The sequence below is a fragment of the Salvelinus fontinalis genome, unplaced genomic scaffold (genome assembly GCF_029448725.1).
Source record: "Salvelinus fontinalis isolate EN_2023a unplaced genomic scaffold, ASM2944872v1 scaffold_0011, whole genome shotgun sequence".
In the NCBI taxonomy this organism is placed as follows: Eukaryota; Metazoa; Chordata; class Actinopteri; order Salmoniformes; family Salmonidae; genus Salvelinus; species Salvelinus fontinalis.
In genome coordinates this window covers 190115-306216 of record NW_026600220.1, presented here as the reverse complement: position 1 = coordinate 306216, position 116102 = coordinate 190115, and the positions used below count along the sequence as shown (strand labels likewise).

Genomic DNA, 116102 nt, shown 5'->3' with positions numbered 1-116102 from the left:
AATTGCTCAGAGAAACAGGTTTTGTATAATTAACAAGTAATAAAGATAGGGGTCCAGATGATTAGATCCCTTGTACAGTGATGCAGGGCGAGACCCAGATGCAGACACCGGAGGCAGATGGTTAGAGTCTCTGATATTTATTAAGAAGCAGAACAGGAGAAACCAAGGATGTCGTCGAGGTAGACAAGGGGCAGGCAAGAGGCAGGTGGAGGACAAGCAGAAGTTCATAAAGCAGGTGAGAGTCCAAAAGGTATAGTGCGGCAGGCAGGCTCGAGGTCAGGGCAGGCTGAATGGTCAGGCAGGCGGGCACAATGTCAGGGCAGGCAAATTGTCAGAACCTAGGAGGACTAGAAAAACAGAGACTATGAAAAACAGGAGCACGGAAAAACACGCTGGTTGACTTGACAAGACGAACTGGCAGCAGACAAACAGAAAACACAGGTATAAATACACTGAGGAGAATGGGGAAGATGGGTGACACCTGGAAGGGGGTGGAGACAAGCACAAAGACAGGTGAAACAGATCAAGGTGTGACACCCTGTTTTCAATACTCTTATCACCCTCCCCTTGCAAGGATAACAACGCTGAGACCTAAAAAAAACTATATATATAAAAGAGATTGGAGAACACATTGGGAGGGAACTTGACCATTCCTCCATACAGAATCTTTCCAGATCCTGGACATCCTTCGTCCGTGCTTATGGACTGTCCTCTTCAATTCAAACCACAGGTTTTCAATGAGGTTCAAGTCTGGAGACTGAGATGGCTAAAATGTTGTGGCCCTAAAACTATAATATTTACACACCATCGAAAGTTGAGACTCACATGAACACGTACATGTCAGTTGTTTTACTCTTTGATGAACACAAGCCTCACAAGACTCATCTGAACCCGGTACCAATTAAAACAATTACTTTATTCCCCAAAAACTGGTTCAACCTTTAGAACCCAGTTCCTACATTTGAATATAAAAACGTATTTTTATCAAACAAAACTATGCTACATTTTATCTCTGGGACCCTCAGGATGACAAATCAGAGCAAGATTACTGAATGTAAGTACATGATTTATCTTCAGAGGTCAATGTATCAAGTGCATGACAAAAGTTTTTTGTTGTTGTTCACTCTCCTCGAACCATAGCTTGGTATTTTTTCACTGTAATAGCTACTGTAAATTGGACAGCACAGTTAGATTGACAGGGATTTAAGCTTTCTGCAAATATAAGACATGTCTATGTCCTGGAAAGTTGGATGTTACTTACAACATCATTTTAGTCACATTAGCGCACGTATAGGGACACCGATCCTGTAAAGGTTAACTTATCCAGTAAGTTATTACGTTATCCGGTGAGTAACAATGTTTTGTATTAATAATGTAATAACTTCAACTGATCATGTAATAACTAAAGTAAATGTTTTTATGCATTATTTCACTCATTTTGATGAACATACCACCCTCCACCAAATGGAAGCACACACACAAACCAATGCACATGAACGCACACACACACTCACAACCATACATTGGATTGTACACACACACACACACACACACACACACACACACACACACACACACACTCATAACCACACATTGGACTGTACACATATGCACAGACACACACACACACACACACACACACACACACACACACACACACACACACACACACACACACACACACACACACACACACGTTACCCTTTATATGTATACATAACACCTTGATGAAACCAGTCAAAACAATGTGTTCCAGTATCATTCATAACAACTGTCATAACACATTTATTCAGACAGGGATTCTTAAAAGTATGGGATGATCCTTGTCCAGCAGGGAAATGTTTTTTTATTATTTTTTTTTATCTTGCAAATAACTTTAAGGGGAATTCTATAAGGAAAGAGTTTTGGTTTTGTAATTTTCTAAATATTTTCAATATTATTCATTTCGATGTCGGCTCTGTGCAAGGAAATGCCCTTGTCCAGAGCAAAGAATCACAATATTTCAAACTCCCCCCAACAGTGTTAAAAATTTATATTAACTGAAAAATAATGTTATGTTGTTTCTTACAATAGCCCTCTGTGACTCTTTGAAAATGTTTCTCAAAATTGTGATTACAAATTTGGAGTTATTTTAATTTGGAGTCAATTGCAGGGCGCCAAATTCAATCAACAGAAATCTCATTATTCAAATTTCTCAAACATACAAGTATTAGACACCATTTTAGAGATACAATTTTTGTTAATCCAACCACAGTGTCCGATTTCAAAAAAGCTTTTTGGCGAAGGCAGAAAATGTAATTATGTTAGGTCAGCAACTAGTCACAGAAAGCATACAGCGATTTTCCAACCAAAGAGAGGAGTCACAAAAAGCAGAAATAGAGATAAAATGAATCCCTAACCTTTGATATTCTTCATCAGATGACACTCCCGGGACAACATGTTACACAATACATGTATGTTTTGTTCGATCAAGTTCATATTTATATCCAAAAACCTGTTTACATTTGGCTTTGCCTCCAAAACATCCCGTGAATTTGCACAGAGCCACATCAATTTACAGAAATACTCATAATAAACATTGATAAAAGAAACAAGTGTTATTCACAGATTTAAAGATATACTTCTCCTTAATGCAACCGCTCTGTCAGATTTCAAAAAAACTTTACGGAAAAAGCAAACCATGCAATAATCTGAGTACGGCGCTCAGAGACCAACACAACCCAAGAAGATATCCGCCATGTTGGAGTCAATATAAGTCAGAAATAGCATTATAAATATTCACTTACCTTTGATGATATTCATCAGAATGCACTCCCAGGAATCCCAGTTCCACAATAAATGTTTGATTTGTTCCATAAAGTTAATAATTTATGTCCAAATAACTTTATTTTGGTTCACGCGTTCAGTACACAATCTAAACTCACGACGCGCGGGCAGGTCCAGGCAAAAGTTCAGACAAAAAGTTATATTACAGTTCGTAGAAACATGTCAAACGAAGTATAGAATCAATCTTTAGGATCTTTTTAACATAAATCTTCAATAATGTTCCAACCGTAGAATTCCTTTGTCTTCAGAAATGCTATGGAACTCAAGCTAACTTTCTCATGAACGCGCATGGTCAGCTCGTGGCACTCTGGGAGAGACCTTACTCATTCCCCTCTCATTCGCCCCCACTTCACAGTAGAAGCATCAAACAAGGTTCTAAACACTGTTGACATCTAGTGGAAGCCTTAGGACGTGCAAAATGACCCCATAGACACTGTGTATTCGATAGGCCAAGAGTTGAAAAACTACAAACCTCAGATTTGCCACTTCCTGGTTGGATTCTTCTCAGGTTTTTGCCTGCCATATGAGTTCTGTTATACTCACAAACATCATTCAAACAGTTTTAGAAACGTCAGAGTGTTTTCTATCCACATCTACTAATCATATGCATATATTAGCAACTGGGACTGAGTAGCAGGCAGTTTACTCTGGGCACGCTTTTCATCCAAACGTGAAAATGCTGCCCCCTAGCCATATTAAAGTCAACTCTGTCAGATTTGTCTAAAATCCTGAATGAATCAGTAATTAGCAGGGTCATGAGCAGGGTCATGAGCAGGGTCATGAGCATCCTTTCTTTATGTCCTCGTTACATGTAGTGCAACAAGACAACTCATTGTCCAAAAAGTAATCTACTTTTGATAGATTTTTAAACAAGCATGATCAATATCACTGGTCACAATCATTACCTGTCAACTCCATCTTCCTTGTAGATTCAGCTAGAATCTAAATTAAGGTTAAAATATGTTCATTTTGATTCCGTTTTATAGTTATAAACCAAACAAAATTGCTACTTGAATACTCTGTAAAATGTAAACTGTCAGATTTTTGTCTGATGGAGTGCTGAAAGATCTGGTAGAATGGTTGTTTTTGTTAGGTATTGTCAAATTAATAATTTTCCAATATTTTCATAGAACTTTTATTTTGAGGGGGGGACAGGAATCTGTTGTCAACTCGGTAAGAAAAGGCTTGTCAACTCCGTCTTTGATTGCTAACACCCTTAAGATCAATTATTTTGTTAATATTCTGTGTTAATGTGTGTTAATCACTGTCCTGCAATGTATCCTTCATCCCAATACCAATCAGTTTAGAGTGCTTTTAGACTTTTTTAATTTAATTTTTAATTTAACTTTTATTTAAGACAAAGTAGAGCTCTTAAAAGACAGAGTACAGAACCATAGTATGTGAAAAATATTACATGTATATTTTTCAAACCTGCAACCTTTCAGTTACTTGGCACAATGCTCTTAACCGCTAGGCTACTTACAAAAAAATGTTAAAGGAAATGTTGCATACCATAAACACGGATCCTATTATACATTGTTGTGTTATTATGGTTTGGGCAGTGTTGGCAAGTAGCAATGTAGCTGTGGATGAAACAATTAGCGCAAGATCGATGAGTCTGGAGGGTGAAAGTGAGTTGGGAAGGACACTTTGGGACTGTCACGACTTCCGCCGAAGTCAGTCCCTCTCCTTGTTCGGGTGGTGTTCGGCGGTCGACGTCACCGAACTTCTAGCCATCGCTGATCCATTTTTCATTTTCCATTGGTTTTGTCTTGTCTTCATCACACCTGGTTCCAATCCCATCAATTACATGTTGTGTATTTAACCCTCTGTTTCCCCTCATGTCCTTGTCGGTGATTGTTTGTTTGTATGTTTTGTGCAAGTTATGTTCTGGTGCACGACGGGTGTTGTACCCACTTTTATTATTTTGTATATTTTGGTTTTCGGAGTTTTGTGGGCACTTATTAAACGACTCCGTTTATACCAAGTTCGTTCTCCTGCGCCTGACTTCCCTGCCACCAGCACGCACCCATTACAGGGACACACTGCAGGCAGCAGGCAGATGATGGGAAAGGGATTCCTGTTTGTGACAGGAGCAGCAGCACTGCTGTTATTCATTAAACAAATGAGAAGATAACACAAAACCTCACACTTCTACTTTGGATTTGACTAATTTCTTATCAGGATGTTTATGAACAGTTTATAAATCATCAATCAGGGATATATATATATTTTTTTATGATTTAAGTGTCATACAGTAGGTAGGATGCAAGACACGGGTCGACTAAGGGCAAGGGCAGGGCAGCCACCTGAGAACAATAGCTGTGCAAATAATCCTAATTCTTCATTGACTACAGAACAACATTTTCTTCATTTAGGGCATGAACTGGTATGTTTGGATTTAATTTAAATAATTAAAATGGTTATTTTAACAATGCTGGTTATGCATCTTGTTGAAACTCATCCATGGAAACCTTGACTTGCATTACACACCCTCACTGAATAGGTGTTTTCTAATGACATCATGTGACATAGCTAGAGAAAAGGATTCCTGTAAGAATGTGTCCTGCTACAAGCAGGAAACACGTTATGGATTTGCTAACATATGGAATTGTTTTAAAATGGTCGTACCAAGGATAATTTAGCTATTTGATTTTTTAATTTTAGGACCCCTTTAGGTGTATATATTCATATATAAAATGTATATATATATTATTTGATGAAACATTGCTTTTGTTACTTGTTGCTTACTGCTATTAGCCCATAGAAACGCATTGAATAACAGATTCATACATGGAACATCTGTAAAAAAAAAAAATGTTCTAAAGGAAGTTTGTTTTAAAGATTCTGTCCTTTATCTGAGAGATATAAGAAAGATCAGGAAATAATTTGTATATTTTTTGCCACATATTTAATGCCATTTTTTAGGCACTAAACTACCGCCATATATATTACTTCCATTCATTTTTTAAACGTACCAGACTACCTTCAGACAAGTCTTGCGAGGCTTATGGGTGTTCTTAAGCAAAATATAATGATGTGTATGTGTTCGTGAGAGACTCACCTCTCCACAAAGGGGTCATATTAGTGTGTAACCCAAACTGTTCTGACGCTACAGATAAAATTTGGCAGATCGGTTGTACCGACTTCAGACGAGTCCCGGGACGCTTGTGGGGGTCATAGAGCAATGCTGTTGCTGTTCTTTGATGTTCTTTCCATAAAAGGGTCATAGTAGTTTGTCGGCCAAAGCATTCAGACTCTACAGACGTTTTCGTGAGAACACCAATTTTCGGCATGTCTAATGGTCTGGAAAACATCACTGTAGTTCTGCCAGGTGGATTGAGAGGCAGCCCATGCAAAAAAAAGATGACTAAACAGATTTTTATGGTGAATGTTTATTATTATGCTAATTAGATTTCCACGGGGGCACGTACATTGACTCGAGTGGTTAAATAATGAATAATAAAGTCTTGGCGATTATAGGCTCTGCTCCTTCAGGGTGGCGCACTGCCCAAGCAAAGCATCAATATAACATTGGATCAAAACAAGCTTATATTTTGGGTCTTTACGGGGCACGACAGTAGAACTAAGCAAACATTGGAGCAAAATAAGCTCACATTTTGGGTCTTTATGGTTACGACAGTAGAACTAAGCAAATATTGGATCAAAACAAGCTTATATTTTGGGTCTCTACGGGGCACGACAGTAGAACTAAGCAAACATTGGAGCAAAATAAGCTCATATTTTGGGTCTTTATGGTTACGACAGTAGAACTAAGCAAATATTGGATCAAAACAAGCTTATATTTTGGGTCTCTACGGGGCACGACAGTAGAACTAAGCAAATATTGGAGCAAAACAAGCTTATATTTTGGGTCTTTATGGTTACGACAGTAGAACTAAGCAAATATTGGAGCAAAACAAGCTTATATTTTGGGTCTCTATGGTTACTACAGTAGAACTAAACAAACATTGGAGCAAAACAAGCTCATATTTTGGGTCTCTATGGTTACGACAGTAGAACTAAACATACATTGGAGCAAAACAAGAGTATATTTTGGTCTCTATACTTACGACAGTAGAACTAAACAAACATTTGAGCAAAACAAGGTTATTTTTTGGGTCTCTACGGGGAACGACTTTAGAACTAAGCTCATGAGGCATTTACACTGAGTACTAAAGATTATGAACACCTGCTATTTCCATGACAGACTGACCAGGTGAAAGGTATGATCCCTTACTGATGTCACTTGTTAAATCTCAAATTATAATATACATTACATGACCAAAAGTATGCGGACACCTGCTCATCGAACATCTCATTCCAATATCATGGGCATTAATATGGAGTTGGTTCCCCCCTTTGCTGCTATAACAGCCTCAACTCTTCTGGGAGGCTTTCCACTGGATGTTGGAACATTGCTGCGGGGACTTCCTTCCATTCAGCCACAAGAGCATTAGTGAGGTCGGGCACTGATGATGGGTGATTAGGCCTTACCTCGCAGTCGGCATTCCAATTCCTCCCAATGGTGTTCGATGGGGTTGAGGTAAGGGCTCTGTGCAGGCCAGTCAAGTTCTTCCACACCGATCTCGACAAATTATTTATGTTTGGACCTCGCTTTGTGCACGGGGGCATTGTCATGCTGAAACAGGAAAGGGCCTTCCGCAAACTGTTGCCACAAAGTTGGAAGCACAGAATCGTCTAGAATGTCACTTTATGCTGTAGATTTAAGATTTGCCTTCACAGGAACTAATGGGCCTAACCCGAACCATGAAAAACAGCCCAAGACCATTATTCCTCCTCCACCAAACTTTACAATTGACTCTATGCATTGGGGCAGGTACCGCTCTCCTGGCAACCGCCAAACCCAGATTTGTCCGTCAGACTGCCAGATGGTGAAACGTGATTCATCACTCCAGAGAACGTGTTTCCACTGCTCCAATGGCGGCTAGATTCACACCACTCAAGCCGACGCTTGACATTGCGCATGGTGATCTTTGGCTTGTGTGCGGCTGCTCAGAAACGCATTTAATGAAGCTCCCAACAAACAGTTCTTGTGCTGAAGTTGCTTGCAGAGGCAGTTTGGAACTCGGTAGTGAGTGTTGCAACCGAGGACAGACAATTTTTACGCACTCTGCGCTCCAGAATTCGGAGGTCCCATTCTGTGAGCCTGTGTGGCCTACCACTTTTCGGCTGAGCAGTTGATGCTCCTAGGCGTTTCCACTTTTTTCGGTATGAAGGAAATAAAGATTTAATCATGGAGAATATTTATACTTAAGAAATATTTGACTTTGTATAAATATAGTTATAATTCTGTCAGTTGCTTTATGTTAGCTAACCTTTACATATTCTGTTTGCTATCTTACCATTATCTAGGTATTTGCGCCTCAATGTGAGTTGAACCATAGTTTTCCAGTGAGATAGTGTCATGTTTATTCTGGTAAAAACTTGATCCCAGGCTGTCTCATGGTGTGTGTCTTGTATGGAATGGCCTGAACTTGGAGCCCCATAGAATACCAAGACAAATCGCAGTGACTGTAGTGAAAACATGTTGGAACAAAGCAGAGTAAAGTAACTTCACTTAGTACTTACTACTTTTTGCCTTGGTTTTCACTTGGATTGTGTCATTACTGCACATTTTACAATCCATTTTCTCTGAAACGGAATACAATTGAACCAGGACACTTTGTCACAAGATAAAATAGATACTGCACAGCCGGACTTCAGTCCCAACTCAATTTTGACCAAAATTTTATCAAAATGTAGTTAGGTCCGAAATGCAGCTTTGTAGTATCTATTTTATAATTTAATGTGTAGTTAGTTACTGCTGTTTGTAATTGTATGGTAGAATAGATGTGCACATAATCCTAATAGACCTACCACTTCATGGACTACATTGGAACCTTGTCTTCTTTTATGGTGTGAACTGCTATGTTCAGATTTAATCATAGCATAGTTATTTAAACAATGCTGGGTATTGTTAAAATAATCATCCAAGGATACCTTGACCTGCATTAGACACCCTCACTGAAGAAACATTTTCCATTAAATCATGTAAACGCACCCTCCTACAAGCAGGAAACAAGTTATGGACGAACCAGAAATATGACATATCTTTTTGATAGTTCACACAGTCATCATCCAGGATTACAATCTTGACATCTTCTTGGCTAACCACGTTGGACGATTCTAATCTCCAAGGAAATTAACTGTCAGAACGAACAGGTATAAAGCAATGTGTAGTGCTATTGTTTTCAGGAAGGTGTCTCCATGGTGATAGGAGGGACATGAGGCAGACTAGGGGCAAGTGCAGGGCAGCCACCTGAGGTCAATAACTAACCTACAAAGACCAAGATCAGTAACTATGCCAACAGGGAAACTGAGAAAAATGGCCTTAAAGGGGCAATCTGCAGTTGATACATCCATTTTACTTTTAAATGAATGATATATACCTATTTATTCTAGAAGAAAATAACTTATAAATGCCTCATGAGCTTAGTTCAGAACACTGCATAGCCTCAAAACATGGTTACAACTGTGATTTTGATATCATGAATGGTCAGTCCTTGCATCCATAGCCTTGACTATGAATTTGCCAACGGTTACATTTCTCCTGGCCCATCCTTCAACTTTTTAACAAAACAGAGGCAGGGGTGACCTCTTTGTTATTGTTTGAACCAGGGATTGGTCCTTTAAAGTGTTTTGGCTGTATAGACAAATATACTGTAGGTAGATAAGTGACAATCCACTGAGGGACTAATATCTTATTTTGAAGTAATTTTGTATGCATATCAAGCATGATCACATGACCTATGACCCCTATAATGCTGATACTGCACTCTGCCATTGTATGACCTTAAACAACTATATGGGTAAGGCAAACGCAAAGTGCAGTATCTAAAATCTAAATGTGTTAAAGAGATAGTTCATCCAAATTAGAAAAATTACATCTTGGTTTCCTTACCCTGTAAGCAGTCTATGGACAAGATATGACAGCAATCAATGCTTTGGTTTTGTTTCCTGGCAACAGGGCCGGTGTTATGGGCGGTCCTTAGGAGGCCTAGCCCGCCCTACCATACCTCCTAGCCTGCCCTACCATACCTCCTAGCCCGCCCTACCATACCTCCTTGCCCGCCTTACCATACCTCCTAGCCCGCCCTACCATACCTCCTAGCCCGCCCTACCATACCTCCTAGCCCGCTCTACCATACCTTCTAGCCTGCCCTACCATACCTCTTAGCCCGCCTTACCATACCTCCTAGCCCGCCCTACCATACCTCCTAGCCCGCCCTACCATACCTCCTAGCCCGCTCTACCATACCTTCTAGCCTGCCCTACCATACCTCCTAGCCCGCCCTACCATACCTCTTAGCCCGCCTTACCATACCTCCTAGCCTGCCCTACCATACCTCTTAGCCCGCTCTACCATACCTCCTAGCCCGCCTTACCATACCTCTTAGCCCGCCCTACCATACCTCCTAGCCCGCCTTACCATACCTCCTAGCCCGCCTAACCATACCTCTTAGCCCGCCCTACCATACCTCCTAACCCGCCTTACCATACCTACTAGCCCGCCTTACCATACCTCCTAGCCCGCCCTACCATACCTCCTAGCCCGCCCTACCGTACCTCCTACCCCGCCCTACCATACCTCCTATTCCGCCCTACCATACCTAATAGCACGCACTACCATACCTCCTAGCCCGCCCTACCATACCTCCTAGCCCACCATACCGTACCTCCTAGCCCGCCCTACCATACCTAATAGCACGCACTACCATACCTCCTAGCCCGCCCTACCATACCTAATAGCACGCACTACCATACCTCCTAGCCCGCCCTACCATACCTAATAGCACGCACTACCATACCTCCTAGCCCACCATACCGTACCTCCTAGCACGCCCTACCATACCTCCTAGCCCGCCATACCGTACCTCCTAGCCCGCCATATCGTACCTCCTAGCCCGCCATACCGTACCTCCTAGCCCGCCATACCGTACCTCCTAGCCCGCCATATCGTACCTCCTAGCCCGCCATACCATACCTCCTAGCCCGCCATACCGTACCTCCTAGCCCGCCATACCGTACCTCCTAGCCCGCCATATCGTACCTCCTAGCCCGCCATACCGTACCTCCTAGCACGCCCTACCATACCTCCTAGCCCGCCTTACCGTACCTCCTAGCCCGCCCTACCATACCTCCTAGCCTGCCTTACCGTACCTCCTAGACCGCCTTATCGTACCTCCTAGCCTGCCCTACAATACCTCCTAGCCCGCCTTACCGTACCTCCTAGCCCGCCCTACCATACCTCCTAGCCTGCCTTACCGTACCTCCTAGACCGCCTTACCGTACCTCCTAGCACGCCCTACCATACCTCCTAGCCCGCCATACCGTACCTCCTAGCCCGCCATATCGTACCTCCTAGCCCGCCATACCGTACCTCCTAGCCCGCCATACCGTACCTCCTAGCCCGCCATATCGTACCTCCTAGCCCGCCATACCGTACCTCCTAGCCCGCCATACCGTACCTCCTAGCCCGCCATACCGTACCTCCTAGCCCGCCATATCGTACCTCCTAGCCCGCCATACCGTACCTCCTAGCACGCCCTACCATACCTCCTAGCCCGCCTTACCGTACCTCCTAGCCCGCCCTACCATACCTCCTAGCCCGCCTTACCGTACCTCCTAGCCCGCCCTACCATACCTCCTAGCCCGCCCTACCATACCTCCTAGCCCGCCATACCGTACCTCCTAGCCCGCCTTACCATACCTCCTAGCCCGCACCTCCTATTCCGCCTTACCATACCTCCTAGCCCGCCCTACCGTACCTCCTAGCCCGCCCTACCGTACCTCCTTGCCCGCCCTACCGTACCTCCTTGCCCGCCCTACCGTACCTCCCAGCCCGCCCTACCATACCTCCTAGCCCGCCCTACCATACCTCCTAGCCCGCCCTACCATACCTCCTAGCCCACCATACCGTACCTCCTATTCCGCCCTACCATACCTCCTAGCCCGCCCTACCATACCTCCTAGCCCGCCCTACCGTACCTCCTAGCCCGCCCTACCGTACCTCCTAGCCTGCCATACCGTACATCCTATCCCGCCCTACCGTACCTCCTAGCCCGCTCTACCGTACCTCCTAGCCCGCCCTACCATACCTTCTAGCCCGCCCTACCATACCTCCTAGCCCGCCCTACCATACCTCCTAGCCCGCCCTACCATACCTCCTAGCCCGCCCTACCATACCTCCTAGCCCGCCCTACCATACCTCCTAGCACGCCCTACCATACCTCCTAGCCTTTCAAATAAAATATTGATATATTGATAACTTATTTGACCCAGACGCGTGCCGACAGAAAGAAGCATTCATCTCAGATAAAGCGTCCAAGCGAGTGAAACAGCTCACCTCTGTCTCAGTATGTGTAGACCATGTATCTGATGCTGTCTGGACAGTGAAACAGCTCCCCTCTGTCTCAGTATGTGTAGACCATGTATCTGATGCTGTCTGGACAGTGAAACAGCTCCCCTCTGTCTCAGTATGTGTAGGCCATGTATCTGATGCTGTCTGGACAGTGAAACAGCTCCCCTCTGTCTCAGTATGTGTAGACCATGTATCTGATGCTGTCTGGACAGTGAAACAGCGCCCCTCTGTCTCAGTATGTGTAGACCATGTATCTGATGCTGTCTGGACAGTGAAACAGCACCTCTCTGTCTCAGTATGTGTAGACCATGTATCTGATGCTGTCTGGACAGTGAAACAGCACCTCTCTGTCTCAGTATGTGTAGACCATGTATCTGATGCTGTCTGGACAGTGAACCAGCACCCCTCTGTCTCAGTATGTGTAGACCATGTATCTGATGCTGTCTGGACAGAGAAACAGCGCCCCTCTGTCTCAGAATGTGTAGATCATGTATCTGATGCTGTCTGGACCAAAAGAGTATGGCATGTCATACGATTTCTGGCCTGACAGCATCTAATACATAGGCTACATTTGTCCATAACTTGTTTCCTGCTTTCTCCGTTGAGATAGTTTAAGCAAAGAGGAAGAGGCGAAGCGAGAGGGCTCACTCTCGCCAAAATCTGTCCAAAACTAACCCAATGTGTTTCTATTGACATTTTTATTTATTTATTTATTTCACCTTTATTTAACCAGGTAGGCAAATTGAGAACACGTTCTCATTTACAATTGCGACCTGGCCAAGATAAAGCAAAGCAGTTCGACACATACAACAACACATAGTTACACATGGAGTAAAACAAACATACAGTCAATAATACAGTGAAAATAAGTCTATATACAATATGAGCAAGTGAGGTGAGATAAGGGAGGTGAAGGCAAACAAGATATATAAATAAATAAAAAATATATATAAAAAGGCCATGGTGGCGAAGTAAATACAATATAGCAAGTAAAAAAAATAACACTGGAATGGTTGGTTTGCAGTGGAAGAAGGTGCAAAGTAGAGATAGAAATAATGGGGTGCAAAGGAGCAAAATAAATAAATACAGTAGGTAAAGAGGTAGTTGTTTGGGCTAAATTATAGATGGGCTATGTACAGGTGCAGTAATCTATGAGCTGCTCTGACAGCTGGTGCTTCAAGCTAGTGAGGGAGATAAGTGTTTCCAGTTTCAGAGATTTTTGTAGTTCGTTCCAGTCATTGGCAGCAGAGAACTGGAAGGAGAGGCGGCCAAAGGAAGAATTGGTTTTGGGGGTGACCAGAGAGATATACCTGCTGGAGCGCGTGCTACGGGTGGGCGTTGCTATGGTGACCAGCGAGCTGAGATAAGGGGGGACTTTACCTAGCAGGGTCTTGTAGATGACCTGGAGCCAGTGGGTTTGGCGACGAGTGTGAAGCGAGGGCCAGCCAACGAGAGCGTACAGGTCGCAGTGGTGGGTAGTATATGGGGCTTTGGTGACAAAACGGATGGCACTGTGATAGACTGCATCCAATTTATTGAGTAGGGTTTTGGAGGCTATTTTGTAAATGACATCACCGAAGTCGAGGATTGGTAGGATGGTCAGTTTTACAAGGGTATGTTTGGCAGCATGAGTGAAGGATGCTTTGTTGCGGAATAGAAAGCCGATTCTAGATTTAACTTTGGATTGGAGATGCTTGATGTGAGTCTGGAAGGAGAGTTTACAGTCTAACCAGACACCTAGGTATTTGTAGTTGTCCACATATTCTAAGTCAGAGCCGTCCAGAGTAGTGATGCTGGACAGGCGGGCAGGTGCAGGCAGCGATCGGTTGAAGAGCATGCATTTAGTTTTACTTGTATTTAAGAGCAATTTGAGGCCACGGAAGGAGAGTTGTATGGCATTGAAGCTCGCCTGGAGGGTTGTTAACACAGTGTCAAGAGAAGGGCCAGAAGTATACAGAATAGTGTCGTCTGCATAGAGGTGGATCAGAGACTCACCAGCAGCAAGAGCGACATCATTGATGTATACAGAGAAGAGAGTCGGTCCAAGAATTGAACCCTGTGGCACCCCCATAGAGACTGCCAGAGGTCCGGACAACAGACCCTCCGATTTGACATAATATGCAGACCTAAGCCTGTAGCCTGCCTTCCTGCCTTTGGGACAACTAATCCCATTGTTAGGATGGAGCATCACGTCATTATATACAGATCTCTGGTTTCAGCCTCTTGCGAATTAGAAGGGAAAGTTGCTGGGTGCATCCTGTGAACTGTTTGGATGCTGGCTTCCCCTAAAGTAAATTTATGTATGTTTTTTACATGCTTTGTTTGCTATCTTACCATTAACTGGTTATTTACATTTCAATGAGAGTTCAACCATAAACATCCCGTGGGAATGTGTCATCTTTATTCTGGGGATCACTGGCTGTCTCATGGGTTGTCTGAGGGTGTCATGATTGGTTGGACCTGAACTCAGAGCCTGACAGAAAACCGGGGCAAACCACAGTAACTGCAGTCAAATCACAGTGGAACAAAGACAGAGTACAGTAACTTCACTTACTGCTGTTTGCCTTGGTTTTTACTTGGATTTTGTAGTCACTATTTGACACTCCATTTTCTCTGAAACTGAATATAATTGAACCAGGACACTTTGTGACAAGATAAACCGGATTCTACAAAGCTGGATTTCAGTCTTAACTTTTGACCAAAATGTGAACAGTAGTTATTGCTGTTTGTAATAGTACGGCAGCATAGCTGTTCACATAATCCTAATAGGCCTACCTCTTCATGGACTGCATTGGAACCTCGTCTTCTTTTAGGGCGTGAACTAGTATGCTCAGATTGAATTAAAACTGTTATTTTAACAATGCTGGGTATGCATCTTGTTGACACTCATCCAGTGATACATTGACCCCTGAATGCAATGTCTGCAGCATTCAGTCACGACAGCTCGATCAGCTGTTCGATTTCACTTACTCGGATAGAATCAAAGTAGTTCCCAAAGTGCTCTTTCAAGCATTGGAGGTGAGCAGTCATCCCTCGTGTAGGACACGTACTGATGCTGTTGTCTGTTAGAAAAATGCACAGTCGAGGGAAGGGGGCGTGGTTCGCTTTTGAAAGACTCTCTCCAATAATAATCATTTTCTCTGAATCCACTGATTCAGTCACTCATCTGTAGAACGTTTTTGCATTTCTCCTGGATACTTTTGTTCAGTTCTTTCAGTTTCCCAAATATGTCTGTTACCTTCGGCAAGGAGACACATTTTCTTTTCATTAAACAGAACTTTTCATTTTTTTCAGTGGCGATTTTAGCTTGGGGGGGGGCAAAAAAATATATAAAATGTTGGTGCATGCCACTATACAACAGAACACACTAAACAATACGTTAACTGTACTATAATGGTGACAACCGGTGCGCACAAAGCTGTCCCAACAGCAGAGTCCCAACACCTTACCACTGCTACACCTGGCTATCAGTGGAGCCTTGTCTGGCAGCTAAACAGTTAATTCAGCCTCATTTACTGGCTTTTAAAAAAACAAAGCTGATATGGCTGACTTGCTTAAATAAATGTAGTTTCTATTGACATTTGAGATGTACAAACTACAGCGTAAGGGAATGTTGAGCGGATAAGAGGCATTCTGTAATTTTGATTAAGATACTAATGAGCGAGCTAAGAAGGACGTAGTCAATAAAACTATTTGTTCAGCACTTTTGAAATGTAAAGTGACAAAATTCAGAACATGGGCCTTTCTTACAGTATTCTCCCTGTACTCCAAGTCAGAACCGTAGGATAAATAAAGGGGGTGTATAAGCAGACAATGAAAGCTCTTACAATATTCGATGATGACATTTCTCTAAAACAGGCTATAGGCTACATGTGCACCACCAAGTCAGAATAGTAGGCTGAAGTTATGAGGGGGAAAGGGACCACATTTTTAGGGTGAGGCACATGGGCTACTAACAGCTTACTACACAACATACATTTAGTATTACTTTCTTAGATACAGTATACATATCTCCCTGGCATATAACATCATTTATGTTGAACAGTAAGGTGGCGCAGGGGTCCTTCTTGTGGGAAAGTCTTGGATTTATCTTGGATTTACGGTGCTTTCAAGACAACTGGGAACTCTGAAAAAAACAAGGTTGAAACATGATGTCAGTGATCTTCAGGTCGGAGATCTAGAAAGAGGCCCGAGTTCCCGACTTGGAATTACGAGTTAGATGACCGTTCAAAATGTATTTTCCCAGTCGGAGCTCGTTTTTTTCCAATGTCCCAGTTGTCTTGAACTCACTCAAGTCTGAGTTTTCCCAGTTCCGAGTGTCCAGTTGTTTTGAACTTGGCAGAAATCATGCTGGATTGACAGCATCGCCAATGTTTTCAACCTTTTCTGGTCCATGTTGTTGCATGTGTGTTTATCCTTTTAAGGTTGGAAAAGAGACCCTTAAACCCAGACTTGGACCACACACACCCTCTCCACTGAATAGCAGGCTAGTGATTGCTATGCAACACTTGCTGTTAGCCACTGACTCCTTCTGAACCACTCATTGTTGAATTTGTGATTTCCAACTTGTTGTGTAATGTTTATGTCCAATGGCTGATGAGCAGTGATACGTTTTATCTATAATTTCTGTTCATATGACAAGGATTGAAAAGGATTTGCCAGTAGATTGTCATGATGATGACTGCTTGTCTAGCTTGCTAGCTAAGATTTTGAAAGTATGATGTTGACATGATCAGTCCAATCAAAGCTACGGTAGATGTAACGTGATTTGATGTCCTTTTATCTGTGGCCAATGACCTTGAGCCTTCTTGGATGGGCACTTCTAATGTAAATCTAAGGCAGCATGAAAGGGGCTTGAATTTTCGAACGCACCCTGTAGATTTTGTGGTGACATAGTGTCCCATGTGTGACAGAACACTGAGCCAATCACGGCTCAACTAGAGAATGCAGAAAATGATCATATCTGGTGAAATGGAGAAAATAAGTCTTTGTGAAGCGAAAACAGATGCATCCAACTGTGATATATTGGTTTGTAAATAATACAAACATAGCAAAATGTACCGAGTGAAATGTAAGATTGGAGTAACGTGTGTTTTAAAGTTTAAACACCCTACATTATGTGTCAACATCAGGATATCAGTTACCTTATTTGGCAAAACAATAATGGACTAACGTACCACTTAATGGTGGGTTCAGATACAAGGTAACATGGTTAATTTGTGTTTATCCTGAAAATGTGTAAGTGGTTGGAAACGGGTAGTATGTGTAGCTTCAGAATACTGGACAGATGTTTTAAATGTGAATATTTTATGCAACAGGAGTATTGTGTTGCTGGTAGGGCAGAGTTTGCACTTTTGGGACTATCCCATTGGTTTCTTTGTACTGGGTAAGCTAAGAAAAAAAAATATACTAACATTACGAGAGAGAGGTCAAATAAAAAACAGTTTCTTGATCAGCACTTATGTCACGCCCTGACCTTAGAGCCGTTTTATTTCTCCATTTGGTTAGGTCAGGGTGTGATGTGGGGTGGGCATTCTATGTTTTGTTTTCTATGTTTTGGCCGGGTATGGTTCTCAATCAGGGACAGCTGTCTATCATTGTCTCTGATTGGGAATCATACTTAGGTAGCCCTTTTTCCCTCCTTCTGTGTGGGTAGTTATCTTTGTTAGTGGCACTATTGCCCAAGTTAAGCTTCACGGTCGTTTCCTTGTTTTGTTGGCGACATTCATTTCAAATAAAATTGAAATGTACGCTCACCACGCTGCACCTTGGTCCACTTCTTCCTCCACCGACGACTGCCGTGACAACTTACTCTGGGATGCTTTGTGAATGCAGGCTCTGGTCACATGTCCATGCATGACACAACCCATCTAGTGGTCAATTCTTATACTGCTATAACTTTCCTGATAAGGACTATTTTCTATCTATTAACTGTAGTATGTTTACTGTGCTACGTCAACTAACAACTGACACCATTTAGTATGAAAACACTGGAGTTACCATTAGTACAGTACAACACTTAGTAATACAGTATACCTGACAAGTAAATTACATACCTGGATCACAGTATATAGATGTATTTAATCAGTAGAATGAACACATGGTACATATGGAACAGAAAGGAAGCAAACATAGAACACTGCAGCATTTTAAAAGGATTGATAACTGTAAAAACTTAAATAAAATAATGGATATATGCATACCACAAAGGTACATTTTGTCAATATGATCAAAGGTAATATGTAAACCAGTTAGAGCCTTCTAGACCACAGTTCCACTCCGCTGGGCCTGATGAACGGTAGACTCCAGAGACATGGTCTCTTTAAAGACATGAATACATCTTTCAGTGTAGTTACACATAGAAACAAAAACAGGTTCAGCCTAACACAGTGAAAAGCAGTTCAACTCCATAAGATAGGGAATTACATTAGCTATTATAAGTAGACTACGGTGTGAACGGTTTTTCACACACACAATATTTTCGAGTAGCACAAGATCCATCCTTCCAACTCTTCAATGGGTCTGATGCCGTCTGTGAGATCTCAACACAAGCCACCTTGTCATTCAAGTTATTTGGTTCCCCTTCCATCCAATAGCTAGAAACAATACAGAGAATCAGAGTAGAAAATCATCCAATACAACAGAGAATCAGACAGTTAACCTAGTCCCGAGGCTCAGTTGTTACCATTCTACATAGAGAATCAGACAGTTAACCTAGTCCCGAGGCTCAGTTGTTACCATTCTACATAGAGAATCAGACAGTTAACCTAGTCCCCAGGCTCAGTTGTTACCATTCTACATAGAGAATCAGACAGTTAACCTAGTCCCCAGGCTCAGTTGTTACCATTCTACATAGAGAATCAGTCAGTTAACTTAGTCCCCAGGCTCAGTTGTTACCATTCTACATAGAGAATCAGACAGTTAACCTAGTCCCGAGGCTCAGTTGTTACCATTCTACATAGAGAATCAGACAGTTAACCTAGTCCCCAGGCTCAGTTGTTACCATTCTACATAGAGAATCAGACAGTTAACCTAGTCCCGAGGCTCAGTTGTTACCATTCTACAGAGAGAATCAGACAGTTAACCTAGTCCCCAGGCCCAGTTGTTACCATTCTACAGAGAGAATCAGACAGTTAACCTAGTCCCCAGGGTCAGTTGTTACCATTCTACATAGAGATTCAGACAGTTAACCTAGTCCCCAGGCTCAGTTCTTACCATTCTACATAGAGAATCAGACAGTTAACCTAGTCCCCAGGCTCAGTTGTTACCATTCTACATAGAGAATCAGACAGTTAACCTAGTCCCCAGACTCAGTTGTTACCATTCTACATAGAGAATCAGACAGTTAACCTAGTCCCCAGGCTCAGTTGTTAACATTCTACATAGAGAATCAGACAGTTAACCTAATCCCCAGGCTCAGTTGTTACCATTCTACATAGAGAATCAGACAGTTAACCTAGTCCCCAGGGTCAGTTGTTACCATTCTACAGACAGAATCAGACAGTTAACTTAGTCCCCAGGGTCAGTTGTTACCATTCTACATAGAGAATCAGACAGTTAACCTAGTCCCCAGGCTCAGTTGTTACCATTCTACATAGAGAATGAGACAGTTAACATAGTCCCCAGACTCAGTTGTTACCATTCTACATAGAGAATCAGACAGTTAACCTAGTCCCCAGGCTCAGTTGTTACCATTCTACAGAGAGAATCAGACAGTTAACCTAGTCCCCAGACTCAGTTGTTACCATTCTACATAGAGAATCAGACAGTTAACCTAGTCCCCAGGCTCAGTTGTTACCATTCTACAGAGAGAATCAGACAGTTAACCTAGTCCCCAGACTCAGTTGTTACCATTCTACATAGAGAATCAGACAGTTAACCTAGTCCCCAGGGTCAGTTGTTACCATTCTACATAGAGAATCAGACAGTTAACCTAGTCCCCAGGCTCAGTTGTTACCATTCTACATAGAGAATCAGACAGTTAACATAGTCCCCAGACTCAGTTGTTACCATTCTACATAGAGAATCAGACAGTTAACCTAGTCCCCAGGCTCAGTTGTTACCATTCTACAGAGAGAATCAGACAGTTAACCTAGTCCCCAGACTCAGTTGTTACCATTCTACATAGAGAATCAGACAGTTAACCTAGTCCCCAGGGTCAGTTGTTACCATTCTACATAGAGAATCAGACAGTTAACCTAGTCCCCAGGCTCAGTTGTTACCATTCTACATAGAGAATCAGACAGTTAACCTAGTCCCCAGGGTCAGTTGTTAACATTCTACATAGAGAATCAGACAGTTAACCTAGTCCCCAGGCTCAGTTGTTACCATTCTACAAAGAGAATCAGACAGTTAACCTAGTCCCCAGGGTCAGTTGTGAACATTCTACACAGAGAATCAGACAGTTAACCTAGTCCCCAGGGTCAGTTGATACCATTCTACATAGAGACTCAGACAGTTAACCTAGTCCCCAGGGTCAGTTGTTACCATTCTACATAGATAATCAGACAGTTAACCTAGTCCCCAGGGTCAGTTGTTACCATTCTACAGAGAGAATCAGACAATTAACCTAGTCCCCAGGGTCAGTTGTTACCATTCTACATAGAGAATCAGACAGTTAATCGAGTCCCCAGGCTCAGTTGTTACCATTCTACAAAGAGAATCAGACAGTTAACCTAGTCCCCAGGCTCAGTTGTTACCATTCTACATAGAGAATCAGACAGTTAACCTAGTCCCCAGGCTCAGTTGTTACCATTCTACATAGAGAATCAGACAGTTAACCTAGTCCCCAGGCCCAGTTGTTACCATTCTACATAGAGAATCAGACAGTTAACCTAGTCCCCAGGGTCAGTTGTTACCATTCTACATAGAGAATCAGACAGTTAACCTAGTCCCCAGACTCAGTTGTTACCATTCTACATAGAGAATCAGACAGTTAACCTAGTCCCCAGGGTCAGTTGTTACCATTCTACAGAGAGAATCAGACAGTTAACCTAGTCCCCAGACTCAGTTGTTACCATTCTACATAGAGAATCAGACAGTTAACCTAGTCCCCAGACTCAGTTGTTACCATTCTACATAGAGAATCAGACAGTTAACCTAGTCCCCAGGGTCAGTTGTTACCATTCTACATAGAGAATCAGACAGTTAACCTAGTCCCCAGGCTCAGTTGATACCATTCTACATAGAGACTCAGACAGTTAACCTAGTCCCCAGGGTCAGTTGTTACCATTCTACATAGATAATCAGACAGTTAACCTAGTCCCCAGGGTCAGTTGTTACCATTCTACATAAAGAATCAGACTGTTAACAACTGATCCTGGGGACTAGGTTACCATTGTACAGAGAGAATCAGACAGTTAACCTAGTCCCCAGGGTCAGTTGTTACCATTCTACAGAGAGAATCAGACAGTTAATCTAGTCCCCAGACTCAGTTGTTAAAATTCTACATAGAGAATCAGACAGTTAACCTAGTCCCCAGGGTCAGTTGTTACCATTCTACATAGAGAATCAGACAGTTAACCTAGTCCCCAGACTCAGTTGGTACCATTCTACATAGAGAATCAGACAGTTAACCTAGTCCCCAGGGTCAGTTGATACCATTCTACATAGAGACTCAGACAGTTAACCTAGTCCCCAGATACAGTTGTTACCATTCTACATAGAGAATCAGACAGTTAACCTAGTCCCCAGGGTCAGTTGATACCATTCTACATAGAGACTCAGACAGTTAACCTAGTCCCCAGACTCAGTTGTTACCATTCTACATAGAGAATCAGACAGTTAACCTAGTCCCCAGGGTCAGTTGTTACCATTCTACAGAGAGAATCAGACAGTTAACAACTGAGCCTGGGGACTAGGTTACTATTCTACATAGAGAATCAGACAGTTAACCTAGTCCCCAGATACAGTTGTTACCATTCTACATAGAGAATCAGACAGTTCACCTAGTCCCCAGTCTCAGTTGTGAACATTCTACACAGAGAATCAGACAGTTAACCTAGTCCCCAGGGTCAGTTGATACCATTCTACATAGAGACTCAGACAGTTAACCTAGTCCCCAGGGTCAGTTGTTACCATTCTACATAGATAATCAGACAGTTAACCTAGTCCCCAGGCCCAGTTGTTACCATTCTACAGAGAGAATCAGACAGTTAACCTAGTCCCCAGGGTCAGTTGTTACCATTCTACATAGAGATTCAGACAGTTAACCTAGTCCCCAGGCTCAGTTCTTACCATTCTACATAGAGAATCAGACAGTTAACCTAGTCCCCAGGCTCAGTTGTTACCATTCTACATAGAGAATCAGACAGTTAACCTAGTCCCCAGGCTCAGTTGTTAACATTCTACATAGAGAATCAGACAGTTAACCTAATCCCCAGGCTCAGTTGTTACCATTCTACATAGAGAATCAGACAGTTAACCTAGTCCCCAGGGTCAGTTGTTACCATTCTACAGACAGAATCAGACAGTTAACTTAGTCCCCAGGGTCAGTTGTTACCATTCTACATAGAGAATCAGACAGTTAACCTAGTCCCCAGGCTCAGTTGTTACCATTCTACATAGAGAATGAGACAGTTAACATAGTCCCCAGACTCAGTTGTTACCATTCTACATAGAGAATCAGACAGTTAACCTAGTCCCCAGGCTCAGTTGTTACCATTCTACAGAGAGAATGAGACAGTTAACATAGTCCCCAGACTCAGTTGTTACCATTCTACATAGAGAATCAGACAGTTAACCTAGTCCCCAGGCTCAGTTGTTACCATTCTACAGAGAGAATCAGACAGTTAACCTAGTCCCCAGACTCAGTTGTTACCATTCTACATAGAGAATCAGACAGTTAACCTAGTCCCCAGGCTCAGTTGTTACCATTCTACAGAGATAATCAGACAGTTAACCTAGTCCCCAGACTCAGTTGTTACCATTCTACATAGAGAATCAGACAGTTAACCTAGTCCCCAGGGTCAGTTGTTACCATTCTACATAGAGAATCAGACAGTTAACCTAGTCCCCAGGCTCAGTTGTTACCATTCTACATAGAGAATCAGACAGTTAACATAGTCCCCAGACTCAGTTGTTACCATTCTACATAGAGAATCAGACAGTTAACCTAGTCCCCAGGCTCAGTTGTTACCATTCTACAGAGAGAATCAGACAGTTAACCTAGTCCCCAGACTCAGTTGTTACCATTCTACATAGAGAATCAGACAGTTAACCTAGTCCCCAGGGTCAGTTGTTACCATTCTACATAGAGAATCAGACAGTTAACCTAGTCCCCAGGCTCAGTTGTTACCATTCTACATAGAGAATCAGACAGTTAACCTAGTCCCCAGGGTCAGTTGTTAACATTCTACATAGAGAATCAGACAGTTAACCTAGTCCCCAGGCTCAGTTGTTACCATTCTACAAAGAGAATCAGACAGTTAACCTAGTCCCCAGGGTCAGTTGTGAACATTCTACACAGAGAATCAGACAGTTAACCTAGTCCCCAGGGTCAGTTGATACCATTCTACATAGAGACTCAGACAGTTAACCTAGTCCCCAGGGTCAGTTGTTACCATTCTACATAGATAATCAGACAGTTAACCTAGTCCCCAGGGTCAGTTGTTACCATTCTACAGAGAGAATCAGACAATTAACCTAGTCCCCAGGGTCAGTTGTTACCATTCTACATAGAGAATCAGACAGTTAATCGAGTCCCCAGGCTCAGTTGTTACCATTCTACAAAGAGAATCAGACAGTTAACCTAGTCCCCAGGCTCAGTTGTTACCATTCTACATAGAGAATCAGACAGTTAACCTAGTCCCCAGGCTCAGTTGTTACCATTCTACATAGAGAATCAGACAGTTAACCTAGTCCCCAGGCCCAGTTGTTACCATTCTACATAGAGAATCAGACAGTTAACCTAGTCCCCAGGGTCAGTTGTTACCATTCTACATAGAGAATCAGACAGTTAACCTAGTCCCCAGACTCAGTTGTTACCATTCTACATAGAGAATCAGACAGTTAACCTAGTCCCCAGGGTCAGTTGTTACCATTCTACAGAGAGAATCAGACAGTTAACCTAGTCCCCAGACTCAGTTGTTACCATTCTACATAGAGAATCAGACAGTTAACCTAGTCCCCAGACTCAGTTGTTACCATTCTACATAGAGAATCAGACAGTTAACCTAGTCCCCAGGGTCAGTTGTTACCATTCTACATAGAGAATCAGACAGTTAACCTAGTCCCCAGGCTCAGTTGATACCATTCTACATAGAGACTCAGACAGTTAACCTAGTCCCCAGGGTCAGTTGTTACCATTCTACATAGATAATCAGACAGTTAACCTAGTCCCCAGGGTCAGTTGTTACCATTCTACATAAAGAATCAGACTGTTAACAACTGATCCTGGGGACTAGGTTACCATTGTACAGAGAGAATCAGACAGTTAACCTAGTCCCCAGACTCAGTTGGTACCATTCTACATAGAGAATCAGACAGTTAACCTAGTCCCCAGGGTCAGTTGTTACCATTGTACAGAGAGAATCAGACAGTTAACCTAGTCCCCAGATACAGTTGTTACCATTCTACATAGAGAATCAGACAGTTAACCTAGTCCCCAGATACAGTTGTTACCATTCTACATAGAGAATCAGACAGTTAACCTAGTCCCCAGGGTCAGTTGATACCATTCTACATAGAGACTCAGACAGTTAACCTAGTCCCCAGGGTCAGTTGTTACCATTCTACATAGATAATCAGACAGTTAACCTAGTCCCCAGGGTCAGTTGTTACCATTCTACAGAGAGAATCAGACAGTTAACCTAGTCCCCAGGGTCAGTTGTTACCATTCTACATAGAGAATCAGACAGTTAACCTAGTCCCCAGGGTCAGTTGTTACCATTCTACAGAGAGAATCAGACAGTTAATCTAGTCCCCAGACTCAGTTGTTAAAATTCTACATAGAGAATCAGACAGTTAACCTAGTCCCCAGGGTCAGTTGTTACCATTCTACATAGAGAATCAGACAGTTAACCTAGTCCCCAGACTCAGTTGGTACCATTCTACATAGAGAATCAGACAGTTAACCTAGTCCCCAGGGTCAGTTGATACCATTCTACATAGAGACTCAGACAGTTAACCTAGTCCCCAGATACAGTTGTTACCATTCTACATAGAGAATCAGACAGTTAACCTAGTCCCCAGATACAGTTGTTACCATTCTACATAGAGAATCAGACAGTTAACCTAGTCCCCAGGGTCAGTTGATACCATTCTACATAGAGACTCAGACAGTTAACCTAGTCCCCAGGGTCAGTTGTTACCATTCTACATAGAGAATCAGACAGTTAACCTAGTCCCCAGGGTCAGTTGTTACCATTCTACAGAGAGAATCAGACAGTTAACAACTGAGCCTGGGGACTAGGTTACCATTCTACATAGAGAATCAGACAGTTAACCTAGTCCCCAGATACAGTTGTTACCATTCTACATAGAGAATCAGACAGTTCACCTAGTCCCCAGTCTCAGTTGTGAACATTCTACACAGAGAATCAGACAGTTAACCTAGTCCCCAGACTCAGTTGTTACCATTCTACATAGAGAATCAGACAGTTAACCTAGTCCCCAGGCTCAGTTGTTACCATTCTACATAGAGAATCAGACAGTTAACCTAGTCCCCAGGCTCAGTTGTTACCATTCTACAGAGAGAATCAGACAGTTAACCTAGTCCCCAGGCTCAGTTGTTACCATTCTACAGAGAGAATCAGACAGTTAACCTAGTCCCCAGGCCCAGTTGTTACCATTCTACATAGAGAATCAGACAGTTAACCTAGTCCCCAGGGTCAGTTGTTACCATTCTACATAGAGAATCAGACAGTTAACATAGTCCCCAGACTCAGTTGTTACCATTCTACATAGAGAATCAGACAGTTAACCTAGTCCCCAGGCTCAGTTGTTACCATTCTACATAGAGAATCAGACAGTTAACCTAGTCCCCAGACTCAGTTGGTACCATTCTACATAGAGAATCAGACAGTTAACCTAGTCCCCAGGGTCAGTTGATACCATTCTACATAGAGACTCAGACAGTTAACCTAGTCCCCAGATACAGTTGTTACCATTCTACATAGAGAATCAGACAGTTAACCTAGTCCCCAGATACAGTTGTTACCATTCTACATAGAGAATCAGACAGTTAACCTAGTCCCCAGGGTCAGTTGATACCATTCTACATAGAGACTCAGACAGTTAACCTAGTCCCCAGGGTCAGTTGTTACCATTCTACATAGAGAATCAGACAGTTAACCTAGTCCCCAGGGTCAGTTGTTACCATTCTACAGAGAGAATCAGACAGTTAACAACTGAGCCTGGGGACTAGGTTACCATTCTACATAGAGAATCAGACAGTTAACCTAGTCCCCAGATACAGTTGTTACCATTCTACATAGAGAATCAGACAGTTCACCTAGTCCCCAGTCTCAGTTGTGAACATTCTACACAGAGAATCAGACAGTTAACCTAGTCCCCAGACTCAGTTGTTACCATTCTACATAGAGAATCAGACAGTTAACCTAGTCCCCAGGCTCAGTTGTTACCATTCTACATAGAGAATCAGACAGTTAACCTAGTCCCCAGGCTCAGTTGTTACCATTCTACAGAGAGAATCAGACAGTTAACCTAGTCCCCAGGCTCAGTTGTTACCATTCTACAGAGAGAATCAGACAGTTAACCTAGTCCCCAGGCCCAGTTGTTACCATTCTACATAGAGAATCAGACAGTTAACCTAGTCCCCAGGGTCAGTTGTTACCATTCTACATAGAGAATCAGACAGTTAACATAGTCCCCAGACTCAGTTGTTACCATTCTACATAGAGAATCAGACAGTTAACCTAGTCCCCAGGGTCAGTTGATACCATTCTACATAGAGACTCAGACAGTTAACCTAGTCCCCAGGGTCAGTTGTTACCATTCTACATAGATAATCAGACAGTTAACCTAGTCCCCAGGGTCAGTTGTTACCATTCTACAGAGAGAATCAGACAGTTAACCTAGTCCCCAGGGTCAGTTGTTACCATTCTACATAGAGAATCAGACAGTTAACCTAGTCCCCAGGCTCAGTTGTTACCATTCTACAAAGAGAATCAGACAGTTAACCTAGTCCCCAGGGTCAGTTGATACCATTCTACATAGAGACTCAGACAGTTAACCTAGTCCCCAGGGTCAGTTGTTACCATTCTACATAGATAATCAGACAGTTAACCTAGTCCCCAGGGTCAGTTGTTACCATTCTACAAAGAGAATCAGACAGTTAACCTAGTCCCCAGGCTCAGTTGTTACCATTCTACATAGAGAATCAGACAGTTAACCTAGTCCCCAGGCTCAGTTGTTACCATTCTACATAGAGAATCAGACAGTTAACCTAGTCCCCAGGCCCAGTTGTTACCATTCTACATAGAGAATCAGACAGTTAACCTAGTCCCCAGGGTCAGTTGTTACCATTCTACATAGAGAATCAGACAGTTAACCTAGTCCCCAGGCTCAGTTGTTACCATTCTACATAGAGAATCAGACAGTTAACCTAGTCCCCAGGGTCAGTTGTTACCATTCTACAGAGAGAATCAGACAGTTAACCTAGTCCCCAGACTCAGTTGTTACCATTCTACATAGAGAATCAGACAGTTAACCTAGTCCCCAGACTCAGTTGTTACCATTCTACATAGAGAATCAGACAGTTAACCTAGTCCCCAGGGTCAGTTGTTACCATTCTACATAGAGAATCAGACAGTTAACCTAGTCCCCAGGCTCAGTTGATACCATTCTACATAGAGACTCAGACAGTTAACCTAGTCCCCAGGGTCAGTTGTTACCATTCTACATAGATAATCAGACAGTTAACCTAGTCCCCAGGGTCAGTTGTTACCATTCTACATAAAGAATCAGACTGTTAACAACTGAGCCTGGGGACTAGGTTACCATTGTACAGAGAGAATCAGACAGTTAACCTAGTCCCCAGACTCAGTTGGTACCATTCTACATAGAGAATCAGACAGTTAACCTAGTCCCCAGGGTCAGATGTTACCATTGTACAGAGAGAATCAGACAGTTAACCTAGTCCCCAGATACAGTTGTTACCATTCTACATAGAGAATCAGACAGTTAACCTAGTCCCCAGATACAGTTGTTACCATTCTACATAGAGAATCAGACAGTTAACCTAGTCCCCAGGGTCAGTTGATACCATTCTACATAGAGACTCAGACAGTTAACCTAGTCCCCAGGGTCAGTTGTTACCATTCTACATAGATAATCAGACAGTTAACCTAGTCCCCAGGGTCAGTTGTTACCATTCTACAGAGAGAATCAGACAGTTAACCTAGTCCCCAGGGTCAGTTGTTACCATTCTACATAGAGAATCAGACAGTTAACCTAGTCCCCAGGGTCAGTTGTTACCATTCTACAGAGAGAATCAGACAGTTAATCTAGTCCCCAGACTCAGTTGTTAAAATTCTACATAGAGAATCAGACAGTTAACCTAGTCCCCAGGGTCAGTTGTTACCATTCTACATAGAGAATCAGACAGTTAACCTAGTCCCCAGACTCAGTTGGTACCATTCTACATAGAGAATCAGACAGTTAACCTAGTCCCCAGGCTCAGTTGGTACCATTCTACATAGAGAATCAGACAGTTAACCTAGTACCCAGGCTCAGTTGTTACCATTCTACATAAAGAATCAGACTGTTAACAACTGAGCCTGGGGACTAGGTTACCATTGTACAGAGAGAATCAGACAGTTAACCTAGTCCCCAGATACAGTTGTTACCATTCTACATTGAGAATCAGACAGTTAATCTAGTCCCCAGGGTCAGTTGTTACCATTCTACATAGAGAATCAGACAGTTAACCTAGTCCCCAGGCTCAGTTGGTACCATTCTACATAGAGAATCAGACAGTTAACCTAGTCCCCAGACTCAGTTGTTACCATTCTACATAGAGAATCAGACAGTTAACCTAGTCCCCAGGCTCAGTTGTTACCATTCTACATAGAGAATAAGACAGTTAACCTAGTCCCCAGGCTCAGTTGGTACCATTCTACATAGAGAATCAGACAGTTAACCTAGTCCCCAGGGTCAGTTGTTACCATTCTACATAGAGAATCAGACAGTTAACCTAGTCCCCAGGGTCAGTTGTTACCATTCTACATAGAGAATCAGACAGTTAACCTAGTCCCCAGACTCAGTTGGTACCATTCTACATAGAGAATCAGACAGTTAACCTAGTCCCCAGGGTCAGTTGTTACCATTCTACATAGAGAATCAGACAGTTAACCTAGTCCCCAGGGTCAGTTGTTACCATTCTACAGAGAGAATCAGACAGTTAACCTAGTCCCCAGGGTCAGTTGTTACCATTCTACAGAGAGAATCAGACAGTTAACCTAGTCCCCAGGGTCAGTTGTTACCATTCTACAGAGAGAATCAGACAGTTAAAGATAGATGTATACTGTAGTACTAAGATATATATAATGTGATTAAAGATGTATGTATACTGTAGTACTAAGATATATATCATGTGATTAAAGATAGATGTATACTGTAGTACTAAGATATATATAATGTGATTAAAGATGTATGTATACTGTAGTACTAAGATATATATCATGTGATTAAAGATAGATGTATACTGTAGTACTAAGATATATATCATGTGATTAAAGATAGATGTATACTGTAGTACTAAGATATATATCATGTGATTAAATATGTACACTGTAGTACTAAGATATATATAATGTAATTAAAGATGTATGTATACTGTAGGACTAAGATATATATAATGTGATTAAATATGTACACTGTAGTACTAAGATATATATAATGTGATTAAATATGTATACTGTAGTACTAAGATATATATAATGTGATTAAATATGTATACTGTAGTACTAAGATATATATAATGTGATTAAATATGTATACTGTAGTACTAAGATATATATAATGTGAATAAAGATGTATACTGTAGTACTAGGATATATATAATGTGATTAAAGATGTATGTATACTGTAGTACTTAGATATATATATTGTGATTAAAGATGTATGTATACTGTAGTACTAAGATATATATAATGTGATTAAATATGTACACTGTAGTACTAAGATATATATATAATGTGATTAAATATGTATACTGTAGTACTAAGATATATATAATGTGAATAAAGATGTATACTGTAGTACTAGGATATATATAATGTGATTAAAGATGTATGTATAGTGTAGTACTTAGATATATATATTGTGATTAAAGATGTATGTATACTGTAGTACTTAGATATATATATTGTGATTAAAGATGTATGTATACTGTAGTACTTAGATATATATATTGTGATTAAAGATGTATGTACACTGTAGTACTAAGATATATATCATGTGATTAAATATGTATGTATGCTGTACTACTAAGTGTTGTAATGTACTAATAGTATAGTAACACCAGTGTTTCACTTCTAAATGGTGTCAGTTAGAAGTTGACAAAACACAGTTTGAAAAAAAGGTCAGATTGAACAAATAGAAACCAATGATGTATATAAACCCTGGATTGTTGATGCTATGTATTGGCCAATGAGAGGCTTTGAAGCCACCGGCCGCCATATTGGCACTCCTCAGTAGGAGCAGTCCTCCATAGGAATGGAATTCAACAATATTTCAGCTAAATGTTTCAAAGACCAAATTACTTGTATTTAGATATTACTCTGTTGTTGTGGGGACAGTAACATTGGTACTCTCAAATATATTTTAAGGAATGTTTTTATACAGATGGGTTAGCTGACAACTTCACTAAAACAATGTGTGTGCTTCCATGGGTGTCACACTCGTCTTTAGGTGAATGAGTGGACCAAGGCGCAGCGTGATATGAATACATCTTCTTTTAATATAACGAAGACGAAAACTGAAGAACACTGACAAACTAATACAAAAACAACAACCGTGACGCTATACAAACTACGTGCACACATGCAACATAGACAATTACCCACAACCTGCCTAATGCCTATGGCTGCCTAAATATGACTCCCAATCAGAGACAACAATAGACAGCTGTCTCTAATTGAGAACCAAACTAGGCAACCATAGACTTACCTAAACACAACCCCATAAACTCTACAAAACCCCCTATACAATACATTTACATTTAAGTCATTTAGCAGACGCTCTTATCCAGAGCGACTTACAAGTACATACATTCATACTTTTTTTGTACTGGCCCCTCCGTGGGAATCGAACCCACAACCCTGGCGTTGCAAGCGCCATGCTCTACCAACTGAGCCACACGGGGCCATTACAATACAAACACCATAGACTAGACAAAAACACATACATCCCCCATGTCACACCCTGACCTAACTAAAATAATAAAGAAAACAAAGATAACTAAGGCCAGGGCGTGACAATGGGACAGAAGTCAGACTATAGTCTTCCTGAAGAGCATGAAGAAAGCCCAATACACACTGCTCCTATTGGACGGTTGAGTAACTCAGAGATTCTAGAAAACATTGATGACTTTTTGGCACACTTGTCTCTGGAGGAAAAAGGTGACATTGTTCCACTGATTCTAGAATATCAGGGTTTATTCTCAGATGTGCCAACTCAGACAAATGTACTGGAGCATGACATTGACGTTGTGGACTCTGCCCCAATCAAACAACAGTGAACCCTGAAAAGAGAGAGAAGCTCCGCAGTGAGGTAGAGGTCAGGCTTGAGCACGTCATTGCACAACATGGCAACAGTCCGTGGAATTCACCCTGTCAGATGGGTCTCTGAGGTTTTGTTACGATTTTCGTAAACTCAATGCATTTACTATGTCTGACTCGTACCCTTTGCCCAGGGTTGACGATTGTGTGGACCGTGTTGGTGCTGATAAATACGTTAGCAAGTTTGATCTGCTGAAGGGATATTGGCAGGTCCCTCTAACTCCTGCAAAGACGAGTTCCACAAACCACCGAATCCTTCACTGGAGTCTCATATTGCAGGATTCCCCTTGAAATCAGACATGTCTGAGGTAAGGACAACTTGTTTGCTGATTGTCTTTCAAAGGTGGGCAGTCAAAACATTTTGTGTTTAGCCAGTGTGTACATTATAAGATATAAAGTGTCTGTTTTGTCGTTATGTGTTGACAGCCAGTAGACACCATGTTTATATTGAAGGGGGCGACACATTTTAAGTTGATCATATTGTGAGATGGAAGTTACTTTCTGTTGGTTGAGAGCAAACCTGTCTTCAGGGGAAAGTGTTACGGGTTGTGGTTTTTAATTTTCTATTGAGGTTTTACGTTAGCACGTTTAGCACGTGGGGCGCACCGTTTGGTGTCACCTCGTTAGTCAGTATGTGTTACACCTGTGCTGGCTGGTCCATCTTGTTAGTCAGTATATGTTACACCTGTGCTGGCTGGTCCATCTTGTTAGTCAGTATATGTTACACCTGTGCTGGCTGGTCCATCTTGTTAGTCAGTATATGTTACACCTGTGCTGGCTGGTCCATCTCGTTAGTCAGTATATGTTACACCTGTGCTGGCTGGTCCATCTTGTTAGTCAGTATATGTTACACCTGTGCTGGCTGGTCCATCTTGTTAGTCAGTATATATTACACCTGTGCTGGCTGGTCCATCTTGTTAGTCAGTATATGTTACACCTGTGCTGTCTGGTCCATCTTGTTAGTCAGTATATGTTACACCTGTGCTGTCTGGTCCATCTTGTTAGTCAGTATATGTTACACCTGTGCTGGCTGGTCCATCTTGTTAGTCAGTATATGTTACACCTGTGCTGGCTGGTCCATCTTGTTAGTCAGTATATGTTACACCTGTGCTGGCTGGTCCATCTTGTTAGTCAGTATATGTTACACCTGTGCTGGCTGGTCCATCTTGTTAGTCAGTATATGTTACACCTGTGCTGGCTGATCCATCTTGTTAGTCAGTATATGTTACACCTGTGCTGGCTGGTTCATTTCTTTAGTCGACTGTGTTGGCCCAGGTGATATTTAAGAGTGTCTGGCCCAGTGCTCCAGTTGTGTTGAGAGATGTGGAGGGTCAACACATTTAGTTGGTGCTCCCTATTTGATAGAAAAACATTCCTTTATCTGATCTTCTCTGTTTTCATTTTGCTTCACTTTTTGTTTTCTTCTTGTCTTTCAGTTTGCTGTGAAATTTTCTTTTGTTTGCCTGTTCTTGGGCAAATTTAGTTGTGTGCTCATGGTGGGTGTCTTTTAGGTACCAGTTGATGTTGCTAGTCAACTCCCAGTGGAATCCCCCATGAGTATCTTTCAGAACCCCTCCTAAAGCCCACCTCTTTCTTGTTGGTTGTTGGTCAGTGACTCTTTGCTAGTTTCCACTTCTGTTTGAGCTACATTATTCTGTTCTTGCTGGAGAACATAAGTGGTTGTGAATCTGGATGACCAAAATGCTAGCAAGATTGACAAACTTTCATGTGATGAATTGTTTCAGCTCGTTTCATCATTATTGATACCGTTTCTTGTTTTAGGTGTCTTGACTGATTTAACGTTAATATGGGTATTATTTGCTAGCTGTCTCACCAACAAATGTAATGATGTATTTGAGACAAGGGCTCATTGTTCAAATGTATTCATTTTCAAACATTGGAGATGAAATATAGTTTACATGCTGTCAACAATCTAAGCCAACCCTGTCAGTTATGCCTCATGGTTGCTCATTGATTTTCTTGTTGAACGACAAACCCATCTGTTATATTTTAATTTCTTAATTTAATATCGTTTTAAAATATGCATTTGTCTAATATACATTAAGTTATAGTAGTACAATAACTGACCATTATATGGTGGACTTGGTATGTCTTCTATGTGTAACTCTGTTGTTTGTGTCGCACTGCTTTGCTTTCTTGGTCAGGTCGCAGTTGTAAATGATTACTTGTTCTCAACTAGCTTACCTGGTTTAATAAAGGTGAAATGAAAAATATGGACATGTGACCAGACCAAGGGGCCCGTTCAGCAGGATGCAGTGTTCAGGAACTGAAATATAGTACGTAATAAAAACACGCCTCTCTGACCTGTAGAATAAGGAATCATGTCTGCTTTGTTGATATCATTTATATCTGCAACTTTTGACCAAGCTTGGCTTCTGAATGTGGCCAGAGGCTTTTTCACTATAGTCTCCCTCTCCTTGTCTCCTCCCCTACATCTGCACTGATTAGCTTAACAGGTGAAAACAATATGGTGGAAGGAAGCTCATCATTAGGCTGGCTTAGCTTTCACCTGGTCACTACTTTCAGATCAGTGAAGGAGAGGACAGACGAGAAGAGTGGTTTTTAGACGACTGAGAAAGAGCCCTAGTGTATGGGGGTAGTGTTGAATTGGCACAGGCCGTAGCTCTTCTAGAACAGTCATGCATAGTCACACGGAGTGGATGTTTATTGGTGGAACCTTAAGTGTGGAGGACGGGCTTGTAATGGCTGGTGCAGAATTAGTGGAATGGTATCAAATACATCACAGGCATGGTTTTTATGTGTTTGATCCCATTCTATTTGCTCTGTTCCAGACATTATTACAAGCCGTTGTCTTGTCTTTACTATCATTAAATTGAAGACTTAGTTTTTATCAAAGAATCTCTGTAATTAGTATTACGGATTAAACTGATTAATCATGTGACTGTAATTAACTAGGAAGTCGGGGCACCAAGGAAAATATTCAGATAACAAAGTTAAAATTTTCCTAATAACTTTTCAGATATTTTATATCTGATTAATTATTTATTTGACCTCACGTTAGTCTCATTCCAAACGTCGTAAATTGTTGGTTATCAGCACGAACCCAGTCTTCACTATGAGTCATCCATACATCAATTATCTTAAATCATTTATTTACTAAGTAATTCACAGAAATGCATAAACAAACAGTTGATAGTTACAATGAAATGATAACGGAGTTTACCTAGTGGGATAAATCGGCATGGCGGCTTGGTGGACAAAAGGGAAGTGGGGGTCGACTGAGATAAGACAACACACAGTTGATAATTATAACAATTGAAATGCTAATCCTTTGCACATGAACGCTCACTCATTCGGGAACAATTACAATCAATATGTATATTTACGCTCAGTGTGTCGTCGGGATCTCTGCTGAAAAGTTAGTTTCTGTTGGAGAGTTTCCGTCCTCTCTCTCTTTCTCTCTTTCTGTCGTGGTTAGAATGGATAGTTCAGAGTGACATTCATTCATTTCGTTATAGATGTTCCGGCGGTCTTCGTTCCTTGCGTTCAATGATACCGAATTCCTAGCTGCGGACTAGTAATTAATATTGTTCTTATGTTCTTATTCTGTCGGTATCGATAGTCTAAGAGTTTAACCACGTGGTATGGTTAAAAGATTCAGCAATCGTCTCAAACCTTGGCCCTCTATCGAGGTAAGCTGGTCTGCAACCTTTGTCCTCTCGTGATTAAGAGAAAACATGGTCTGTTGAGAAATTGTCAAAGTTGGGGTTTTACTCGGGAGTTGCAGAAAAGGGCCTTTCCCAGGATGCCCGACCCTAACTGGGCTCATGGGCGGTACTCTGATTTAGTTCAACTCAAAAGGGAATTGGAGTTTCCTTCATTAAACAGTCCAAAACCACATCACAATTTTACAAACAGTATCATCCTCACTCATTCATCTTATACAACAATTAGATGTAAACCTCATATCTGAGGCTATTATATAAACAGCGTTATGGTAATGTGGTCCTATTATCTCCCATGAGTTTCACCAAGCTGTAACAAACGGACCAGTTCGTAGCTGGATTCGTCACCGATCTTTTATACCTTCTCTGGAACATGAATGTTGTTCGGACCTCAAGTTCTGTGAGGTGGAATAAATTCCTTTGTTCTCTATGAAAATTCACTCTGTCTCTATACTGTGGCCGTGAGGAGATTATCTCCTCCAGGAATTTACAACCTCTCTGACCACAGCAGCCTGTGTGTAGGAGGCAGGGAGAGGGAGATGGAGCTTGTTGTACCCAAAGAGGGCAACGTCATGACACTGTCCTCCCCTCAGCAGCCTCTGATTTATACGCTTTTAGAGGAATCTCATGCATTCTGTCAATCACACACAAAACCCTGCCTACAGCTGTCTCTCATAACTGGAGGTCATTGCCACCTGTTCTACTGTAGTCAATGATTGGTCCCATTTGTTAGTTAGTAACAAAACCATACTGTTTTGATAACTGATGGTTATTTATGATCCAACCCTTCATTCTGGTGTTGTCACCGCAAACAGTAAGTTAACAAGATAAGTTCAAATGTAAAAAGTAACATTCACTCTCTATCCTAAAGTGGCAGAGAGGTGTCTTGTCCTTTTCGATTCCATGTTAGATAAAACATAGTAGAGAACAATAATGTTATAGACAGGAAATATCTTTAATATCGGTTGACTGATTTATTGAATTAGCAGGAAGTACACATTGTTTATGTTCAGAATAATAAAAGCACAAGAAGCAAACATGCTGTATATCTGATAAACATATAGTCAATTTAAATGTATTTGAAGTGTAAAACAACAGTAATTGATTGACAGCGGCTATTGAATGATATTAAACCCCTATTCTACACATCATTGTTTGACAAATGAATAAATTGTGTGAAAGCTTGTGTAGCGGACATGAGTCCGTCATAATTGGTTGCTCATAGTCATGTGATGAGGTAGCCCCGCCTGCAACTTCAAAATCAGTGTCAGCTCTAGGCCCATAAGGGAATTTCCTCTTTGTCTAATTAAGATGTTGGTTTCTCCTGCGGGAGGCTCTGGTTCAGATCACTGTCTTCGTGTGTGTGAATATGTTTGTCTCCTACCTGTAGTTGAGTACAATTCTATCAAATCCCATCAGTCTTTCAGACCATCATTAACATACAGTAGAGAGTTCATTAATCAGCAGTGCAGAGAAAGTAACTATGAGAAGACTATTTCTCACAGATCCATTGTTGTGAAAAGGAACAATCATAATCCCTCCATACTCCTTGGCCTGATGACATGTAATAGATTTCCACACAGTTCTCCCCGACACCACCATCAGGCTCTCCACTCCACCAAAACCTGCAGTAAAAACAACACAGAGTTAGACTGACCTCTGTCTCAGAACCTAGAGTATGAACAACACAGAGTTAGACTGACCTCTCTCCCAGAACCTAGAGTATGAACAACACAGAGTTAGACTGACCACTCTCTCAGAACCTATAGTATGAACAACACAGAGTTAGACTAACCTCTCTCTCAGAACCTAGAGTATGAACAACACAGAGTTAGACTGACCTCTCTCTCAGAACCTAGAGTATGAACAACACAGAGTTAGACTGACCTCTCTCTCAGAACCTAGAGTATGAACAACACAGAGTTAGACTGACCTCTCTCTCAGAACCTAGAGTATGAACAACACAGAGTTAGACTGACCTCTCTCTCAGAACCTAGAGTATGAACAACACAGAGTTAGACTGACCTCTCTCTCAGAACCTACAGTATGAACAACACAGAGTTAGACTGACCTCTCTCTCAGAACCTAGAGTATGAACAACACAGAGTTAGACTGACCACTCTCTCAGAACCTAGAGTATGAACAACACAGAGTTAGACTGACCTCTCTCTCAGAACCTAGAGTATGAACAACACACAGAATCAGTCCTACTCCTTCCATGTGATCAGTGTTATTAGAGCAGTAGTCTCTTTCCTTGGGGTGGTCAGTGTTATTATAGACCAGTAGTCTCTTACCTTGGGGTGGTCAGTGTTATTATAGACCAGTAGTCTCTTTCCTTGGGGTGGTCAGTGTTATTAGAGCAGTAGTCTCTTTCCTTGGGGTGGTCAGTGTTATTATAGAGCAGTAGTCTCTTACCTTGGGGTGGTCAGTGTTATTATAGACCAGTAGTCTCTTACCTTGGGGTGGTCAGTGTTATTAGAGCAGTAGTCTCTTACCTTGGAGTGGTCAGTATTATTATAGAGCAGTAGTCTCTTACCTTGGGGTGGTCAGTGTTATTATAGAGCAGTAGTCTCTTACCTTGTGGTGGTCAGTGTTATTATAGAGCAGTAGTCTCTTACCTTGGGGTGGTCAGTGTTATTATAGACCAGTAGTCTCTTTCCTTGGGGTGGTCAGTGTTATTAGAGCAGTAGTCTCTTTCCTTGGGGTGGTCAGTGTTATTATAGAGCAGTAGTCTCTTACCTTGGGGTGGTCAGTGTTATTATAGACCAGTAGTCTCTTACCTTGGGGTGGTCAGTGTTATTAGAGCAGTAGTCTCTTACCTTGGAGTGGTCAGTATTATTATAGAGCAGTAGTCTCTTACCTTGGGGTGGTCAGTGTTATTATAGATCAGTAGTCTCTTACCTTGGAGTGGTCAGTATTATTATAGAGCAGTAGTCTCTTACCTTGGGGTGGTCAGTGTTATTATAGAGCAGTAGTCTCTTACCTTGGGGTGGTCAGTGTTATTATAGAACAGTAGTGTCTGACCTTGGGTTGGTCATTGTTATTACAGCAGTAGTCTCTTACCTTGGGGTGGTCAGTATTATTATAGAGCAGTAGTCTCTTACCTTGGAGTGGTCAGTGTTATTATAGAGCAGCAGTCTCTTACCTTGGGGTGGTCAGTGGGGTGCCGTCCACCCATTTCCAGGTTCCCTCAGTAACAGAATCAGTCAGACCAATCCAGACCCACTTGACTGACTCAAACCCATTGATAAATGTCTGTTGAGGAACAGAAAAAGCATTGGTACAGTTTAACTCATGTATTTTTTTATTCAACCAGGCAAATCAGCTGAGAACAAATTCTTATTTACAATGACAGCCTACACCGGCCAAACCCAGACGACGCTGGGCCAATTGTGCGCCGCCCTATGGGACTCCCAATCATGGCTGGTTGTGATACAGCCTGGATTCGAACCAGAGTGTCTAGTGAGATGCAGTGCTAGATACATGTCTGTCTCTCACCTGTTCCTCTTCACTGTTAATGATCACCAGATCTGCTCCTCTCTCCAGACAGTCCTGTCTACTCTTCTCCCAGGATTTCCCCTCAGTAGAGAGGTAGTAACAGCTGGAGCCAAACCTTCTCCATCCTTCAGGACAGGACCCTAGAAGTTTGACATTTACCATATTTGTCACTTGAATGTTATTTAAAATCCAAAGAGCATGACTCAGATAAAGTTAATGAACCCTTCCATGGAGCTGATAGAGATTCTGCCCTTCATCAGGAAATAATTATAATGGTCTGGTGATTTCTCACAGCAATCGTTTGTGTGAATTGCCTGTTTGTCTACAGCTTTTACACTGAACAGAATTATAAACACAACATGCTACCATTTCAAAGATTTTACTTAGTTACAGTTCATATAAGGAAATCAGTCCATTGAAATACATTTTTTAGGCCCTAATGTATGGATTTCACATGACTGGGAATACAGACATGCATCTGTTGGTCTCAGATATCTTAAATAAAAGGTCGGGGTGTGGATCAGAAAATCACCATTTGTCTCCTTCACATAGAGTTGATCAGGCTGTTGATTGTGGTCTGTGGAATGTTGTCCCACTCCACTTCAATGGCTGTGCAAAGTTGCTGGATATTGATGGGAACTGGAACACTGTTGTACACGTCAATCCAGAGCATCCCAGACATGCTCAATGGGTGACATGTCTGGTGACTATTCAGGACATGGAAGAACTGGGACATTTTCATCTTCCAGGAGATGTGTACAGATCCTTGCTACATGCAGATGAGCTTCCCTGAGACGATTTCTGACAGTTTGTGCAGAAATTCATCGGTTGTGCAAACCTACAGTTTCATCAGTTGTCCGGGTGGCAGGTGAAGGAGTCAGATGTGGAGGTCCTGATCTGGCGTGGTTACACGTTGTCTGCAGTTGTGAGGCCAGTTGGACATACTGCCAAATTCTCTAAAACGACGTTGGAGGAGGCTTAATGTAGAGAAATTAACATAAAAATCTCTGACAACAGGTCGGGTGACATTCTTGGAGTCATCATGCCAACTGCATGCTTCCTCAACTTGAGTCATAGATGGCATTGTGTTGTGGACAAAACTGCACATTTTAGAGTGGCCTCTTACTGTCCCCAGCACAAGGTGCACCTGTGTAATTATCATGCTGTTTAATCAGATTCTTGATATGCCACACCTGTCAGGTGGATGGATTATCTTGGCAAAAGAGATAAGCTCACTAACAGAGACGTAAACAAATTTGTGCACAACATTTGAGCTGTTTGTGCATATGTGACATTTCTGATATACTTTATTTCAGCTCATGAAACATGGGACCAACACTTTACATGTTGCCTTTATATTTTTGTTCAGTGACATTTTCAAGTTAGAATCATAAAACACGGGACGAGATGTTGAAACTGTCCATTGTGCCAATAGATGGTATGCACTCACATGAGATTTGCCGTGATGTTGACAGAGTGGCATGGGAGGTTTATTTCTTAGACTGGTTTAAGATGTCAATTTTGGGACACATCCTCAGTAGTGTGCCTTCGAATCAGTGGGTGTTTCGGCCTTTAATCACTAAACACCCTCATCAAAGGTGGCCAGCTAAAGGGTGATCAAGCCTTAGCTTGTGTCCCATGCCCAATTAAGATTTCCCACGGGACTATGCAAGGCAGGGGCGTCCTCTTCCCTGAGCCAGCCCTACAGCTGACCGCATACCTCATATGCCCTCCTCAAGTTGGAGGGATCTGAATTGGGTTCTCAGGTGGGGGTGGGGGGTGGGGGGGGGTCATGAAATTATAGCCCAGCAAGGGTCCTTCCGTTTGATCCAGATCCACTGGCTGCCTCTTTCAGCTGCTTGAGAAACTGCTCTGACGGTCTGCCGCAGAGCCTGTCCATGGATTCCAAGTTCTTTCAGCAACCTGATGGTGGAAGAAGCCACGAATCCTCTGCATCCCACTTCAACTGGCCAGACTTTTGCATTCCAGCCACGCTGAGTTGCGTCTGCTGCCAACTCTGTGTAACGCAGTTTCTTACGCTCGTAGGCCTCTTCAACAGAGTTTTCCCACGGGACTGTGAGCTCTATGATGTACACAGCCTTTCGTGAAGCGGACCAGAGTACCATGTCTGGCCTAAGGTTGGTAGAAGCAATCTCAGGTGGAAAAATGAGTTGCTGGCCAATATCGACAAGCATCTTCCAGTCCCGGGCCATGCCTAGGTGTCCAGTTTCTGGCTTTGTAGGAGGATGCTTGGGCTTTTTCTGTCCCTCCTGGATGAATGTTGTTGTTTTGACGGGATTGCTTGTTTTTGGAGGTAATGAATTGGTTGCACTCCTCTTGGTCTCAAGTGCTGCAGCCAGGCTCTTGAGGACCTGATTGTGCCTCCAGGTGTAGCGGCCTTGTGAGAGGCTGGTCTTGCAACCTGTCATTATATGCCTGAGAGTCGCTGGAGCTGGGCAGAGGGGGCAGGTCGGGTCCTCGCCATACCATTGATGTAGGTTTTTTGGTGATGGAAGCACATCATAAACAGCTCTTATGATGAAGCTGATGTTGCTTGCCTCCATTTGCCAAAGCTCACTCCAGTTGATTTTTCTCCTCTCCAGGCCTTCCCACCGCGTCCATTGCCATTGTTTAGCAAGAGAGACAGCCTTTGCACTTCTTGCAGTCTCCTCCTGTCTGCGCACCTCCTCGACCACCAGCTTCCTGCGTTCAGATGTTGTTGCATTATGGAACGTTGGTTTGCTTGCTGCCAGGCCAAAGCCTCCTCTTCCATGCTGGATATTCCCCACAATGTCTTGGTGTCTCAGGGCTGATATTGCTTGCTGCACAGCCTTGGATGATGTCCATTTCCGTCCAGTTTGTAGGGGAGGTGCAGCCTTGCTAATGGTCTGGTCTTTGGAGTCCTTCAATGTCATCTGAAGTCTTACTTTAGAGCACTTGTACTCCTCCGTTAGACTTGTAAGAGGTAGTTCAAGGACCCCTTTGCCATAAAGGCCGATGTTACTCAGGCATCGTGGGACACCCAGCCATTTCTTCACGTATGAGGTAATGGTTCGCTCCATCTTCTCCACTGTTGTTATTGGGACCTCATAGACGGTGAGTGGCCACATTACCCGGGGGAGAAGTCCAAACTGTAGGCACCAAAGCTTGAGCTTCCCAGGCAGTAGGGTCTTGTTGATGTTCTCAAGTCCGTCGGCGATGTCCTGTCTTACTTGCTGCACTTGATCTTTATCTCGGAGGCTTTCGTTGTACCATCTACCCAGGCTCTTGACGGGTTGCTCAGACACCGCTGGTATCGGGTCATCTCCAATGCAGAACCTCAAATCTTTAAGCTGTCCCTTGACTATGGAGATGCTTCGAGATTTGCTTGGCTTGATTTTCATCCGGGCCCACTTGATGTTAGCCTGCAGTTTTGCAAGTAGCCGCCTGGTGCATGCTGCAGTGGTGGTCAGTGTAGTCATGTCATCCATGTATGCTCGGATAGGTGGGAGACGGAGCCCTTCCTTAGTTCTCTCACCGCCGACCACCCATCTCGATGCCCTGATGATGACTTCCATGGCCATAGTGAAGGCCAGAGGTGAAATTGTACAGCCTGCCATTATGCCCACTTCCAAGCGCTGCCATGTTGTTGTGAAGTCAGGTGTTGTGAAACACAATTGCAGGTCTTGGAAATAGGCCTTTACCAGTGTAGTGATGGGTTCTGGTACGTGGAAAAAGTTGAAGGATTCCCAAAGGAGTTCATGGGGAACTGAGCCAAAGGCATTGGCCAGGTCGAGGAAGATGACATAGAGGTCTCTCTTGTCTTTCTTAGCTGTTTGGATCTGGTGCCAAATCATACTAGTATGTTCCAGGCAACCAGAGAAACCAGGAATGCCTGCTTTCTGTACAGATGTATCAATGTACTTGTTCCTTTCCAGGTAAGTGGACAGCCTCTGTGCTATTATACTGAAAAAGATCTTCCCTTCAACGTTGAGAAGGGAGATTGGTCGGAATTGACTGATGTCTGTCGCATCCTTCTCTTTCGGGATTAGCACACCACCAGCCCTTCGCCATGCCTTTGGTATTATTTCCTTCTGCAACACTATCCTCATGAGCCTCCAAAGAAAGCGTAGAACATCCGGGGCGTTCTTGTAGAGCTTATATGGTACTCCATTAGGCCCAGGAGCCGAGGCCGCTCTTGCTCGTCGGACAACGTTCTCTACTTCCTTCCATTTTGGAGGGTCAGTGTCCAGATTGAATTCTGGTGGTTGAATAGGTGGGATGTCATGTGGGATAATTATCTGCTCATGCCTTTTCGTGTCCTGGTGGACCTTTTCCAGATGTTCTTCCAGTTCTGGCTTTGGAGTTTTTAGGATTCCGCACTTTTCCTTTGCGAAGAGGTCTTTGACAAACTTAAAGGGGTTTTTATAGAACCGTGTTCTTGAGTGTTCCTTCTTCCTACGAAGTTTCCTTAAGTTTTCCGCTCTTCGCAAGGTTGCCAGCCGACATTTGATGTCTGCTTGGAGTAGCATGAGACCTTCTCTCTCTGCATCAGAGGCCTTCTTCCACTGCTTTCTCAGCTGCCTTCTCTCTCTGACAAGTATCTCGATCTCTTGCTGCCTCCTAGATTTGGCTGGCGCGGGTGGTGTCTTGCCACTTCTCCTTTCGTTTACTCCAAAGCGCTCTTCTCCGTAGTGGTAGATAATGTCTCCCATCCTTTCAAGCTTTTTCTCTGCTGTTCCTACCTGTTGTTCCAAGATTTTTGTCAGGTCGTTGTTGATTGTTTCCCACTCTCTCTTTTCAACAGCTTGGGGCCACTTCACACTCGGTCTGTGCCCTTTGACCTTTTCCTCTTTTAGAGGTCTCTGTGGTTGGGTGAGTTCATCCACCGGCATTTCTGTGCTTGTGTTATCCTCCTCCGTTACAGGGGTGCTGATGCTCTGCGAACTTTGGTTTGCGTCCCGTCGCTGTGCGTCATTCGACTGATTTGACTGGCTGCTTCGTAAGAAGTACTGGTCAATGCGAGGTCCCTGTCTCTGCTCTACCAAGCACCTTTTCCTCCCTTGATGGATCCTTAACCCCCTTGCCGATGTTACTCTCTCCCAACCACAGCTGCACACCTGAAGTGTGTGTCCTGCTGCTGTTATGGTTGTCTCATGTGCTGTGTTCCTACTCGTAGTCGTTTCCATTCCTGGGTCCGTAGCCGTGTGATCAGTCGTTGAGCCATCTTGCGCCCCAGCTCTCGCAGGCTCTAGGGGTATGTTCCTTTGTTGACTTTCAGTAGCACTTAGCGGGTGTCTCCAACATACTGAAGCAGCGTCGGAGACTGCCAACATGGGTAGCTAGCCCATTACAGCCCCATTGGGGTCTATTCCCTCCGGTCAGCTGTCTCTCCAAGCTGTCACACAGACTTTCCTATGTTGTCAGCTGTCCTTTCACAGCAGTCACTGGACAAGTCCAGATATTCAGAATCATAAAACACGGGACGAGATGTTGAAACTGTCCAAAGTTAAACATAACTTTGCAACTATTATTTATTCCCACACTGAATAAGTAAGTAGCTTTGCACGAGCCTCGTCTTATGAGAGGCCAGAACAGCTCATAGGATCCTGCTCCTGTTTCTGTAGTGTGAGGTAGCTTGATGTACAAGTAATAACTTCCAATGTATCTGACATCTCTAGTCTCTTCTAGAATTACTAATTATAAAACTGGGTCAATGAATTACATTACACTTTAGACCCCCCCAGTTTCTACACAGATCAAAACATGCCCTTTCAGTTATGATGCAACTTATACAGTTGAAGTTGGAAGTTTACATACACTTAGGTTGGTTAAAACTCGTTTTTCCACCACTCCACAAATTTATTGTTAGCAAACTATAGTTTTGGCACGTTGGTTCGGACATCTACTTTGTGCATGACACAAGTAATTTTTCCAACAATTGTTTACAGACAGATTATTTCACTTATAATATCCATATCAACATCTCCTGCACTGCTCAAATGCTACTACAACCTCTGTGCTGTGTACAAGCCTGTGAATAGAATGTGTCTGACGATATGGTGGAAAGACTACTGTATTTATTTCATTTTACATTTGCGTTTTACTAAGAAAAGGCTATGTTTTTAGTAGTATGTGTTAAGTAGTATGTGTTCAGGAAGTGGAAATTAGTCTAAGCTATAAGAAGTTTGTTAATGGATATTTATATTTTGTGTTTTAAGTTATCATTTCAGTTTTACTTGGTGTTATCACTATTACACACTGTTACACACTTATCACTGTTACACACTATCACAATTCCAGTGGGTCACAAGTTTATATACACCAAGTTGACTGTGACTTTAAACAGCTTGTACCTTGTACAAGCTTGTGAAAGGCTACCTGAAATGTTTGACCCAAGTTAAACAATTTCAAGGCAATGCTACCAAATACTAATTGAGTGTATGTAAACTTCTGACCCACTGGGAATGTGATGAAAGAAATAAAAGCTGAAATAAACCATTCTACTATTATTCTGACAATTCACTTTCTTAAAATAAAGTGGTGATCCTAACTGACCTAAGACAGGGAAATTTTACGAGGATTAAATGTCAGGAATTGTGGAAAACTGAGTTTAAATGTATTTGGCAAAGGTGTATGTAAACTTCCGACTTCAACTGTATGTTGAACAATTTACAAAAAAACTCTTAGAATTGATATTCTGGTGCCTCTTGTGAAATTCAAAAAATGTATTTCTGATCTTGTAAATGTTAACTGTGATTGTTTTTCTTAAGGTGTATATGTATTGTGTCTGTGTAGTTGTGCATACAGTGACAAGAAAAAGTATGTGAACCTTTTGGAATTACCTGGATTTCTACATAAATTGGTCATGAAATTTGATCTGATCTTCATCTAAGTCACAACAATAGACAAACACAGTCTCCTTAAACTAAGCCTGAGCTAATGACTTCTCAAAAAGCTAATTGGATTCAGGAGTCAGCTAACCTAGAGTCCAATCAATGAGACGAGATTGGAGATATTGGTTAGAGCTGCCTTGCCCTATAAAAAACACTCACAAAGTTTGAGTTTGCTATTCACAAGAAGCTTTGCCTTATATGAACCCTGCCTTGAACAAAAGAGATCTCAGAAGACATAAGATTAAGAATTGTTGACTTGCATAAAGCTGGAAAGGGTTACAAAAGTATCTCTAAAAGCCTTGATGTTCATCAGTCTACGGTAAGACAAATTGTCTATAAATGGATCAAATTCAGCACTGTTGCTACTCTCCCTAGGAGTGGCCATCCTGCAAAGATGACTGCAAGAGCACAGAGCAGAATGCGCAATGATGTTCAGAAGAATCCTAGAGTTCCAGGTAATGACTTACAGAAATCTCTGGAACATGCTAACATCTCTGACGAGTCTACGATACATAAAACACTAAACAAGAATGGTGTTCTTGGGAGGACACCACGGAAGAAGCCACTGCTGTACAAAACAACCATTGCTCAACGTTGGAAGTTTGCAAAAGAGCACCTGGATGTTCCACAGCGTGACTGGCAAAATATTCTGTGGACAGATTAAACTAAAGTTGAGTTGTTTGGAAGGAACACACAACACTATGTGTGGAGAAAAAAAGGCACAGCACACCAACATCAAAACCTCATCCCAACTTTAAAGTATGGTGGTGAGAGCATCATGGTTTGGGGCTGCTTTGTCGCCTGCTTTGGGCCTGGACAGCTTGCTATCATAAACGGAAAAATTAATTCCTAAGTTTATTAACATTTTGCAGAAGAATGTAAGGCTATCTGTCCGCCAATTGAAGCTCAACAGAAGTTGGGTGATGCAACAAGACAACGACCCAAAACACAGAAGTAAATCAACAACAGAATGGCTTCAACAGAAGAAAATACGCTTTCTGGAGTGGCCCAGTCAGAGTCCTGACCTCAACCCGATTGAGATACTGTGGCATGACCTCAAGAGAGCGCTTCACACCAGACATCCCGAGAATATTGCTGAACTGAAACAGTTTTGTAAAGAGGAATGGTCCAAAATTCCTCCTGACCATTTTGCAGGTCTGAGCCGCAACTACAGAAAACGTTTGGTTGAGGTTATTGCTGCCAAAGGAGGGTCAACCAGTTATTAAATCCAAGGGTTCACCTACTTTTTCCACCCTGCACTGTGAATGTTTACATGGTGTGTTCAATAAAGACATGAAAATAATTGTTTGTGTTAAAAGTTTAAGCATACTGTGTTTGTCTATTGTTGTGACCTAGATGAAGACCAGTTCACATTTAATGACCAATTTATGCAGAAATCCAGGTAATTCCAAAGGGTTCACACTTTTCCTTGCCACTGTATATGTTTATTTCTTTGTAATGAAAACAGGGCTCTACTGCAAATGAGACCTTGGTCTCAGTTGATCCTGTTTAAATAAAATTATTATTTTTTAAAGTACACCCAGCTGGACGCTAGTCTATCATAGGACTTTATCTCCTTAATGCTGAGTGCCAAGCAGACACTCATCAGGTACAATTTTTACAGCATTTCATATAACTCGGTTGGGGATCAAACTTCCAATCTCAGGGCAGACACTAACCACAAGGTCACCGGTGAATGATAAAAGATGTCGAACTACTATTTATCTAATTTCCTTGACTGACAAAACAAAATCTGAGGGAGTTGTAGGTAGGTAGTTCTGATGACCTCTGATCTCCTGTGGCGTGTGTTGAGAGCTAAGGCAAAACACAGTTCCTGTCATTTGTTTCTGGTCCTAATGGCCATGGCTAGCGCTGATAATACTTCTTGAATATGTTTGTGTGTGAGATAACAGGTCAACAACCAAAACTGTGGGGGGGCTGTCCTTACTTTTGTTCTCCCAGTTCAGTCGTTCTATCTCCTTCTGTAGCTGGTCACGCTCCATAGTTGTAGTGTTCAGACTCTTTTTCAACTTGTCTACTTCAGTGGCCCTGGTATTTAGACTATTCTGTAGCTGGTCTCTCTCTGTAGTCCTGGTATTTAGACTATTCTGTAGCTGGTCTCTCTCTGTAGTCCTGGTATTTAGACTATTCTGTAGCTGGTCTCTCTCTGTGGTCCTGGTATTTAGACTATTCTGTAGCTGGTCTCTCTCTGTAGTCCTGGTATTTAGACTATTCTGTAGCTGGTCTCGCTCTGCAGTTGCATCTGTAAAATGGAAAAGTCAATCAAAATGTGTAACTATCACAACATTGACTACAAATGTTTAATAAAAAACCATTAACTTACAGGAATCCCACAGGCCTATGATGACAGCCAGTAGAACACACACTGCAGCAACTCTGGATGGTCTCCTCCACCACTGAAAATGTACTGAAAAACAAGTTATTAAAGTCAGATCTTTGGTAATGTGTTAATGTGTTTTACTGTATCATCAGTGTTTAATTTGAGCTGGATTCTGTGGGAACAGGATCTGGCACCTCTCAGTTTGGACTGATGCATTCCAGAACCTATTTGGCTGGATCCGCTGCCTCTCATGGCATTAAAAATAGTTACAATTTGCAGTGTAAAAAAATCATAATTAAAGCGATCAAAGTTATTTGGAGTTTTCTCATCGTCAATTCTCCTGCCCCCTAAAAAAAATGCAATGTGAAAATGTAGATTTTCAGCCCGCACCTGAAAAAGGGAACTGTAGGTAGAGGCAGGTATCCTCAATATTAACGGGCCCTGTATTTAGGGGTAAGGTAGAGGCAGGCAGCCTTGAGGTTACAGTGTTGTGCCTATAACCAAAAGGTTGCAGGTTTGAATACCGGAGCGGACAAGGTGAAAAATATGTTGTGCCCTTGAACAAGGCACTTCATCCTAATTGCTACAGGGGCGTTGTACGTTGGAGACATTGTGATCATTGTAAAGAAGTCACACCCATCCCACTGGCGTTAGAAGTTCAGAGAGAGAAAGTTTAGACTATATAGAAATAATTACGCTTAAATTATCATGAAATGATGAGGATTTCTATCCTCTAACAGGAGGAAACGTAGAATAGTAGTCAAAGATAATGTACCGTTACATCCCATGCTGACACATCCATTATGATTACTAAAGTATATATATATTTTTTCCACCTTTATTTAACCAGGTAGGCTAGTGGAGAACAAGTTCTCATTTGCAACTTGCCACCTGGCCAAGATGAAGCATAGTAGTTCGACACATACAACAACACAGTTACACATGGAATAAACAAAACATACAGTCAATAATACAGTAGGAAAAAAAGTATATACAGTGAGTGCAAATGTGGTAAGATAAGGGAGTTAAGGCAATAAATAGGCCATGGTGGCGAAGTAATTACAATATAGCAATTAAACACTGGAATGGTAGATGTGCAAAAGATGGATGTGCAAGTAGAGATACCGGGGTACAAAGGAGCAAGATAAACAAATAAATACAGTATGGGGATGAGGTAGTTGGATGGGCTTTTTACAGATGGGCTATGTCCAGGTGCAGTGATCTGAGAGCTGCTCTGACAGCTGGTGCTTAAATCTAGTGAGGGAGATAGGAGTCTCCAGCTTCAGTGATTTTTGCAGTTTGCTCCAGTCATTGGCAGCCGAGAACTGGAAGGAAAGGTGACCAAACGAGGAATTGGCTTTGGGGGTGACCAGTGAGATATACCTGCTGGAGCGCGTGTTACGAGTGGGTGCTGCTATGGTGACCAGCGAGCAGAGATAAGGCAGGGTATTACCTAGCAGAGACTTGTAGATAACCTGTAGCCAGTGGGTTTGGTGACGAGTATGAAGCGAGGGCCAGCCAACGAGAGCATATAGGTCGCAGTGGTGGGTAGTGTATAGGGCTTTTGTGACAAAACGGATGGCACTGTGATAGACTGCATCCAATTTGTTGAGTAGAGTGTTGGAGGCTATTTATAGATGACAACGACGAAGTCAAGGATCGGTAGGATGGTCAGTTTTACGAGGGTATGTTTGGCAGCATGAGTGAAGGATGCTCTGTTGCAAATTAGGATGCCGGTTCTAGATTTAATTTTGGATTGGAGATGCTTAATGTGGGTATGGAAGGAGAGTTTACAGTCTAGCCTGACACCTAGGTATTTGTAGTTATCCACGTATTCTAAGTCAGAGCCGTCCAGAGTATTGATGCTGGATGGGCGGGCAGGTGCGGGCAATGATCGGTTGAAGAGCATGCATTTAGTTTTACTTGCATTTAAGAGCAGTTGGAGGCCACGGAAGGAGTGTTGTATGGCATTGAAGCTCGTCTGGAGGTTAGTTAACACAGTGTCCAAAGAAGTGCAAGAAGTATACAGAATGGTGTCGTCTGCGTAGAGGTGGATCAGAGAATCACCAGCAGAAAGAGCGACATCATTGATGTATACAGGGAAAAGAGTCACCCATATAGAGACTGCCAGAGGCCCGGACAACAGGCCCTCCGATTTGACACACTGAACTCTATCAGAGAAGGAGTTGGTGAACCAGGCGAGGCAATCATTTGAGAAACCAAGGCTGTTGAGTTAGCCAATAAGAATGTGGTGATTGACAAGAGTCGAAAGCCTTGGCCAGGTCGATGAACACGGCTGCACAGTAATGTGTTTTGTCGATGGCGGTTATGATATCGTTAAGGACTTTGAGCGTGGCTGAGGTGCACACATAACCAGCTCTGAAACCAGATTGCATAGCGGAGAAGGTACGGTGGGATTCGAAATGGTCGGTAATCTGTTTGTTAACTTGGCTTTTGAAGACCTTAGAAAGGCAGGGTAGGATAGATATAGGTCTGTAGCAGTTTGGGTCTAGAGTGTCTCCCCCTTTGAAGAGGGGGATGACCGCGGCAGCTTTCCAATCTTTGGGGATCTCAGACGATACGAAAGAGAGGTTGAAGAGGCTAGTAATAGGGGTTGCAACAGTTTCGGCAGATAATTTTAGAAAGAGAGGATCCAGATTGTCCAGCCCGGCTGATTTGTAGGGGTCCAGATTTTGCAGCTCTTTCAGAACATCAGCTATCTGGATTTAGTTGAAGGAGAAATGATGGGGGCTTGGGCGGGTTGCTGTGGAGGGTGCCGGGCAGTTGACTGGGGTAGGGGTAGCCAGGTGGAAAGCATGGCCAGCCGTAGAGAAATGCTTATTGAAATTTTCAATTATAGTGCATTTATCGGTGGAAACAGTGTTTCCTAGCCTCAGAGCAGTGGGTAGCTGGGAGGAGGTGCTCTTATTCTCCATGGACTTTACAGTGTCCCAGAACTTTTCGGAGTTTGTACTGCAGGATGCAAATTTATGTTTGAAAAAGCTAGCCTTAGCTTTCCTAACTGCCTGTGTATATTGGTTCCTAACTTCCCTGAAAAGTTGCATATCACGGGAGCTATTCGATGCTAATGCAGAATGCCACAGGATGTTTTTGTGCTGGTCAAGGGCTAACAGGTCTGGAGTGAACCAAGGGCTATATCCATTCCTGGTTCTACATTTTTTGAATGGAGCATGCTTATTTAAGATGGTGAGGAAGGCACTTTTAAAGAATAACCAGGCATCCTCTACTGACGGGATGAGGTCAATGTCATTCCAGGATACCCCGGCCAGGTCGATTAGAAAGGCCTGTTCGCTGAAGTATTTTAGGGAGCATTTGACACTGATAAGGGGTGGTCGGTTGATCGCAGACCCATTACGGATGCAGGAAATGAGGCAGTGATCGCTGAGATCTTGGTTGAAAACATCAGAGGTGTATTTGGAGGGCGAGTTAGTTAGAAGAATATCTATGAGGGTGTCAGTGTTTACAGATTTGGGGTTGTACCTGGTAGGTTCATTGATAAGGTGTGAGATTGAGGGCATCAAGCTTAGATTGTAGGATGGCCGGGGTGTTAAGCATGTCCCAGTTTAGGTCACCTAGCAGCACGAGCTCAGAAGATAGATGGGGGGGCAATCAATTCACATATGGTGTCGAGGGCACAGCTGGGGGCAGAGGGTGGTCTATAGCAAGTGGCAACGGTGAGAGACTTGTTTCTGGAAAGGTGAATTTTTAGAAGTAGAAGCTCGCATTGTTTGGGTACAGACCTGGATAGTAAGACAGAACTCTGCAGGTTATCTTTGCAGTAGATTGCAACACCGCCACCTTTGGCAGTTCTATCTTGGCAGAACATTTTATAGTTAGGGATGAAAATGTCAGGGTTTTTGGTGGTTTTCCTGAGCCAGGATTCAGACACGGCTAAGACATCCGGGTTGGCAGAGTGTGCTAAAGCAGTGAGAAAAACAAACTTAGGGAGTAGGCTTCTAATGTTAACATGCATGAAACCAAGGCTTTTACGGTTGCAGAACTTAACAAATGAGAGCACCTGGGGAGTGGGAGTGGAGCTAGGCACTGCAGGTTCTGGATTAACCTCTACATCACCAGCGGAACAGAGGAGGAGTAGGATAAGGGTACGGTTAAATGCTATAAGAACTGGCCGTCTAGCACGTTCGTAAACAAAGAGTAAAAGGAGCAGGTTTCTGGGCACAATAGCATAGATTCAAGGCATAATGTACAGACAAAGGTAAGGTAGGATGTGATTCCATTGGAGATAAACCTAGGCATTGAGTAATGAAGAGAGTGATATAGTCTCTAGAGACGTTTAAACCAGGTGATGTCATCGCATATGTAGGTTATTTTGATATCTAGTTAAAATCTTATAAACTTTGACACCAAACATAATACTTTAGTAGGGTAATTCCTTACCTGTGGTGAGGGTTGTTGACACCAGTCGACTTGTCTTTCCATTTTCCAGCACAGTGCAAACATTGACAGAGTATTCAGTACCAGGTTTCAGGCCACAGAGAGTGATTCTGGCTGAAGACGTGGTAGTGATGTGTGGTTCTGTCCCTGGACAGTGGTAGGAGATCTGGTAATGATGTTGGGTTTGGTCCAATCCTGGTGGCTGGCTCCAGCTAACAGCAGCTGATGTGGTGTCCACTGAGTCAACAGTCAGCTGGTCTGGAGCAGGAAGTACTAAGGGAAAATACATTATTGTCAGGGTTACAGTTTAACTCTAGAAATAAACTACAGAAGGGAAAGTAGAATAGTTGTAATGAAGTAGAAAATGCTGCTTGCAATTCCTTTAGATACTTTTTTGCCCCACTGTATTTAGTCAGCCACCAATTGTGCAAGATCTCCCACTTAAAAAGATGAGAGAGACCTGTGATTTTCATCATAGGTACACTTCAACTATGACGGACAAAATTAGAAAAAGAAATCCAGAAAATCACATTGTAGGATTTTTAATGAATTTATTTGCAGATTATGGTGGAAAATAAGTATTTGGTCACCTACAAACAAGCAAGTTTTCTGGCTCTCACAGACCTGTAACTTCTTCTTTAAGAGGCTCCTCTGTCCTCCACTCGTTACCTGTATTAATGGCACCTGTTTGAACTTCTTATCAGTATAAAAGACACCTGTCCACAACCTCAAACATTCACACTCCAAACTCCACTATGGCCAAGACCAAAGAGCTGTCAAAGGACACCAGAAATAAAATTGTAGACCTGCACCAGGCTGGGAAGACTGAATCTGCAATAGGTAAGCAGCTTGGTTTGAAGAAATCAACTGTGGGAGCAATTATTAGGAAATGGAAGACATACAAGACCACTGATAATCTCCCTCGATCTGGGGCTCCACGCAAGATCTCACCCCGTGGGGTCAAAATGATATTGGTGAGCAAAAATCCCAGAACCACACGGGGGGACATAGTGAATGACCTGCAGAGAGCTGGGACCAAAGTAACAAAGCCTACCATCAGTAACACACTACGCCGCCAGGGACTCAAATCCTGCAGTGCCAGATGTGTCCCCCTGCTTAAGCCAGTACATGTCCAGGCCCGTCTGAAGTTTGCTAGAGAGCATTTGGATGATTCAGAAGAAGATTGGGAGAATGTCATATGGTCAGATGAAACCAAAATAGAACTTTTTGGTAAAAACTCAAGTCGTCGTGTTTGGAGGACAAAGAATGCTGAGTTGCATCCAAAGAACACCATACCTATTGTGAAGCATGGGGGTGGAAACATCATGCTTTGGGGCTGTTTTTCTGCAAAGGGACCAGGACGACTGATCCGTGTAAAGGACAGAATGAATGGGGCCATGTATCGTGAGATTTTGAGTGAAAACTTCCTTCCATCAGCAAGGGCATTGAAGATGAAACGTGGCTGGGTCTTTCAGCATGACAATGATCCCAAACACACCGCCCGGGCAACGAAGGAGTGGCTTCGTAAGAAGCATTTCAAGGTCCTGGAGTGGCCTAGCCAGTCTCCAGATCTCAACCCCATAGAAAATCTTTGGAGGGAGTTGAAAGTCCGTGTTGCCCAGCAACAGCCCCAAAACATCACTGCTCTAGAGGAGATCTGCATGGAGGAATGGGCCAAAATACCAGCAACAGTGTGTGAAAACCTTGTGAAGACTTACAGAAAACGTTTGACCTCTGTCATTGCCAACAAAGGGTATATAACGAAGTATTGAGATAAACGTTTGTTATTGACCAAATACTTATTTTCCACCATAATTTGCAAATAAATTCATAAAAAATCCTACAATGTGATTTTCTGGATTTTTTCCCCTCATTTAGTATGTCATAGTTGTAGTGTACCTATGATAAATTACAGGCCTCTCTCATCTTTTTAAGTGGGAGAACTTGCACAATTGGTGGCTGACTAAATACTTTTTTGCCCCACTGTATGGGAAGAAATAAGTTAAAAACAGACGTCACACAACAGAAGTAGGATTTGTAAAGTAACACAAATGAAGGGTTTCTGCTATATTCATTTAGTAACGGTGCTGTCCTGCTGACAGATTGTTGCCACCACACCAAAGATAAATATAAATGAAAATGATGTTGTAATTCTAAATCCTCTCCACAATAAATAGTGTTTTAATAATGTACTACTGATAAAGTTAAAACAAGCAGAGGCAGATCAACTCCTTGACATAATGACTCACAGAAATGGAAGAAAGCCTGAATTCAGACACTGTATTATAAACAACGTTTCATGATTTCAGCACCAAACTGCATGATGAGATCTGAGGAATTAACCATCATATATTTCTCATCAGGGAAGATACTGGACCTTTACATCCCATGCTGACTGTTACGGGTTTCGGTTCTGTTACGAGTTTCAGTTTCTCTATCCATTTTGAGGTTGACTAGGCTGGGCGCTCTGACTGGAGTCACCTCGTTAGTCAGTATGTGTTACAGCTGTGATGGTCCTGCTGGTATTTAAGAGCTGCTGGCCCCGCTGGTTTATAAGAGCTGCTGGTATTTAAGAGCCGCTGGCCATGCTGGTATTTAAGAGCTGCTGGCCCTGCTGGTTTATAAGAGCTGCTGGCCCTGCTGGTATTTAAGAGCTGCTGGCCCTGCTGGTATTTAAGAGCCGCTGGCCCTGCTGGTATTTAAGAGCCGCTGGCCCTGCTGGTATTTAAGAGCTGCTGGCCCTGCTGGTATTTAAGAGCCGCTGGCCCTGCTGGTATTTAAGAGCCGCTGGCCCTGCTGGTATTTAAGAGCCGCTGGCCCTGCTGGTGTTTAAGAGCCGCTGGTCCTGATGGTATTTAAGAGCCGCTGGTCCTGATGGTATTTAAGGGCTGCTGGTCCTGATGGTATTTAAAGCTTCTTTGGGATCGGTGTCCCTTCCATGGGACGGTTGAGCTAACATAGGCCAATGCGATTAGCATGAGGTTGTAAGTCACAAGAAAATTTCCCAGGACGTAGACATATCTGATATTGGCAGAAAGCTTAAATTATTGTTAATCTAACTGCACTGTCCAAATTACAGCAGCTATTACAGTGAAATAATACCATGCTATTGTTTGAGGAGAGTGCACAATTTTAAACATGAAAAGTTATTAATAAACAAATGAGGCACATTTGGGCAGTCTTGATACAACATTTTTAACAGAAATGCAATGGTTCATTGGATCAGTACAAAACTTTTAAAATACACCGCTGCCATCTTGTGGCCAAAATATGGCCCTGCTGGTATTTATGGGCTGCTGGTTCAGTGCATCAGATGGAGAGATGTTGGGAGACCTACACCTCATGTTAAGGTGGCCACGTCATTTAGCCAGAAACTCCTGTTTATTTAGCTCCATATCCCTTTTACTCCAGATCCTAAGTTGGTGTTTGCTTATCTGAGACCAACCTTAGTGAACATCCATGGTGGGTGGCTTTTAGAACCCCTTACTAGTGGCTTTGCCATCTTTCAGTGGGAACCCCCACGGTGTCTATCAAAACCCCTTTTGAAACCCTTTCTGTGTTTGGTTGTTGAAGTGATTATCTTTGTTAGTTCCCTTTTCTGGGAGTGATGACTGTGTTTGTCTTTTGGGAACATAAAACAGACACATAATTATGATTTGTTAATTTACATTTGTCTTTTTGATAACTAGTCAAAATTTGACACCAGACAGAATACTTAAGTAGGGTAATTCCTTACTTGTGGTGAGGGTTGTTGACACCAGTTGACTTTGCTTTCCATTTTCCAGCACAGTGCAGACAGTGACAGAGTACTGAGTACCACATTGCAGGTCAGAGAGAGTGATGCTGTGTGAAGATGTGGTAGTGATGTGTGGTTTTGTCCCTGGACACTGGTAGGAGATCTGGTAATGATGGTTGGTTTGGTCCAATCCTGGTGGCTGGCTCCAGCTAACAGCAGCTGATGTGGTCTCCACTGAGTCAACAGTCAGCTGGACTGGAGCAGGAAGTACTAAGAAATAGAAATAAGAAAGAAGCTAAAGAATAGAAGTCACACAAAAGTTGGATTTAAGGGTTTCTGCTGTATTGATTTAGCAACGGTGGTCCACTGCTGCTACATTGTTGTCGCCACACCAATTCCTTTAAATATAAAATAAAAGAACGCTGGGATTATAAATCCTCTCCACAATAACAAGGGTTTTAACACTGTACTACTGATAAAGTTAAAACAAGCAGAGGCAGATCAACTCCTTGACATAATGACTCACAGAAATGGAAGAAAGCCTGAATTCAGATACTGTATTATAAACAACGTTTAATGATTTCAGCACCAAACTGCATGATGAGATCTGAGGAATTAACCATCATATATTTCTCATTAGTGAAGATACTGGACCTTTACATCCCATGCTGACACATCCATTATGATTAGTTCATAGTCATTTTGATAACTAGTTAAAGTTTAATCAGCTTTGACACTAAACATAATACTTTAGTAGGGTACATCCTTACTTGTTGTGAGGGTTGTTGACACCAGTCGACTTTTCTTTCCATTTTCCAGCACAGTGCAGACAGTGACAGAGTATTGAGTAGCAGGTTTCAGGTCAGAGAGAGTGATGCTGTGTGAAGACGTGGTAGTGTAGTGGGGTTCTGTCCCTGGACAGTGGTAGGAGATCTGGTAATGATGTTGGGTTTGGTCCAATCCTGGTGGCTGGTTCCAGCTAACAGCAGCTGATGTGGTGTCAACAGTCAGCTGGACAGGAGCAGTGGGTACTAAGGGGAAATACACTTTTGTCAGGGCTATTGTTTATCTCTAGAAACTACAGAAGGAAAAGTAGAATAGTACTTGAAAAATAAGCTTGCAATTCCTTTTGATAAAAGAAGCAAAAGCAGAAGTCAGAACAGAGGTCAGATATGTAATGTAAAAAAAATGAAGAGTTTCTGCTATATTCATTAATTAATATAAATGAAAAGAATGGTGTAATTTATAAATCCTCTCCACAATAACACGTGTTTAATACTGTACTACTGATAACGTTAAAGCAAGCAGATCAATTCCTATGACATAATGACTCACAGGAACGGAATAATTTATTTTTTTATTTTTATTTAACCAGGTAGGCCAGTTGAGAACAAGTTCTCATTTACAACTGGCCAACCTGGCCAAGATAAAGCAAAGCAGTGCGACACAAAGAACAACACAGCGTTACACATGGAATAAACAAACGTACAGTCAATTACAAAATAGAAAAGTATATATACAGTGTGTGCAAATGAGGTAAGATTAGGGAGTTAAGGCAATAAATAGGCCATAGTGGCGAAATAATTACAATTTAGCAATTAAACACTGGAGTGATAGATGTGCAAAAGATGGATGTGCAAGTAGAGATAGTGGGGTACAAAGGAGCAAGATAAACAAATAAATACAGTATGGGGATGAGGTAGTTGGGTGGGCTATTTACAGATGGGCTATGTACAGGTACAATGATATGTAAGCTGCTCTGACAGCTGGTGTTTAAAGTTAGAGAGGGAGATATGAGTCTCCAGCTTCAGTGACTTTTGCACTTCGTTCCAGTCATTGGCAGCAGAGAACTGGGAGGAAAGGCGGCCAAAGGAGGAATTGGCTTTGGGGGTGACCAGTGAAATATACCTGCTGGAACACGTGCTACGGGTGGGTGCTGCTATGGTGACCAGTGAGCTGATAGGCGGGGCTTTACCAAGCAAAGACTTATACTACCCATCACTGCGACCTGTATGCTCTCGTTGGCTAGCCCTCGCTTCATATTCGTCGCCAAACCCACTGGCTCCAGGTCATCTATATGGGGCTTTGGTGACAAAACGGATGGCACTGTGATAGACTGCATCCAATGTGCTGAGTAGTGTTGGAGGCTATTTTGTAAATGACATCGCCGAAGTCAAGGATCTGTAGGATAGTCAGTTTTACGAGGGTATGTTTGGCAGCATGAGTGAAGGATGCTTTGTTTGCGAAATAGGAAGCCGATTCTAGATGTAATTTTGGATTGGAGATGCTTAATATGAGTCTGGAAGGAGAGTTTACAGTCTAACCAGACACCTAGGTATTTGTAGTTATCCACATATTCTAAGTCAGAACCATCCAGAGTAGTGATGCTAGACGGGCGGGCAGGTGCGGGCAGCGATCGGTTGAAGAGCATGCATTTAATTTTACTTTCATTTAAGAGCAGTTGGAGGCCACGGAAGGAGTGTTGTACGGCATTGAAGCTCGTCTGGAGGTTAGTTTACACAGTCTCCGAAGAAGGGCCAGAAGTATGCAGAATGGTGTCTGCGTAGAGGTGGATCAGAGAATCACCAGCAGCAAGAGCGACATCATTGATGTATACAGAGAAGAGAGTCGGCCCGAGAATTGAACCCTGTGCCACCCCCATAGAGACTGCCAGAGGTCCGGACAACAGGCCCTCCGATTTGACACACTGAACTCTATCTGAGAAGTAGTTGGTGAACCAGGCGAGGCAGTCATTTCAGACGCCAAGGCTATTGAGTCTGCCGATAAGAATGCGGTGATTGACAGAGTTGAAAGCCTTGGCCAGGTCGATGAATACGGCAGCACAGTATTGTCTTTTATCTATGGCGGTTATGATGTCGTTTAGGACCTTGAGCGTGGCTGAGGTGCACCCATGACCAGCTCGGAAACCAGATTGCATAGCGGAGAAGGTACTGTGGGATTCGAAATGCTTTGTTAACTTTTCTTTCGAAGACCTTAGAGAGGCAGGGTAGGATAGATATAGGTCTGTAACAGTTTGGGTCTAGGGTGTCTCTGCTTTTGAAGAGGGGGATGACCGCGGCAACTTTCCAATCTTTGGGGATCTCAGACGATACAAAAGAGAGTTGAACAGGCTAGTAATAGGGGTTGCAACAATTGCGGCGGATAATTTTAGAAAGAGAGGGTCCAGATTGTCTAGCCCAGCTGATTTGTAGGGGTCCAGATTTTGCAGCTCTTACAGAACATCAGCTATCTGGATTTGGGTGAAGGAGAAGCTGGGGAGGCTTGGGCGAGTAGCTGTGGGGGGTGCAGAGTTGTTGACCGGGGTAGGGGTAGCCAGGTGGAAAGCATGACCAGCCGTAGAAAAATGCTTATTGAAATTCTCAATTATCTCAGATTTATCGGTGGTGACAGTGTTTCCTAGCCTCAGTGCAGTGGGCAGCTGGGAGGAGGTGCTCTTATTCTCCATGGACTTTACAGTGTCCCAGAACTTTTTGGAGTTTGTGCTACAAGATGCAAATTTCTGTTTGAAAAAGCTAGCCTTTTCTTTCCTAACTGCCTGTGTATATTGGTTTCTAACTTCCCTGAAAAGTTGCATATCGTCAGGGCTATTCGAAAGCATGAAAGCGTGAAAAGCGTGAAAGTGTGAACTCTGATATTAGTGCTTTCGCAAAGTATTCAGACCCCTTAACTTTTCCACATTCTGTGACGTTACAGCCTTTTTCTAAAATGTTTTAAAGAATTTTTTCCCCCCTTGTCAATCTACACACAATACTCCATAATGACAAAACATTTTTTTATTTTTTATATTACACATTTGATGAAAAAAACAACTGAAACATCACATTTACATTAATACTCAGACCCTTTACTCAGTACTTTGTTGAAGCAGCTTTGGAAGTGATTACAGCCTCGAGTCTTCTTGGGTATGACGCTACAAGCTTGGCACACCTGTATTTGGGAAGTTAATCCCATTCTTTTTAGATCTTCTCAAGCCCTGTCAGGTTGGATGGGGGGCGTCAAAGCACAGCTATTATCAGGTCTCTCCAGAGATGTTCGATCGGGTTCAAGTTCAGGCTCTGGCTGGGCCACTCAAGGACATTCACAGTCGTGTTCCGAAGCCACTCCTGCGTTGTCTTGGCTGTGTGCTTAGGGTCGTTGTCCTGTTGGAAGGTGAACCTTCCACCCAGTCTGAGGTCCTGAGCGCTCTGGAGCAGGTTTTCATCAAGGATCTTTCTGTACTTTGCTCCGTTAATCTCTTCCTCGATCATGACTAGTCTCCCAGTCCCTGCCGCTGAAAAACATCCCCACAGCATGATGCTGCCACCAACATGCTTCACCGTAGGGATGGTGCCAGGTTTCCTACAGACGTGACGATTCGCATTCAGGCCAAACAGTTCAATCTTGGTTTCATCAGACCAGAGACTCTTGTTTCTCATGGTCTGAGAGTCCTTTAGGTGGCTCTTGGCAAACTCCAAATGGGCTTTCATGTGCCTTTTACTGAGGAACGGCTTCCGTCTGGACAATCTAACATAAAGGCCTGACTGGTGGAGTGATGCAGGGCTGGTTGTCCTTCTGGAAGGTTCTAACATCTCCACAGAGGAACTCTGGAGTTCTGTCAGAGTGACCATCGGTTTCTCGGTCACCTACCTGACTAAGGCCCTTCTCCCCTGATTGCACAGTTTTGGCCAGCTCTAGGAAGAGTCTTGGTGGTTCCAAACTTCTTCCATTTAAGAATGATAGAAGCCACTGTGTTCTTGGGGACCTTCAATGCTGCAGACGTTTTTTGGAACCCTTCCCCAGAACTGTGCCTCGACACAATCCTGTTTCCGAGCTCTATGGACAATTCCTTCCACCAAATGGCTTGGTTTTTGCTCTGACATACACTGTCAACTGTGGGACCTTATATAGACAGGTGTGTGCATTTCCAAATCATGTCCAATCAATTGAATTTACCACAGGTGGACTACAATCAAGTTGTAGAAACATATCAAGGAGGACCAGTGGAAATAGGATGCACCTAAGCTCAATTTCAAGTCTCATAGCAAAGAGTCTGAATACCTATGTAAATAAGGTATTTGTTTTTTATTTGTAATAAATTTGCAACAAATTCTCAACCATTTTTTGCTTTGCCATTATGGGGTATTGTTTGTAGATTGACAAGCAAAATATATTAAATCCATTTTAGAATAAGGCTGGAATGCAACAAAATGTGGAAAAAGTCAGGTGGTCTGAAAACTTTAAGAATGCACTGCATAAACAACTTTTACTAATTTCACAACCAAACTGCATTTTGAGATCTGGGGAATTCACATAGTCATTTTGATAACCAGAAATAATTCTTAAGTAGGGTAATTACCTGTGGTGAAGGTTGTTAACACCAGTTGACTTTGCTTTCCATTTCCCAGCACAGTGCAGACAGTGACTGAGTATTCAGTAGCAGGTTTCAGGTCAGAGAGAGGGATGCTGTGTGAAGATGTGGTAGTGATGTGTGGTTCTTTCCCTGGACAGCGGTAAGAGATCTGGTAATGATGTTGGGTTTGGTCCAATCCTGGTGGCTGGTTCCAGCTAACAGCAGCTGATGTGGTGTCCACTGAGTCAACATTCAGCTGCTCTGGAGCAGGAAGTACTAAGGGAAAATCAATACATTATTGTCAGGGTTACAGTTTAAGTCCAGATATACACTGAGGGTACAAAACATTAAGGATACCTGCTCTTTCCATGACAGACTTTCTATGACAGACCAGGTGAATCCAGATGAAAGCTATGATCCTTTTTGATGTCACTCGTTAAATATACTTCAATCCGTGTAGATGAAGGGGGAGGAGACATGTTAAAGGATTTTCAAGCCTTGAGATAATTGAGACGTATTTTATGTGTGGCATTCAGAGGGTGAATGGGCAAGACAGAAATATTTAAGTGCCTTTAAACAGGGTATGTTCCAGGAGCATAAGTTTGGGTCAAGAACTGCAATGCTATTGAGTTTTTCACGCTCAACAGTTTCAAGTGTGTATCAAGAATGTTCCACCACCCAAAGGACATCCAGCCAACTTGACCCAACTGTGGGAAACATTTGGCCAGTCAACTTCGGCCAGCATCCCTGTGGTACGCTTACCACACAATGTTGAGTCTACGACCCAACGTATTGAGGCTCTTCTGAGGGAAAAATGTTTTGTACACTCAAATGTAATGAAATGTTTAATAGATGTTCCACTTGACATTTCTCAAAAATTGTATAATCAGAAAAATGTAAAACTTGTAAAAAAAAAAAGAAAGTCCTCAAGCTTTCGATAAAGACATACATAACTTCCTTTCAGATAATAGCTCAACTAGGCCTCTTTCAGCCTCCCCAACAGTACAACATCTCTTGATTAGGCTGCTAGGTGTTTCACTAAGATTGCTGTAATATTTTAAGATGTTCTAGCTAGGGATGTGGAGGTCATGACATTTTGTCAGCTGGTTATGCAATCATTATGGAAATCATCCATGGTTATAGTCAGTAAGAAACTGCTAGCCACTGGCTGCTAACAGCTGACAACTGCTAACTGGCAAGCACAAAAAGTGAAGAGCTTCGGGAGTAGACTCCAAGAAATCGCCCTCTAGTGGTGCAAGTAAGAACTGCTGAAAATGCACAGTCAAAGATGAGAATAATTATTCTGTCAAAGGAAGTAATTTTTTAGAATCGAAATAGAGGCATACTAAGACCAAATAAATGTGACGTGTAAATGATAACTCATTTAGTACAGGAAATAAATACATGTATTACAATGCTGGAAGTGAATCCTCGAATTAAACAATTAACTATGCAAATGAGCAAAAGCTGTGTACATAAAGGAAATAGACGCCTGGCTCAAAAAGAAGCCTGGCTCTGATAATTGCCTGTTGTGTCCAGTGATATATGCAAATAAACGCCTGGGATATGATGCATAGCTTTGCAATATCTATATATATTTTTTTTAAGTCAAAATAATTGAATATACACCCTCACAATAATCAATGATTTATGTTAGGAGGACTAAAGAAACATTATGATATGAAGACAATGTATTTCAGAAGAACAGAAGATTTGACCTACTGTATGTTATCTGGCCATGTGCCATGCCATAGACTGTAGGCTTGCTCATTTAGCAGACAAGATATGCTTAAGTCCTGTGCGATTATTTTATATTATATAAATTTATAGTAAGAAGAATATAATTGAACTTAGCTGAATAAAATAGAGAAGATATTTTTCCCAATCCAGAGCCAAGTGGCTATGTTGAGCGTAAAAGTGATCATTTGAAACAGGTCCTATATGCTAGATTTAAAGTTATTTGGCAACTTTAGTTGTGAACTATAGAAACCTTAGAATGTCTTAGAAATCAAAACATATATGGGCTGCATGATAGGACTATAGGGACAGAGTGCAAGCAAAAAAGCTTCAGACTGCCCACACTGTTCTCTCATCAATTCCCTATTCCCTATCATCAAGTCCCTATTTTCACCCATCAGACTATTCTCAATTTAATCTTGCCTTTACAATACTGAACAAAAATATAAAAGCAACATGTAAAGGCAACATTGGTCCCATGTTTCATTCGTTGGAATAAAATATCCTAGAAATGTTCCATTCGTACAAAAAGCTAATTTCTCTCAAATTTGTTTACATCCCTGTCAGTGAGTATTTATCCTTTGCCACCTGACAGGCGTGGCATTAAACAGCATGACAGGCATGGCATTAAACAGCATGATCATTACACAGGTGCTGGGGCAATATTGGGCCACTATAAAATGTGCAGTTTTGTCACAACACAATGCCACAGATGACTTTTGAGGGATTGTGCAATTAGCATACTGACTGCAGGAATGTCTACCAGAGATGTTGACAAATAATTGAATGTTCATATTTCTACCATAAGCCGCTTTCAACATCGTTTTAGAGATTTTTGCAGTACTTCCAACCGGCCTCACAATCACAGACCACGTGCAATCACGTTAGCCCAGTGCCTCCACATCGGTCTTCTTCACCTGTGGGATTGTCTGAGACCAGCCACCTGGAGAGCTGATGAAACTGAGGAGTATTTCTGTCTGTAATAAAGCCCTTTTGTGGGGAAAAACTCATTCTGATTGGCTGGGCCTGGCTCCCAAGTGGGTGGGCCTGGCTCCCAAGGGGGGGCCTGGCCCCTGCCCAGTCTTGTGAAATCCATAGATTAGGGCCTAATGAATTTATTTCAATTGACAGATTTCCTTATATGAACTTTAACTCAGTAAAATGATTTAAATTGTTGCATTTATATTTTTGTTCAGTATAATACGTCAAATCTGTTTCGATTTCAGTAGCTGTGTGTGGTTAAAATCACAGGGGAAGCCCCCCCCCACCCCCCTCAAAGTAATGTTTCAGAAATGTTTGGATCACTAAACAACTATTGATTTAGAACCATAGAGAGTTATCGGAAGTCGCAAAGAAAACAGGAGCTACCTTTACTATTTCAGCAACATTTCAACATCATATCACCTGTGCAAAGTCTATTACAGTGACACATATGATATGGCTGTTGTAATGACTGTTCACGAGCATCAAAGTTGTAATTCCGCTAGGGACCTGTTTTCATCGCATTATGTCTCCAGTCAATAACCTGTACAGTGGGTGTGTTTTCACCTGTGTTCCCATTTAATTAGCATCTAAATAAATAATTAAACCAATTTCCGTAGTTCTGAAACATAAGTAAGGCTCAGGTTTTTGCAGATGCAACGAGTTTACGAATGGTGATATGATACGAGGTCATGATTCATAAGTTGACTGTTTATAGATGTGATAGGTAAAGACCTTTAAGAGTTTAATTCGGGAGATGGTAACTCTTTAAAGAACCGCTCTCGTGGTGCCCCAAATCCTAATGAGTTAAGTATTACATGATTCATTTTATTGGGTAACAATGAAATATAGTTCATTGATTAGTTTAACATTAATCTGAGGACTGTTATCTAAGTCAAGTCACTACACTGTCCATGGTTCTGATTTGATGATGTTGAAAGGTCATGTAACTGTGTGTTACTGTACATGCAATATGCCACAACAGCCCTATTTCTACCTTAACATTTTAGTTCACCTCATATTCACAAATATTTATCACTTAAACATTTAATAAAATGTTTATAGCCTTAAGGGTGGACAAGTAGAATAAAGCCAAGACTTTAGATATGGGGGGGAAAAACACACACAAAAAAAACAGATCACTAACAAAAAAACAAAAATGTTATTTGTAAAGTAACAAAATCTCTCTAGTTACTGGTAAAGAGATAATGAGCTGTAATTGGGGGAAGAGCTCTTACTAGTGCAGACTGTTGTAGAGACAGATTCACTCTGTTCCCCATTGCTCAGCACAGTTGTAACACTAACAGTGTACTCAGTACCAGGTTGCAGGTTTGAGAAAGTTTTGTGGCAGTCGTCAGTAATGGCTGTGAGGGTGTCTGTTCCTGGGATGCAGTTGGATATGAAGAAGTGCTGTGGGACTTTCTCCATCCCTTCAGCCTTGGACCAGTGGAGAGTGAATGAGGTATCTCCCAAATGGTCTATCTTTAAATCTCTGGGTGGGACCACTGGAACAAAAACCAAGACTTGTTTAGAATAGAGGATGTGCTGTTTTTGACAGAGTCCAAAAATGTCTCTAGTAATGAATGACTGATGTAGTCTGAATAAAAACACAAGTTAGCCTACTGTACCTGTGGATAGGGATGCTGAGACCCATCTGCTTTGTCTTCCATCTTCTCCCTCTGTAGCCATGTTGAACTGGTACTTTTCACCAGGTTTGAGACTGCTTATTTCAAGATGATGCCCACCTTTCACTCTTGTTGAGCTTGTTTCACCGTCACACCCCCAGGTCACTCTGAATGTCTGTGGTCCTGTCAGCCCCTGAGGAGAACTCCAGCTCAGAGACACAGAATCTAATGTCAGCAACAGGACCTGGAAGTCACCAGGAGGGGGCAGCACTGGTGAAGGAATAATGAGAGAGAGAGAAACCAGACTTTATTGAAAATAAAATTACATAAACAAATGTGTATTATTCATCCCAGCAGTAAAGGGACAACAATTTATATCTTAGTAAATGTATCATCTTAAATGTAGATTTAAATTAAATAATATAGTTTGTGTCAGTTTATTCTGTGTTCCATACCTACCATCATCTAAGGACAGCATTGCGTGCTGGTCGCCATAACAACTCTTAAAGTGTGGGAACAAAATAAGAATCAGTCATTTCTTTAACAACATAGAAATTGTTACTTTGCTAAATGTACAAAATATATTTTAAAGTCAAGACACATCAACTGCTTTTGACTTACAGGTAACCTACAAAATAAAGGAAACACTAGAGTAAATGAGATACAAAGTATTTACACACAGGTGTGGTTCCTGAGTTAATTAAGCCATTAAAACATCCCATCATGCTTTGGGTCATGTAGAAAAATGTCCAGTTGCCCATTATTTTGGCTACAATGGCTAGAAGAGATCTCAGTGACATTGAAAGAGGGATCTGTCTCAAAGGAGCATAAGGGCTTTAAAGGGTGTGTGTCTGTCACCAGATCTCAAACCAACTGAACACTTATAGGAGACTCTGGAGCCACGCCTGAGGCAGCGTTTTACACCACAATCAACAAAACACCAAATGATGGAATTTCTCATGGAAGAAAGGTGTCGCATCCCTCTGATAGAGTTCCAGACTATTCTAGAATGTATGCCAAGGTGTATTGAAGCTGTTCTGGCTCATGGTGTCTCCTTGTTAAGATACTTTATGTTGGCAGATACCTGTATATTCCTTTACAGCGTTCCCACTTATACGGGCACTGAAGTTCTCCTGAATGTTTTGCAACGGTGAAGGAGAGTGTGCCAGGAAACGAGCACAATTGCAGGTTTCATTGTATTCTAAAAAAAATTATGTTTGGATAAAACACTGACGGTGTCGTCACCCATTGCAACAATAGTTCTGTTGATACGGTACCTGACCTAACTTTTCAGCATCCTCAGAACTGTACTGTACAACACTGAGTAATGAAACAAGATAAAACAGTAGCTACCTGTCTTGTAATGGTAACCTAGGCTATCTTGTAATGGTAGCCAAAGATGAAATAAATAAACAAGTTTAGCCCACTTTATATAAATAAATTATAGTCGTTATGTAATTAGGCTATTTCGTTGTCTTTTTCATGTCGGTCATCTTTTAGGAAATTGTATTAGGCGGGTCATTCCTACAATGTGGTGCCTTTTGGACCTCATAACTTTTGGAGAAAAAAATTATATATTTTGTAGTATTCTATCAGAAAAAGGACATGTATGACTGAGCAAGTTTGAGCTAGCACAATGGTGGACACTTGAACAGGATTTTAACTTCTCTATCAAACATTTTGACATTTGGTGAATTTTCTCTATTTAACCTAACAGGGTAGACATGTATGAGTGGGACATACAGACTAACATCATGAAAAATAGATACAACTGAGTGTTAATATTTATGTAGATTTAGACCATTGTTTTCCCACCAAAGAAATGATGACACTTCCTGAATGTGGTGTCATTTTAGGAAATGGTTGTTTTCTTAAATGGAGATTTACAACAAACTAACAGGGTGGAAAGTGATATCAGGGACACAGCGAACATCTTAAACACTAATAATTAATGCAATAATACAAATAATGTAAAAAACATTATTGATGAGAGAATTTAACTAGGACTATAAAATAATGAAGAAAGATACAATATTGTATTGCTTATATTTCTTGCGGAAGTTGATGAATAACACCCAGGGACATGGCAAAAACACTTTCATCCACTGAAGAATAGTGTTCAAAATACATACGATTCCCTTTCAGGATGCATATTTTAGTTTTTAAGGACCTTATATTTAAAGCATTTTGGAATCCACATTTGAAACGAAATAAAAAGTGATATTTCCTGGAGACAGACAACGCACTGCGTTGTAGAAATGACCCAGGCCTAGGCTAGACACCTATCCGCCCGAACCTTGTCATAGCTAGACAGGATACAGTTTATGTATAATTGACGTCAAAGTTGTACCTTTCTAGCCCAAATGTTCCAACCTGCCCCAACCATAGAGAAAAATAGAGGCCTCTAGTGGCCAAAGATATATGTTATAAATGAGCAGCGCCAATGAGGGATTTCATCGTATTAATGTAGTCAACTGGGTGGGACTTACAACTTCACTAGCTGAAGAAGTAAATGTACTACTTTAAAACGGAGATACCCTCATGGCGCTGGCCATGATTTCAGATGTTAAATGGCATAGATACAACGTTGAGTCCTCTATCTATCTCCATGGTTCCACCTTCAACCCCAAAATTGTCTGCATTTTTACCGTTTTTACGCATGCGTTTTGTCTGGGTTGACTGGGAGCAGCTGCTACGGGAAGTCATAGGCCATGTCTGAAATCTACATACTATATAGAACGTACTGTTTAGTAAAAATTAATGCAGTAAGTAAATACCTGAGTGTAAAGAGGATTCTCTTCGTCGAAATCTACCACAGCCGAAATTAGTATAAAATCCTGGTATTTAAAGTACTCACTTTTAGAAATGTTACATTATTTTCCTCATTTCACATTGTTATGTTTGTTCCTTATATAATGACAAACCGGGGCGTAGGTTTAACTACTTTTAATGAACATATACTTCAGCTAGAAAACTCTGTTTAGCCATGCAAGGAATTCTTTAACCCGCATAGCCTGCTGGGTAACGTAGTCTAAATTTTATTAACACATAACAACACACACATAATATAAAAGTCCCTATTTTCGCCCATTCTAAAATGCCTACTAATTAAAAGCAAGTATGGGTATACACTGAACACATGTAACGGAACTCAATTCTGCTTATAGCGCAGTCAATGACATGACCTCCTTTCAAAGTGTGGAAGAAATACACTGAATACACTCGATTTCCTGTTGTTTCTTTCAACATAAGAATGTATTCTTTTAGAATAAATATATTAATATATCGGCATAATAGATGACATATTAGCGTCAGATCGCTGTGTAAAAGAGAACACGTTTCGTAGACTTCTTTGTGCGCCCTCCGCCATACTGGGCCTAGTTGGGTATTCTATATTTTTACCTGCCATTTATTAGCAAGAAGTTGAGCATCGGCCTTATTATCTTCACGTTTCGTTGGGATAAATAAGAAGTGACGCCTAAAGATCTGACACCTGACTTATATAATACAAATATTAACCTACCATTTCTCCTGCTGTCGAGCAGTCTCGGGTGAAGCTACATAAAATAGTTGTCGAATTTACTTTCAGTTTCTTACAGGAAATAACTTCGATAAACTACCTCCCCCCGTAAAAAAACACGTCTACGTTTTCTAAGAGGCAGAGTATGTAGTTCTGATATTTGTCATTTTTGTGGTGTCAAAAATGGAGTCAAACTAATTAAAAACATCTGGAAATAACAAAACAGCTTATACATCTTGGCACTCTATTTAAAATATTTATTATACATGAAAATATTTTATAAAGATGAAATGTCTTCAGCTCTTGGTTAAATGCTGTTAACATACAAACAAACAGACCAGAAAACATACAGTATTCTTCCTTGTTTTTTTGTCATTCCTGTGACAGTTGTAATCCTTTCGTTGTTCCTCCAGGTGGGAGCAGAGGTCTTTGTGGAGCTGATGGTCCTAAAACGTTGTCAGAATGCAGACATGATACGAGTGAAGAAGCTCAGGGATGATTTCAAAGCGGTACAGAGACCAGATAAAATATTCATTATATTCAATGCGTTTATGAAATAAAGAGAGTGGTCACAGAGATGAAATGACAGAACTTATTTTCTCTCAACCTGCTCTTTCTACACCTTTTTCCCTCTCTCTTTCATCTCTCTCTCTCCCTCCATCCTTTTTCTTTCCATTTCCTCTCTATTTATTCAGACTTATTGTAGTTTATTTGGGAACATTCACCAAAATAATGTTCAAGAGTTGTATTTATTTTCTATGTTTTCATTTATTTTCCTATAAACAATTGTTCTTTTAAAAAGTATTCAATTATAAATCGTGTACATCTTTGTTTAATGTTTAACAGATTAATCGAAATAGGTTGCATGCACTTTTCTACAATAAAAGAATGCTGAGATTTTGAACAAAGAATCAATCCACTTTTCTCTACCATACTGTATAGTTGTGTCATTATGCTTACTGTATATGAATTAGAGTCCTTGCAGCAATAATCCATAAATTCAAACAGCTCAGTGATTGCAGTGCTATAATACCAAACACAGATGAATGTACAGGGCCTTCAGATATACCCCTTATTCCACATTGTGTTGAATTACAGTCTGAATTCAAAATTAATAATAATTTTTAAAATCTCACTAAACTACACACAATACACCATAATGACAAAGTGAAAATATGTTTTTATAAATGTATTGAACGTACAGAACTATCAAATTGACATATGTATTCACACCCCTGACTCATTACATGTTAGAATCCCCTTTGGCAGGGATTACGGCTGTGAGCATTTCTGGGTAAACTGCCAAGAGCTTTGTACACCTGCATTGTACAATATTTGCACATTATTCTTTTAACAATTGTTGACCATTGCTGGAGAGCCATTTTCAAGTCTTGCCATAGATTTTCAAGCCCATTTAAATCAAAACTGTAACTAGGCCATTCGGGAACATTCAATGTAATCTTGGTAAACATTTACAATTATTATCTCCTTTGTTATGTTGACGTTGAGTGTGAGGTTATGTTCCTGACACCACACTCCGAGGGCCCTCACCTCCTCCCTGTAGGCCGTCTCGTCGTTGTTGGTAATCAAGCCTACCACTGTAGTGTTGTCTACAAACGTGATGATTGAGTTGGAGGCGTGCATGGCCATGCAGTCATGGGTGAACAGCGAGTACAGGAGAGGGCTGAGAATGCACCCTTGTGGGTCCCCAGTGTTGAGGATCAGCGGGGTGGAGATGTTGTTTCCTACCCTCACCACCTGGGGGCGGCCCGACAGGAAGTCCAGGACCCAGTTGCACAGGGCAGGGTCGAGACCCAGGGTTTCGAGCTTAATGACGAGTTTGGAGGGTACTATGGTGTTAAATGCTGAGCTGTAGTCGATGAACAGCATTCTTACATAGGTATTCCTCTTGTCCAGATGGGTTAGGGCAGTGTGCAGTGTGATTGCGATTGTCTGTGGACCTATTGGGGCGGTAAGCAAATTGGAGTGGGCCTAGGGTGTCAGGTAGGGTGGAGGTGATATGATCCTTGACTAGTCTCTCAAAGCACTTCATGATGACGGAAGTGAGTGCTACAGGGCGGTAGTCGTTTAGCTCAGTTACCTTAGCTTTCTTGGGAACAGGAACAATGGTGGCCCTCTTGAAGCATGTGGGAACAGCAAACTGGGATAAGGATTGATTGAATATGTCCGTAAACACACCAGCCAGTTGGTCTGCGAATGCTCTGAGGACGCGGCTAGGGATGTCGTCTGGGCCGGCAGTGTATCATATCTGATCTCATAAATTGCCATATCATATCTGATCTCATAAATTACCATATCTGATCTCATAAATTACCATATCTAATCTAATAACAGCTCCCTTTGGAGCTATTACAGCTTGATTATGTCATTGAGCAGCACTTTCTTAGGACATTTATTTTCATCTTTTTAATGACAAAATGTAGAAATGTACCCAGGAAGGTTGTGGCTCGTGGAGAACACAGCCCCTAATGCCGCGTTCAAAACACCTGGGAACTCGGAAATCTCCGACTTCAGGGATTGCAAACTATCACGGATTACAAAGGGAAACCCAGCCGCGAGCTGTCCAGTGATGCGAGCCCACCAGACGAGCTAAATTCCGTCTATGCTCGCATCGAGTCTAGTAACACTGATCCATGCAAGCGAGCACTAGCTGTTCCGGGAGACTATGTTCCAATTCTTTGAAGACAGTGTGAGTAAGACTTTTAAACAGGCTAACATTCACAAGACGGATTACCAGGACATGCACTGAACAGATGGCAAATGTCTTTACTGACATTTTCAACCCTGACCCAGTCTGTAATACCTACGTTTCAAACAGACCACCTTATTCCCTGTGCCCAAGAACACCAAGGCAACATGAGAATGCTATTCATTGACTACAGCTCAGTGTTCAACACCATAGCGCACTCAAAGCTCATCACTAAGCTAAGGAACCTGGGATAAAACACCTCCCTCTGCAACAGGATCCTGGACTTCCTGGCGGGCCACCCCAGGTGGTGGGGGTAGGCAACAACACATCCACCATGCTGACCCTCAACACGGGGGCCCCTCAGGGGTGCGTGCTTAGCTCGCTCCTGTACTCCCTGTTCACCCACGACTGTGTGGCCGTGAACAACTCCAACACTATCATTAAGTTTGCAGTTTGCAGACGACATGATGGTGGTAGGCCTGATCACAGACGACGATGAAACAGGGAGGAGGTCAGAGACCTGGCTGTGTGGTACTAGGACAACAAATCCAAATCAAATGTAGTGGTCACATACACATTTTTAGCAGATGTTATTGCGGGTGTAGCGAAGTACTTGTGTTTCTGTCTCCAACAGTGCAGTACTATCTAACAATTCACAACAATACATATAAATCAAAAAGTAAAATAATGGAATTAAGGAATATTCATCAACATCTCCCTCAACGTCAGCAAGACAAGGGAGCTGATCTTGGACTACAGGAAACGGAAACATCCACATCAACAGGTCTGTAGGGGAACAGGTTGAGAGCTTCAAGTTCCTCAGTGTCCACAACACTAAGGGATTATCGTGGTCCACACACACTAACAGTCGTGAAGCGGGCACGACAATGCCTCTTCCTGCTGAGGAGGATGAAAATATTTGGCATTGGTCTTCAGATCCTCAAGAAGTTCTGCAGATGTACCATTGAGAGCATCTTGACTGGCTGCATCACTGCTTGTTATGGCAACTGCTTGGCATCTGGCCTCTAGGCGCTACAGAAATCAGCAGACAGTCTTCTGATCTGCAAGGGGGAAAGGGGAAAGCTACTAAGGTAAACAACTGAATGCATTCTTCCACTTTTAACCCAACCCCTCTGAATCAGAGAGGTGCGGGGGGCTGCCTTAATCAACGTCCATGTCATCGGCACCCGGGGAGCAGATGTTGTTGGGGTGTTAACTGCCTTTCAGTTACTGGCCCAATGCTCTTAACCGCTAGACTAGCTGTCGTCTCTAGTGTGTTACTGGCCCAACGTTCCTAACCACTAGACTAGCTCTCGCCCCTAGTGTGTTACTGGCCCAGCGTTCCTAACCACTAGACTAGCTGTCATCTCTAGTGTGTTACTGGCCCAACGTTCCTAACCACTAGACTAGCTGTCATCTCTAGTGTGTTACTGGCCCAACGTTCCTAACTGCTAGACTAGCTGTCATCTCTAGTGTGTTACTGGCCCAGCGTTCCTAACCGCTAGACTAGCTGTCATCTCTAGTGTGTTACTGGCCCAGCGTTCCTAACCGCTAGACTAGCTGTCATCTCTAGTGTGTTACTGGCCCAGCGTTCCTAACCGCTAGACTAGCTGTCATCTCTAGTGTGTTACTGGCCCAGCGTTCCTAACCGCTAGACTAGCTGTCATCTCTAGTGTGTTACTGGCCCAACGTTCCTAACCGCTAGACTAGCCGTCGTCCCTAGTGTGTTACTGGCCCAACGTTCCTAACCACTAGACTAGCTGTGATCTCTAGTGTGTTACTGGCCCAACGTTCCTAACCACTAGACTAGCTGTCATCTCTAGTGTGTTACTGGCCCAGCGTTCCTAACCACTAGACTAGCTGTGATCTCTAGTGTGTTACTGGCCCAGCGTTCCTAACCGCTAGACTAGCTGTCGTCCCTAGTGTGTTACTGGCCCAGCGTTCCTAACCACTAGACTAGCTGTCATCTCTAGTGTGTTACTGGCCCAACGTTCCTAACCACTAGACTAGCTGTCATCTCTAGTGTGTTACTGGCCCAACGTTCCTAACCGCTAGACTAGCTGTCATCTCTAGTGTGTTACTGGCCCAGCGTTCCTAACCGCTAGACTAGCTGTCATCTCTAGTGTGTTACTGGCCCAGCGTTCCTAACCGCTAGACTAGCTGTCATCTCTAGTGTGTTACTGGCCCAGCGTTCCTAACCGCTAGACTAGCTGTCATCTCTAGTGTGTTACTGGCCCAGCGTTCCTAACCGCTAGACTAGCTGTCATCTCTAGTGTGTTACTGGCCCAACGTTCCTAACCACTAGACTAGCTGTCGTCCCTAGTGTGTTACTGGCCCAACGTTCCTAACCACTAGACTAGCTGTCATCTCTAGTGTGTTACTGGCCCAACGTTCCTAACCACTAGACTAGCTGTCGTCCCTAGTGTGTTACTGGCCCAACGTTCCTAACCACTAGACTATCTGTCGTCCCTAGTGTGTTACTGGCCCAACGTTCCTAACCACTAGACTAGCTGTCATCTCTAGTGTGTTACTGGCCCAACGTTCCTAACCACTAGACTAGCTGTCATCCCTAGTGTGTTACTGGCCCAACGTTCCTAACCACTAGACTAGCTGTCGTCCCTAGTGTGTTACTGGCCCAACGTTCCTAACCACTAGACTAGCTGTCATCTCTAGTGTGTTACTGGCCCAGCGTTCCTAACCACTAGACTAGCTGTGATCTCTAGTGTGTTACTGGCCCAGCGTTCCTAACCGCTAGACTAGCTGTCGTCCCTAGTGTGTTACTGGCCCAGCGTTCCTAACCACTAGACTAGCTGTCATCTCTAGTGTGTTACTGGCCCAACGTTCCTAACCACTAGACTAGCTGTCATCTCTAGTGTGTTACTGGCCCAACGTTCCTAACCGCTAGACTAGCTGTCATCTCTAGTGTGTTACTGGCCCAGCGTTCCTAACCGCTAGACTAGCTGTCATCTCTAGTGTGTTACTGGCCCAGCGTTCCTAACCGCTAGACTAGCTGTCATCTCTAGTGTGTTACTGGCCCAGCGTTCCTAACCGCTAGACTAGCTGTCATCTCTAGTGTGTTACTGGCCCAGCGTTCCTAACCGCTAGACTAGCTGTCATCTCTAGTGTGTTACTGGCCCAACGTTCCTAACCACTAGACTAGCTGTCGTCCCTAGTGTGTTACTGGCCCAACGTTCCTAACCACTAGACTAGCTGTCATCTCTAGTGTGTTACTGGCCCAACGTTCCTAACCACTAGACTAGCTGTCGTCCCTAGTGTGTTACTGGCCCAACGTTCCTAACCACTAGACTATCTGTCGTCCCTAGTGTGTTACTGGCCCAACGTTCCTAACCACTAGACTAGCTGTCATCTCTAGTGTGTTACTGGCCCAACGTTCCTAACCACTAGACTAGCTGTCATCCCTAGTGTGTTACTGGCCCAACGTTCCTAACCACTAGACTAGCTGTCGTCCCTAGTGTGTTACTGGCCCAACGTTCCTAACCACTAGACTAGCTGTCATCTCTAGTGTGTTACTGGCCCAACGTTCCTAACCACTAGACTAGCTGTCGTCCCTAGTGTGTTACTGGCCCAACGTTCCTAACCACTAGACTAGCTGTCATCTCTAGTGTGTTACTGGCCCAACGTTCCTAACCACTAGACTAGCTGTCATTCCTAGTGTGTTACTGGCCCAACGTTCCTAACCACTAGACTAGCTGTCGTCCCTAGTGTGTTACTGGCCCAACGTTCCTAACCACTAGACTAGCTGTCATCTCTAGTGTGTTACTGGCCCAACGTTCCTAACCACTAGACTAGCTGTCGTCCCTAGTGTGTTACTGGCCCAACGTTCCTAACTACTAGACTAGCTGTCATCTCTAGTGTGTTACTGGCCCAGCGTTCCTAACCACTAGACTAGCTGTCATCTCTAGTGTGTTACTGGCCCAACATTCCTAACCACTAGACTAGCTGTCGTCCCTAGTGTGTTACTGGCCCAACGTTCCTAACTGCTAGACTAGCTGTCGTCCCTAGTGTGTTACTGGGTAAACGACCAGCCAGGCTTTTGAGTATCCAAAGAGGAGAGAATTCAGGAACTTTTTTTTTTCTACTCTTTGTAACAAAGAGAAAATGGCGCCAATGGCACAAAGGACATTTTAACACATGTTGACAATGTATTAATGTTGACATTTCCAAATTAAACAGAGTTGAACCTTTTCACACTATCATGCTGACTTACTCAGACACCAACCATACTATGTACGAACTGTCCTTATAATATTCACTAGGGAAGTCACCATAATGAATTCTCAAATTAGAATAATTTTTAATTAAGGCAATAATTAAAGCTCATGCTTCCTGCATATAATGAGTGGTCCTATGATCACTGTAGGAACGCATACAGAACATCACAGTCCTTTATAGCACGGTTCCAGCAATTATGTAAATGCATAACCAGGTCAGCTCAAAGTGTTTGAAAATGGTTTGAGATACAGTGTCCTCTGTAATTATTGGGACAGGGAAGCATTTTATATTATTATGGCTCTATACTCCAACATGTTGTATTGAATCTAAACAATGACTATAAGGTTGAGGTGCAGACTGTCACCTTTAATTTGAGGGTATTTTAATCCATTTAGGAATGACAGCACTTTTTGTAAATAGTCCCCCATTTTCTACCTAGTACACCTAGGGCTCTATTTTAACAAACCTAACATAATGGTAAATATAAGTGCAGGTGGTACCGCTATATGTTCAGGGGTCAGAGATATTTTGGCTATTTTCACTACTACAATTATCAGTGCACTTGCTGGCTTTGGTCGCAAAAGGGCTGGGTTTGATGAATAAACAAGTTGTGGGTTTGTCAAGGCTTGGCCCCTCATTGGCCAATCAGAACATTCTCTGTGGGAAAATATGTGGTTTCTTCAGGTTGTGTATTTACGGTGTTTAAAGAATTGCAATTCCAATGTTAGTCCTTTATAGTTTGTTAAATGGCTTACAGAAACAAAATAAGTAAATGTAGACCTATGTCACGCCTGCTCCTGCTCCCCCTCCCTGGCGCTTGAAGGCGCCAGGCTCCCCAGCATTACGCACTCCTGCCACCATCATTACGCACACCTGCCTTCCCCGTCACACGCATCAGATATTATTAGACTCACCTGGACTCAATCACCTGTGTCATTACCTCCCCTACAGTATATCTGTCTGTTCCCAAGCTCTGTTCCCCGCTTCAGGATTAATGTTTGTGAGTCGTTATGTTACCTGGTGCTGACGCTGTTCCTGTCCTGTTTAATGTCTGTGCTGCTTCTCATCTCCAGCGTCGGTCTTTACAACCTATCCCATCTGTGCTAAATATGTTAACTTGGACCCATTTGCAGTCCACATTGTTCTAAGTAATTGCATGTCTTCAATAGTATTCACACTGATATAGGGGCTAGGCCTACTATAAATTGCATTATGGCTAAACATGAACATGCCAAACATTGTCAATAAGCAAGATTCAATTCATTGTTGATAAGGCCTAATAAGAGAACGAATAATTTGAATCAAATTCTAAACAAAACGAAACATCTTGTTTTAAATAGGCTATGTCACACTTATAGGCACCATAATTCCTCCTGTGGGTATATAATATCAAAACAATGCAGACTCTGGAGGGTTTGATGCACATCCAAAACAGGACCTGCATGGCTAAAATAATGTGGGCCTGCCTACAATGCATAGATAAAAAGGGGAATGTCAGCTCACTGTTTACACCTCTCAAACCTGATATTTTAATAAAGCTTTGGTGATTATGATTTATTTCTACACAGTCTCTGGAGCCAAACCCTGTATCGACAGTTTTGACTACTTCACGGTTGCATTAGGCAGACATAAAATAAAGCTTTCATTGAGAGGAAGGGAGGCTATGCTTGGTTTCTAATCAAATACAATGAAATGGGGAAAAAACATGAGTTTTGTATGTTTCTAAATATGAAGTATACAGGCGCCAAAAGCACATTAGGATATTCTTGTTCCATGTTCATATGGGCAGTTTGAGTCACGCCTGGATAGGCTGTGTTTCTACTGTTAAAATTCATGACATAACCAACTGCATTACCGCTAAAACCAGCTTTTGTTTGGTTTTTGGTTGGTCTTCGGTTGCCAGTAAGCCAGTTTTTAAATTAGAAGATTGCTAACTAACGTCGGTTTGACACTAGCGCCGTCTTAATGCCATTCAAAAATCGAGCCCTTAACATCCTAAGAACCGTTTTTGGAAGAAAGGGTTCTTTGATGATTCTTTGGAAGGTAATAACTATTAATTGGAACCAAGAAGGGTTCCAAAGAATAATATATAATATTTCATGTTCTGATTTGTTTAACTGTAATATCTGTGTGTTTGCATTGATTGGTTGACTCATTTTATGCTACACAAAGACACATAACACAGTTTTCTAAGGTTATCCAATCTGTTAGTAATTGTATTTATTGCACTCGTTACTGAGATGGTTGCTCCAGTTTAGATGATTGAGGTAGTGTTCGTATTCAATCTACCCTGGCAGTGATTCTGAATGCAGGCTGCTGGTGAATAACAACTCCCCTTGATGGATATCCTAACTCTGGTTGGATTCCAATAGGAATTACACATCACTTTAAAAGCCAGCATAATGTGACTTGCAGGTCTGATGTTGTCACGTTCCTGACCTATTTCTGTTAGTTTGTTATGTGTGTTAGTTGGTCAGGACGTGAGGTTGGGTGGGCATTCTATGTTTTCTGTTTCTATGTTGGTTTATGGGTTGCCTGTTATGGCTCTTAATTAGAGGCAGGTGTTTGGCGTTCCTCTAATTAAGAGTCATATTTAGGTAGGCGTTTTCACAGTGTTCGTTGTGGGTGATTTTCTTCCGTGTCTGTGTCTGTAACGGCGGTCCTCCTCCTCTTCGACCGAAAAGGAGGAGTATTGGGGGAACCAAGGCGCAGCGGAGTTTGAACACATAATTTATTAAAGAAAACACGAACTTGACTAAACTAACAAAAACAACAAACGGTGTAGACAGACCTAGACGACGAACTTACATAAAACAAGAAGAACGCACGAATAGGAAACATAGGCTACACAAATGAACGAGGAACAAACAAACCGAAAACAGTCCAGCGTGGTGTACAGACACAGACACGGAAGAAAATCACCCACAACGAACACTGTGAAAACGCCTACCTAAATATGACTCTTAATTAGAGGAACGCCAAACACCTGCCTCTAATTAAGAGCCATACCAGGCAACCCATAAACCAACATAGAAACAGAAAACATAGAATGCCCACCCAACCTCACGTCCTGACCAACTAACATACATAACAAACTAACAGAAATAGGTCAGGAACGTGACAGATGTGGCCTGTAAACCAGGATATTCCTAACACCATTGTGTCAGGATATAACTAGGCCCTAAAATAAAGGCCTTATATACTGTATTTAAAATATTGTCATAAATATCAAACAGTGTACGGCTAATAAGGATTGTGAGTGCTGTTATCACTGACTTTCAACATGGCACTGTCATAGGATGTCACCTTTCCAACAAGTCAGTTCATCAAATTTCTGCACTATTACAGCTGCCCTGGTCAACTGTAAGTGCTGTTATTGTGGAAACGCCAAGGAGCAACAACGGCTCAGCCGCGAAGCGGTAGGCCACACAAGCTCACAGAACGGCACCACCGAGTGCTGAAGCGCATAGCGCGCAAAAAATTGTCTGTCCTCGGTTGCAACACTCACTATCGAGTTCCAAACTGCCTCTGGAGGTAATGCCAGTGTAATAATCTTAACCCTCTAAGCTAACCCTTCCCCTGACCCTAACATTAACCCTTTTAGCTAACCCTTCACCTAACCTTCACTTTAAAAATTTTAGCTAACACTTTCCCTAACCTTAACCTTGACCCTAACCTTAACCCTTTTAGCTAACCCTTCTCCTAACCCTTTTAGCTAACCCTTACCCTGACCCTAACCTTAACCCTTTTAGCTAACCCTTCCCCTAACCCTAACCTTAACCCTTTTAGCTAACCCTCCCCTAACCCTAACCTTAACCCTTTTAGCTAACCCTTCCCCTAACCCTTTAAGCTAACCCTTACCCTGACCCTAACCTTAACCTTTTTAGCTGACCCTTACCCTAACCCTAACCTTAACCCTTTTAGCTAACCCTTCCCCTAACCCTAACCTTAACCCTTTTAGCTAACCCTAACCCTAACCTTAACCCTTTTAGCTAACCCTTACCCTGACCTTAACCTTTTTAGCTGACCCTTCCCCTAACCCTAACGTTAACTCTTTTAGCTAACTAGAGCTTGATATGCCCCAGCAGTGGGTCCAGATGGGACTAATTGGGCTGGAGGGAAAATTTAACCCGTACCTCACCTCGGTGCCGCTATTTTCATTAATGGGCGATTGCTCAACGTGTAGCACGTAAGCCTCCCCATCTGCTGACCCAGGTTCGAGCCCCACTAAGGACGAACCAGTCATTTTTATCCAGCGCCTGGTAACCTTAGAAGCCCAAGTCCCAAATGGGACTAAAAGCCCAGCCCAGCCCTGGGCCTTTTATAAACATCCAGGCCTATAGGTATTTGACATTAAGCCTGACTGCAGGCACTCTGACTGGGACTCAGAGAATGGATTCCTCCCTTGACCTATAGACATCCAGGCCAGGGAACCTTAGAAGCCCAAGTCCCAGCCAGTTTTTTTTTATCCAGAACATGGGAACATAACCAGGCCCTCCTCAGGGCTAAACAACCACCAATCGTTCGCCGAAGGGATGGTCACCTTCTGAGCATTAGAACCATGGTTCTGATGGACGGAGAACCCTCAAAACAGCCCGTTTCTACGTAACTGCACGGGTTACTGACTGCAGTAACAAGGCCTGGAGCCAGAGGTCACACTGTCCATCAGGGGGGCAGAGCAGGCAGCCTCTGTGGAGGTTGGCTGCTCTGTCCCCCTTTTTTTGGCCTACTGGGCAAAGGCTGGCACCTAGAGCCATTTCCCCGACCAGGTGACCCGCCTGCTTTTCCGCTCATAGTCCACACGGGTTACCAGGTACTGGTGGAACTTTCAACCCGTGTCTCCACCTTTACTCGCCTGCTTGCACTCTCACAGTCCGCCGTCTGCCCATATAGGTTGTACCTGGTAGCCCATGTATTAGCCCCCAAAAAACGTTGGTTTTAGCCGAAGCTAAGGCCCAAAGCCATGCATTTCAGGTCTGTATTTTAGTTTTATAGGGCGGCAGTAGATCAGTCTGGAGCCCAAGCCAAGTGACAACAGAGAGAGAAGCTGGGTGCGTGAGCCCCCTACACTACCCAGCCGACGGTTAAAAACGAACCCCGGGATCAACCAAGTAGACCCCCGCAACGTAAAGGTTGTACCTGGGCGCGTTGAGTGGAGAACTGCCGGAGCATGGTCCTACCCCGTGAGGGGAGGAGGCCCCAGTGCAATTTGTATGTGGCTGTTGCCAAACCACGCGCTTCACATTGACTATACCACTCAGACACACTCCTGTAATTAGCTGTGGAACACAGTCCTTCATCAGCATTCCCGTACTCGGGACAGACTGGGCCGGGTATTGTCAAGCCTTCATATTCAGTCAAAATGTCAAGTGTTTTACCTCGCTTCCGGGTAGACCCTCGAGCTTCAATAGTGGATGACACACCGTCGACCTCATCACTCTCGCTGCCCGTTGAAGTCCCCCCGATGCAGCCTTGCTCCCTCGGTTCTGACGTGTTCCACCACCGCTCTGACTTGTTGGCTGCGCCACTGCTGCCGACTGCTCACCCTCGTACCCCAGCTGCTGCGCCTCTGACCACTCATTGTCGCCATCCAGCAAAGTCCCAGGGTTCTCCCTGGGCTCCAGCCGTGTTCCACCACCATCGTTCCGCCGCATGTACTGCCTTGATTCGGGCTACTATAGTCGAAAGCCGGCTGACTAGCATAGCATGCTTCCATTCGATAGTACCGGACTTAGGTTTATGGGCGACTTTGAAATGTCGATGTATCCGCCCGATGTTCTGCTTTGGACAAAGCCCACAGTCGCGTTTTGGTCTGCTGTTCATAGCTTCTCTCTCCTGCCTGCCTACCTGCCTGCCTGCCTGTCTGCCTGTTTGCTCCACCAACCACCTAACTAACCCTAACCATTCCCCTAACCCTAACCTTAACCCTTTTAGCTAACCCTTGCCCTAAACTTTTAACCCAACATTCTGTAAAAGGGAAAAGTTCAACACTATCACTCCATTGAATCTGAGAAATGTTTCAGTCAAAACAAACAGCAACTCACTATTAATGTACAGCAAACTTATAGCAAACAAACGTGCGATGATCCCAGTGCAGAAACTCCAGAGGGTATCTTCCACCACAGAAAATCACAGAGTATTATAATGTCAGATATGTGTCTTTTCTCTGGTTGTAAGGGTTTAGTTGCTCTATTGATCATTAAGAAACATATATTTACTGCAGTACTCTCACCTGTTAAAGTGTGTGTGTCTGTCTGTGTGTGTGTGTGTGTGTGTGTGTGTGTGTGTGTGTGTGTGTGTGTGTGTGTGTGTGTGTGTGTGTGTGTGTGTGTGTGTGTGTGTGTGTGTGCGTGCGTGCGTGCGTGTTTCCATCTGTGTGCATTGATTGATACTTTAATATTTAACACAAACGCCATCCTCCCTTTTCCTGGGCTTGTTGGTATACATGTATGTGTCATCATCAGTATCCGGTCTGCATTGTTGGATTGTCCAATTTCTCCCCGCCTGCATTTGCATAGATTGTCGCTTACTATGTATTTCTTATGTAAATAATTAGCTTAACCGGTACTAAGAAACCAATGGGATAGTCCCAAAAGTGCAGACTATCAACACAGTACTCTTATTGAGTCAAATATATTCAAAACATTTAGTTCTATACCTCTAAAACCCATTGTCCTGTACGTATTCTGTCCCCCCCAATCAGCATAATCAGTATTTGACATAGATATGTACTGTGTCCTTGTGGGTCAGTAACCTACACTGGGTGTAATATTGGAGTAAAGTGTCCTTGTGGGTCAGTAGCCTACACTGGGTGTAATATTGGAGTAAAGTGTCCTTGTGGGTCAGTAACCTACACTGGGTGTAATATTGGAGTAAAGTGTCCTTGTGGTTCAGTAGCCTACACTGGGTGTAATATTGGAGTAAAGTGTCCTTGTGGACCAGTAGCCTACACTGGGTGTAATATTGGAGTAAAGTGTCCTTGTGGGTCAGTAACCTACACTGGGTGTAATATTGGAGTAAAGTGTCCTTGTGGGTCAGTAGCCTACACTGGGTGTAATATTGGAGTAAAGTGTCCTTGTGGGTCAGTAACCTACACTGGGTGTAATATTGGAGTAAAGTGTCCTTGTGGGTCAGTAACCTACACTGGGTGTAATATTAGAGTAAAGTGTCCTTGTGGTTCAGTAGCCTACACTGGGTGTAATATTAGAGTAAAGTGTCCTTGTGGGTCAGTAACCTACACTGGGTGTAATATTAGAGTAAAGTGTCCTTGTGGGTCAGTAACCTACACTGGGTGTAATATTGGAGTAAAGTGTCCTTGTGGACCAGTAGCCTACACGGGGTGTAATATTGGAGTAAAGCATTTTTTATCTCTAAAACACATTGTCCTGTCCTGTATGTATTCTGTCTACCCAATGAAGCATATTCAGTATTTGACATAGTTATGTACTGTACTTTGACCCAGTTGTGGTTCCACCTGCTCAGTCCCCCAGAACCACAAACACATTCCAAAATATTCAGATAATGCATAAAATGATCATATCTGGTGAAATTGAGAAAATACATTTTACTATAGTTTTTGAGAGTGGAAATTGGGTGAATCCAAATATGATATATTGGTTTATAAATAAGACGAGGGTAACAAAATGTACTGAGTGATCACGAAATGTAAGATTGGAGTTGTTTCCTCATGTGTTTTAAAGTCCAAACGAGTCCACATGCTGTGTCAACATCAGGATAGCCGGTGCTTTATTTGGACAAACAATTATGAACTAATAATAACTAATATACTACTGGACAATAGGTTCAGATACAAGGTAACATGTGGTTAACTTGGGTTTATCCAGAACACGTGTGGGTGGTTGGAAACAGGCAGTACGAGGAACTAAAGTTCACAGTCAACTGAAAGTTCATGTTCCAGAATACTGCATAGATTTTTAAATGTGAATATTTTATCCAACAGGAGTATTATTAACAGGAGTATATGGAACAGAATGGAATCAAACATAGAACACTGCTACATTTTAAATGTATTGATAACTGTAAAAACTTGAAAACAGTATATTTTTAAATTGTTATTATGCACACCACAAACATTGTAAATATGGTACAGAAATAAAATAATTAAACACAATTAGTCTACTAAACAACAGTTCCACTCCCCTGGGCCTGATGAACAGTGAACAAACTCCACATAGCTCTGGTCTCTTTAAAGACATGAATACATTTTTCAAATACATCTTTCAAACACATAGAAACAAAAACAGGTTCAGCCTAACACAGTGAAAGAACTTACATTAGCTATTATAAGTAGACTACGGTGTGAATGGTTTTTCACACACCCAGTGTTTTGGAGTAGTACATGGTGCAGCCTTCCAGCTCTTCAATGGGTCTGATGCCGTCTGTGAGATCTCAACACAAGCCACCTTGTCATTCAAGTTATTTGGTTCCCCTTCCATCCAAAACCTATAAACAACAGAGAATCAGAGTAGAAAATCCTCCAATACAACATAGAATCAGACAGTTAACCTAGTCCCGAGGCTCAGTTGTTACCATTCTACATAGAGAATCAGACAGTTAACCTAGTCCCCAGACTCAGTTGTTACCATTCTACATAGAGAATCAGACAGTTAACCTAGTCCCCAGGCTCAGTTGTTACCATTCTACATAGAGAATCAGACAGTTAACCTAGTCCCCAGGCTCAGTTGTTACCATTCTACATAGAGAATCAGACAGTTAACCTAGTCCCCAGACTCAGTTGTTACCATTCTACATAGAGAATCAGACAGTTAACCTAGTCCCCAGGCTCAGTTGTTACCATTCTACATAGAGAATCAGACAGTTAACCTAGTCCCCAGGCTCAGTTGTTACCATTCTACATAGAGAATCAGACGGTTAACCTAGTCCCCAGACTCAGTTGTTACCATTCTACATAGAGAATCAGACAGTTAACCTAGTCCCCAGGCTCAGTTGTTACCATTCTACATAGAGAATCAGACAGTTAACCTAGTCCCCAGGCTCAGTTGTTACCATTCTACATAGAGAATCAGACAGTTAACCTAGTCCCGAGGCTCAGTTGTTACCATTCTACATAGAGAATCAGACAGTTAACCTAGTCCCCAGGCTCAGTTGTTACCATTCTACATAGAGAATCAGACAGTTAACCTAGTCCCCAGGCTCAGTTGTTACCATTCTACATAGAGAATCAGACAGTTAACCTAGTCCCGAGGCTCAGTTGTTACCATTCTACATAGAGAATCAGACAGTTAACCTAGTCCCCAGGCTCAGTTGTTACCATTCTACATAGAGAATCAGACAGTTAACCTAGTCCCCAGGCTCAGTTGTTACCATTCTACATAGAGAATCAGACAGTTAACCTAGTCCCCAGGCTCAGTTGTTACCATTCTACATAGAGAATCAGACAGTTAACCTAGTCCCCAGGCTCAGTTGTTACCATTCTACATAGAGAATCAGACAGTTAACCTAGTCCCCAGGCTCAGTTGTTACCATTCTACATAGAGAATCAGACAGTTAACCTAGTCCCCAGGCTCAGTTGTTACCATTCTACATAGAGAATCAGACAGTTAACCTAGTCCCCAGGCTCAGTTGTTACCATTCTACATAGAGAATCAGACAGTTAACCTAGTCCCCAGGCTCAGTTGTTACCATTCTACATAGAGAATCAGACAGTTAACCTAGTCCCCAGGCTCAGTTGTTACCATTCTACATAGAGAATCAGACAGTTAACCTACTCCCCAGGCTCAGTTGTTACCATTCTACATAGAGAATCAGACAGTTAACCTACTCCCCAGGCTCAGTTGTTACCATTCTACATAGAGAATCAGTCAGTTAACTTAGTCCCCAGGCTCAATTGTTACCATTCTACATAGAGAATCAGACAGTTAACTTAGTCCCCAGGCTCAGTTGTTACCATTCTACATAGAGAATCAGACAGTTAACCTAGTCCCCAGGCTCAGTTGTTACCATTCTACATAGAGAATCAGACAGTTAACTTAGTCCCCAGGCTCAGTTGTTACCATTCTACATAGAGAATCAGACAGTTAACCTAGTCCCCAGGCTCAGTTGTTACCATTCTACATAGAGAATCAGACAGTTAACCTAGTCCCCAGGCTCAGTTGTTACCATTCTACATAGAGAATCAGACAGTTAACCTAGTCCCCAGGCTCAGTTGTTACCATTCTACATAGAGAATCAGACAGTTAACCTAGTCCCCAGGCTCAGTTGTTACCATTCTACATAGAGAATCAGACAGTTAACCCAGTCCCCAGGCTCAGTTGTTACCATTCTACATAGAGAATCAGACAGTTAACCTAGTCCCCAGGCTCAGTTGTTACCATTCTACATAGAGAATCAGACAGTTAATCTAGTCCCCAGGCTCAGTTGTTACCATTCTACATAGAGAATCAGTCAGTTAACTTAGTCCCCAGGCTCAGTTGTTACAATTCTACATAGAGAATCAGACAGTTGACCTAGTCCCCAGGCTCAGTTGTTACCATTCTACATAGAGAATCAGACAGTTAACCTAGTCCCCAGGCTCAGTTGTTACCATTCTACATAGAGAATCAGACAGTTGACCTAGTCCCCAGACTCAGTTGTTACCATTCTACAGAGAGAATCAGACAGTTAACCTTGTCCCCAGGCTCAGTTGTTACCATTCTACATAGAGAATCAGACAGTTGACCTAGTCCCCAGGCTCAGTTGCTACCATTCAACACAGAGAGGGAGAGAGAGAGCTGGTTGAGGACGAGATTATCGGACTGTAGAAAGTAATTTATTACAACAGAAAAATAGTGTAAAAGTCCTTCAGAACTTGTTCACTCACGTAGTGTTAAATGGTGTGCTGTCAACCCACTTCCAGATTCCATCTTTTTTATATGTACCAATCCAGACATTCTTCTTAAATCCATTGATAAATATCTATAATATATTTATGGAAGAAAAACAATGGCCATTATTTAATCTCCACAGCAGAGAAACACTTTTACATTTTATAAATAATAGTAGTAGTAGTAGTAGTAGTAGTAGTAGTATAATGTAGTCATTCTGGTCACTAGAAATACAAGGTGATTTAGGATGTTTGAAAAGTTCCCGAGTACTTCCATATATTCCTTCCTCAGCGCTCACATAAAAAATACAAAACGAACGCTGGTGCAAACTCATGATGCCCAGAGGGGAAGCGTGCTCAGACCACACAGACCAAGCACTCTGCTCTGACGACTGCACCACGACAGTTCACAATGCTCTAGCAAGCTGGGAGAGTACTTGATGGAAACAGAGTTGTGTTTAATCATTTTAGTTCCCCAACATTCCATCATTCCCCCACCCATAGCCCAAACCTTAAACACTAACCATAACCCCTAACCTTAACCCCTAATCATAACCACTAACCATTTTTGAATTGTTTCGGTTTCACCCCTGTACCACCCCTGTAAGAATTAACCCTGTAACCACACAGAATTAACCCTGTAACCACACAGAATTAAACCTGTAACAACACAGAATTAAACCTGTAACAACACAGAATTAAACCTGTAACCACACAGAATTAACCCTGTAACCACACAGAATTAACCCTGTAACCACACAGAATTAACCCTGTAACCACACAGAATTAACCCTGTAACCACACAGAATTAAACCTGTAACAACACAGAATTAACCCTGTAACCACACAGAATTAACCCTGTAACCACACAGAATTAACCCTGTAACCACACAGAATTAAACCTGTAACAACACAGAATTAAACCTGTAACAACACAGAATTAACCCTGTAACCACACAGAATTAAACCTGTAACAACACAGAATTAAACCTGTAACAACACAGAATTAAACATGTAACCACACAGAATTAAACCTGTAACCACACAGAATTAACCCTGTAACCACACAGAATTAACCCTGTACCACACAGAATTAACCCTGTAACCACACAGAATTAACCCTGTAACCACACAGAATTAAACATGTTGAAAACTTATGAGAGATAATAATAATAATAATAATGAAACAGTAGTATTATAGTATTACTAATGTATTATATATTACCTGTTCTTCTCTGCTGTTTATAATAACATAATCTCCACCCATTGTTCTGCACTCCTTCTGACCGCCCCCGCCTGTGTCCATCGTGGAGGAGACATAGTAACAGCTGGTGCCAAACTTCCACCATCCATCCAGACAGGGTTTCTCTGAGAAAAATACAACAGAACAGCAGGCATGTAAAAGTATGAAGTAAAATTATACTTCTAAAATAAGAAAATTAAAGACTGCACTCACCATAGAAACTAAGCCTCGTTTTAAACTGGTCTCTCTCAGTGGTCGTGGTATTTAGAATATTTTGTAGCTGGTCTCTCACAGAGGTCGTGGTATTTAGACTGTTCTGTACCTGGTCTCTCTCAACAGGCTAGCTACCCAGTTAGCAACAAGCACTCAGCAGGCAGGTGCCTCTACAACAGGCTAGCTACCCAGTTAGCAACAAGCACTCAGCAGGCAGGTGTCTCTACAACAGGCTAGCTACCCAGTTAGCAACAAGCACTCAGCAGGCAGGTGCCTCTACAACAGGCTAGCTACCCAGTTAGCAACAAGCACTCAGCAGACAGGTGTCTCTACAACAGACTAGCTACCCAGTTAGCAACAAGCACTCAGCAAGCAGGTGTCTCTACAACAGGCTAGCTACCCAGTTAGCAACAAGCACTCAGCAGACAGGTGTCTCTACAACAGGCTAGCTACCCAGTTAGCAACAAGCACTCAGCAGGCAGGTGTCTCTACAACAGGCTAGCTACCCATTTAGCAACAAGCACTCAGCAGAAAGGTGTCTCTACAACAGGCTAGCTACCCATTTAGCAACAAGCACTCAGCAGACAGGTGTCTCTACAACAGACTAGCTACCCAGTTAGCAACAAGCACTCAGCAGGCAGGTGTCTCTACAACAGGCTAGCTACCCAGTTAGCAACAAGCACTCAGCAGACAGGTGTCTCTACAACAGGCTAGCTACCCAGTTAGCAACAAGCACTCAGCAGACAGGTGTCTCTACAACAGGCTAGCTACCCAGTTATCAACAAGCACTCAGCAGGCAGGTGGCTCTCCAACATGTTTTGGGTGGTGAGACAGCATACTTGCTCACCCTACTGGCACGGTGCCCACTTTTAGATGCCAATCCTCATGCCATATACAAATCAACCCACCAGAGATGCAAATCACTTCATAAGTGCGATACTCTGCTTACCCGCTGGTGGGTAGAGAACCTACAATAGGCCAGCTAGTGACCCTACAATAGACCAGCTAGTTACCCTACAATAGACCAGCTAGTGACCCTACAATAGGCCAGCTAGTGACCCTACAATAGACCAGCTAGTGACCCTACAATAGACCATCTAGGGATCCTACAATAGGCCAGCTAGGGATCCTACAATAGACCATCTAGGGACCCTACTATAGACCAGCTAGTGACCCTACAATAGGCCAGCTAGGTATCCAACAATAGACAATCTAGGGACCCTACAATAGACAATCTAGGGATCCTACTATAGGCCTGCTAGGGATCCTACAATAGGCCACCTAGTGACCCTACAATAGACCATCTAGGGATCCTACTATAGGCCTGCTAGGGATCCTGCAATATGCCAGCTAGGTATCCTACAATAGACCATCTATGGACCCTACTATAGACCAGCTAGTGACCCTACAATAGGCCAGCTAGTGACCCTACAATAGACCATCTAGGGACCCTACTATAAACCAGCTAGTGACCCTACAATAGACCATCTAGGGACCCTACTATAGACCAGCTAGTGACCCTACAATAGACCATCTAGGGACCCTACTATAGACCAGCTAGTGATCCTACAATAGGCCAGCTAGTGATCCTACAATAGGCCAGCTAGTGATCCTACAATAGGCCAGCTAGTGATCCTACAATAGGCCAGCTAGTGACCCTACAATAGGCCAGCTAGGGATCCTACAATAGGCCAGCTAGGGATCCTACAATAGGCCAGCTAGGGATCCTACAATAGGCCAGCTAGGGATCCTACAATAGGCCAGCTAGGGATCCTACAATAGGCCAGCTAGGGATCCTACAATAGGCCAGCTAGGGATCCTACAATAGGCCAGCTAGGGATCCTACAATAGGCCAGCTAGTGATCCTACAATAGGCCAGCTAGGGATCCTACAATAGGCCAGCTAGTGACCCTACAATAGGCCAGCTAGGGATCCTACAATAGGCCAGCTAGGGATCCTACAATAGGCCAGCTAGTGATCCTACAATAGGCCAGCTAGGGATCCTACAATAGGCCAGCTAGGGATCCTACAATAGGCCAGCTAGGGATCCTACAATAGGCCAGCTAGGGATCCTACAATAGGCCAGCTAGGGATCCTACAATAGGCCAGCTAGTGATCCTACAATAGGCCAGCTAGGGATCCTACAATAGGCCAGCTAGGGATCCTACAATAGGCCAGCTAGTGATCCTACAATAGGCCAGCTAGTGATCCTACAATAGGCCAGCTAGTGATCCTACAATAGGCCAGCTAGGGATCCTACAATAGGCCAGCTAGGGATCCTACAATAGGCCAGCTAGGGATCCTACAATAGGCCAGCTAGGGATCCTACAATAAGCCAGCTAGGGATCCTACAATAGGCCAGCTAGGGATCCTACAATAGGCCAGCTAGGGATCCTACAATAGGCCAGCTAGGGATCCTACAATAGGCCAGCTAGGGATCCTACAATAGGCCAGCTAGTGACCCTACAATAGGCCAGCTAGGGATCCTACAATAGGCCAGCTAGTGAACCTACAATAGGCCAGCTAGTGACACTACAATAGGCCAGCTAGTGACACTACAATAGGCCAGCTAGTGACACTACAATAGGCCAGCTAGTGACCCTACAATAGGCCAGCTAGTGACACTACAATAGGCCAGCTAGTGACACTACAATAGGCCAGCTAGGGACCCTACAATAGGCCAGCTAGGGATCCTACAATAGGCCAGCTAGTGATCCTACAATAGGCCAGCTAGTGATCCTACAATAGGCCAGCTAGGGATCCTACAATAGGCCAGCTAGGGATCCTACAATAGGCCAGCTAGGGATCCTACAATAGGCCAGCTAGGGATCCTACAATAGGCCAGCTAGTGATCCTACAATAGGCCAGCTAGGGATCCTACAATAGGCCAGCTAGGGATCCTACAATAGGCCAGCTAGTGATCCTACAATAGGCCAGCTAGTGATCCTACAATAGGCCAGCTAGGGATCCTACAATAGGCCAGCTAGGGATCCTACAATAGGCCAGCTAGGGATCCTACAATAGGCCAGCTAGGGATCCTACAATAGGCCAGCTAGGGATCCTACAATAGGCCAGCTAGGGATCCTACAATAGGCCAGCTAGGGATCCTACAATAGGCCAGCTAGTGACCCTACAATAGGCCAGCTAGGGATCCTACAATAGGCCAGCTAGGGATCCTACAATAGGCCAGCTAGTGAACCTACAATAGGCCAGCTAGTGAACCTACAATAGGCCAGCTAGTGACACTACAATAGGCCAGCTAGTGACACTACAATAGGCCAGCTAGTGACACTACAATAGGCCAGCTAGTGACACTACAATAGGCCAGCTAGTGACACTACAATAGGCCAGCTAGTGACACTACAATAGGCCAGCTAGTGACCCTACAATAGGCCAGCTAGGGATCCTACAATAGACCAGCTAGTGACCCTACAATAGGCCAGCTAGGGATCCTACAATAGGCCAGCTAGGGATCCTACAATAGACCAGCTAGTGATCCTACTATAGGCCAGCTAGGGATCCTACAATAGGCCAGCTAGGGATCCTACAATAGGCCAGCTAGGGATCCTACAATAGGCCAGCTAGGGATCCTACAATAGGCCAGCTAGTGACACTACAATAGGCCAGCTAGTGACACTACAATAGGCCAGCTAGTGACACTACAATAGGCCAGCTAGTGACACTACAATAGGCCAGCTAGTGAACCTACAATAGGCCAGCTAGGGATCCTACAATAGGCCAGCTAGGGATCCTACAATAGGCCAGCTAGGGATCCTACAATAGGCCAGCTAGGGATCCTACAATAGGCCAGCTAGGGATCCTACAATAGGCCAGCTAGGGATCCTACAATAGGCCAGCTAGGGATCCTACAATAGGCCAGCTAGTGATCCTACAATAGGCCAGCTAGGGATCCTACAATAGGCCAGCTAGGGATCCTACAATAGGCCAGCTAGGGATCCTACAATAGGCCAGCTAGGGATCCTACAATAGGCCAGCTAGGGATCCTACAATAGGCCAGCTAGTGACCCTACAATAGGCCAGCTAGGGATCCTACAATAGGCCAGCTATTGAACCTACAATAGGCCAGCTAGTGACACTACAATAGGCCAGCTAGTGACACTACAATAGGCCAGCTAGTGACACTACAATAGGCCAGCTAGTGACACTACAATAGGCCAGCTAGTGACACTACAATAGGCCAGCTAGTGACACTACAATAGGCCAGCTAGTGACCCTACAATAGGCCAGCTAGGGATCCTACAATAGACCAGCTAGTGACCCTACAATAGGCCAGCTAGGGATCCTACAATAGGCCAGCTAGGGATCCTACAATAGACCAGCTAGTGATCCTACTATAGGCCAGCTAGGGATCCTACAATAGGCCAGCTAGTGATCCTACTATAGGCCAGCTAGGGATCCTACAATAGGCCAGCTAGGGATCCTACAATAGGCCAGCTAGTGATCCTACAATAGGCCAGCTAGTGATCCTACTATAGGCCAGCTAGGGATCCTACAATAGGCCAGCTAGTGATCCTACAATAGGCCAGCTAGTGATCCTACAATAGGCCAGCTAGTGATCCTACAATAGGCCAGCTAGGGATCCTACAATAGGCCAGCTAGTGATCCTACAATAGGCCAGCTAGTGATCCTACTATAGGCCAGCTAGGGATCCTACAATAGGCCAGCTAGTGATCCTACAATAGGCCAGCTAGTGATCCTACAATAGGCCAGCTAGGGATCCTACAATAGGCCAGCTAGGGATCCTACAATAGGCCAGCTAGTGATCCTACAATAGGCCAGCTAGTGATCCTACAATAGGCCAGCTAGTGATCCTACAATAGGCCAGCTAGTGATCCTACAATAGGCCAGCTAGTGATCCTACAATAGGCCAGCTAGTGATCCTACAATAGGCCAGCTAGTGATCCTACAATAGGCCAGCTAGGGATCCTACTATAGGCCAGCTAGGGATCCTACAATAGGCCAGCTAGTGATCCTACAATAGGCCAGCTAGTGATCCTACAATAGGCCAGCTAGTGATCCTACAATAGGCCAGCTAGTGATCCTACAATAGGCCAGCTAGGGATCCTACTATAGGCCAGCTAGGGATCCTACAATAGGCCAGCTAGTGATCCTACAATAGGCCAGCTAGTGATCCTACAATAGGCCAGCTAGTGATCCTACAATAGGCCAGCTAGTGATCCTACAATAGGCCAGCTAGTGATCCTACAATAGGCCAGCTAGTGATCCTACAATAGGCCAGCTAGTGATCCTACAATAGGCCAGCTAGGGATCCTACAATAGGCCAGCTAGTGACCCTACAATAGGCCAGCTAGGGATCCTACAATAGGCCAGCTAGTGATCCTACAATAGGCCAGCTAGTGATCCTACAATAGGCCAGCTAGGGATCCTACAATAGGCCAGCTAGTGATCCTACAATAGGCCAGCTAGTGATCCTACAATAGGCCAGCTAGTGATCCTACAATAGGCCAGCTAGTGATCCTACAATAGGCCAGCTAGTGATCCTACAATAGGCCAGCTAGTGATCCTACAATAGGCCAGCTAGTGATCCTACAATAGGCCAGCTAGGGATCCTACAATAGGCCAGCTAGTGACCCTACAATAGGCCAGCTAGGGATCCTACAATAGGCCAGCTAGTGATCCTACAATAGGCCAGCTAGTGATCCTACAATAGGCCAGCTAGGGATCCTACAATAGGCCAGCTAGTGATCCTACAATAGGCCAGCTAGTGATCCTACAATAGGCCAGCTAGTGATCCTACAATAGGCCAGCTAGTGATCCTACAATAGGCCAGCTAGGGATCCTACAACGTTGGGATTAAAGATGTATGTATGCTGTACTACTAAGTGTTGTAATGTACTATAGTAACACCAATGTTTCACTTCTAAATGGTGTCAGTTATAAGTTAACAACGCAGTGTGGGAAAAAAGGTCAGATTGAACAGATAGAAACCAATGATGTATATAAACCCTGGATTGCTGCTGCTATGTATTAGCCAATGAGAGGCTTTGAAGCCACCGGTCGGCCATATTGACACTCCTCGTCCTCCATAGGAATGAATTGAAATCTACATTATTTCAATAATGTATTTAAGTGTTTTTGTTGTAGTGGGGACAGTAACATTAGTACTCTCTAAAATATATTTTAAGGAATATGTTTTTATATATTTTTGAAATATAATGTTTATGTTCAGGTCACTTAATATAATTTTTAAGTACTAATTAAAGTTTCTGTAGTAGAATATACTTGTCAAAAACAAATGTAGATGTTAATAAATGGTCTGTGCTCTTCGAGAACCTTGGGATCTCTCTAACCCATTGAGGTTGAAATGTAAAATTGATAAGGATTAGGTAAGGGTTATGGTTAGGGTAAGGGTAGGGGTTAGGGTTACAATGGAGGAGTAGTACCAACATGACTGTGCAGTCGCTTCAAAACAGCGCTCCCTGTCAGTCATCTTGTGTTATTACACATCATTGATAGAGACTAGTCTTCATAAGGAAAGTTATAGCAGTACAATAATTGACCAGTAGATGGTAGTCTTGGTACGTCACCTGTGGACATGTGACCAGACCAAGGGGCCTGTTCAGCAGGATGCAACGTTTAGGAACGTTCAGGTAGAAATATGCTGTGTAGAAAAAACTTGCCCATCGGATGTGTAGAATAAGGAATCAAGTCTGCTTAATTCGTCGCATTTCTGCAACGTTCGACAACGTTTGACTACTGAACGTGGCCAGAGGCTATTTCTCAATTGTCTCCTCCTCTTCATCTGCACTGATTGGCTTCACAGTTGAAAACAATAACGGTGGAAGGAAGCTTAGACTGGCTTGGCTTTCACCTGGTCACTTCTTTCAGATCAGTGCAGGAGAGGACAGACTTTTAGGTGACTGAGAGAGAGCCCAAGTGTACGGGGTTCGTGTTGTGTTGTTGACTGAATCAATTGTGTTATTACACCGCTAGACTGAAACTGAAGCCTGCACAGGATGTAGTGCTTCTGGGCCAGATGTGGTGAGCATGGTTATCATGCATGGTTACTGAGCAGTCACACAGAATGGATGTATAGGCTTTTACATGTATCACACATACATCTCATGCATTCTCTGTCTCACACACACACACACACACACACACACACACACACACACACACACACACACACACACACACACACACACACACACACACACACACACACACACACACACACACACACACACACACACACACACACACACACACACACACACACACACACACACACACACACACGCCATGCCTAAGGCCGTCTCTCCTCAAACATGCTCTAACATACAGGCCAACACAACCACAGGATAAGATTGTGTGTCAGTTGGGTTCAGTGTACAGTACGTTTCTATATCCACGCCACAGTAAAGTCTTGAAACACAACAGATGTCAACATCTAAAGGCCAAAACAACCACCACAATGTCCTTGATGGATGTGTCTGAAATGGCACTGTATTCCCTGTAAAGTGTGCTTCTTTTGACCAGGGCAAGTGCACTCCCAGCAAACCAGGAACATTCCCACAACATTAGCTTAGATTCCCATTTCAGTTTTAGTTAGGGTTTTATCTAACATTAGAACGATAACATCCCAAGATGTTGTTCCAATATCCTTGGAAAAATATTTTTTTCAATATTTAAAAGAGGATGGGAACATTTAATACAGTGTTACCAGTACACAGCTAATGAAGAGGATGGGAACATGTAATACAGTGTTACCAGTACACAGCTAATGAAGAGGATGGGAACATGTAATACAGTGTTACCAGTACACAGCTAATGAAGAGGATGGGACCATTTAATACAGTGTTACCAGTACACAGCTAATGAAGAGGATGGGAACATGTAATACAGTGTTACCAGTACACAGCTAATGAAGAGGATGGGAACATTTAATACAGTGTTACCAGTACACAGCTAATGAAGAGGATGGGAACATGTAATACAGTGTTACCAGTACACAGCTAATGAAGAGGATGGGAACATGTAATACAGTGTTACCAGTACACAGCTAATGAAGAGGATGGGAACATTTAATACAGTGTTACCAGTACACAGATAATGAAGAGGATGGGACCATGTAATACAGTGTTACCAGTACACAGCTTATGAAGAGGATGGGAACATGTAATACAGTGTTACCAGTACACAGCTAATGAAGAGGATGGGAACATTTAATACAGTGTTACCAGTACACAGCTAATGAAGAGAATGGGAACGTTTGATCAATTCAGAAATTGTGTTCTGTTTCCTGATTGACATAATTATGCTGAAGAAACCTATAGTACAATATCACAGCTGTCCCCTAGTGGTACAGATGGTTAATGACCTGGCAGCAGAGCTGAAAATGTATGGTTCAAGCCCACATATTATTCAACCATGTTTCTTTATTTCGTCCAGATTTATAAATCCAGTCAGAAATGCTTATTTTTCGTTATCTAAATATGGCCCCAGAAGTACGCAGCCTATAACGATGGTGAATAAGCCAGTTACCAGTATGTCCCTGGGTTAGTAATGTCTAAGACCAAACTGAAAACATATAAGATGTAAAAGAGCTTCCCTGGTGCCACAGGGATAAAAGACCTGGCTTAAACTTCTTCAGGATCGGACCCGTTTTTTCAATTTTTGCCTAAAATAACATACCCAAATCGAACTGCCCTGAAGCAAGGATATGCATATTCTTGGTACCATTTGAAAGGAAACACTTTGAAGTTTGTGGAAATGTGAAAGGAATGTAGGAGAATATAACACAATAGATCTGATAAAAGATAATACAAGAACAAACCAACCGTTTGTTGTATTTTTTTTGTACCATCATCTTTGAAATGCAAGAGGAAGGCCATCATGTATTATTCCATCCCCGCTGCAATTTAGATTTTGGCCACTAGATGGCAGCAGTGTCTGCTAAATTTAAGACTGATCAAATGAACCATTGCATTTCTGGTAATTTTTTAAAATCAAGACTGCCTAAATGTGCATAATTAGTTCATTAATAACTTTTCATGTTCAAAACTGTGTACTCTCCTCAAACAATAGCATGGTATTCTTTCACTGTAATAGCTACTGTAAATTGGACAGTGCAGATAGATTAACTATAATCTAAGCTTTCTGCCAATATCAGATATGTCTATGTCCTGGGAAATGTTATTGTTACTTACAACCTCATGCTAATCGCATTAGCCTACATTAGTTCAACGTCCGCAAGGCACCCACCAATCCTGAAGAAGTTTTAAGAACCAGACATTGCTGGTTCAAACCCCACATGTGGAGATTTGTTAACATATGAAGTGTAAAATAGGATTGCTTGATAAAATTCTGTTCAAATGTCCTATGAATTAAATTAAAATGTTGTTTGTCTCTGTATCACCTACATTCTCTTGTAATGTACCCACACTGTTCCCACCACTTAAATGTCCTGAGAACCTTTAAATAAATCAGAAAGGCTGTTTTGGCAACATCAAAGGAATGTTTTGTGCACCGTGATATAAACATTCTGAATGTCAGAACAACTAGACAGGTTCCCAAAACACAAACTGTCTATTGTCATATCCCCACAATGTTCCCACAACCGAAAGAAACATTATTGGAACCTTTAAAGAACTGACCAAATGTGTTCTAGGAATGTTCTTGCAACATCAGGTGAATGTTTAATACAAACATTCTATAATAATCAGCATGACTGGACCGTTTTTGTGTTATGAGAACATTTTCTGCAACTTAACAAATGTTCTGGGAACTTTCACAGAACCAATTGAATCCAAAATGGCACTATTGTCAAGCCTCAGGAGAAGACCCAGATGCAGACAGTTTCGAAGTAACAAAAATGTATTACAAAATCAGGGGGGTAGGCAAACGACAGGTCACGGGCAGTCAGAGGTCAGCAGTCCAGAGCAGAGTCTGAAAAGTACAGAATGGCAGGCAGGCTCAGGGCAGGCAGAGGTCAGTAATCCAGGGTGGTGTGACAAGGTACAGAACGACAGGCAGGCAGAATGGTTCAAAAACAAGAAAGCTAGAAAATAGGAGCTAGAGCCAGACAGGAGCATGGGAAAAACAGGTTTGACGAAACAAAACGAACTGGCAACAGACAAACAGAGAACACAGGTATAAATACACTGGGGATAATGAGGAAGATAGGCAATACCTGGAGGGGGGTGGAGACAAGCACAAAGACAGGTGAAACAGATCAGGGTGTGACAACTTAATGAAATGGGGTGCCATTTTAGACAAAACAAACATTTCTGCATGAAGTTAACATGAGCCTGAGGAGTTAGCTAGTGATTAGCATGGCAAGTCATAGATCAAATACTAACTGACTTTTAGGAAAACAAATTTATAATAAAAAGTCTTATAAAAAAGTGCCTAATTTGTCCCAAAGTTGAACTGTGTGTGTGTGTGTGTGTGTGTGTGTGTGTGTGTGTGTGTGTGTGTGTGTGTGTGTGTGTGTGTGTGTGTGTGTGTGTGTGTGTGTGTGTGTGTGTGTGTGTGTGTGTGTGTGTGTGTGTGTGTGTGTGTGTGTGTGTGTGTGTGTGTGTGCGCGCGCATTGTACATCTGTGACTTGGCTCCATTTAAAAGGGAATTTAAAAAGCAGCATTTATTAAGTACTGATAGGTCCTGACAAACTACCCTCTCATCTTAATCTCTCTCTCTCCTCTCTCTTTTCTCTCTCTCTCTCAATCTAAAATTAGCCTACAAAGGGTGATACTGTACTTGGCACACTGACCAAACTTCATCTAAGCTACTGAGAAGTTTTTAATGAATGAATCAACATTATAAATTAATGATTACTGATAGGTATTGCATAATAATCTTTTTGTAGTTTCCAGAGAGGTCTGGGGTAAAGGTAGGATTGGGGTCTATACCAGTTTAGAGAACTCCAGTTTGAGGAAATTAAAAATCGTAGTTAATTGTCTTGAAACGAACCATAATCATGATGCGCAAGAAAATGTCACAAAGACAGCGTTTCCATAGTGATGGGGAAAAGATGATGGCTCTCTCTTGTACCTCGCTTGTCTCTCTACAGCAGACATGATGAGCAATATGTTTGGTACATTGAATCACAATAAAAAATTCAGTATCGAATCTCAATACTCGTAGAATCATGGTACCTATAGAATCGCAATGCTTTGATTGTATCGGCTATCGTGATGTATCGTGATGTATCTGTATCGTGATGTATCACGATACAGATAGTATCGTGATGATATGGTATTGTGAGGTCCCTAGAAATCCCAACTCTATTGTCCCCCTCACAACAGGAAGCTCCTAAAGAAACCATGGTTGGAAAAGTTCCCTTTTTTACGTGTCTCAACACATGGAGGCATCGTGGTACAACTGCGAGTTTGATTTTCTTTTTGAGTGAGTATTGATATCAGTCGCAAGCGGTGAGAAACGTACAGCGGAACATCTGGTATACTAGTCACTTTAATAATGTTTACATACAGTATCCTGCATTACTCATCTCATATGTATATATACTGTATTCTGTTCTAACTACTGTATCTCAGTCTATGCCACTCTGATATTGCTCGTCCATATATTTATATATTCTTAATGCCATTCCTTTACTTAGATTTGTGTGTATTAGGTAGTTGTTGTGAAATTGTGAGATATTACTTGTTAGATACTGCTGCACTGTCAGAACTAGATGCATAAGCATTTAGCTACAATCCCAATAACATCTGTAAACACGTGTATGTGACAAATACAATTTGATATGATTTGGTATTTATTGAATTCGCATCGGGGACTATACAAAAAGAAACATGCGTTGTGGCGGAGGGATACTTTGAAATCAGAACAACCGTATTTCCTGTCGATCAGATACTGAGTGTTCGTCCCAAATGGCACACTATTCCCTTTATAGTGCACTACACCTCTATAGGCCCTGGCCAAAAATAGTGCACGACATAGGGCATCTGGTGTGCCATTTAGGGTGCAGACTGAGTCAGTGTTTACCATGTGAACCCAAAGTCACTGGTCCATAATCACACAACAGGCTAATTTCTCTCTGCATCTTAATATTATGGGGATTTGTTTATGTTCCATGCCGGAGTGAAGGTCACACTTACACAAGCACAGAGGTCACAGACAGAGGCTGATAGTCAGAGAGTGAGTGAGTGATCGAGAGAGAGAGACAAAGAATCTGCCCTATGGGCCGTTGTCAAAAGTAGTGCTCCAAATAAGGAATAGGTTGCCATTTGGGACGTCGAAAGAACATGTCGGTAAACTAACCATTTTTATAGCTAACCATTTTTATAACTTTGTGGAGAACGCAGTCCCAGATGACGTTGTGGCGGCCCCTGTGTTGGGGTGTGTGTGTGTGTGTGTGTGTGTGTGTGTGTGTGTGTGTGTGTGTGTGTGTGTGTGTGTGTGTGTGTGTGTGTGTGTGTGTTTTGCTGAGTCAGAAAGCCTTAAGGTAATTCACCTGGCACCTCTCAACTCCTGCCCTCTTCCAACGTCACCTAGTGCTCTCTTTTGTCCAAAAATAGGCCTCCTACACCCTCCCTCCCTTCTCTCTCTCTTTTTTCCCCTCCCTCCTCTGTCCTCCATCCCTCCCCCTCTGTCCCTCCTCAAGAGAAAAATGTTACTTTGAAAATAGCTTAGATGGCATGTTTCCAGCTTGGTTGGCTGGATAGCCTCATGCTTTCTGAATGTGTCATGGATGACACCAACATTTGGAGTCTGAAAGTGTGTCAGCGTGCTCAGTGTGCTGTGCTCTCTGATATACCACCCTATTCTTTACATAGTGCACTGCTTTTGACCAGAGCCCTGTGGGTAACATGGTGGCATTTGGGATGCAGTGATGGTTTAACAGATGAGTAGAGACTGCTATGGAGGAGGGAAACACTCCACAGATGTTATCTGGCCACTTTGTTATTTGTTGGATTGATTAACAAATGATATGTTAGTCTGTCGGCCGTCCGGTTGGCTGACTGATTGATTGAGGCATCTTCCAGCTGATGCCATATCTCCCCAGCCCAACCCTTCACTTTGTACTGTCATTCTGAGAACACTCAGACACACCAAGCCAGCCAGACCCTTCACTGTGTACTGTCATTCTGAGAACACTCAGACACACCAAGCCAGCCCAACCCTTCACTTTGTACTGTCATTCTGAGAACACTCAGACACACCAAGCCAGCCCAACCCTTCACTTTGTACTGTCATTCTGAGAACACTCAGACACACCAAGCCAGCCCAACCCTTCACTGTGTACTGTCATTCTGAGAACACTCAGACACAGCAAGCCAGCCAGACCCTGAGAAGACCTCCTTGAGGCTGATTAGAACGCTGTCTGATGTGTTCTACTATAGAACAGTAGAACTCCATAAGAGCTTCCATCTACCCTTCTGTTCTACCCTTCAGTGTGTTCCATCTATCCACATAGATCACAGTCAACCTTCCTATATACGCCCTGAGATACCCTCATTAGTTCAGTAACTACAACATGGACTGTGTCCATCCTATTCACTATATAGTGCACTATATTTAACCAGACCTATTTGGGGCCCTGATCAACAGTAGTGCATCATTTAGGATATAACCATGACAATGGGGATAGACTTATTCCTGTGTCCTATCAGATGAGCTCCACATGTCATAATATAACAGAGGCACTGAACTATACAGATAGAAATATCACATAGACACTGAACTATACAGATAGATATATAACATAGACACTGAACTTTACAGATAGAAATATCACATAGACACTGAACTATACAGATAGATATATAACATAGACACTGAACTTTACAGATAGATATATAACATAGACGTACAGACAGAAATACCATAAATAGAGCTGACAGGATTCCTTACTTTACATATCAGATTTCGCTTTCTCCTGCCCTCTCTCACCCCTCCCCTCTCTCTTTCTGCCCCATCTCCGCCTCTCTCTTTCCCCCCTCTCTCTCTCCCCCTCTCTCTCGCTCCCCCCCCCATCTCTCTCTGCTACCTGGTCTAACCCTGGTCACCACTCATGCTCTGTCTGATGATCTTCTGGCTGGCTGGCTGGCTGGCTGCGGGGACGATCCGTTTGGACACACACCTGCTTCCAGAGCTAGTGTTCCGTAGCGTTCCATGGTATTCCGTAGTGTTCCGGAGGGTTCTGTGATGTTTCGTACATCTTGTCCCCACTGCCAAGAGGTCACAGCTGTAGCTTTGCCATCCTCTCCTCTCTCCTCCTCTCCTCTCCTCCTCTCCCTCGTCCTCTCCTCCTCTCATGATCTACTAATTTCTGTTTCAATTGCACTTGTCTGTCTGTCCCTCTCCTCTCCTCTCCTCTCCTCTCCTCTCCTCTCCTCTCCTCTCCTCTCCTCTCCTCTCCTCTCCTCTCCTCTCCTCTCCCCTCCTCTCCTCTCCTCTCCTCTCCTCTCCTCTCCTCTCCTCTGTCTCTATCTATGTGACTGTTTTTGGCCCCAGCTTCCTTCCTGTATGAATCTAATATTCCTTCCTGTATGAATCTAATATTCCTTCCTGTATGAATCTAATATTCCTTCCTGTATGAATCTAATATTCCTTCCTGTATGAATCTAATAATGATTTATCCTGACTCCCAGTCAAGGCTGGACCACGAGAGGAGGAGTGGAGGAATAGTTGGAGGAGGAGAGGAGAATGAGGGGTAACAGAGGAGTGTAGAGGAGTGTAGCTGACACAGTCTGAGTGGACAATGAGACAGGAAGTGACCTTAGTCTGAACTTTGACTTTGGAGCTGTGAGATGGGACGCAAGTATGCACACATCTCGACTGGGGTGTTTGGGCTAAGAGACCCCACAGACTGCACGATTTTAGTCATCCTATGCCACCTCAGACAAAATGTCCTGGTTGTGGGCATATTCTTAGGTCGTAAACGATTGTCAGACATCTTGGCTCATCCAGTGTGACCAGGTCCGAGTCTGCAGATGAAGTACCGCAAAATGCAGCCGTAGAATCTGACAAAGTTCTGGCCGTGTCACAATGTTTTTGCTTTATCGTGTTGTGTGGCTGTTACAAGCCGATCCCTGTAACTAATCAATAGGAACACGGCCGGCACTAAGTATGCACAGAATAATATGATTATTGTGAATAATCAAATTAATTAATAGTTTGATTTAAATGTTTACATGCTGTACAAATAGAACGATTTCCCTAATAATCTTGTTTACATAACACATGTGAAATCAGGCTACCTGATGGGACTTTGATAAATGCACAAAATTGCAGAACTAAATAGATATTCTACCATAGCGACCATGGTATTTTGAGGAAGCCAATTTGATTCTGAGTTCAGACATAAAGTTATTATGTGAAAACTATTTCTAAGATGCATACTGTCAGTTTTTCCCAACTCACTTCACTCACGCATCAGCATAGACAGAGGCTGGCGTTGCTGGTGTTGACACACGCGCATATCAAATACCACGCTGCAGTTGATGTAGCCTCGCAAGCCAATCACTAAACATGACAAATCTGAAGCAAATCGTACAATCTTGCCAAATTTATATCAATATTTTTTGAGGGTAACATCGGGAAATCTTACCGTTACAGCATACAATAACATTCTAGACGATTCTGTGCTTCCAACATTGTGGCTACAGTTTGGGAAAGGTCCTTTCCTGTTTCAGCATGACAATGCCCACGTGCAGAAAGCGAGGTCCATACAGAAATGGTTTTGTCGAGATTGGTGTGGGAGAACTTGACTGGCCTGCACAGAGCCCTAAACTCAACCCCATCGAACACCTTTGGGATGAATTGGAACGCTGACTGCGAACCAGACCTAATCGCCCGACCTCACTAATGCTCTTGTGGCTGAATGGAAGCAAGTCCCCGCAGCAATGTTCCAACATCCAGTGGAAAGCCTCCCTAGAAGACTGGAGGCTGTTATAGCAGCAAAGGGGGGAACCAACTCCATTTTAATGTCCATGATTTTGGAATGAGACGTTGGACAAGCAGGAACATACTGTTGGTCATGCAGGGTATGTTGCTCACTTCCTGACTGGAGCAGGAACATACTGTTGGTCATGCAGGGTATGTTGCTCACTTCCTGACTGGAGCAGGAACATACTGTTGGTCATGCAGGGTATGTTTCTCACTTCCTGACTGGAGCAGGAACATACTGTTGGTCATGCAGGGTATGTTGCTCACTTCCTGACTGGAGCAGGAACATACTGTTGGTCATGCAGGGTATGTTGCTCACTTCCTGACTGGAGCAGGAACATACTGTTGGTCATGCAGGGTATGTTTCTCACTTCCTGACTGGAGCAGGAACATACTGTTGGTCATGCAGGGTATGTTGCTCACTTCCTGACTGGAGCAGGAACATACTGTTGGTCATGCAGGGTATGTTGCTCACTTCCTGACTGGAGCAGGAACATACTGTTGGTCACGCAGGGTATGTTGCTCACTCCCTGACTGGAGCAGGAACATACTGTTGGTCATGCAGGGTATGTTGCTCACTTCCTGACTGGAGCAGGAACATACTGTTGGTCATGCAGGGTATGTTGCTCACTTCCTGACTGGAGCAGGAACATACTGTTGGTCATGCAGGGTATGTTGCTCACTCCCTGACTGGAGCAGGAACATACTGTTGGTCATGCAGGGTATGTTGCTCACTCTCTGACTGGAGCAGGAACATACTGTTGGTCATGCAGGGTATGTTGCTCACTTCCTGACTGGAGCAGGAACATACTGTTGGTCATGCAGAGTATGTTGCTCACTTCCTGACTGGAGCAGGAACATACTGTTGGTCACGCAGGGTATGTTGCTCACTTCCTGACTGGAGCAGGAACATACTGTTGGTCATGCAGGGTATGTTGCTCACTTCCTGACTGGAGCAGGAACATACTGTTGGTCATGCAGGGTATGTTGCTCACTTCCTGACTGGAGCAGGAACATCCTGTTGGTCATGCAGGGTATGTTGCTCACTTCCTGACTGGAGCAGGAGAAAACAGGAGCACTACTTCTCAGCTGTGATCCTCACTGTACGGGCAACTCCATTTAGCATGAGGCATCGGCTCTGGTTATAAGTAGTGCACTATATAGAGGGAATTGTGTTTTTTTTGGCTTTGTGACTCTTATTAAAAGTTGTGCACTACCTAGGGAATATGGTGTGATTTAAGCCATAGCCTCTGGTCAAAGGTAGTGAACTATGGAGTGAATAGGATGTCATTTAGGATTAACACACTTTCATTCATTCCAGGAAGCACAGGGAGCAGTTCCTATAAACTACAGTCCAAAATATGAAGGGAGGGAATTAACATAACAACCCCCCCCCCCCCCCAACACATGACATAAGGGCACACACACAAAGGCACAAACACATGACATAAGGGCACACACACAAAGGCACAAACACTTGACATAAGGGCACACACACACACAAAGGCACAAACACATGACATAAGGGCACACACACACACAAAGGCACAAACACATGACATAAGGGCACACACACACACACACAACGGCACAAACACATGACATAAGGGCACACACACACACACACACACACACACACACACACACGAAGGCACAAACACATGACATAAGGGCGGGCACACACACACACACACACACACACACACACACACACACACACACACACACACACACACACACACACACACACACACACACACACACACACACACACACACACACACACACACACACACACACACAGGGAGCTCAGGTGTAACATGACAGTCACCAAACCCTTGGGTTGCTCTCCTGCACCTGCTCTCTTCTGCGTGTGTGTGTGTGTGTGTGTGTGTGTGTGTGTGTGTGTGTGTGTGTGTGTGTGTGTGTGTGTGTGTGTGTGTGTGTGTGTGGGGTCGAAGGTAAAGGGTAGTGGTTCAGGATAAAGGGTAGTGTTCCAGGGTAAAGGGTGGTGTTTCAGGGTAAAGGGTGGTTGTCCAGGGTAAAGGGTGGTGGTCCAGGGTAAAGGGTGGTGGTCCAGGGTAAAGGGTGGTGGTTCAGGGTAAAGGGTGGTGATTCAGGGTAAAGGGTGGTGGTCCAGGGTAAAGGGTAGTGGTCCAGGGTAAAGGGTGGTGTTCCAGGGTAAAGGGTAGTGTTCCAGGGTAAAGGGTAGTGTTCCAGGGTAAAGGGTAGTGTTCCAGGGTAAAGGGTGGTGGTCCAGGGTAAAGGGTGGTGTTCCAGGGTAAAGGGTGGTGATTCAGGGTAAAGGGTGGTTGTCCAGGGTAAAGGGTGGTGGTCCAGGGTAAAGGGTGGTGGTTCAGGGTAAAGGGGGGTGATTCAGGGTAAAGGGTGGTGGTTCAGGGTAAAGGGGGGTGGTCCAGGGTAAAGGGGGGTGGTCCAGGGTAAAGGGTAAAGGGTGGTGATTCAGGGTAAAGGGTAGTGATCCAGGGTAAAGGGTGGTGGTCCAGGGTAAAGGGTGGTGATTCAGGGTAAAGGGTGGTTGTCCAGGGTAAAGGGTGGTGGTCCAGGGTAAAGGGTGGTAGTCCAGGGTAAAGGGTGGTGGTTCAGGGTAAAGGGTGGTGATTCAGGGTAAAGGGTGGTGGTCCAGGGTAAAGGGTAGTGGTCCAGGGTAAAGGGTAAAGGGTGGTGATTCAGGGTAAAGGGTAGTGATCCAGGGTAAAGGGTGGTGGTCCAGGGTAAAGGGTGGTGGTCCAGTGTAAAGGGTGGTAAGTGGTGGTCCAGGGTAAAGGGTAAAGGGTGGTGGTCCAGGGTAAAGGGTGGTGGTCCAGGGTAAAGGGTGGTGTTCCAGGGTAAAGGGTGGTGTTCCAGGGTAAAGGGTGGTGTTCCAGGGTAAAGGGTGGTGGCCAGGGTAAAGGGTGGTGGCCAGGGTAAAGGGTGGTGGTCCAGGGTAAAGGGTGGTGGTCCAGGGTAAAGGGTGGTGGTCCAGGGTAAAGGGTGGGGGTCCAGGGTAAAGGGTGGTGTTCCAGGGTAAAGGGTGGTGCTCCAGGGTAAAGGGTGGTGTTCCAGGGTAAAGGGTAGTGGTCCAGGGTAAAGGGTGGTGGTTCAGGGTAAAGGGTGGAGGTCCAGGGTAAAGGTTGGAGGTCCAGGTTAAAGGTAGGCGGTCCAGGGTAAAGGGTGGTGGTCCAGGGTAAAGGGTTGTAGGTGGTGGTCCAGGGTAAAGGGGGGTAGGTGGTGGTCCAGGGTAAAGGGTGGTGGTTCAGGGTAAAGGGTGGAGGTCCAGGGTAAAGGTTGGAGGTCCAGGTTAAAGGTTGGCGGTCCAGGGTAAAGGGTGGTGGTCCAGGGTAAAGGGTTGTAGGTGGTGGTCCAGGGTAAAGGGGGGTAGGTGGTGGTCCAGGGTAAAGGGTGGTAGTCCAGGGTAAAGGGTGGTAGTCCAGGGTAAAGGGTGGTGGTCCAAGGTAAAGGGTAGTGGTCCAGGGTAAAGGGTAGTGGTCCAGGGTAAAGGGTGGTGGTCCAGGGTAAAGGGTGGTGGTCCAGGGTAAAGGGTGGTGGTCCAGGGTAAAGGGTAGTGTTCCAGGGTAAAGAGTGGTAGTCCAGGGTAAAGGGTGGTAGTCCAGGGTAAAGGGTGGTGGTCCAGGGTAAAGGTTGGACGTCCAGGTTAAAGGGTAGTGGTCCAGGGTAAAGGGTGGTGTTCCAGGGTAAAGGGTGGTGGTCCAGGGTAAAGGGTAGTGTTCCATGGTAAAGGGTAGTGTTCCAGGGTAAAAGTTGGAGGTCCAGGGTAATGGGTGGTGGTCCAGGGTAAAGGGTGGACGTCCAGGTTAAAGGGTAGTGTTCCAGGGTAAAGGGTGGTGGTCCAGGATAAAGGGTTCATAATCACTATACTTAGAAGAGCTCTAACAGAATAGATGCACCAGCACCCTATTCCTTACGTAGGGCACTACTGTTGACCAGAACCCTATCAGCTCTTTTCAAAAGTATTGCACTTCATAGGGAATAGGGTTCCATTTGGGATGCAAACTTCATATATAATATAACCCACACGTCTCCGCGTCCTTGCCGCCGCCTGAACACATTAACTTTTACTTGGTCACAATCCCGGATCCGGGAGCACCCTCATCAGTAAAAAAGCTGACTAGCATAGCCTAGCATAGCGCCACAAGTAAATACTAGTATCTAAATATCATGAAATCACAAGTCCAAGACACCAGATGAAAGATACACATCTTGTGAATCCAACCATCATTTCTGATTTTTAAAATGTTTTACAGGGAAGACACAATATGTATTTCTATTAGCTAACCACGATAGCAAAAGACACAACTTTTTTCCCACCATTTTTTTACTGCATAGGTAGCTATCACAAATTCGACCAAATAAAGATATAAATAGTCACTAACCAAGAAACAACTTCATCAGATGACAGTCTGATAACATATTTATTGTATAGCATATGTTTTGTTTGAAAAATTTGCATATTTCAGGTATAAATCATAGTTTTACATTGCAGCCACCATCACAACTCTCACCAAAGCAACTAGAATAACTACAGAGAGCAACGTGAATTACCGAAATACTCATCATAAAACATTTTTGAAAAATACACAGTGTACAGCAAATGAAAGACAAAGATCTTGTGAATCCAGCCAATATTTCAGATTTTTTAAGTGTTTTACAGCGAAAACACAATATAGCATTATATTAGCTTACTACAATAGCCAACCACACAACAGCATTGATTCAAGCCAACAGTAGCGATAACGAATAAACCAGCAAAAGATATAAAATGATTATATTATATATATATATATATATATATATATAAATTATTCACTAACCTTCTCAAACTTCTTCAGATGACAGTCCTATAACATCAAATTACACAATACATATATGGTTTGTTCGAAAATGTGCATATTTAGCGGCACAAATCGTGGTTATGCAATATGAATAGTAGCCAAAATGCAAACAAAATGTCGGGAGAAATCTTGGGAGAGGCACCTAATCTAAACAATAAATAATCATAAACCTGACTAAAAAATACAGGTTGGACAGCAAATTAAAGATACATTCGTTCTTAATGCAACCGCTGTGTTAGATTTTTTAAATTAACGTTACTACGACATACAGCGTGCGTTAAAGCGAGACCGCACCGAAATTAATGGCGGAATAATAGTTTAACATTTTTCAACAGAACAACGAATTAACATCATAAATAGTTCTTACTATTTGATGAGCTTCCATCAGAATCTTGTGCAAGTTGTCCTTTGTCCAGAAAAATCGTTGCTCGGTTGTAGATTGTCGTCTTCAACTTTGGAATTAGCAGCAAACATTAGCCATGTGGCGAAGACGTGTCCAACTCACTATAACGCAGCACAAATGAAATACCGAAAATCGCAATATACTGATATAAACTGATATAACTCGGTTTAAAATAACTACATTATGATGTTTTTAACACCTATATCGAATAAAATCAGAGCCGGATATATCTAACGCCTATAACGAGAGCTTTTCAGAATGCAATCCTGAGGTCTGTCTTGCGTCATGATGAACGTTGAAAAGACTGCACACCCGGTTCCAAGAGCATTTGTACGGCCTCAGATCTACCTAGACACCCCATTCCAATTCTCACTGCTTACTGACATCTAGGGGAAGGCGTATGCAGTGCATGTCGACCCATAGATTACATGCAAATTAATAAACTGACCGTGGAACAGTGCCCGATTTCAGATTTCTCACTTCCTGACAGGAAGTTTGCTGCAAAATGAGTTCTGTTTTACTCACAGATATAATTCAAACGGTTTTAGAAACTAGAGAGTGTTTTCTATCCAATAGTATTAATAATATGCATATTGTACGAGCAAGAATTGAGTACGATGCAGTTGAATTTGGGAACACATTTTTACAAAGTGAAAACAGCGCCCCCCTATTGAGAAAAGGTTTTAACTTTTCACGCCTCTCAACCCCGGTGCCGGGAGCACCCCCCACCCCCCCACACTGATTAGCATCGCTAGCATAGCGTCACAATTAAATAGTATCATCTAAATATCATTAAATCACAAGTCCAAGACACCTAATGAAAGATACAGATCTTGTGAATAAAGCCACCATTTCAGATTTTTAAAATGTTTTACAGGGAAGACAAAATATGTAAATCTATTAGCTAACCACGTTAGCAAAAGACACCATTTTTCTTTGTCCACCATTTTTTCTCAACACCAGTAGCTATCACCAATTCGGACAAATAAAGATATTGATAGCCACTAACCAAGAAAAAACCTCATCAGATGACAGTCTGATAACATATTTATGGTATAGGATAGGTTTTGTTCGAAAAATGTGCATATTTCAGGTATAAATCATAGTTTACAATTGCAAACACCATCACAACTCGACTAGAAAAAATACAGAGAGCAACGTGTATTACCTAATTACTAATCATAAAACATTTTGTAAAAATACACAGCGTACACTAATTGAAAGACACAGATCCTGTGAATCCAGACAATATTTCAGATTTTCTAAGTGTCTTACAGCGAAAACACAATAAATCGTTATATTACCATAGCACATGTGCAAACATTACCCCAGCATTGATTCACGGCAAAAAGAGCGATAGCATTATCACCACCAAAATGTATTAATTTTTTCGCTAACCTTCTCAGAATTCTTCAGATGACACTCCTGTAACATCATATTACAACATACATATAGAGTTTGTTCGAAAATGTGCATATTTAGCCACCAAAATCATGGTTAGACAATGAGAAAAGTAGCCCAGCTGGTCAGAAAATGTCGTGCGCCCTATTAGACAGTGATCTAGTCTTATACATAAATACTCATAAACTTGACTAAAAAATACAGGGTGGACAGCGATTGATAGACAATTTAATTCTTAATACAATCGCTGAATTACATTTTTTAAATTATCCTTACTTTTCAATACAGGTTGCGCCAAGCGAAGCTATACCAAACAAAATGGCGTCATAAGCGTTTAACATTTTTCGACAGAAACACGATTTATCATCATAAATTGTTCTTACTATGAGCTGTTCTTCCATCAGAATCTTGGGCAATGTATCCTTTCTTGGGTCTAATCTTCTTTTGGTCGAAAGATGTCCTCTTGTCTGTCGAAATGCCCACTAACGTTCGACCGGGACCCCGAAACATGCCCGGCGCTTCAAAGTGCACCACAAAGCAATGCCTTTAAAATCGCACTAAACGGATATAAATTGCTATAAAACGGTTCAAATTAACTACCTTATGATGTTGTTAACACCTATAACGAGTAAAAACATGACCGGAGAAATATTACTGGCTAAACAACAGGTTGGAAGGAGACGAGTCCGACGTCCTTCGTGCGTCAGGCGCAGGCAGCAAAAGGAAGCTACTTCCACCTTGTGCTCTTTTATACAGGCCCTGATTGCGCAATCGACTCCATTCAAAGCGTCACCACGTACTGACATCCTGGGGAAGACGTAAGCAGTGTTTGTATCCTCATAGCATTTACAGGGACTTTTAAACTGACCCCAGATCTGGGGCCAAGATTTCTGAAATCTGACTCCCTGTCAGGAAAAGTGCTGTAGAAGGAGTTCTGTTTCACTCAGAGACAGAATTCCAACGGCTATAGAAACTAGAGAGTGTTTTCTATCCAATAATAATAATAATATGCATATTGTACGAGCAAGAATTGAGTACTAGGCAGTTTAATCTGTAGAGCAAATTATGCTAATGCGAAACAGCACCCCCTATAGTGGCAAGAAGTTTTAAGCTACTCCCGCAATAACATCAACTACATATGTGTATGCTACCAATACAATTTGATTTGAGTTGATTTTATGGCTCCCTGTCGCTCTTATTTAGTGGCGTAATGGTGTGTGTGTATGTGTGTGTCAGTGAATAAATACGTGTGACACACACACACACACACACAGACAGACACACAGACAGAGTAAAATATCCAGTGAGCTTGGAAGAGTGAGTCATGTGTGAGTGATGTATGGTTATGCTTTGCCGTTCACTAGTCACAGCTATAAATCCTATGAATGATCACGTTTTGTTATGGTGTGATGCTTTGTCTTTTGGAGGACTAGTGGAGTCACAACATATGTTTCTATTTCTCAGTTCCACTTCAAAATATTGGATGTATTACTGACTGTTTTAATGTATTATGTCTTGATTAGGAGATTGAGGGGCTTGATTTAATTGATCCTTCAAATGAAATTGTATCGTCTGTCTCAAGCCTATGATCCCCATATGTGTATCGACATGTTGACTTCGCTAGAGTCCCAAATGGCATCCTATTCCCTATTAAGTGCACTCTTTTTGACCGGAGCCCTTAGAAAAGTAGTGCACATAAAGAGGGTGCCACTTGAGTATTGTCCTTCCAGTGACACTATCAAAAGAAAGTAGCTGATAAACATATCTAATACATACAGTATCTATTCTCTATGAAGGTGCAATCTGGGATTTGAAAGACAACACTGGAGAAATGTTAAAGCTAAAATATGTCACTTTTTTGGACGACCCAACAAATGCACATAGAAATGTGAGTTATATATCTGTCATTTTCATTGAAAGCAAGTCTAAGAAGCTGTATATCTGTTCTATGTGCAATATTTCTATGCTTCCTGCTTTTTAAGTTTGTTTTTGCATCTTTTACTTTCGGTTTTGTACACAAGTTTCAAACAGCTGAAAATACAATTTTGTAGGTTATGGAAAATATATTTTCCAGTTGTTTAGATGGTACAATGATTCTCTATACTATACTAGTTTGTTTTGTCATATAAACTGAGATTAGGCAAACTATTAGAATTTCAGCAACCAGGAAATGGCAGAAGGATTTCTGCATAGAGCATCTTTAACACTCTCAAATGTATAGACGGGACTATGGATGCAAGGACTGACCATCCATGAAATCAAAATAATCATGTTTTGAGTCTTTATAGTGTTTGTTTACATTTACTTTGTTTACAAACATTGGAGTGAAACAAGATTATATTTTGGGTTCTGATGGGTTAAGACGGTTGAACTAAGAATCAATGGCTTTAAAAAAATGTATTAAGCAACTGCAGAGTATCTTAGAAAAGAACCTGTCATGTCAGCGGCAGGAAAATCCAAGCTTTTAAGACTCTATAGTTGGAGTCCATCCATGCTTTATTCATGAATGACAAGCTGAATGTTAAAAAGTAAAATAGTCTCCTCTGTGTCTTTCTCTCCCCTTCCCTCTTCCTCAGTCTTTGGTGCAGGCGCCAGGCGCTACTGTAGCGGTGGACTCCTGCTCTGACCGTCCGACAGCTTGTGTCCTTATCACCGACACCACCACTCAGACCCGTAAAAATACCCCCCCCACACACACGCACACACACACGCACACGCACACACACACCACTTTCACTGCACATCATCATTCAATGTAAATGTGGGGTAAAGACAACCCTAGAAAATCAATGTGTATCCAGTCTTGATAGGCTAGGCTACTACAGTAGGTCCAGGGCTGCATCCCAAATTATTGCCCATTCCCTACAGTATATAGTCCACTACTTTTGACCAGGGCCCTGGTTAAAAAGAAGTGAACTAAATAGGGAAGAGGGTCAAAACTATATAGGGAATATATAGGACTATATGGGGAATATGGAATGATTTGGGACACAGCCAACGACCTAGTGTAGTAGCCTAGTCTTTACCCCACATTTAAATGGAATGATTTGGGACACAGTCCAGGACCTAGTGTAGTAGACTAGTCTTTACCCCACATTTAAATGGAATGATTTGGGACACAGCCCAGGACCTAGTGTAGTAGCCTAGTCTTTACCCCACATTTAAATGGAATGATTTGGGACACAGCCCAGGACCTAGTGTAGTAGACTAGTCTTTACCCCACATTTAAATGGAATGATTTGGGACACAGCCCAGGACCTAGTGTAGTAGACTAGTCTTTACCCCACATTTAAATGGAATGATTTGGGACACAGACCAGGACCTAGTGTAGTAGCCTAGTCTTTACCCCCAATTTAAATGGAATGATTTGGGACACAGCCCAGGACCTAGTGTAGTAGCCTAGTCTTTACCCCACATTTAAATGGAATGATGATGTGCAGCAAAAGCGGATAATACAACCTAAGTGCCCTCTTACTGCGAAGGCTTTCCAACGTCTTCTGGGAAGTAAGGCTAGCAGGTGTGTGTGTGTGAGAGAGTGAAAGAGTGAGCGAGAGAAGTGGGGAGAAAGAGGGGGGGGGGGGGGGCGAGTGATAGAGAAGAGTTTGTGTGACGTGTGTGTTCCAGTACTTTCCTTCTTCTTATCATGAAGTCGTGACTATCTGACAGATTTCATCCTGGAGAATAAGTTCGGCATCACACGGAGAACAGCAGGAGCCTCCAACTGCCTCGAGGCACTGATAAAATACACCACCACGCGCTCACAAGGCACACTGGGGAGCTCGCGGGGAGGCCACGTGCAGTTAGTGGTCCCAAAACACTTTCTTCAAACAACGCAATTAACCGCTAACTAAACAATCCTCACAGTTAATTTGCGTGGATACAGTCCTGCAGAAATTGTTAAACAATTCTTCTGAAAATATGAAAAAGAACGTGGACTAGGTTAATTTATTTGTTTAAGATATTAATTTATTAATGTATTTATTCCATCTATTAGCCTACATCTGGCAGGTTATCCCCTGCGTATGAGGGGTCAGTCTAGCTGTCAATGCAAGTCGAATATTGGGGAATAATTCCAGGCGCAATTTCGAAATCTGGAACTCTGTAGAGTTGAGTTTTGTAATAGAGAAGCGCATCCATCCATCCGTCCTCTCTCAGGATTCCACCGGGTCACGTGACGCGTTCCATTTCAGTTCGAAGCTCAGAGCATTCTAACCCCGAGTGGTCCACGGAGCCACCCCGAGTTTTAACGACAATCATTCGCTTAGACATAGGCCTACGGGATATATTCATATGCCTATCATTTATGATACATTTGGTGTGTAAAACAAAAGTTACAACTGAAAAAGAGAGGTTTGTCATTTATGCTTATAAACGTGGCGTAGGGAATACTCAGTGAAATGTGGACTAAACAGTTGCAAAAACATATTTCTCGGTTCTGTAGACATGCGTAGCCTGTTAGATTGGGACACGGATCGAATTTAGCGCAAATGTCAACGCGGCGAGTTTGTGACGTTTGGCTGAAACCGC

General features: G+C 42.9%; 2 protein-coding genes and 1 long non-coding RNA gene across 6 annotated transcripts in view; 1 reads left to right on the top strand and 2 right to left on the bottom strand.

Moving 5' to 3' along the window:
* Positions 1 to 18307: 18307 nt before the first annotated feature.
* Positions 18308 to 89143, bottom strand: LOC129842096 (uncharacterized). The gene is made up of 4 exons (XR_008757458.1): positions 89021 to 89143; positions 88790 to 88932; positions 87562 to 87656; positions 18308 to 18846 (listed from the first exon to the last, which is right to left on the bottom strand). It is a non-coding gene; the product is annotated as an uncharacterized LOC129842096 (long non-coding RNA).
* LOC129842092 (fibronectin-like) lies at positions 36650 to 69908 on the bottom strand. 4 transcript variants are annotated; one of them, XM_055910486.1, is made up of 13 exons: positions 69782 to 69908; positions 66718 to 66760; positions 66262 to 66528; positions 65953 to 66138; positions 61922 to 62191; positions 57336 to 57596; positions 56566 to 56835; positions 52833 to 53102; positions 48417 to 48500; positions 48021 to 48335; positions 39198 to 39337; positions 38845 to 38954; positions 36650 to 37324 (listed from the first exon to the last, which is right to left on the bottom strand). In XM_055910486.1, exons 1-13 carry the CDS (start codon positions 69782 to 69784, stop codon positions 37192 to 37194), a joined length of 2352 nt encoding a protein of 783 aa, XP_055766461.1. In that variant the 5' UTR covers positions 69785 to 69908; the 3' UTR covers positions 36650 to 37191. The 4 variants fall into 4 exon arrangements, with proteins under 4 accessions (XP_055766461.1, XP_055766460.1, XP_055766463.1 ...); XM_055910485.1 differs by having other exon boundaries at positions 65872 to 66138; positions 69782 to 69907; XM_055910488.1 differs by lacking the exon at positions 65953 to 66138.
* Positions 89144 to 115794: 26651 nt separating the features above from the next.
* LOC129842084 (neuronal acetylcholine receptor subunit beta-2-like) overlaps positions 115795 to 116102 on the top strand; it is a 31122-nt gene continuing 30814 nt past the window's right edge. Inside the window, exon 1 of the mRNA XM_055910475.1 lies at positions 115795 to 116102. This exon is cut by the window's right edge and continues 519 nt beyond it. The gene's annotated coding sequence lies outside the window, so the exon portion shown is untranslated.

Bases quoted from the DNA above. Each gene is read 5' to 3' on its own strand.
- LOC129842092 (XM_055910485.1), bottom strand. The intron at 66,139-66,261 runs GTACAGTAGGCT...TTTTTGTTCCAG, and splicing joins CTCAGCATCCCTATCCACAG to TGGTCCCACCCAGAGATTTA. The intron at 53,103-56,565 runs GTAAGGAATTAC...ATTTTCCCTTAG, and splicing joins GTCAACAACCCTCACCACAA to TACTTCCTGCTCCAGACCAG.